At 36.8% G+C, this 144,179-nt stretch overlaps 3 protein-coding genes across 5 annotated transcripts; all 3 read left to right on the top strand.

The window, feature by feature from the left end:
- The first annotated feature begins 35,313 nt into the window (after nucleotides 1-35,313).
- Nucleotides 35,314-47,323, top strand: CASP1 (caspase 1). The gene is made up of 10 exons (XM_022560551.2): nucleotides 35,314-35,335; nucleotides 35,959-36,225; nucleotides 38,220-38,282; nucleotides 41,315-41,430; nucleotides 42,073-42,246; nucleotides 42,722-42,956; nucleotides 43,426-43,569; nucleotides 46,133-46,242; nucleotides 46,685-46,787; nucleotides 47,198-47,323. Exons 1-9 carry the CDS (start codon nucleotides 35,329-35,331, stop codon nucleotides 46,781-46,783), a joined length of 1,215 nt encoding a protein of 404 aa, XP_022416259.2. The 5' UTR covers nucleotides 35,314-35,328; the 3' UTR covers nucleotides 46,784-46,787; nucleotides 47,198-47,323.
- Nucleotides 47,324-54,002: 6,679 nt separating this feature from the next.
- On the top strand, nucleotides 54,003-71,899 carry LOC111167555 (caspase-13). 3 transcript variants are annotated; one of them, XM_022560511.3, is made up of 9 exons: nucleotides 54,003-54,231; nucleotides 58,008-58,262; nucleotides 62,509-62,618; nucleotides 63,624-63,797; nucleotides 65,012-65,246; nucleotides 66,088-66,231; nucleotides 67,366-67,475; nucleotides 69,019-69,122; nucleotides 71,812-71,899. In XM_022560511.3, the coding sequence occupies exons 1-8, from the start codon at nucleotides 54,225-54,227 to the stop codon at nucleotides 69,115-69,117; spliced, it is 1,134 nt and encodes a 377-aa protein (XP_022416219.1). In that variant the 5' UTR covers nucleotides 54,003-54,224; the 3' UTR covers nucleotides 69,118-69,122; nucleotides 71,812-71,899. The 3 variants fall into 3 exon arrangements, with proteins under 3 accessions (XP_022416219.1, XP_022416217.1, XP_022416220.1); XM_022560509.2 differs by having other exon boundaries at nucleotides 54,006-54,231; nucleotides 71,299-71,899; XM_022560512.1 differs by having other exon boundaries at nucleotides 54,210-54,231; nucleotides 58,011-58,262; nucleotides 71,299-71,899.
- A 120-nt stretch (nucleotides 71,900-72,019) lies between these two features.
- On the top strand, nucleotides 72,020-107,592 carry LOC111167556 (caspase-12-like). The gene is given in 11 exon segments (XM_089915478.1): nucleotides 72,020-77,777; nucleotides 79,249-79,500; nucleotides 80,629-80,691; nucleotides 80,861-80,938; nucleotides 91,120-91,211; nucleotides 91,605-91,778; nucleotides 92,695-92,914; nucleotides 93,327-93,473; nucleotides 106,122-106,231; nucleotides 106,624-106,741; nucleotides 107,340-107,592. Coding segments are annotated over 10 exon segments (1,242 nt in total). The 5' UTR covers nucleotides 72,020-77,770; the 3' UTR covers nucleotides 106,723-106,741; nucleotides 107,340-107,592.
- Nucleotides 107,593-144,179: the final 36,587 nt, after the last annotated feature.

Raw genomic sequence — 144,179 nt, 5'->3', positions numbered from 1 at the left:
ATGATTACTGTTTTTGATAACATATATTACCTCTAATTGTTTTGTGTATTTCTTAATTTCTTTTTGTGAATATAAATGATTTTGCTACTTTTGTTTTTTAACCTTTCTACTAGCTTTGTGTGGATGATTCCTACCTTTACTCTGTTTGCCTTTAACAGTACAGAGTACATGGTTTGGCATGTCCCAAAGATTGTGTCCCTGCTAGTTGTCAGAGCAAGTGCTCAAATATTCCCAAGGCAGGGTCTGGCCTGCTAGATGTCAGTCTAAGTCAGCAGCCTGAGGGTTTGTGGCTTTCTTGAGTCTGTTGTTTGTCCCTGTTTGGTGAGGCTCATCCAGAAGCCATAGCAGGCTTCCTGGAGAGCTGGGCCAGGGGCTCAGAGGATTCTGAGACAGGTGCCTGCCCAATGGTGGGTGGAGCTAGGTCATGAGCCCCCTGGTAGGCAGGTATGTGCCTAGAGGCTACTGTTGGCTCTGGGGGACTTAAGTCATCCTTCTTGATGATGGAATTGGGTTGTGTTACTGTCCAGTTAATTTCTTGTGCTGTTGCATTCTAGCACTGTCACCAATAGGCCATTGGATGGGGACAGATCTTGCTGTTAATGAGCTAGAGGGAAGATTACACAATGGCACTTGTGAGCTCCAGTGTCCACATGGTAGAAAGAGCTTCCAAAAATGACTGCTGCCAATGTCTATGTACCCATAGTGAGCTGCAGTTGCCTCCTGCCTTTCCAGATGACTCTAGAAGATCAACATATAGTTCTTCCTTTACAATTATTTTTATTTTTATTATTTTTACATCGTTATTGGAGTATAATTGCTTTACAATGTTGTGTTAGTTTCTGCTTTATAACAAAGTGAATCAGTTATACACACACATACTCTACCCCCCTCCTACCCTCCCTATCCCACCCCTCTAGGTGTTCACAGAGCACCAACCTGTTCTCCCTGTGCTATGCAGCTGCTTCCCACTAGCTATCTACTTTACTTTTGGTAGTGTATATATGTCCATGCCACTCTCTCACTTTGTCACAGCTTACCCTTCCCCCTCCCCATATCCTCAAGTCCATTCTCTAATAAGTCTGTGTATTTATTCCTGTCTTACCCCTAGGTACTTCATGACATTTTTTTTTCTTAAATTCCATATATATGTGTTAGCATATGGTATTTGTCTTTCTCTTTCTGACTTACTTCACTCTGTATGACAGATGCTAAGTCCATCCACCTCATTACAAATAGCTCAATTTTGTTTCTTTTTATAGCTGAGTAATATTCCATTGTATATATGTGCCACATCTTCTTTATCCATTCATCCAATGATGGACACTTAGGTTGTTTCCATCACCTGGCTATTGTAAATAGATCTACAATGAACATTTAGGCACATGACACTTTTTGAATTATGGTTTTCTCAGGGTATATGCCCAGTAGTGGTGTTGCTGGGTCATATTTGTAGTTTTTTAAGGAATCTCCATACTGTTCCCATAGTGGCTGTATCAATTCACATTCCCACAAGCAGTGCAAGAGTGTTCCCTTTTCTTCACACCCTCTCCAGCATTTATTGTTTCTACATTTTTTGATGATGGCCATTCTGACTGGTGTGAGATGATATCTCACTGTAGTTTTGATCTGCATTTCTCTAATGATTAATGATGTTGAGCATTCTTTCATGTGTTTGTTGCCAGTCTGTATATCTTCTTTGGAGAAATGTCTATTTAGGTCTTCTGCCCATTTTTGGATTGGGTGTTTTTTTTGTTGTTGTTGTTATTGAGCTGCATGAGCTGCTTGTAAATTTTGGAGTTTAATCCTTTGTCAGTTGCTTCATTTGCAAATACTTTCTCCCATTCTGAGGGTTGTCTTTTGGTCTTATTTATGGTTTCCTTTGCTGTGCAAAAGTCGTTAAGTTTAATTAGGTTCCATTTGTTTATTTTTGTTTTTATTTCCATTTCTCTAGGAGGTGGGTCAAAAAGGATCTTGCTGTGATTTATGTCATAGTGTTCTGCCTATGTTTTCCTCTAAGAGTTTGATAGTTTCTGGCCTTACATTTAGGTCTTTAATCAATTTTGAGCTTATTTTTGTGTATGGTGTTAGGGAGTGATCTAATCTTATACTTTTATATGTACCTGTTCAGTTTTCCCAGCACCACTTATTGAAGAGGCTGTCCTTTCTCCACTGTACATTCCTGCCTCCTTTATCAAAGATAAGGTGACCATATGTGCATGGGTTTATCTCTGGGCTTTCTATCCTGTTCCATTGATCTATCTTTCTGTTTTTGTGCCAGTACCATACTTTCTTGATTACTGCAGATTTCTAGTATAGTCTGAAGTCAGGGAGCCTGATTCCTCCACCTCCGCTTTTCGTTCTCAAGATTGCTTTGGCTATTCAGGGTCTTTTGTGTTTCCATACAAATTGTAAAATTTTTTGTTCTATTTCTGTGAAAAATGCCAGTGGTAATTTGTTAGGGATTGTACTGAATCTGTAGATTGCTTTGGGTAGTAGAGTCATTTTCACAATGTTGATTCTTCCAATCTAAGAACATGATATATCTCTCCTTCTATTTGTATCATCTTTAATTTCTTTCATTAATGTCTTAAAATTTTCTGCATACAGGTCTTTTGGTTCCTTAAGTAGGTTTATTCCTAGACATTTTATTCTCTTTGTTGCAATGGTAAACAGGAGTGTTTTCTTGATTTCACTTTCAGAGTTTTCAACTTTAGTGTAAAGGAATGCCAAAGATTTCTGTGCATTAATGTATCCTGCTACTTTACCAGATTCATTGATTAGCTCTAGTAGTTTTCTGGTAGCATCTTTAGTATTCTCTATGTATAATATCATGTCATCTGCAAACAGTGACAGCTTTACTTCTTCTTTTCCAATTTGGATTCCTTTTATTTCCTTTTCTTCTCTGATTGCTATGGCTTAAACTTCCAAAACTATGTTGAATAAGAGTGGTGAGAGTGGGCAACCTTGTCTTGTTCCTGATCTTAGTGGAAATGCTTTCAGTTTTTCACCATTGAGGATGATGTTGGCTGTGGGTTTGTCATATATGGCCTTTATTATGTTGAAGAAAGTTCTCTCTATGCATATTTTCTGCAGGGTTCTTATTATAAATGGGTGTTGAATACTGTCAAAAGCTTTTTCTGCATCTATTGAGATGACCATATGATTTTTCTCCTTCAGTTTGTTAATATGGCGTATCACATTGATTGATTTGCATATATTGAAGAATCCTTGCATTCCTGGAATAAACCCCACTTGATCATGGTGTATGATCCTTTTAATGTGCTGTTGGATTCTGTTTGCTAGTATTTTGTTGAGGAGTTTTGTATCTATGTTCATCAGGGATATTGGCCTGTAGTTTTATTTTTTTTGTGACATCCTTGTCTGGTTTTGGTATCAGGGTGATGGTGGTCTTGTAGAATGAGTTTGGGAGTGTTCCTCCCTCTGCTATATTTTGGAAGAGTTTGAGAAGGATAGGTTTTAGCTCTTCTCTAAATGTTTGATAGAATTCATCTGTGAAGCCATCTGTTCCTGGGCTTTTGTTCATTGGAAGATTTTTAATCACAGTTTCAATTTCAGTGCTTGTGATTTGTCTGTTCATATTTTCTATTTCTTCCTGGTTCAGTCTCAGAAGATTGTGTTTTTCTAAGAATTTGTCCATTTCTTCCACCTTGTGCGTTTTATTGACATATACTTGCTTATAGTAATCTCTCATGATCCTTTGTATTTCAGCAGTCTCTTTCTTTTTTTCTCTTCTTCTGGAACCCCTAAAATTCGAATGTTTGTGCATTTAATGTTGTCCCAGGGGTCTCTGAGACTGTCCTCAATTCTTTTCATTCTTTTTTCCTTATTCTGCTCTGTGGTAGTGATTTCCATTATTTTATCTCCCAGGTCACTTATCCGTTCTTCTGCCTCAGTTATTCTGCTGTTGATTCCTTCTAGAGAATTTTTAATTTCATTTATTGTGTTCATCTTCATTGTTTGTTTGCTCGTTAGTTCTTCTAGGTCCTTGTTAAATCTTTCTTATATTTTCTCCATTCTAGTTCCAAGATTTCAGATCATCTTTACTCTCATTACTCTGAATTTTTTTTCAGATAGAGTGCCTATTTCCTCTTCTTTTTTTGGTCTGGTTTGTTTTCGCCTTGCTCTTTCATCTGCTGTGTGTTTCTATGTCTTCTCATTTTGCTTAACTTACTGTGTTTGGGGTCTCCTTTTTGCAGTCTGCAGGTTCACAGTTCCCGTTGTTTTTGTGTCTGCCCCCAGTGGCTAAGGTTGGTTCAGTGGGTTGTGTTGGCTTCCCAGTGGAGGGGACTGGTTCCTGTGTTCTGGTGGATAAGCCTGGATCTTGTCTTTCTGGTGGGCAAGACCACATCCGGTTGTGTGTTTTCGGGTGTCTGTGAGCTTATTATGACTTTAGGCAACCTCTCTGCTAATGGGTGGTTTTGTGTTCCTGTCTTGTTAGTTGTTAGGCCTAGGGTGTCCAACAATGTAGTTTGGCTGTTGTTGAGTGGAGCTGGGAGGTCCCTGGTGGATCAATATCCTGAACTAGGCTCTTCCACCTCAGAGGCTCAGGCCTCACACCTGGCCAGAGCACCAAGACCCTGTCAGGCACTTGGGTCAGAAGAAAAGGGAGAAAAAAAGGAAAGAAAGAAAAAAATAAAATGAGATAAATTTATTAAAATAAAAATATTATTAAAATTAAAAAATATTAAAAGTATTTTAAAAAAAGAAAGAAAGAAGAAAGCAACCAAACAGAAACCAAAACAAAATATCCTTGCATTATACAAGTGCTAAAATGTATACTAAAAAAAAAAAAAAAAAGAAAGGACAGACATAACTCTAAGACAAATGGCAAAAGGAAAGCTATACACACAAAAATCACACAATGAAACATACACACAAAAAGTGAAAAAGGAAAAAATATATACATATATAAAAGGAAGAGAGCAACCCAATGAATAAACAAATCTACCAATGGTAATAAGCTCTAAATACTAAATTAAAATAAACATAAAACTAGTAACAAATTAGAAGCAGAAAGCAAACCCCAATTCTACAGTTGTTCCCAAAGTCCACCGTCTCAATATTGGCATGATTAGTTGTCTATTCAGGTATTCCACAGATGCAGGCTACATCAAGTTGATTTTAGAGATTTAATCCACTGCTGGTGAGGCTGCTGGGAGAAATTTCCCTTTCTCTTCTTTGTTTGCAGAGCTCCTGGGGTTCAGCTTTGGATTTGGTGCTGCTTCTGTGTGTAGTTCGCCTGAGGGCATATCTTCTTCGCCCAGACAGGATGGGGTTAAAATAGTAGCTGATTAGGGGGCTCTGGCTCACTCAGGCTGGAGGGAGGGAAGGGTATGGAATGTGGCGAAAGCCTGCGGTGGCCGAGGCCAGCATGATGTTGCAACAGCCTGAGACGCACCACGTGTTCTACCGGGGAAGTTGTCCCTGTATCATGGGACCCTGGCAGTGGCAGGCTGCACAGGCTCCTTTAAGGGGAGGTGTGGATAGTGACCTGTGCTTGCACACAGACTTATTCGTGGCTGCAGCAGCAGCCTTAGCATCTCTTGCCCATCTCTGATGTCCACGCTTGTAGCTGTGGCTCACTCCTTTCTCTGGAGCTCATTTAGGTGGTGCCCTGAATCCCCTTTCCTCATGCACCCCGAAACTATGTTCCCTTGTCTCTTAGGCAGTTCCAGACTTTTTCCCGGACTCCCTCCTGGCTCACTGTGGAAAGCTAGCTCTTTTCAGGCTGTGTTCATGCAGCCAACCCCAGTCCTCTCCCTGAGATCTGACCTCCAAAGCATGAGCCTCAGCTTCCAGCCCCCATCCACCTCAACAGGTGAGCAGACAAACCTCTCAGGCTGGTGAGTGCTGGTCAGCACTGATGCTCTGTGCAGGAATCTCTCCCCTTTGCCCTCTGCACCCCTGTTGCTGTGCTCTCCTCTGTGGCTCTGAAGCTCCCTCCTTCTGCCACCAGCAGTATCTTCCCACAAATGGCCTTCCTAGTGTGTGGAAACCTTTCCTCCTTCACAGCTCCCTCCCACTGGTGCAGATCCAGTCTCTATTCTTTTGTCTCTGTTTTTCCTTTTTTCTTTTGACCTACCCAGGTACGTGGGGAGTTTCTTGCCTTTTGGGAAGTCTGAAGTCTTCTGTCAGCTTTCAGTAGGTGTTTTGTAGGAGTTTTCCACATGTACATGTATTTTTGGGGAGGAAGTTGATCTCAACGTCTTCCCTCACTTTCAGTCTCTGTGTGTCTCTTGCTCTTAAGTGAGTGTTTTGTAGGCAGTATATAGAAGTGTTTTTGTTTGTTTGTTTCTTTTATCTTGTCAGCCACCCTGTGTCTTTTGTTTGGAGCATTTATTCCATGACATTTTAAAGTAGATTTTAATAGGTATGTAGTTATTGAAATTTTGTTAGTTGTTTTCTGATTGTTTATGTAGTTCTTTTCTGCATTTCTCTTCTTCTTTTAGTGCATTCCCTTGTGGTTTGATGATTTTCTTTCGTATTATGTTTGTGTTACTATATCCGAATTTTTGTATATATATTGTAGATTTTTAATTTGTGGTTACACTGTGTTCATAAATGTTGATTTGTAACTCTACTTGTTTTAAACTGGGAGTTATTTAATTTTGTACACATTTTTTTTTTTTTTTTTGCGGTATGCGGGCCTCTCACTGTTGTGGCCTCTCCCATTGTGGAGCACAGGCTCCAGACACGCAGGCTCAGCGGCCATGGCTCACGGGCCCAGCCGCTCCACGGCATGTGGGATCTTCCCGGACCGGGGCACGAACCCGTGTCCCCTGCATCGGCAGGCAGACTCTCAACCACTGCGCCACCAGGGAAGCCCTGTACACATTTTTAAAATCTACATTTTTACTCCCCCACTGCATTTTGTATTTTTGATGTCATATTTTCCTTTTTCATATCTATCCCTTAACTGTTTTTTGTAGTTATTGTTGATTTTTACAATTTTTTTCTTTAGTAGTAGCTTAATTAGCTAGTTGATCCCCTGCTTTTACTATATATTTGCCTTTACCAGTGAGGTTTTTCCATTCCTATATTTTCTTATTTATCATTGTAACTATTTCTTTTTCACATGAAGAAGATTCTTTAACATTTCTTGTACAATTGGTTTAGTATTGATGAACTCCATTATTTTTTTCCTTTTCTAAGAAACTCTTTATCTTTCCTTCAAATTTGAATGATAACCTATCTCGGTAGTGTATCCTAGGCTGCAGATTTTTTTTTTTTTTTCCTTTCAGAACTTTAAATATATCATGTGACTCCCTTCTGGCCTGCAAAGCTTCTGTTGAAAAATCATCTTATAGCCTTATAGAGGTTCACTTGCATGTTATTCTTTCTTGCTGTCTATAAAATTTCTCTCTTTAACTTTTACTTTTGTCTTTTTAATTATTATATATCTTGATGTTGGTCTCCTTTGGTTCATCTTGTATGGAATTCTCTGTGCTTCCTGTACCTGTATAGTGGTTTCATTCTTCAGGTTCAGGAAATTTTCAGCCATAATTTTATCAAATACATTTTCAACCCCCTTCTCTCTCTCTTCTCCTTCTGGGACTGCTATAATGTGAATGTTAGTATACTTGATGTTATCCCAATGGTCTCATAAACTTTTATCTTTTTTAAAAATTTCCTTTTCTTTTTGAAATTTTTATTGGGTGGCTGCCATTATTTTATCTTCCAGATCTCTTATGAGTTCATCTGTATCATCGAAGCTGCTGTTATTTTCTTCTATTTTATTTTTCATTTTAGTTATTGTGTTCTTCAGCTCTTACCGGTTCTTTTATATATTTTCTAGTTCTTTCTTAAGTTTTCACTGTGCTTGTCTATTCTTTTCCCTAATTCAGTTAGCATTAGCTTTCTTATTACTACTGCTTTTAACTCTTTATCAGGTAAATTATTTATCTCTGTATCTTTAGGGTTTTTTTCATGCTCTTTCTTTTGAAACATATTCCTCTGTCTTCTCATTTTGTTTAACTTTCTCTGTCTCTATGAAATTAGGTGAAACAGTTACTTATTCCAGTCTTGAAGGTTTTTCTTTGTGTTGGAGGGTCCCTATGCAGTATATGTGTGCCTCATGGTTTGGTGGTATAGCTGAATCTGAAGTGAGCATAGGCTGCATCTTTCCCTGTGTTGTGCTAGCAACATCCTTGGTGGATGGCTGGTAGGATCTGGAAGAGCTGTGGATAGAGCCAGGTGCAAGCCAGGGCTTCTCCTATGCTCACTGGTTTACTGGGGCATGGAGATGGGTCCCAAGGTGCTAGAGGAGGACCTCTGAAGGAGTTGGGTTTCCTCAGGGTGTGATGGCAATTTCTGCCTTGGTTCAGGCCATGACCAGGCCTGCAGGCTTGGGGCTGCACTTCTGAGCTTGTTTCACTGTTTCCCTGGTATATACACCTTGGATAGAGGCTAGGTTGGGGTCAGAGATCTGGATCCAAACTACTGAGCTGGTTGGTTCTGTCATTTCCCACATGTGCACATGGACATGTGTGCCTGCAATGGTAATCTCTTCAATGGAGCTTCTTCCACCCCCTCCCAAGTTTGTGCATGAACTTGTAAGTCAGCAATGGCATCTTTTGCCTGAAGCTGGTTTCACTTCCTCCTGTGTGTGTGCACTAAAGCATGTGCTGAAAATGGCTGCCTCTGCCCTGGTCAGAGACAGGGCTGGGGCCTGAGCTAGCTCTGTTCCCTCCAAGTTTGCATACTTTCATTGGCAATGACAGCCACCAAATCAGCAGGGAGCAGTGCCTGAGCAGGAGGGACTGGAGCAGAAGCTTGTTGCAGTCTGGAGTGTGTTCTGGAGTGGTCCTGGAAAGCCAGCCAGAGCACCAGGTGGTTTTCAGTCTGCTGCTTCAAGAGCAGAGTCTTGGTTACTTACAATCCTCCAGTAAGCCCCACTGGGTTTCAAACCAGCTAAGGGGGCTTGTCTTCCCAGTGTCAGACTCCAGAACTCAGGTGCATCATATGTGGCTCAAACTCTTCACTCCACAGAGAGGATCCCCAAGCCTGTGATATCCCCCTCTTCTTCTGGGTCACCTGCTAGGGACATAGGTCCCAACTAGATGGCTTCTCCTCCCCTCCTACAGACACCATGTGGTTCTGTCTGTACAGCCTTGGTTGTAGAAAAGCTGTTCTACTAGCCATCAGGTCATTTTCAGTGACAGTTGTGTCAATAAAAATTAAGAAATAGTCAATCAAAGAAAGAAATGGAGAATTTTATTCAAGCCAACATGAGGATCATAACCTGGAAGACAGTCTTTCAGAAAGCTCTGAGGATTGTTCCACCTGTTGGAGGTCAAGGCACAGTTATATAAGTTTTTGAGACAAAGGATTATATATCAAAGTAACATATTTAGTTTATATAATCTAATAAGGTAAGTAGTGGGTTATCATGATTCCTACAGAATTGAGAAAGAAATGTTATCTCCTAAGGAGTTACCTTACTGGCCCCAGAAGGAAATTAATTACTTTTTTTTTTCTTTTCTTTTTTTTTGATGAGTAGGCATTCCTATGTCTTCTACGGGGATTTAGTTAGTATATAATGAAGATGCACGGTGCACACTAAAGGCGAGGGAGTAGTTGCTCAAATGGGCAGAGAGACAATTCTATGTTTAAAAATTTTCTTCTGTTGCTTTAAAGATAATTTTATTTCATTAGTTTCTCTATATGTAGTTGTAGTTTTTATGTATTCGTGGAGGGAGGTGAACTCAGCATTCTCCTACTCCTCCATCTTGATGCCACCTCTCTCGGAATTATTCTTAGTATGAATTTCCCCTTGTGTACTAGGCATAACTTGGTTATCCTAAAATACAATTCATATGGAAAAAGAACATAAAAGGTTAATTATTTCTCTTTAATTATCAAATTTCAGAATAATTAACAACTATTCTAGCAATTTGAACTTTAAGTGAAGAGTTTTTGTTTCTCCTACTCCATAAAAAAATTGATGCACACTGTTTTTTTAAATACATCATATGTTTTTTTATCATATATTTTTTAATCATTTGAAGACATTATTTGTGAAGGAAAAATTGCTCCGTGTTTGGCAAGTGGGAGTTGGCTCCCTATGTCTCTTTAGCATGACCCCATGAGAGATTCCTTGATTTCTGGTTCAAGTAGACATCCTACATTCATTTTGTACATTTCCTGCCTATGACCTGTAATCAACTATTCAATATTTTTCCAAGGATCCCTCATCCCTTTTAGTAAAAAATAATATTTAGAAATTATATCTGCACACCAGAAGTAATCATTGTTACTAGAGTATTATGGCTTCTAGGCCCTTTTCACAGAACAAGGAAATATATATTTTATTAAAATTGAAGATTCCATGAACTTATTAACTGTCTTCTTCCTACTAGAATGTAAGTTTTATAAAGCCAGGATTCTATAACTTGTGCTATTCTCACTGAAAACAGTGTATAATATTTAGTAGGGTCACAGTACATATTTTTGAGTGAATTAAGATTAATAGAGCCTAAGATATTATTGAATTGTCCTAGCACTGATTAAATTTATGAGACTAGGGCTTCCCTGGTGGCGCAGTTGTTGGGAGTCCACCTGCCGATGCAGGGAGCACGGGTTCGTGCCCCAGTCCGGGAGGATCCCACATGCCGTGGAGCGGCTGGTCCCATGAGCCATGGCCGCTGGGCCTGTGCGTCCGGAGCCTGTGCTCCACAGCGGGAGAGGCCACAGTAGTGAGAGGCCCGCATACCACAAGAAAAAAAAAAATGAGACTAAAATAGTACAGGACTTTTATTTTACACAAAAGCTGTTGCCAAATTTGTTCACCTAGCAGTGGGTCAATTGATCACATGCATGGCCTCCCCACATATGCATATTTTAATTTTGTAAAAGCAATGATACCACATGTTGGTATTCCCCAAGTAGTCAGTAACAAATATTTGACAAGAACAATATCTTATTCTTGTTTTGCCTCCCTAGATGCCTGACATTTATTATGTACTCTATAAATATGTATTTAATGAATCAAAATAAATAGGAGAATGTATTATGATTAAATTCAATAATTCATATTTATCTTTCCTACATTTATCATCATGTTTAATTTTGTATTTTAAATTAATTGCCCTACTTTATCAGATATTTTTCAAAACTATTTTTATTCACAAATATGTTTGACATTTATTCTCCCTTTCACTCTATAAAACATTCATATTTTACAATATATACTGATTACCCTCTAGACCAAAACCATTATTTTAGGTGATGTGGACATAGAAAACAAAGAAGATGGAAAAGGTCATTCTTTCCAGGAGACTCATTTTGTAGTAGAAAAAGACAGGAAATACATAAACAACAGAAAATATCAGTTAGTGATAAGTCCTTTGTAAAGAAAACAATTTACTTAGATAATTTTCTTTTTACCTTGCTCTATAACAAGCATTCTCTGTTTAAAAGGAAATAGGTTTTCCTCCTCACCTCTGTCATTTTCTCCATCTATGTCACTCTGATTTCTGTGTTTTCAACTTTTATGTTTCTCTGTGTATATATAATGTCCTTCCCTCTCTTGTATTTGTACATGGAATAGCTCAGGTTTTAAAACTGGAAGAGTGAATTTAAATTTGATTTCTACCAGATATTAACAATGTGACTTCCCACAAGAACTGTAAACTAGAGCTTTAATCAGCTGTATAATTATGATACAGCACTAACATTTCTCCACAGGACTGTGACTGAATAATACCTGATTGTATATAAAGCATCCACCACAGTTCATGACACTTAGTAGGTGCCCCTTAAATACAGGTAGGTTTTTAGGTTGTCCTACCATTTAGGGATTCTCTGTTCTCTTCTATTGTGACATATTTTTTTCTTGTGCTTTTGTCCTCCAGCCTGTCTTAAGCCTTTTAATATTACCTTCCTCGTCTTCTTAGAGGACTTGACACAATGTTCAAGAGGGAAGTGACTTTTGATATGAAAGAAAGCTGGCCCAGGGATGAGAAAAACTGGATTCTCATTCAGGCTCATTCCATCTCTCCGGCAATTATGTAGGCTCACTATTCATCAGATAAAGATGCTGCTACCTGCCTGTCCTCTCTAGTTTACAAGGTAATTGTAAGGACACTGTGTATAAAAGTACAAAAGAAACCATATGGCACAACACCTGAATTCACAGTTGTATAAAAGAATAACACAAATCTAACCCTAGCAACCAATATAATCTATTAATCTCTTACTATGTGCCAGATGCCTGCTATGTAATCCACACCCAATTTCTGAGAGGCAGTCTGGCATAATGAAGAACTAGATTCTGCTACCAGACCACCTGAGTTTGAATTCTGGCTTTGCCACTTACTTGCTGTATGACCTTGAGCAAGTTGTCTAACTTCTCTGTGCCTCAGTTTGATTTTCTAATCTGTAAAATGAACTTAATATTGACCAGTTTACAGAACCATCATGTATATTAAATTAGTACCTAATTGAAATGTGTAAGCACATATCACTATATACGGGTTCATTAAATAAACTTTGTCATTTAATCCACATAACAATCTAAAAAAGCTTTATATTATTGTTATCCCCATTATATTGTTAAAGCAACTGAAACTAAGCCCAAGGTGATATAAATTGTAAGCGAGAGAGCAGGGGCCTTACACCTAACTCCAAATTTAGAGAGGCTCAGTGTGGAGGGAGGATTGTGGGGGGAGATATTTGGAAATATCTGAAGACATTTTTGGTTGTCACAATTGAGGGAGTGTTATTGGCACCCAGTGGATAGAAGTAAACAATGCTTCTGAGCATCTTACAGTGCACAAGACAGCCCTCTAAAATAAAGAATTATCTGGCTCAAAATGTTGATAATGTTTCCAGATAAAACACTAGACAATTTAAATAACATAGTATTTTTACTATAAGTAAGTCCCAAATATTTAGATAAATATGCCCCATGACGTACTTGGGACATTATTTAACTGGGAGTCTTGTCTTTTTATTTGTTAAGTATTAGCTGGAAAGTATCTTAGTAACTCTTCACAAAAACTCCGTGAATTGGTGGTACATGAGATACCTCTATTTGTTGTTATGAAAATGAGACTAAGAAAGGTTAACTTACTTGTTTATGATCATTGAACTAGAAAGTAGAAAAACTAAGGTTGGGATACAGGAATCTTATAAATTCATTTACTAATGACTTTTTACTACACTCTTACTGTCCTTAATTTATTGATTCAGAAATTTGGCATTCAATACATGGGCTGTAATTAAAAAGAAGCAAGTGATTAATAACAGACAGAAAATTACTGAATTTGTGTTACAAGTGGAACCACTGAACCAGTTTGCATCTATAAAGGAAACTATAACAGGTCTTCTTGGTCAACTGGGGTGCTAGGTACCAGGTCTTTCTAAAGATCTTATCTTATAAGTTGCTTTCATATTTGTTTTGATGTTTCTCTGCTAAATAAAGACTGAGGACAAAGACAAACATTATTTTAAAGTATTTTTACACCCTCTTCTATTAAAGTTGCAAATGGGAGTAAAGGACAGTATGGAATTTATCTCTAATTATAAACAGAACATGTGTACGGGTGGAGGAGATGAGTAGCAGAACTGTTTCATGGGCCCCCATATGATACAACAACCTGTTAAAACTGGCCAGAAAAATCACTTAGGTCAGTCTTCTTTTAGGTAAAAAAGAGCCTGTAGAAGATAAGAGGCTTCAGTTTGGGTGATGATGAGAGCACAGAGGGTCTGTGTAGGTGCTGCTTGGAGTCTGCTTTCTATCTGTGATGCCTGACTAACCGGCCAACCAGAGCTGTGAGGAGGTGCCCATGAGTTTGGGAGCTTGCAATAAATCTGATTGATTTAATCTTCAGCTTAGCAATCTCCCAGGTCAATGTTTAATTCTACTACGTCATTCTTCCCCACCTCCCCAGGTTTATTGAGATATAATTGATGTATAATAAATATTGTGTAAAGGTGTACAACGTGGTGATTTGATATATATTGCAAAATGATTACCCCAGTACATTTAGTTAACACATCCATCAGCTCACATAGGTTTATTTGTTGCTGTTGTTGTTGAAAATATTTTAAGGTCTACTCTCAGAATTCTCAAGTACATGATACAGTATTTTAAACATAGTCACCATGCTATACATTAAATCCCCAGGACTTATTATTATAACAGGAAGTTTTTACTATTTGATCAACATCTCCTCATTTCCCCCACCCCTAGCCCCTGGCAACCAAAATCTACTCTTTGTTTCTATGAGTTCAGCTTTCTTAGATTCCACATGTAAGTGAGACAATTTTATATATATATTACATTTTACTTATCCATTTAATTGTAGATAGATACTTAGGTTGTTTCCATGTCAGCCTGTTGTGAATAATATTGTAATAAACATGGGGATGAAGACATCTTTTCAGGATAGTGATTTCATTTCCTTCAGATGTATACCCAGAAATGGGATTGATAAATCACACAGTAGTTTGATTTTTAAATTTTTGAGGAACCTCCATACCATTTTCCATAGTGGCTGTGCTAATTTATATTCCCACCAACAGTGCATGAGGGTTCCCTTTCTCCACATGTTGGCCAACACTTGTTACCTCTTGTTATATTTATAACAGGCATTGCAGCAGGTGTGAGATGATATCTCATTGAGGTTTTGACTTTTATTCTCCTGATGATTAGGGTTTTTAAGCACCTTTTCATGTACATGTTGTCCATTTGTTTGTCTTCTTTAGAAAACCTATCTATTTAGGTCCTCTAGCCATTGCTTAATCAGACAATTTGTTTTTGCTATTGAGCTGTATGAGTTCCTCATATATTTTGTATATTAACCCCTTTAATTCATATGGAACCATAAGAGACTCCAAGTAGCAAAAGCAACCTTGAGAAAAACCAAACTGTAGGGATCACATGTTCTGATTTCAAACTATATTACAAATCTATAGCAAACCAAACTGTATGGCACTTGCATAAAAACAGACATAGACCAATGTAACAGAAAAAAGAGCCCAGAAATAAACCCATACATATACAGTCAACTAATATTTGACAAGGTGGTCAAGAATACTCAATAAGATTAGCATAGTCTCATCAATAAATTGTGTTGGAAAAACTGTATATTCATGTACAAAAGAATGAAATTGGTTTCCTATCTTATACCACTCACAAAAATTAACTCACAATGGATAGACTTAAATGTAAGACCTAAAACTCCTATGAGAATACATAGGGAGAAATGTTCTCGACATGGGTATTGCAAATGACTTTTTGAATATGACACCAAAAGCACAAACAACAAAGGCAAAATAATAGCATAGGACTACATCAAACTGAGAAGCTTCTTCATGGCAAAGGAAAGAATCACAAAAATGGAAAGGCAGCCTATGGAATGCTACCTCCTTCTTTCATAAGAAGAAATCCTGAGAGACGAAAACAGAGTCTCATTTAAAAATGCTATATATATATATATATATATATATATATATATATATAGCCACCCACATGTGCAATGCAATAGCTATGTTTCAAGATGTGAATGTGCCCTGCCTGGACAGGAAGAACCTGATTGCTCTGAGGATATTTTTTTCTTTGTTTTTTTTCTGACTCATAAGAAGAGAGCCACATGGGACTTCCCTGGCAGTCCAGTGGTTAAGACTCTGCTCTTCCACTTCAGGGGGCACAGGTTCCATCCCTTGTCAGGGAACTAAGATCTTACATGGCTCATGGCATGGCCAAAAAAAAAAAACAAAAAAAAACAAAAAAAAAAAACAGAAAAGAGAGCCACAAAGGCTGGTAACATTTGCTTTTATTTTGTTTCATCAAGTTGTGTCTTTAGGAGAGATATTTGGGGCGTGATATTGACTAATTTTTTTTTTTTTTTTACTGGACTCTATTGTTTGTGTGAGCGATATTTAGCTAGAGGAGAAAGGAAGGAGTCTTCTTCCTTGACCTATATTCTTCAGGTTATGAGAAGTCAGGTACTCAGCTGGACTTTCCTGGCATTTCAGAGGGAAAATGCCAGAAAGTCTCGTGACCTCATTTTCTGAGGTTCTTTAGTGGGTCTTCCTGAATGCTCAAATGTTCATATATGACTGAATTTCAGAATTTGTGTAACAGGATTACCATGGGCTGTTGTCCCTAAATAAAATAAATAAAAATGACATGAATGTGGCCATTAGTGATTCTGATTTTCCTATCCATATACATCAAAGAAGTAGCACAGGTGAAGCTCCTTCTGCCCTGTATGGTAACTCACCAAAGCAGAACAAGAAGAACGGTTTGGATAAGTACAGAATTGTTTTGACTTAGCTGGGTTAGAATTAAGGGCATGGGCATCCATGGGCTTAGAAAGAATGAAAGGGATCTTGGATATGGTAAATAAGCCACTCCCTGGGACTCCTAGCCATTAAAGAAGGAATATAGAAGAAAGAGAATCTCAGTTATTGAGGTCACAGAGTGTTATTTATTAAGATGGCTGTAAGTCTCAACATTTCTGTGCTTCCAACAGATAATAGACTAACAGAGAAAATAAAAATATTTGTTGACTCAGTATATGAGAACACAATAACTCAGATGACGTACTAACTAAAAAGGTGCTGAACCAAGATGAGACCAAAATAGGGAAAAAGGGTAATGTTACAACTATAGCTGAGACTCATGACTTGAGTGACTTTGTGATTCTCAAAGTGTCCTATGCTAGACAAATATTTATTGCCAAATCTGCAAGAAAGATTCTACCCTTGCTTACAAGTTGGGATTTTCTTCAGGTAAGATTCCTTAATTCTGTTCAAGGGATGTCTCAACTTACCCTTGTATCTCTGTACCTAAAGCTGCTTTCTTATTCACTTGCCAGTTAATAAGTGACTCATGAGCTCTTACCTTCATATTTACTCACCCTCAGGCACCCATTCATGTGCCACAGACCATGCTGGCCTGCTCTCTCTGTTCTCCTTTGCTTTGTCCTTGAAAAACCTTCCAGGCCTCTGCTTCATGTTTAGACCATATCTTACTCTCTGTTTGAAGGGGATATTAGAGAATAATAATTCAGTCCTACAGAAATCATTTGGAAGACTTTATTCTAATCTCTCTAAGTAAATAAAAGACAAAGAACTTTACTTTGTTCATTGACAGTAGGCCCTTGTTGTCCATGAAGGCTCTTGAAAGTAGAAGAACTTTCCCCCTCCCCTCCTCTCTACCTAGTTGATTTAGATATGCTTTTAAGCCATTTCTTTAGCAACATTCCCTCCCCCTACCAAAATATACAACTCATGTTTTTCAGAAACAATAGGACAAACATGCCACTCCTTCTGCATAAACAAATTGTTATTCTTTTCCCTACATTCTTTTTTTTTTACAATTAGAAATCTTAGAAATGTTTTTCATAGCCTTCACTGTGAGATACCCAAATGCTTTTCCTTCATGAAAGATACTAAATATTAATGTCAATAGTCAGCTTAACAGGTACAAAATAAGGAACTCAATAGAATGTCTTTCCATAACTTAAAACACATGGACTTCCCACTTTCCTGAGACCAAAGCTCACAACTCTTAACCTGGTTCAGGTTCATTTTTCTCAAAAAAACTTTTAGTAACTACTAACAAACAGTATTTTTCATCTTGAGCATATGTAACTTAAAAATAAGACATATGGATTTTAGACTGGCGTAGGGAGGGAGTGGTCATTAGAAGTTAAAAAGAAGCATTTCAGATGTTGAAAAGAGTTATAAAGAAAAACAAAATACAATAAGGGAATAGGTTAGGATGGAAAATGACTGAAAGTCTACCTGGATTAGTAGTCAGTTAGGTCATACAAGTGATATAAGTAATAAAACCCAGTCTTACAAAGATCTAGGGAAATGAAACCATAAATATAGAGGACAATAAGTACAAAGGTCTCAAGGCAGTAACAGGCATGGGGTGTTTGACAAACACACAGAAAAATTATATATGTTGCTAGACAAGAATGAAATAAACTCAAATTTTAGCCAGGGACTTGATCATATAGCTCTTTAAATAGCATGTTAGAGTCAAAAGGATATTATTTTAAGTAGGATGAGAAGCCACTGGAGTGTTTCATTCGGTGTCAATATAATTGCTCAGAAGGCAATTATATTTAATTGTGAAGACAGAGAAATCTCTGACACCTTGTTTCTCCTTAGAGAAGGGACTGTGAGATTGTCTGATGGATGTCTATGATTATGATCTAAGTTTTACTCGAGGATATTTACACTGGTATTTTTGTAGGATCTTTGTTCTGAAAGACATTGAACTGAAGACAGAAGGCTTTTCTGGTCACTATTGGGACAGTGGAAAATAGTAGGATAAGAATAGATATAGAGAGGTTAAGTTTTCAGGCTGTTTCAATTATCTGTATGGGAGACTATGGGTTATGGGAATAGGAGGGTAGCAGTGAGAAGGTAAGAACTGATAAATAGGATGCATTTTGGTGGTAGAGTTAACAGGATATGCTAATAAAATGGATACTGGAGGAGGATGGAATTGGTAGAGGATGAGGGAACTAGTGGAGTCAAAGATCTCTAGGTTTTCAACTTGGACAAATGAGTGGAGAGTAGTGTTATTTATTAAGAAGCAGAAACATGAGAGAAAATCAGCTAGTGTTATTGAAGATATCAAAAGTTTTTATGCATTAAATTTAAGATGCCTATTATGTATCCAAGAGCAGATGTTAAAAAGATGGTGGATTACATAAATCTAGACATCAGAAGAATTGGAAACATACAGTTGGGAGCTCTCAGTTTAACATCATGGGAATGGATGAAATCACAATGAGATAAAAAGTAAAAAGGGAGCCTATGATAAAGCACTAGGACAGTTTCACAATCCCTGGAATCAAAGACAGTACTGAACTCTAGATTAAACAACTCACCTCAATCTGCAGGAGCAATGTCAGGTAGGGAACATTGCTTCCTTGCGATTCAATATGAACTACACATGTGTATATAATATCTAATTATGATTCCATTGTTTTCTGAGTCCACATTATATTTGTATTAGCTAGATAATAATGATGATGTTAACACTAAAATAAAACTTAATATATGCAGGCACTGTTCTAAGCATTTCTCATGTAGCAATATTAACTCACAAAAATCTAATGAGGAAGCTGCTATTTTTGTCCTCCCTTTTCAACTGAGGAAACTGAAGAACAGAGACATTAAGAAATCTAAGTTGACTTGGCTAATAGATGGTAGAAAGAATATTCAAGCCTGCTTCCAAAGTTCATCCTTATGACTATTAAGCTATAGTGATTCTTGAACAAGCAGGGTTTTCTATCAAATGATGCTAAAATGATAAAATAGATGTCTATGGGAATCCTGTTATTTGTGACTCAGCATCAAGTACACCTTAATCTCATTGTTTTATTACTCTATTCTAGGATTATAGTAAGTGAAGCCAAAAGACCTGTTCTGTCCAGTTCTCTTTCCTTCTTTGGAAGCTCATTTGGAGCTTTTGGGTGCAATGTCCCCCAAAAGTAAGCTAAAGACTAGTCAGGGAAGAAATGATTATCAGTATTCTCCAGCTGGAACCTGGCTTCCTGATCATCATGAACACACTTGCTCCAGGAGACTGACCTTTGTTCTGAGCTCTGGATCTTCAGCAAGGACATTTCCTCTACCCAATCCTGTCACCAACACCACGGTAGGCTTCATGTTGTCCTGTCACTCACCTATTCCACTATTGAGCAAGGAAAGGAAAACAACAGCTACAACAACAAAACAAACAAAACATTTCCTCCATTGTTCAATTGAAGCAAGAACCCAGATCTTTTTTTTAATCTGGGAGAAGAGAGGGAGAAGCCTATGCAAAACAAAAGTCACTTCCCCTATTATTCTCAGGGACAAGCCAGACAATCCTTATGAATCAGAGACTAGACTTAAAGGAGATTCTTAGTGAATTCCAAGAATTGAGGTAGATCAATAGATTATTATTATCAGACACATTTCCTTCTAGTCTTCACCAAAGAGTCACATGCATGCATTTCTGAATCTTGTGTGTAGATCTCAAAATCAGATAACTTTCCTGACAAAGGAGCTGTCTCTTGCCTGACAATTCATCTCTGTTAACAAGATGTTGGACAAAACTATAACTCTTAAAAGCTAAGATATTTTCTTACAAAGTTTTCTTCTTTCTTTCAAGAGAATAAGTCCCCTTCTCTGTGATGATTTCTAGGGTATTGGGACCAAGGAGAGAGCCAATATACTAGATATCACAACTCTATGCCACGTCTTTTAAAACTTTTGCAGAAATTCTTGCTAGAATAACAGAGTCAGAATGCAGAAAACTCATAGGAAAACTTAAGCTTTTGTCCTCATGAAAAATTCCTGGAACTACACAAAAAAGAGGCTGGAAGGATAAGATGATCAATGAATGAAATGGAGGGTAAAATGAAGTGGAAGTTTCCCTAGATACGAAATATGCAGAGGTTCTGAAAGTTATATTTTCTAATTCTGTCTTAAGGCACTATAGGAGTTAAAAAACAATTACAGGTAGGTATTTTCATGCATATGTGTGGAATCTAGGAAAATGGTACAGATGAACCTATTTGTAAGGCAGGGATAGAGACGTAGACATAGAGAATGGACATGTGGACATAGAGGGGGAGGGTGGGATGAATTGGGGTATTAGGTTTGACATAAATATACTACCATGTGTAAAATATATAGCTAGTGGGAACTTGCTGTATAGCACAGGGAGCTCAGCTCGGTGCTCTGTGATGACCTAGATGGGTGGGATGGGGGGAAGAGGGAGGTCCAAGAGGGAGGGGATATAGGTATACATATAGCTGGCTTACTTCATTGTACAGTAGAAACTAACACAACATTGTAAAGCAATTTTACTCCCCAAACATATTATTTATGCAATAATGAAATAATAATGATGCAATACATTATATGTAGATGCTAAAATATGTATATTTTAATATATAGATATTAAAAATAATGTCCCTATAAGGGACATGAAAGTTAGTGTAGACTGATATAGGTGGAGAATATCTTCAATGTTCAAAAAATTTGAGATGAATATTGAATATTAGATAAGCTTTGACTAAATGGAAGAGAGGAGGGAAACAAGGAGAGAAAATATTCTAGCAAACTGTACAAAATCATTGAGTAAAGAACTCATGTCTGTTCTTGCTTACCACTCTGACATTTTGCTCTTTTTGTCGTACCCTGAGTTAGAATCTTTTCCCCATTGCCTCTGTTTCATTTCAGAAACTCCTTCTACTATCCATTAGTAGGGAAGAATGAAGAAATAGTTCTGGGAAAAGCTAACAGACAATCAAGTAGCTGTCATATCTTTTAGAGTGTAACTCTAACTATGATGTGGATATGTGAGAAGAAATGCAATGCATCTAACTTGACTTTATTCTGCAGACTTATCCAATATGAGAGAAGGAGGACTAGTCCTCATCATCTGTAACCCAGAGTTTATCCACCTCTCTAGGCACAATGGGTCCAATCGTGACATCACTTAGGTGAAAGGGCTGCTTGAGGATGTAGGCTACAGTGTGCGTGTGGAAAAGAATCTCACAGCAAGGGTAAGAGTCCTTTCCCTGTGCAGTACATATAAACCTACATGCCCATATAGCTCTAATGACTAAATAGTTTTGTAATTTGAGGTCATTCATTTACTTTCCTGGAGCTTGCTTTCTTAAACTTTAAAAAGTTAAACCTGGTGTCTATAATTGTCTATACCTCCTTTGAGCAGTGTATATACATACATATACAAATATATCACACATACATATTTATGTGCCCATGTGTGTATGTATTTCAGCCATAATATTGTCATTATTATTGTAGCTATTTGATTATTATTAAACCAAAAACTGCTCACTTTTCTTAGGAATTATACACACACACACACACTTTGTTCCAGACTGTGGTGATGTGGTAACAGCTGAGGAAGGGGTTCATCCAGAAAGCACTGCAGTCATAGAGGACACAGCCACTGACAGAATTGTGCTAACACTGGGGCATGTGGGTATGTGGAAGTGTAGAATATCTTAACTTCTGTCTTCTACTACTCTCCAGTTTCCTTCATTCCTCAGGTAGTGAATCCTACTGGCCAATCACAATTCAAATTTGTTGACAATAGTAGTCCAATGGGTATGATCCATAGTCACAAAACAGGGAAGATAAGAGCAGAGAATGGATCTTGGGACAGCAAGTAAAAAATAACCAGCCCAAGTGAGTGACATCAGGGAAGTAGTGAAGTAGGAAGCGGCCAGAATCCATCTCTCCTCCTGTCAGAAACATTCTGAAGTTACTATTTTGGAACTCTGGAGTTTATTTGAAAACTTGCAGCTTCCAGGGAACACCTCGCTGGTAAATTTCAGCTAATTTCAGTCCATTTCAACTCTAAGTGCAGTATTGGTTAACCCCTCTCCCAAGTCCCATGGTATGCATTTATGGTGCCACTTCTTGGATCCAGAATGGGCAGTAATAGCCTTGTCCTCCACATATCAGGGTTTTGTGTTCTGACTGTGCATTCCTGCTTTGGATTGCTGAGCAGTGGGTGCAGAAGCTGGATACCATATATTCAATACACATGTATTGAAATGGCTTCTAGGAGACTTAAAGGAGTCAGTTATTATTTTTTGGACACTTATTATTTTTGGACACTCAAAAACAACTGAAAATACGAGGGAAAGTTAGTGTAGACTGAAATAGGTGGAGAATATCTTCAGTGTTCAAAAATAAAAGCCACCACTTGTACCCAGGATCAAAAATACTGGATAAGACCTTAAGATATCAGACTGAGCTCTGGTACAGAGATACACTGAAACAAAAACAATAATAATGAATAATTAATAATAAATAATAGTAACAATAATAACAACAATATCAATAACAACAACAGAAAACCCTGGGGTAAGAGAATAATATGATTTCCAGTGTCATTGTTTTATAAAATTCAAATACCCAGTTTTTAACAAAATATCACAAGGCACATGAAGAAACAATGAAGCACAAATTATTCAAAAAGAACAAAAATAAAAATGGAAAAAAAATATCCCTGAGGAAGCCCAGACTTACTAGATAAAGTCTTTAAACAACTGTTTTAAAAATGCACAAAAAAGCTAAAGGAAGATATGGGCAAAGACAAGAATAACATATATGTACAAAATGAGGATGTCAATAAAAAGATAGAAATTACAAAAAGGAATCAAAAAGAAATTTTGGAACTGAAAAGTGTGATAACTGAATAGAATAAAAAGACAAGGAGAAAATCAATGAAAATCTTGGCTCTTTGAAAAGATCAACAAAATTGACAAAACTTTAAACTGACAGAAAAAAGAAAGAATGAATATTCAAATAAAAAAATCAGAAATTGGGGCTTCCCTGGTGGCGCAGTGGTTGAGAGTCTGCCTGCCGATGCAGGGGACGCAGGTTCGTGCCCCAGTCCGGGAGGATCCCACATGCCGTGGAGCGGCTAGGCCCGTGAGCCATGGCTGCTGAGCCTGCACGTCTGGAGCCTGTGCTCCACAGTGGGAGAGGCCACAACAATGAGAGGCCCGCGTACCACACACACACACACACACACACACAAAAATCAGAAATGAAAGTGGGGATATTAATTCTGTCCTTACAGAGATAAAAGAAGTATTATAAAAGAGTATACGAACAATTGCATACCAACAAACGGGATAATTTAGATGAAATGGAAAAATTCTTAGAAACATACAACCTAATAAAACCTAATCATGAAGATAAAGAAATTCAGAATAAACCTATACTAGTAAGGAGATTGAATTAATAATAAAAACCTCACAGCAAAGAAAAGTCTCAGACCAGATGTCTTCACTGGTGAATTCCACCAAACATTTAAAGGAGAATTAACACCAATACTTCTCAAAAAAATTAAAGAGGAAAGAATACTTCCTAACATATTTTATGAGACCAGAATTATTCTAATACTAAAGCCAAATAAAGTCATCATAAGAAAATTATAGAATAATATCCCTTGTGAGTATAGATGTAAAAATCCTAACAAAACATTATTAAATAGAGTCCAACAGCATATTAAGAGGATATTCATCTTGACCAGTGGTGATTTGTCCTGGGGAAGTAAGGGTGTTTCAACATATAAATAATAAATCAGTAAAATGCACCATATTAAAGGAATGAATGGGGAAAACATGGTAATCTCAGTTGATACAGAAAATGATATACGACAAAATCCAACATCCTTCCATGATAAAAACTCTTCATAAAACTAGAAATAAAGGGGAAATTTCTCAGCATGATAAAGTATGTTTATAGAAAACCCACAGCTAACATCATACTCAATGATGAAATAGTGGAAGCTTTCACACTGAGCTCAGGAACAATAGAAGGGTACAGCTTTCACTGCTGTTATTTAACATTGTAATGGAAGTTCTAGCTTGAGCTATCAAACAGAAAAATAAATAAAAGACTCCCAAACTGAAAATGAAGAGGTAAAATTATCTTCATTCACAGACGACATCTCCTAAATACAGGAAATGTTAAATAATTCACAATCTACTAGAACTAATAAATTCAGCAAAGTTGCAGTGTACAAGATCAACACACACAAAATTTAGTTTTGTTTCTGTCCACCAGCAATGAACATACGAAAAGAAAATCAAGAAAGCAATTTCTTATAAAATAGCACTAAAAATAATTAGATACATAGGAATAAATCTACCAAGGAGATGAAGACTTGTATACTTAAAACTACACAAAAATGCTAAAAGAAATTAAAAACTACACAAAAATGCTAAAAGAAATTAAGGAAGGTCTATGTAAGTGGAAACACAGCCCATCTTCATGACTTAATATTGTTAAGATATGAATACTACCCAAAGTGATCTACAGATGCAATACAATTCCTCTCAGAATTCCAATAGCCTTTTTTTTTCTTAGAAATAGAAAAGCCAATCCTCAAATTCATATGGAATTGCAAGGGGCCCCAAATAGCCAAAGCAATTCTTGAAACAAAAGAATAAAGTTGGAGGACTCATACTTCCCAACTTTAAAATGTACTATAATGTTATAGTAATTGAAACAATATGGTACTGACATAAGGATACAGATATAGATCAATGGAACAGAATAGAAAAACCATAAATAAACCTCATATATATGGTTAATTAATTTTCTAGAAGAGTGCCAAGACTATTCAAAGTGGAAAGGACAGTCTTTCAACAAATGGTACTGGGAAAACTGGATAAACCACATGCAAAAGAATAAAGCTGGACCCTTACCTTATACCATATATAAAACTAACTCAAAAATGAATCAAAGTAAATTTAACAGCTAAAACTGTAAAACTCTCAAAACATTGGAGAAAATCTTCATCACATTGGATTTGGAAACTTCACGTCAGCAGAACAGACAATAAAAAAAAATGTATAGATAAACTAGACTTCATCAAAATTAAGAAGTTTTATTCCACTTCTGGGTATATATATTCAAAAGAATTGAAATCAGGAATTTTAATATAAATTTGTACACCAATATTCACAGCAGCATTATTCACAATAGCTAAAGGTAGAAATAATCCAAGCATTCATCAACAAATGAATGGATAAACAACATATGGTATAAATATAAATGGAATATTATTCAGCCATAAAAATAAATGAAATTTTGATATATGCTACAAGATGAATGGGCCTTAAAAACATTATGTTTACTAAAATAAATTAGACACTGAAGGACAACTATTATTTCATTCCACTTATATGCTGTACTTAGAATATGCAAATTCATAGGGAAAGAAAGTAGAACAGAGGTTACCAGAGTTTGGGAGAAGGGGATAAGTGGGAGTTATTGTTTAATGGGTAGAGAGATTTTCTTGGAGATGATAAAAAAGTGTTAGTATAGATAATGGTGATGTCATATAACATTGTGACTGTATTTAATGCCACAGAATTTTACACTTATGAATGGTTAAAATGAAAATGTTATATCATGTAAATTTGCCAACATTAATATAATAATATGATTCAAACAGCAGCAACAACAAAATAGCAATAGCAACGGCCACTTCTGAGCTCCTTCTATACATCAGACACTGCAAAGTGCCAGGCACTTTACATTTATTCTTTCCCTTGCTCAAAGTATCACTGTTAGAAAGGGTGGACATTATTATCTGATGTTTAAAGGATCTCTTTTAGACCATGTAGTTAGTCCTAAAGACATTTGCTACCCACTCAGAACTTAGGTCCTCAGACAGCACATTTTTGGTGTTCATGTCTCATGGCAGCCTGGATAGAATCTGTGGGACTATGCATAGAGATGAAAAGCCAGATGTGCTATCTTATGATACCGTATCCCAAATTTTCAACAACCAAGACTGCTCTTATCTTAAGGATAAATCCAAGGTCATCATCATCTAGACCTGCAGAGGTGATGAATTCTGATGGGATCCAGAGGTCAGGGATGTGTGTATCATGCAAGGTTTTACTGTGTGTTTTATATCTGGTGAAAAATGACCTTGTGCCTCACTTTAGTGCCATTATACTAAATAGATATCTTTGGAAAGAATACTTAGGGGTGACAAATAGAAACTGGTATACACCTTAAATATAAATGCCATCCACTCTCAGTGAACTACAGCAAATGATGATATTAATGTTGACTCTAAATTATCTTTACATAGAATTATTAAAATTGTGCCATAAAATGGCTTTAATTTCAACATTTGCTAATCAAATTTGATGATTTCTTAACTGAGAAGTGTTTCACATGATAGTGAGGGAACAAAATTTAATACAATGCTAAGTAAATGGAAAAAGCCACACCTCAAGTTCTACATATTATATGATTACATTTATATGACATTAAGAAAAAGGCAAAAGTATAGGGACAAAATCAAGTGAATGATTGTCAGAGGCTGAAGATGGAAGGGTTATGCTGTATCTTGATTGTAATGGTAGTTACATGATTTATATATTTATAAAAACTAAGTAACTGTACACTTGAAAAGGGAGAATTTTACTGTATGTAAATTACACCTCAATAAATCAAAACCAAATTTTTTTTCACACATACACACTGTATTTTATTTTTACAAGAGATAAACTGACACCAAGCATTGTAAATGGATGACCACAAAAAAAGCAACAATGATTGCAATTACCAAACACGAAACACACTCATACTATGCCATAATATTGACATTCAGTCCAGTAATCCTCCACTGTGACAGCTCCTTTACTTTGCAGCGATAATTGATTTGTATATTTTTTGCCTCTGAGTCTCTGTGGGATTTTTTTTTTAAATTCAAACAGAAAGTCACAAAAATTATAATCATCCTCATCAGTTCACACAGTCCCATGTAATTAATTTTTTTAATCTTGATCTTTTGTTAGCACTTTTATGAATTCTTCAGTTTTCCATTAGAGTTCTGAAAATGCTTATTCATTCAGTTCAGCAGTATAGTCAGTTACCAGAAACCTGTACTTGTCAGAGTCTTTTTCATGAATTCCTTGAAGATGAAACACTTTTATAGGAACATTTTTGCAAAAGCATCAGAGTACACCCAGAACTGTCTGTAAGTGACAGAAGACTTAAAAATGACCACGGTTAAAGATTTGGTGAAGATTCATAATAATGAAATTGACAAGGAAATTTAGTTATTTCTGAGATATACATTTTAAAGTAATAACTAGAATTATGACTTATAACATTATACCAGAACATATAAGATTTTTAGAGATTTCATGTAATGTCTGAAACATTTATGTTAACATATTTCCATACAAATAACCCAAAGAAAGTCTAGTATTAGTTGTTTTTGTTTGTTTGTTTGTTTGTTTATACTGCAGGTTCTTATAAGTCATTAATTTTATACACATCAGTGCATACATGTCAATCACAATCGCCCAATTCAGCACACCAGCATCCCCACCCCACCGTGGTTTTCCCCACATACGTTTGTTCTCTACATCTGTGTCTCAACTTCTGCCCTGTAAACCAGTTCATCTGTACCATTTTTCTAGGTTCCACATACATGCGTTAATATATGATACTTGTTTTTCTCTTTCTGACTTACTTCACTCTGTATGACAGTCTCTAGATCCAACCACGTCTCAACAAATGATTCTATTTTGTTCCTTTTTATGGCTGGGTAATATTCCATTGTATATATGTATCACAACTTCTTTATCCATTCGTCTGTTGATGGGTATTTAGGTTGCTTCCATGACCTGGCTATTGTAAATAGTGCTGCAATGAACATTGAGGTGTATGTGTCTTTTTGAATTATGGTTTTCTCTGGGTAGATGCCCAGTAGTGGGATTGCTGGATCATATGGTAATTCTATTTTTAGTTTTTTAAGGAACCTCCATAGTGGCTGTATCAATTTACATTCTCACCAACAGTGCAAGAGGGTTCACTTTTCTCCACACCCTCTCCAGCACTTAAAACAAATTATTATGGTATTGCATTCTCTCATAAATATTTTACTTCAGACTTTAATATGATTATTTCACTTGGGGAATAGCTTAGAAAAGAGGAGCAGCAATAGGAAAGAAAAGGGAATGAAAAGATTGTTTTAGTATCTTATGTCTATTGTTGAATAGAGCAGATATTACCTTCCTTGACTTTGCACTGTTGTTATTGTACTATCACTAAACCAAAAACTGCTCACTTTACTTAGGAATAGTCAATAGTATTTTTTACACCATTACTGCCCCGATCCATAGGTACCTCCAGGTCCAGAAGGTAGTTGCTATTCATCTACATCTTGTTAGATGTCAGTAGAGATACAGTTGTGTTAAGCCTATATACTGTGTGTTTGTGCACATGCATGCAATTAATTGGAACACCTTCATAAAAGGGTGTCCTATTTATCAATATTTGCTTGTCAAATAATTGCTAAAATGGGTTCGTCAGTGAATAACAGGGTGGTGTCCCCTCAGCAAACAGTGGAGAGCTGTGGATTAGTGATTCCCAGCAGCCTTAGCAGACAGCTCCATAGAGTCTCCAGAAAACTGAAGGATGATGGTGATCACAAGACTCATGTGGAGAAGGTTTTTATTGCTTTCTGCTCCTTAACCCCATGTATGTATCTTTTATTTGTAGTCAAGGATTTATGGAGATAAGGTCTGCTTGCCTACATGACTTGGCTCATTATCCCAGGAAAGAACATAGGCTAAAAGTCGTTGGAAGGCATCTTTAAAGGAACAGAGAGCCCATCTAAGTTTCTGAAGCCTTTTTTATAGCTTCTTAATGGTCATCCAGTCTCTTTCTGCCTCTACATCTACACATATGTCAGCCTTATTTATGCTCTAAGTGATCAGTCACTAGACATACAACAGTATTTGTTCAGTGAATCTAATTTGCACAATAATATTGTTTTTACTGCTGAGGAGATTTTTAAAAGAGAAAAATGAGGTGACCTCCTTTTCAGAAAGTGTATTTTCTAGTTTGGAAAATAAGAAATACAGTTATAAAATATTGTTAAAAGATCATCATAATTAGTAGCACCTGGTAAAGTGAAATTGCAAACTAGGGATAAAAAAGAGTTTAAAGTTTTAGAGGGTCCAAAGCCCATCATATTTAAGGTGATATAATTTGAAAAAGAAGATAGTATAATAGAGAGAAGAGAATTTCCAGGCCTGGACAAAAACAGGCAGAATTTCTAAAATGCTCAAGTAAAAGCTTATTCTTAATATATATTATTTTATTTATCTAATTATTTTATACCTATACATTTATATGTATTCATGTATTAGATAGATAGATTGATAGATATAGGTATATTCTTATGTAATATTTAGTACATTTCTGTCAGATAAACTCTGTTGTTTCATTCTTATATAAGGAAGTTTTAAGTTCACAAAAATCGTATAAATTGCCTGAATAAACAGTGGTAGTATTTTGCTAGATTTGAATTCAAGTCAGTTTAACTCTGAAGTTAAGACCATTTTAGCTAAACCAACAAAAACAATAGAGAGACTATATTATTTAGAACCTTGGATAATTCCAAAGTCAGAAACATGTAGACTTTTATGTCCAGGAATGAGCTACTAAAAAAACAATATAGCAGATTTAGAAAAGCAGTCTCTGTGACTGTTCTAGGAATTGGAAAAACCACTGTTAATTAAGAGAGACCACCCTCAGGGTTACCTGCTGGCTGGCCTGTAATCTAAAGAGGGCATCAATGGTGTTGTATTGAGTCATCTTCTGAGCCAAATAGACATAGGTACAATAACTGCTCTATCAATTTGTAGCTGTTCTGAATTGAGAAAATTTTCAAGATTAGGTGAGAGAATATTTATTAGAAAATATGATCTATAGTATCAATTTAAACCTATCAGTTTTACATTTTAAACCATATAACTTTATTCCCTCATCTATGCTATAATCCTTGCATGATGTCTTCTGTGGTTCAAAGTACACTATGTTACTTTACATACAAAGCCAGCCCAGAAATCTGTCTTTATTTTTCCTACCTGCTTAAGTCTGTCTAGAGATATTCACAATCTATGACATTATTTAAGGGATAAATGTTGTAACACAGGATTTATAATTTCCTTTATGCACAGATAATATCTCCTGGAGAAGTGCAAGTGGTTCTTTTCATATCACAACTCAAATTATGTTCAAAAATATTCTTGGTGTTATCTGACAGAAATATTTGTGATGGTAAGTACCATATTATCTGACATGCTGTGTATTTATTCATACAATCCAAAACAAACGTGTATAACAACTCATCCTCATATTTTATACCAATGACAGAGTATTATTCTCACTGTGACACACCTTGCTTTTTTAATTATTCTAAATTACTAAGCTCTGGTAGATGAAGAAAGTTGATACATGTTGAACTTCTCTATTCAAAATATTAAAAATCTTATAAGAAAGAGATAAAGAATATTGTAGAGAAAAATATAATTTATTAAGATAACATGTGGTATGAAACAGTATTTACTTAAATATTTGATTATGGGACACCTTTTGTATAAAAATTTATTTTTGATATATATTTATTTCCTTTATAGATAAGAACTAGAGCTATCTGATGCAGCTAAAGCAGTAAAAAAGACAGATGCGTTCCTGCTAATATTCTAATAGGAGGTACAACTAGTAAATATCGCATTGTTAAAAAAATATGTAATTTCCAACTTCTAGGGAAAAGAATAATGGGGTTCTTTGAGAAAGAATACGGGAAAAGTTCTATGTCAGATGCGGTCATCTGTAAATTGTAAGTTTGGTAGCATGGGGCAATTTTTGTGTGTTTTTGACTGGCATAATATTTATTTACTGGCCAATGGAAGAGAGATGGCAGGGAGTGGGAAATGAGTGAAAAAGAATCTGAGGTAAAGCCTTAAGGGACAAGAATTTGGGATGAGAATCTCAGAAGACTGAGAGAATCAGGTTTCAATGGGGATTGAAGAAAAAATTCTTCAGGGTTAAGGTCTCCAGTGCATAAACCCTGAGGTAAAAATTATTGCTAAAATCTAGGAGTAAGAGACTTCTGCTTCCAGCTAAGATGGCCTAATAGAGACTAGATTTATACTCCTATCTAAAACAAACAAAAAAAATAAACAAAATATAATATGAGCAACAGTTTTCAGTGAAATGAACATCAGGTAATGAAGGATACTGATCTCTGAGAAATGTGAAATAAACAAGGACGAGTCCTACAATTACCTCAACTTACTATCTCGAGGAAGTTTCCAGGTGAAAGCACAGGGAGGCAGGAGCAAGGCAGAAGCTGTTTTAATCCCTTAGGAGACAGAACTGAGAATTCAGGGAGAAAAAAATGTAGCTGGATTTCACAGAATAAACTATCAAAGAGAATAAACTATCATAGAGAACTCTGGAGGTCTTCAGAGGGTCCTCATTGAGTTTTTAGAAATGTACAGCATGTGTGTGAGGAAACTACTCGAGTCAAGACAAAACTATCCTAAGGAATTAGAGGGAACAATACTATGGTGCATAAACAGAGCCAGGAATAGTGCCTATTGCCACCAGCCAGACTAGAAAATCTCATAATTTGCCTGCAGACTATTCATAATTGTCTTTTCTAAATTGTAGAGTATAAAAAGCACTGAAATAAATAATTCTGTCCTTCCTAACAGATCTTAAAAGCAATACCCAAAAAGATCAAACTGTTATCAAGTAACTTAATGAATCTGAGAACAAAGCACAAGAATACATACAAAAATATTCAGCAGCTTCCCTGGTGGCGCAGTGGTTGAGAGCCCGCCTGCCGATGCATGGGACATGGGTTTGTGCCCTGGTCCAGGAAGATCACACATGCTGTGGAGCAGCTAGACCCGTGAGCCATGGCCACTGAGCTTGCACATCCAGAGCCTGTGCTCTGCAACGGGAGAGGCCACAACAGTGAGAGGCCCACGTACTACAAATATATATATATATATATATATATATATATATATTCAGCACTTGAAAATATATAATTCAAAATACGTGACATCTAATTTTAAAATATCAAGTATGCAAAGAATCAAGAAAGTAAAACTCACCATTAGCTGAATAATAAGTCACTCAAAACTGATCCATAACTGGCACAAATATTAGGATTAGCAGAAAAGGAAGTAAACAGGTACTGTGACAGTATTCTATATCTTCAAATATTTAAGTAGAGTCATGGAAGATATTCCAAATGCCCATTATAGGTGCTGGAGTAAACAAACTGTATTATATGCATACACTGGCATACTACTAAAATCTACACAGTGAATTTTCTAATTAAAATAAATTTAACACTTAGCCTAGAGTGCAGGGAGCAAAACTGGTGCCCACAAGCAAAAGCAAGTTTGTTTGTAATTGTACAGAGTTTTAAAACAATAGTCATAGAGCTATCAATATTTAATTTAGATATTTCAAGCATGTATGAATGTACACACACAGACACACACACACACAGAACATTTTAGTAACTCTGGATCCTTATTGTCTTAAGATAATAAGGTAATAATGCCCAAAGTGTTTTATTTTTAAATTGTTTTTAATTTAATTTTTATTTTATATTGGAGTATAGTTGATTTACAATGTTCTGTTAGATTCAGGTGTACAGCAAAGTGATTCAGTTATACATATACACATACCCATTCTTTTTCAGCTTCTTTTTACATATAGGTTATTACAGAATACTGAGTAGAGTTTCCCATGGACATTAAGTCCTTGCTGATTATCTATTTTATATATAGTAGTATGTATATGTTAATTCCAAACTCCTAATTTATCCCTCCCTCTCACGTTTTCCTTTTGGTAACCATAAGTTTGTTTTCAAAGTCTGTGAGTCAGCTTGTGTTTTGGAAATAAGTTCATTTTATCGTTTTTAATATTCCACATATAAGTGATATCATATGATATTTGTCTTTCTCTGTGTGACTTACTTCACTTAGTATGATAATCTCTAGGTCCATCCATGTTGCTGCAAATGGCATTATTTCATTATTTTGTATGGATGAGTAATATTCCATTGTATGTATGTACCATCTCTTCTTTATCCATTCCTCTGTTGATGGACATTTAGGTTGCATCCATGCCTTGGCTGTTGTAAATAGTGCTGCAGTGAATTTTGAGGTGCATGTATCTTTTCAAATTATGTTTTTTTCCGGATATATGTCCAGTAGTGGGATTGCTGGATCATATGGTAGTTCTATTTTTAGTGTTTTAAGGAACCCCCATACTGTTCTCCATAGTGGTTGTACCAATTTACATTCTCCAAAAGTATTTTCAGTAAGTAAATTGATAAGCATGAAGGCCTAATATATGCATTTTTTTTACTAGCCCATTTTTCATCAAATATATCAAACATATGTAAAATAAATTGGCCACATTGGGTTTATTTCTGGGATAATTAATTGTACATGTGTTTACAAAAAGCAATGACTTCTTGTGCCTTTCCGGACTCCTCTATTTTTAGTATTAATGAGTCTTCCAACATTCATAACCTGCTACTCTAATTAATTTCTCCTCCGTAGCACTTACCACATCTAATATTCTGAATATCCTAGTTACGCATATTAGGTTTCATGTTTGTCTTTTCATTTTGAATGTGAGGCCATGGTGGGTAGGGGACCATTGTTTGTTTTGGCTAAACCCTGGCACCTATAGCAGTGTCTGGTATGGAGTAGGTCATCCATATATATTTGCTAAATGAATGAATAAATGTGTTGCACAAAAGATAAAAGGAAAATCTGCAGATAATTAACCTTGGCTATTTTTCTAGTGTAAAATATTTATATTATAAATAATAACACCACTTATTGTTTGTTTATCATGTGTCAGGAAATGTTCTATGCAATTTCCACATTTTCACCTACTTAATGCTCAAAACTGTGTATGTATGTACTATTAATGAAAGCATTTTACAGATAGAGGAAGCAAAGCATAGAAAAGTTCTATACCTTGCCCAAGAGCATATAGTTAAAATGCTAAGTCCAACATTCTGAGTCTGGAGCCTGTGCTTTTATCTCTGCATTGACCCTCAAAACAGAGCCACTTGAAATAGAAGAGTGTTAGATTTGATTCTGGTGAGAAATGTTTCTTTCCTAAAAATAGAAAATGTAGGAAGTTCTTTCAGTAGAACTTTTAGGGAGTTCCCTTCCTAAAAGCTTCACAGGGACACACAGCTCCTAGGACACAGCCCAGAGTCATGAGGTGGGATCATGGATCACAGTGGTTCATCTTCTCCCAGTACTGTAGATTGAATGTCTGTGCCAAATTCACATGTTCAAAACCTAATGCCCAAGGTGATGGTATTAGGAGGTGGGACCTTTGGGTGTTGAATTGATCATGAGGGCAGAACCCTTATAACAGAGATTCCCAGAGAGATACCTTGTTCTTTCTGCCATGTGAAGACAATGGTGAGAGGTTGGCAGTCTGCAACTCATAAAAGGAACTTCACCACAACTCAACAATGCTGGCACCCTGATCTTAGTCTCTGAGCCTCTGGAACTGTGAGGAATACATTTCTCTTGTTTATAAGTCATACAGTCTGTGGTATTTTGTTAGAGCAGCCTGAAAAAATGAAGATACCAAAGAATGAGTTGCTCTTGCAGATCACACTTCATTATTATGTGAGTTTAATTGTATATATACTTTCTCACTCTTTTCTTATTCTGTAAGCCCCTTTCCCTTCTTACCCTGACGTGAGTCAAGTTCTGGTGAAGGATACACTCCCTGATGTGGCCTAAGTTTCAGTAATCTGATAATTTCTTTGGAACAACAACAAAAAATGCATATATATGCATGTGTCATGGGTATTTTGCAATGTGTACACGCCCTGCTGAAAAGGAAGGTGGAACATGCTTTCAGTTTCATACAACACACCAAGGCTAAGAGAGAAAAGCTATGGCCGGTGAGTTTCTTTCTTGAAAGAATAGTTTTGGAAGGGGCTGGTTTTTGCAGAAACCATAATTAAGTTCTGTGAATGTTTAGGTGAGCAGAACAGAGGGAGTGCAAAGAGAGGGAGGGGTGGGGGCAAAGGGAAGGAGAGAAGGGGCCCAGAAACCCCACAGTCTTTAAAAAGAGAAGACAAGGTCCAGAAAGGAACCGGGCTTTACTGGCTGGTATCCTGCTGTCATTTTGCAATCTTAACTGAATTCTTAAATGTCATAGTCTGACAGAGGATGCAGAATTGGCATAGAATGGTACCAGCAGTTGTTTTCCCCAAAGGAAATGGGCAATCACTATTTCATTATTTTATTATGCACAGTTGAATAAACATGAGGCACGTTATGATGACCCCTAGTTTTCAGGTACTAAGTTGGAGGTAGTAAATCTGAGTCTTCAGGCCACTCAGTGAGCATATATGGGTAATACTGAGGGAAGAATAAGAGATGTGGGTGTCCTCAGGATTACCACACTGTGTGGGGAGGGACATTTTATTGATTAAATCTAAAGGAGGCTATTCTCCGTTGCTGAGATGAAAGGAAAATGAGGCTGTTTCTGTGACTTGAGGCATCCTTGTGTTTCCAACAGACAAGGTCCTGAAGGAGAAGAGAAAGCTGTTTGTCCATTCAGTGGGCATGGGTACAATAAATGGCTTGCTGGATGAACTATTAGAGAAAAGAGTGCTGAACCAGGGGGAGATGGAGAAAGTAAGAGATGAAAATGCTACAGTTATGGATAAGGCCCGAGCTTTGATAGACTCTGTTATTCGGAAAGGGCCCCAGGCATGCCAAATTTGCATCAGTCATATTCGTGAAGATGACTCCCTCCTTGCAGGAACACTGGGGCTCTCCTCAGGTAAGGGTCAATGACTCAGACTGAAGTTCATGTAGGCCATGTTTCTTTATGCCTAACATCTGATTTCTTCATTGGTCATGTTAGTTTGCAAACAACTTCCCTACCTCTGGCTTCAGGGCCCCATTTCTATATCAGTGGTCATTCTGCATCCCCCCTGTCTCTTTTCTTCTTTGTTCCTGTTCTTTTGGTCTTACAGGCCTTCTCTTTTTTTTTTTTTTTTTTTTGCCGTACGCGGGCCTCTCACTGTTGTGGCCTCTCCCATGGTGAGCACAGGCTCCAGACGCGCAGGCTCAGAGGCCATGGCTTATGGGCCCAGCCGCTCCGTGGAATGTGGGATCTTCCCAGACCGGGGCACGAACCCGTGTCCCCTGCATTGGCAGGCGGACTCTCAACCACTGCGCCACCAGGGAAGCCCTTAGTGGCCTACTTTTGATTAAAGCTTATTTCCTATCCTGAGTATGTCGTAGCTCATTTGTTGAAGGTCATGAAAACAGTCTTGAAAAGCTTCATGCTATATCCTCTAGTCCTCCTAGCAAGGCACTATTGATTTATCTAGTTAGTTAGTTAAAATAGTTAGTTAAAGCCTAGAGGTCCCTAGGAACTTATGTAGCCATCAGACACAAAGGTTTAAGGTCTGTAATCAAATACTTTGTCCAACTTCTCTCCAAAATTTTGCTCTCCAGGTGGAATAAAATATATTTCAGGGATAGTGGAACTCTCAGAATAAATTCAACTTTTACAGAAAAGTAAGGATTTTAAGCAGACTCTTTTAGCTGCCCCCTTGCATTTTCTTTTGAATAAGATTGTGCACTAGCATGGTACTCTGCTGGGGACCATTCTGGGAGGCCCAGCTCCCCTACTCTAGTCTCCTGAGGGCCCAATACAGGTTCAGCCATCTGAGCTGCCACTTCTGTGGTTCCCTAGTTCCTCCATAAAAAAAAAAAAAAAAAAAACAGGAGCTCTGATGGACTTACAGTTACTGGTTTCTTTTCTGCTTCTGGAAGTCATTCAGGGGAAGAAGATGTTATTTGAAAGCAAGAAGCCATTTTTTTCCTAAGGATTGAGAGAAGCCTGTGCCCTTCTGAGTGACATAGCAAATGTTTTCTGTGTCGAATTTCTTAGTGTGTGTGTGTTTTTTTTTTGATACATATTTTACTTTAACCCCTGCCTCAAGAATTAAAGACAATCAATCAATAACAGTAAGGTTCTAGAATATTTGTATAATAGCCAAAGTGTCTTCTTCCTTGTCATATTTCTTTCACTTCATAGTCCTTGAACCATAGAAGCACTTATACAACTCGTGATAATTCTAATTTCTGGAGTCTGCCTCCCTAGTTGTCAGATGATGCCTCCTCTGTCAGGGTTGTCATGACTTGTTTCCTCCTCATCTATTTGCCAGTTGTTTCAGGGTGCTAGTATATGATAATTGGATGTAATATTTAAATGTACTGTAAAGGGAGAGATATAAAATAACTTCTTAGCAGACACAATACTACAATAGCAAGGCCTCCTCCAGAAAATGTTCTTGAATTTATTGATGGTTAATTTAGTCCAGCAGTCTACATGGGAAAGATGGGACAAACTGCAGCCTGCTTCCTTGGACTTGAAGTTTTGTGGGATATCCTATGGCTCTCCTCCATTCACAACAGAGACATGAACCATATTTTGCCTATAGAAATCTTGTCTTCAATAGGTACTATGAGAGAAAAACTTGGAGTATTTTTAATTTGTTGGCTCATGCCAATTCTTAAATTTCTGGAATAAGTTTCTCAGGTGGGTGTTGCTACAGTGAGATCCTTATAAAACCTTAAATAAATTTAATCTCAATCCTTGTCCTTGAAATTGACAATCACAATGCATAGTGACCCCAGAGAAGATATTAATAGATTTGAGTGAGTAAGGCAAATGCAGATTACAGAGGCTGTGTGTCTAACACATTGGGGTAAGAATCTTCAGAGACTGTGACTATTTTAATGTCCTTCATCTTTCCTCAGGTTCACAATCTGGAAATTATCTTAATACACAAGAATCCCAAGTGGTGGTTCCTCCTTTCCCAGGTAATGGTATTTTCAAAGCAATGACATTCTTTGAACCCCACCTTCCCTGACATTAACTACAGATTAATGGAATGAATCCAGGGTTAGGGAGGCTATGAGTAATTCTCACAGATTTATTCTATACCATTTTCTCTTCTTAATCTATTCTGCTTTAGCAGGAGCAGTGAAGCTTTACAGCTTCACTACAATGTTTATACCAACAAATTCTGAATCTGTATCTCAAATCCTGACTAACCACTTGAGTGCCACACTTCACTAAGTGTCTACTGAACATGTACACTCATATCTCCTGCAGACACTTTTACTCTACATGAGCCCAGAGATAGCTTTCCATCCTTCCCCCACCTTGCTTCCCTTCCACTTTCCTCTATCTTGATTAATGGTGCCACCATCACCCAGTTATTCAAACCAGAAACCTGAAATTATCGTAGACTCTTTCTTCTTCCTCACTTCCAACATTCAAGCAGCAGCCAGATTTTATTGATTTCTCTCTCAAATTCAGATCTGTCTCTGCATTTCTACTTCTACAATTAGATTTCAGAGCCCCCATTGTTACAGTGTTCCATAATTCTCCAGTCATAACTCTCAATATATTTTTCTTATAATTTTTTTTTAGTAAATACATCCTTTTCCCTCACAGAACTTTAAGCTTAATGAGGAAATTGAACATATCTGATTTATTTATAGATAACATCTAATAGAAGTTGACCTGTAATGTGTATGAACATATATTTGTTAAGACTATTTCACTGGATAATGTGGCCAGAGTCACTACTATTTGCTATGCCATTAGAAAATATTTAGCACATGCCAACTGTGTTACAGACCCTATTCTATAAACTTTTTAGAGAGTGATGAACGAAACAAGAAAGGGTCTTGCTTTTATTGAACTTACATGAATATATGAATAGTGAATGAATAGGCATTTAAGAAGCTCCACCATCAAATTAAAGCCAACCATAAATTTAGGGATGGAAATGACACTACACATATCTGTATCAGTTAAGATGATATGGAGCGTTATAACACAGACATATATTTATAATGGCTCAGATATGATAGAAAAGCTTTTCCCAAATCACAAAAATTCTAAAATGGGCATTTTTCATCAGAAGGCAGCTTTCCTCCAAGTGCTAATTCAGATACCTAGGCCTCTTCCATCATCTGATATCTGCAACATATGATGTCAGAATAACTGTGGTAATAACAGTCAAGTTAATGACATTGGAAAGAGTATGTGGGATCATTTGTGATAGATTTTGCTAGGCTTGACCTGGATGAATCACACAGTATTTCAGCTTGCATCCCATTGTCTAGAACTTAGTTATATGGTCACATCAAGTCACTGGATTGGTTGGCAATATAGATCAGCTATGTGTCCAGGAAAAAAAGAATAAAGTGTCTTGTTGAACAGCTAGCCAGTCTCTGCCACAAAACTTAAATGAAAATCTTTTCATTCTACACAATATCAAAGGTAGCACAAGAAATACCTAGGTCCCAAATCACAAAGAAGTTCTTAAAAATATTTCATTCTCTACCCTGAAAATGGTGGTCTCAGCTTTATTGAATCAAGGTCAATATGCATTAGATTTCTTATTAGCAAACCTTATATTTGTCTGAATCTAGCCTCTTGCTTACCAAATAACCAGTGCTTTACTTGTCCTGGAACAGTATTTAATCCACAGTTGTGGACAGATTTCATCACAAAGTGACCCTTTTCTCTTAAAATAAAAATACCCTTAATTTGGAAGAAATTTAGAGGCCACCGAAGCAAATATTTCACCAAGTTTAGAAATTACTCTAGTGAATCAATTAAGGGTGCATATTTTCTTAGCTATTTCATGGGATGGGACACTCACTATATAACCAAATGCCATAAGAAAAATTAGTTCTAATAAAATCCAAATATTTATCTTTAACGTTTTCTATTGTTCTTCAGACTCCTTTATGAAGGAATACATTTCTTCCACATAATACTGATTTCTATAGTTTTCTCAGATATATCCATTCTAATTATCTCTTACTTTCTCCACAGTCAACACACTTCATGCTACCTTGGTTTACCTGAATATACAACATTTTCTTCAAATTCCCCTTCAAAATTGAATATGTTTCTTGCTTGAATAGTTTAGTTTCTAAAGAATCTTCCAAATATCAAGAAAACTTATTTCTATTTTGAAACAAAGATTATGTTAATTTCTTTAGAAAATACATCACATTATTGGATGATGTTGAACTTGTGATCAAAGAAACCCCCAAGGCTTTTTTCACATGAACTGCTGTGGAAACTCTTCTCATATATTTGTGCAATCAATGCTTAGTGCTTTAAATCTCTCTAAGAGTACACCTTGATTTTCGTATTTATCATTCTATTTCATATTTATCATTCTATTTCATATTAATTCTAGTTCATGTATTCAATAACTTCTCCTTCTCACTATATGTACACACAGTAGAGAGATCTTAAAGGTTAGGACAAAGGCTCACTTTCTTTCTTTCTTACTTTTTTTCTCTCTTTCTTTCTTTCTTTCTTTCTTTCTTTCCTTCACATCTCTAATGCCTACTATCATGCCTGTTAAGCAAATAAATAACTAAATAAATAGATACATAAACATATTTTTAAAAAGAATCATTGAAATAGATTCATTAAGGTCTACCTCTATTATCCTAACTTTCAATTATTTGAAATACATTTATATCTTAACTATTTTATCTAACATATTGTTTTCTGAGAATTTTATCATGCATGGCCTTAAAAAACTCCCTTTCGATTATTTTAATGAAAAAGATTTGTGAAATGCTGATTCTAAGAGATGAAGGGTTGTGATAACTGTATCACACCACTGGAAATCTCTGGCTTGGAATATATTCCTTTAGCAGAGATGCATTTAATGATGCTAAGGACTAGCCCAGGATTGTCTTCCTAAAGATTAATTTCCTCCTCGTGGCTTCACACACAGATGATTCTAGGAGGAGCACCAAATGGGACACTCAGGAATACCATTATTCATAATGTTTCTTGTCTCTTGCAGCTCCTCAGGCAATGCAGGACAACCCAGTTAAGCTTGCATCTTCAGGGCCAGGAGGGAACCTCAAGCTTTGCCCCCTAGAAACAGCCCAAAGGATATGGAAAGAAAAGTCAGCAGAGGTGCTGTGCTCAGAACATAAGGATCCGGGTGAAATATACACTGGAGACCATTCAAAACTGCAGTGTTCTGCCTTAGAGCTAATTTCCTTGAGAGGTTCTGGAAAACCATCCTGCTCTTCCCTTACATAAAGGATTCCTATTTCCCAGGTTTATGTAGAGATTTCCAAGTTTGGTCCAACCCCCTGAGTGAATAATTATAATGATAACAACAATAGTATCTATTTAATGCTTAACATGAATCAGACACTGTTCTAAGGAAGTTGCAATTAATAACACCTTGAACCCTCAAAATAACCCATTTTAGAGATCAGGAAACTGAGACATGGATTGTTAACTATTTTGGCTAAACCAGTAAGTCAAGGAATAAATTTTAAAATTGAGTCATTATGACTCCAAGCCAGTTCATCTCACACAGCCCTACCTCTCAAAAGTAATTCAATCAAGTGCTCAGCTGCCATCTGGGCATTTGCAAATTTCATTCCACTCCTATGGTAGGACTCATTCTCCCTCCCTGTTTTTATCTATGTTACAAAAGATTAGGTTTCTAGGTAAGACTAAGGGAGGAGAAGCTGTCTTATACCTACAAGATGAATATTTAATTAGAGAGAACAAGACTGTGCATCCAACCTGCATTTCTTACAGATTTACCCAATAATGGAAAGGTCAATCCGCACACGTATTGCCCTCATTATCTGCAACACAGAGTTTGAAAATCTTCCCAGGAGAGATGGAGCTGATGTTGATATCAGAAACATGAAGATGCTACTAGAAGGTCTGGGGTACAGTGTGGATGTGAAAGAAAATCTCACCGCTTCGGTAATGTCTGTCATAATGTAGAGACAATGGTCATGCCCTTTATATGCCTAAATATGTTAGAAAGATTGGTTGTAGAACCAGAAACTTAATCTCTTGACAGTCTAAAATCTAAATTTGTTCTTGTAGGGTACTTCATGCTTCTAACCTAGAGTCTTTTTTTTTTTTTTTTTTAACCTAGAGTCTTTTAGCAAGGGTCTGGTAAAAATTTTAACTGGGAAGTGTTCTATTAATTCAATAATGTCCACAGCCAAATAAATAAATAAATAAATAAATAGTCCCTTACATTCTACTAGAAATCCCTGAATGGCATCCCATAACACTTTCTTCACCTGTCTGTGAATTGAAACTTAAATTTTCCTTTTGTATTTCATTGATTTTCATATCATTCAGCAATTCCTTAATGTCTCTTTATTGGATTCCAAGGTGCCATGATAACCAATCACATAGTTCAAAACCAGTGGTATGTCTCTTTCAGGATATGACTATAGAGCTGAAGGCATTTGCTGCTCGCCCAGAGCACCAGACCTCTGATAGTACTTTTCTGGTGCTCATGTCTCATGGAATCCGGACTGGCGTTTGTGGGAAGAAATACTCTGAAGAAGTCCAAGATGTATTAAAAGTCAACACCATCTTTCAAATTTTGAACACCTGGAATTGTCCAAGTTTGAAAGACAAACCCAAGGTGATCGTTATCCAGGCCTGCCGTGGTGGTGAGTGCTGATGTCTGTTAGAACACAGACGCTGAAGTTTTGATCTCATCATCTGTATGTATCCAGTATTTTTCAGTTCCTTTGAGTCTACTCAAAAAAGGCTACAATCTTTTTTGGTGACGGTAGATGTTCTTTGACATTACAAACAAGATTGTAGCTTCTATGAATTGTATGACTGGTTGGAAGATATTTGTCCCATTTTCAACTGAGATACCACTTTTAATCTTAAGACTTTGATACTTGGTTGGTATACTTGGATGGGATATATTCATTTGAGGGTTAGGAGAGATAAGATGAGCCTCTTAAGATAAGCGTTGTTGAAAAGATAGTTTTTGAAAGTTATGTGTGTATCTGCATGTGAATTAAATCTAATGACAAATAAATTAGTAAATATGGTTGAACAGATGTTTAGGGGAGAAAGTTCTCTTGACTATTGATAGTAACAAGGGACCAAATCTTGTCTTTCCAGAGAATCAAGGGGTGGTATGGCTAAAAGATTCAGTAGAAGCTTCTGGAAACTGTTCCTTATTGGCTCCAGAAGATTTTGAGGATGATGCCATTAAGAAAGCCCACGTAGAGAAGGATTTTATTGCTTTCTGCTCTTCAACACCAGGTAATGGGTATCTGTGTAAGACACGTTTGTGGGCATTACCAATGCAGAAACTCACAACCATCCATTAGAGTGTGAATACCTGTGTTGAACTTTTCATGAGACTCTTAAAGACTAACTCAAGGCTTCCTTTCAGTTACACCTTCAATTCCCCTTATCCATGGAGACCAAATAAATATACATATATTTTTACTAAATTAGTAACTAGTAAACTCCCATGGTGCAAAATATTTTCCTGGACTGTGAGAAATAAATAGAAACATATCTACACTGAAGTAAATTAGAATCTGACTCCACATACCAAAAGGTCTACATTTTGGGATCACTCAACAGTTCAATTTGCCTAGACAAGTATTATAAAACTGTGGTATTTATAAAAAGGGTAGGGAGAAGGAGAAAAGCAGACAAATCATATTGGGCCCCTAAGTTAAAGTTGTTTCAACCAGAAATATGGAGTTTATGAAACAGAAACAACCTGAATGATTCTAAGTCTAGGTTTTAGATTAAGAGTACTGCCAATTATATTTTGACTCTGTCATTTAGTACTCTGTATGTAGCTTCTCTGGGCTTTCTTTGAATTCCTCACTAATATATGGGAATACAAATATCATTGTTGTAAGGATTAAATGAGATAATAAATATGAAATATTGAGCATGACAAAGTGCACATTAAATGATGGCAACTATTAAAGGTGTTTCTATGTTGTAACTTAATTCAAGGTTTTACCTTGAGTTACTTTCCATATAAAGGTTTAAATAAAAGTCATCCACTATGCTTTGGAATTTCTTGGACATTGACATGCTCTTGATTACTTCCAACCTTAAAGACTTGCCTCTGATCAAATAGTTTCATTTCCAGATTATTTTCTATAATAAGGTGCCATCTCTCCGGAGATAGCCTGCTTTTTGCATTCTGTTGATCATAACTTTTTAAAAAAAATCTTTATTGGAGTATAATTGCTTTACAATGGTGTGTTAGTTTCTGCTTTATAACAAAGTGAATCAGCTGTACATGTACATATATCCCCATATCTCCTCCCTCTTGCGTCTCCCTCCCACCTTCCCTATCCCACACCTCTAGGTGGACACAAAGCACCGAGCTTATCTCCCTGTACCATGTGGCTGCTTCCCACTAGCTATCTATTCTACATTTGGCAGTGTATATATGTCCATGGCACTCTCTCACTTTTTGTGTTGACTATATCTTGATGTAGAAATCAATTTTTTTCAACAATTGAAAACAATGACACTAAGCAAAACCTCCACACATTTACAGTTTGTGTATATTTAGCAGACTTAATATTAGAGATAACTATTTTTTTTTAATCCTTTGATCCCAGCCTTCCACAAGAGAGTTACCTCTGGCAATTATAGACTTTGTAGCCCCCTGTCTTCTTGTCATCCATCTTGGTGATTTCTGTCTCCTTTTCATTCACTTTCCTTACCCTCCTTTCCAGATGATTCATAGAAACTCCAGTTCAGTTGTCTTCAGTTTCCAAAAGTAAACCTAGCTTCACATTCTCTGGTATTAATCCCAATTACATTGTATGTAGTGCTCTTCTGAAGAAAAGGGACCTTCCCTTACCTAATTTCACAAAGAACTTACAGAGATACCAGCCTGCAACTCTCTCCCACCTACTTCCTTTAACTGGAACCAGCTTCGTAAGACAGTTGTAGTTTTAGATAGGATATTAATCCATTACTATTTTACCTTTTATTACCATGTTTATTGGCAAAAAGGTTTTTAAAGCATGTAACCATGTTAAATGCACAGCTATTGATACTTTTCTTATATATTCCTTTGCATAACTTTAAAATGGCTTATAACTTCTATGTCCCTACTATTTTGTATAATTATTCTTTTTCAATGTCTTTTCCATAAGACTGTTTTGTCCTCCACTAGAATATGATCTTTCCTTCTTAAATTTTTTCTGTTGGTACGATTTTCATATTTAGTTAATATTTTCTTTGTCTAAATACCTTAGACAGTATTATTTGATTTTAATTAAATTATAAAGTAGATAAACTGAAATATTATTAATATGATTACCTTGTATAGACTGGGTATTATATATCCTATATTCCCCCAGATCCTTGTGATACATTACATCTAATATGAAAATATATCTTTGTGGCAGAAGTTATTACCCTACCCATTGCAGTCAAAGCCATTGCATTTCAGAACATATAATTAACTATCAAGTCACTAAGTAGTACTCCTGGGATCCACACTCAGGCATTTCTTTCTCAAGGCCCAGTCACTCCCTTCCACCCCATTCTGCCTTTCTCTCCTTGTCTACTAGACTTGTGTTTCCTTGAACTCAGAGACTGTGCTGTCCTAACATCTATACCTTATATAGCATACTTCACATGACTTTAACTATTGTCAAGTATCAGTGAACATATACACACTAAATGATGAATATATTCACTTTAAAATGGCATACAGTCTGTAGGAAACAACATAAACTCAACATCCTGCCTCAGCTGGAATAGAAATCCTAGAACTCCATTTTTGTGGTCAGGCAAGACCTTGCATGAAATTTGGAATGTGCTTTCTTCACAGATAATGTTTCTTGGCGACATCCTGTATTGGGTTCTCTTTTTATTATTAAACTCATTGAACATTTGCAAGAATATGCTTGGTTTTGTGACCTGGAAGAAATTTTCCGGAAGGTAGGTGCTAGATACTTCTTACACTCTACTTACCTGTTTGTTCTAACTCTCTACAGAGCAGCTCTGGACATGTTTTTCTACTAAAAACTGCTCTCCATTTCAAATGAGTTTTGAGGGTCTTTGGTGAGTCAGCCAACCTGGAAGCCAGTTCCAAGTTTTGTGACCTAGAAACCCCCTAGAAGATAATCAATTATTTGAACTCCTCTCTTTTCTGAATAGACAAATGAGTGGACTTTAATTTGCTTGCATTCATATCTATTAGATTCAGTAGCTTTTAAAAGCATGGTCATTCCATCTTAGATGTGTATTGCTGATCTGTACAGAGGCACAAACTTTTTGTTTTTATCACTTATTTTGCTATACTTTTTGCAATTTTTCCAGCATAAGTGAAAATCCTTCTACTCAGGAAAAAAAAAATCTACAGACCTTCTTTTACTTTTAGGTTCGATTTTCATTTGAGCTGCCAGATGGTAGGGCACAGATGCCCACTGCTGAAAGAGTGACTTTGACAAGATGTTTCTACCTCTTTCCAGGATATTAAAAAAGTAAGTTGTAGGGACAGATGTGCGTGTGTAGTATGGGTGGGGCGAGGTTGGGGGAAGAGTGCTGAACTACATCCTGGTCAAGATCTCAAGGTCTAATATAATAAACAGTGGATAATGAAAGGATGCCTTTCTGTTGTTTAGTTCAGAGCACACTGCACTCCTCTCAGAGTTCTTCAGAGATAGATGGCCCTTTCTCAAGGTTAGCTGATATAGATTGAGAGGTGGCCAGAGATGATGAAAGCTCAGTTTTAGATGTTCCTCCCCTTTACTTCAGCAGGGCAATATTTAGACATAACATGGGCTCTTCCCTCTTATGAGTCTGTGTGACCCCTTGGTGGAGTGATTTTATAACTTGAATTTCTTTTAGTAGAATTCATTTTTTTCTTTTATTTCCTCTTCCTTTTCTTTAGGAAGCCAGGAGTTCTGCCACTGTATACATGTTTTGGAATCCTGTCAGCAGAAAAGAGACATTTCTTTAAACATTCCAATAAATCTGAAATAAAAATGAAAGGCTGTCTTTTTTTTTTTTTTTTTTTTTTCACCACTCTTAGAAGGCAGGGGATGGAATTTGGAGCAAGTAATGGATTTGGAGTCTTTAGACTTCATAAGAACTGAACTGGCTAACACCATTCTTTCCTTCTAGAAACCATTTGCTAGACTTTCTGCTTTATGAATACAGAAAAAATTACAGTAGGTACCTGGCTTCAAAGAATTTAGAGCTCAACAAGAGATTCAGAGAAGGTAATGTGATAAGTAACTTATCCAAAATCCCAGAATTTAGGATGAAAAAGTCATGACTACAGTTTATGTAATTCTAACCCTTCCTTAATGAATTTCAGGAATACAAAGTTTTTTCTTTTTCTAATTTGGGTATAGTCGGTTTACAATGTTGTGTTAGATTCTGCTGTACAAAGAAGTGAATCAGCTATATGTATACATATATTCTCTTCCTCTTGGATCTCCCTCCCACCTCCCCGCTTCCCACCCATCTACGTCACTGCAGTGCAGGAGCTCCCTGCACTGTACGAGCTCCCTGCGCTGTACAGCAGGTTTCCACTAGCTATCTGTTTTGCACAGGGCAGTGCACGTACATCAATCCCAATCTCCAAATTCATCTCATGCCCCCTCCCCTCACAATGTCCACATGTCCGTTCTCTATGTCTGCATCCTTATTCCTGACCTGCAAATACGTTCATCTGTACCACTTTTCTAGATTCCACATATATGCGTTAATGTATGATATTTGTTTTTCTCTTTCTGACTTACTTCACTCTGTATGACAGTCTCTAGGTACATCCACATCTCTAAAAATGACCCAATTCTGTTCCTTTTTACGACTGAGTGATATGCCATTTTGTATATGTACCACATCTTCTTTATCCATTCATCTGCCGATGGACATTTAGGTTGCTTCCATGTCCTGGCTATTGTAAATAGTGCTTCAATGAACATTGGGGAGCTGGTGTCTTTTTAATTATGGGTTTCTCATGGTATATGCTCAGTAGTGGGACTACTGGGTCATATGGTAGTTATATTTTTTGGTTTTTTAAGGAACCTCCATACTATTCTCCAAAGCAGCTGCATCAATTTACATTCCCATCAACAGTATAAGAGGGTTCCCTTTTTTCCACACCTTCTGCATCATTTATTGTTTGTAGATTTTTTGATGATGGCCATTCTGACCAGTGTGAGGTGAGATCTCATTGTAGTTTTGATCTGCATTTCTCTAATAATTAGTGCTATTAAGTCTCTTTTCATGTGCTTTTTTTGATATTGAGCTGCATGAGCTGTTTGTATATTGAAGATTAATCCCTTGTCAGTTGCTTTGTTTACAAATATTTTCTCCTATTCTGAGGGCTGTCTTTTTCGTCTCATTTATGGTTTTCTTTGCTGTTCAAAAGCTTTAAGTTTTACTAGGTCCCATTTGTTGGTTTTTTTTGTGTGTGTTTTTATTTTCATTACTCTAGGAAGTGAGTCAAAAATGATCTTGCTGTGATTTATGTCAAAGAGTGTTCTTCCTATGTTTTCCTCTAAGAGTTTTATAGTTTCCCATCTTACATTTAGGTCTTTAATCCATCTTAAGTTTATTTTTGCGTATGGTGTTAGGGAGTGTTGTAAGTTCATTCTTTTACATGTAGCTGTCCAGTTTTCCAGGCACCACTTATTGAAGAGACTGTCTTTTCTCTATTTTATATTCTTGCCTACTTTGTTGTGGATTAGGTGGTCATAGGTGTGTGTGTTTGTCTCTGGGCTTTCTATCCTGTTACTCTGATCTGTATTTCTGTTTCTCTGCCAGTGCTGTAGCTTTGCTTTTACTGTAGCTTTGTAGTACAGTCTGAAGACAGGGAACCTCATTCCTCCAGCTCTCTTTTTCTTTCTCAACATTGCTTTGGCTATTCAGGGTCTTTGTTATTCCATACAAATTGTGAATTTTTTTATTCTAGTTCTGTGAAAAATGCCATTGGTGGTTTGATAGGGATTGCATTGAATCTGTAGGTTGTTTGGGGTAGTGTAGTCATTTTCACAGTATTGATTCTTCCAATCCAAGAACATGGTATATCTCTCCATCTGTTTGTGTCATCTTTGATTTCTTTCATCAATGTCTTATAGTTTTTTGCATACTGGTCTTTTACTTCCTTAGTCAGCTTTATTCCTGGGTATTTTATTGTTTTTGTTGCAATGGTACATGAGATTTTTTCCCTTAACTTCTCTTTCTGATTTTTCATTGTTAGTGTATAGGAATGCAAGATATTTTTGTGCATTAATTTTGTAACCTGAAACTTTTCCAAATTCATTCATTAGCTCTAGTAGTTTTCTGGTGGCATCTTTAGGATTTTCTATGAATAATGTCATGTCATCTGCAAACAGTGACAGTTTTACTTCTTCTTTTCCAATTTGGATTCCTTTTATTTCTTTTTCTTCTGTGATTGCCATGGCTAGGACTTCCAAAATTATCTTGAATAAGAATGGTGAGAGAGGACATCCTTGTCTTTTTCCTGATCTTAGAGGAAATGCTTCCAGTGTTTCACCATTGAGAATGATGTTTACTATGGGTTTGTTGTATATGGCCTTTATTATGTTAAGGTAGGTTCCCTCTATGCCCACTTTCTGGAGAGTTTTTATTATGGGTTTTGAATTCTGTCAAAAGCTTTTTCTGCATCTATTAAGATGACTGTATGATTTTTCGTCTTTAATTTGTCAATATGGTGTATCACATTGATTGATTTGAGACAGAAGAATGAATAAGTGAGCTGGAACATACAATGGAAATAACTGCCAAGGCACAGAATAAAGAAAAAAAAGAATGGAAAGAAATAAGGACAGTCTCAGAGACATCTACAACAACACTAAATGCACCAACATTCAAATTATAGGGGTCCCAGAAGAAGAAGAGAAAAAGAAACAGTCTGAGAAAATATTTAAAGAGATTATAGTAGAAAACTTCCCTAATATGGGAAAGGAAATATTCACCCAAGTTCAGGAAGTGCAGAGTCCCATGCAGCATAAACCCAAGGAGAAACATGCTGAGACACACATTAATCAAAATAACAAAAATAAAATTCAAAGAAAAAAATATTTAAAGTAGCAAGGGAAAAATAAAAAATAATATATAAAGGAATCCCCATAAGGTTATCAGCTGATTTTTCAGCAGAAACTCTGCAGTCCAGAAGGAAGTGGCAGGATATACTTAAAGTGATGAAAGAGAAAAACCTACAACCAAGAATACTCTACCCAGCAAGGCTGTCACTCAGATTTGACAGAGAAATCAAAAGCTTTACAGAGAAGCAAACGCTAAGAAAACTCAGCACCATCAATCCAGCTTTAAAACAAATGCCAAAGAAACTTCTCTAGGCTGGAAACACAAGAGAAGAAGAAGAAAAAGACCTACAAAAACAAAAACCCCAAAGCAAAAAACAAATGATAATAGGAACATACATATCGATAATACCTTAAATGTAAGTGGATTAAATGCTCCAACCAAAAGGCACAGACTGGATGAATGGATACCAAAATAAGACCCATATATATACTGTGTACAAGAATCCCACTTTGGGGCTTCCTTGGTGGCATAGTGGTTGAGAGTCTGCCTGCTGATTCAGGGGACATGGGTTTATGCCCCAGTCTGGGAAGATCCCACATGTCATGGAGCAGCTGGGCCCATGACCCATGGCCTCTGACCCTGCACGTCCGGAGCCTGTGCTCCACAACAGGAGGAGAGGCCACAAAAGTGAGAGGCCCGTGTACTGCAAAAAAAAAAAAAAAAAGAATCCCATTTTGGACCCAGAGACACATACAGACTGAGGGGATGGAAAAAGATTTTCCATGCAAATGGAAATCAAAATAAACCTGGAGTAGCAATACTCATATCAGATAAACTAGGCTTTAAAATAAAGGCTGTTATAAGAGACAAGGAAGGATACTACATAAAGATCAAAGGATCAATCCAAGTAGAAGATATAACAATTATAAATATTTATGAAGCCAACATAGGAGCACCTCAATACATAAGGCAAATGCTAAGTGCCATAAAAGGGGAAATCTACAGTAACACAATACTAGTGGGGGTCTCTAACAGCTGACTTACACCAATGGATAGATCGTGCAGACAGAAAATAAATAAGGAAACAAAAACTTTAAATGACACAGTAGAGCAGATAGGCTTAACTGATATTTATAGGACATTCCATCCAAAAGCAACAGAATACACATTCTTCTGAAATGCACATGGAACATTCTCCAGGACTGATCACATGCTGGGCCGCAAAGTGAGCCTCAGTATATTTAAGAAAATTAAAAGCATATCAAGCATCTTTTATGACCAAAACACAAGGAACTTAGGAATCCAGTACAAGAAAAAACTTTAAGAAACAAAACACAAGGAGGGTAAACCATATGCTAGTAACCAACCAAAGGATCATTGAAGAGATCAAAGAGGAAATCAAATCAAAAAATACCTAGAGACAAATGAAAATGAAAGCACACCCACCCAAAACCTATTGGATGTGGCAAAAGCATTTCTAACAGGGAAGTTTATAGCAATACAATCTTACCTCAGAGAACAAGAAAAATCACAAACAAACAACCTATCTTTACACCTGAAGCAACTAGAAGAAGAAGAACAAACAAAACCCAAAGTTAATAGAAGGAGAGAAATCATAAAGATCAGAGAAGAAATAAATGAAATAGGTACAAAGAACACAATAGAAAATATCAATGAAACTAAAAGCTGGTTCTTTGAAAAGATAAACAAAATTGATAAACCTTTAGCCAGATTCATCAAGGAAAAAAATAAAGGAGAGGGCTCAAATTACTAAAATTAGAAATGAAAGAGGAGAAATTACAACTGACACTGCAGAAATACAAAGGCTCATAAGAGACCACTACAAGCGACCATAAGCCAATAAAATGGACAACCTGGAAGAAATGGACAAATTCTTAGAAAGGTACAACCTTCTGAGACTGAACCAGGAAGAAACAGAAAATATAAAGAGACTGATTACAAGTAATGAAATTGAAACTGCAATTAAAAACCTTCCAAGAAACAAAAGTCCAGGACCAGATGGATTCACAGGTGAATTCTATCAAACATTTGGAGAAGAGCTAACACCCATCCTTCTCAAACTCTTCCAAAAAACTGCAGAGGAAGGAACACTCCCAAACTCATTCTAAAAGGCCACCATCACCCTGATACCAAAACCAGAAAAAGATATCACACTAAAAAGAAAATTACAGACCAATATCACTGATGAACATAGATGCAAAAGTACTCAACAAAATACTAGCAAACAGAATCTAACAACACATTAAAAGGATCATACACCATGATCAAGTGAGGTTTATCCCAGGGATACAAGGATTCTTCAATATACAAAGTAATTTGATTCAACTCTAGGTACATAGTAGTTTACAGTCTTATTGATAAGATGGGACAGTCAACAAACATGAAACAATCAGCAGACAGTACATGACACCCTATGAATAAATGCTAGGGTGACTTGTATGCAAAACAATGTTCCTGTGTGGTGCACAGATAATGAGTTTGGGGTGAAGTTTTCACTTAGCAAGGTTAGACTTAGGAAGAACTGGAAAAACTACTCTTTTACTTGCAAATATGAGCCTTTTCTAATCCTAACCCGTTAACAATGAAGGTGAATTTCTGTCCTTTTTTTTTTTTGGACTTGTCAAAAATACACCTAGTTTTTTTTTTTTTATTGACGTACATATATATATTTTGGAGCAGAGTTGATTTACGATGTTGTGTTAGTGTCAGGTGTACAGCAAAGTGAATCAGGTGTACATATACATATATCCACTCTTTTTTAGATTCTTTTCCCATATAGGTTATTACAGAATGTTAACTAGAGTCCCCTGTGCTATACAGTAGGTTCTTATTAGTTATCTATTTTATCTATAGCAATGTGTATATGTTAATCTCAATCTCCTAATTTATCCCTCCCACCCCCCTTCACCTTTGGTAACCATAAGTTTGTTTACTACTTCTGTGACTATTTCTGTTTTGTAAATAAGTTCATTTGTACCATTTTTTTTTCAATTTCACATATAAGTGATACCATATGATATTTCTTTCTTGTCTGACTTACTTCACTTAGTATGATTTGCAGCAGCATGGATGGACCTAGAATTTCTGACCTTTTCAAGACCTTCAAGTTGAGCATTTCATAGTCTTTTTTTTTTTCCTCCTTTCACTAACAGTTTTTCTGGATATATATCTTTTGTACTATCACACAATCATTCTACTACAGCCTGAGACTACTTCTATGGTCAGTCTTTGTTCAGAATATAACAAAAAGGGAGGTGAATAGTCACCCTCAGTAAAAATTAAATGTTAAGGGAAGCTTAGGCAGTTAAATAAAATTATGAAAGGAATGGAGACAAGGGTTCAGAACTTATTTCCAATAAAAGTGTAAGATGATAGGGAGATGGAGAGGGAATAATACCACCATGATCAGCACAGTTAAAACAGGAAACTAAAGTTATTTGGGTAATCCTTATCCGGAAATGAAAGGGAACCTGTTAGTTTTAACTTCTTCATGATTTGCACTTGTAGCTGAGCAAAGGAGAAATACTGAGAGATCAGAAGTAGAAGGACAGAGAGAACGAGGTGTGGAGCAATGAGGAAAGAAAAAGAAAATGAGGGAAAAAAACAGTCAGAGGTTCCAACATAGGTTGGAAAATATTTTGTCAATTCATTTTTTTTCTTCCAAAAGGAAGAAATAATCCTTCCCAAAGGATTGGGAAATCCATTTTCTGACTACAGGGGACTTCCTGACAGTGAACGCAGAAGTTCTGTGAGCAGCAGTTTCCCAATCTATGATTAGGAGTCCCCGCCCCCTGAATGGAGGAAGTGTCCAGTAACTTTCATTTTCAAGCCTGTGCTCTTCTCAAGGCATCAGGAAGGGACTACGGTTGTTACATATGGCTGGTGAGTAAGGGTCCTTTCCTAGCTGAGGGTCAGGAACTTGGGTCTTAGAAAACACTTATTAATTGCTTTGTCACAGGAAGAAATATACAAAAGAGAAGTGAGCCAACCCTGTGCAAGCTAAATTCTCCTTATTAGCTCTGTGTAACTTGAACTGGGGGACACTGTCTCGGAGATGCTAAGGAGAGTATGGTGTCCAGATTATCTCAGAGCCAGGAAGAAGTTATTTCCTTTTTTGCAGCTCCTGGTAATCAAAGTGAAGGGTGGATAAAGACAAATAGAGTAAGTTATTTATGTGTGAGAAAACTCTGAAAATTCCTAAATGCACTCTGAAATCTTCTCAGCTTCCTCTTGATTCCATAAAATTGTCCCCGTAATCAGATAAGTGAGTCTTTGAATTCCCACCCCCCCCCTTACTATATCCTATATTGAATTATGCTCTTTGTCTTTGTAAAGTAACTACATTTTCCTCCCATTCTAGCTGTGGTGCTAACTACTCTAGCACAGTATTTCTTGGATTGCTATCACAGTTTTTAACTGGTCTCCCTCTCTCCAGGATTTAACCCTCCTATCCATACTGCATACTGCTTTCAGGTCACATATCTTACGCACAGAGACTGGAAAGTATAAGAGATGGAATCATTGGCTATTTATGTAGCTAGTATTCAGGTATATCATATCACTTCTTTTTGAATTTAGAATTTTATTTAATTTTTTTTTTTTTATGTAGCAAGTTCTTATTAGTTATCCATTTTATACATATTAGTGTATATATCACTTCTTTGGCTTCATTTTCTTAATTTGAAAAGGAAGAGGTTCAACTAGATCAGTGGTTTCTAAACCTTACAACAAATCTAAATAATCTGTAGACATTAACAAATTTAGATTATTTCCCCCTTCATAACCCCGAATTACTCAACCATGCATAGACTGTAAGCATTTATAATCTTTTAGAGATCTACAAATGATTCTTATGTAGCTGGACTAGGTTTGTCTGCAGATTAGCATTGTTAGGAAAGATGATCAGATCCTTATCTTTCAGTTCTTACCTTCTAGGTATTTACAAATGCAATTTTCTTACTCAGGAACATACAATGGCTCTGTATTGCCTTTTAAAAAATGTCTGAACTTGTCAGACAGGTTTTCCGACCTTTCAAAATATATTTATTCACTTTACCATTAATCTCTCTAAAGCATGATTTCAGCTTCATTAACAAACATTTACTTGCATTCCCCCCACTCACACTTTCTTGCTATTGTGTTTCTTTATTTCTTATTTTCCCTGTAGTGTAATTCTTTCCAAGGTTTCTGTCTCATCTCACACATTTAACTTAAGCTCCTAAAATGTAAGGACTGACTGTTTTCTTATCTTCTTCATGGTGCTCATACAGCATTTGACTTGGGAGTAGTACATTAAATTCACACTCATGGCTGCCTCTTTAGCTAGGCAGGATGACCTTACTTGTTATTGAACTGGAATCAGGACATCATTAGATAATAGATATGATAAACTGAAAAGCAGTAGACAAAACAAGTAAAGTGACTCAATAAACATAAACTAATGAGTTTGGTTGCCATTGTTAACTAATTAACAACTATAAGGAAAAAAATGTTAGCTTAGGGAGAAACAAGTTTCTCTGGGAGCATATTGCTCTGACACTCAGTCTAGTCTTAAGCATCAGGGAGAATTTCCTAAAGAAAATGCCATGTCATCTGAGACCTGAAGATAAACAGGAAGCAGTTGAGAAATAGAAAGGAATGTTGGGTGTGAGAAACTGTACACATAAGGATCCCTAAGTAAAGGCTTTGTAGAACCTGAAAGAAAGATAAAGTGTTTAAAATGTAATGAGCAAGGTGGGTATAGTAGCAGAGGATGAGGCTGAATGAGAAGACCTAGATTAGATTAAGCTGAGACATTTCATGGTTACGTCTGGATTTTTAGAACACTGACTGCTTCATTGAGAAGAACAGATTAGAAGGGGACAAGAGGAGATTTATCAGACTCTTAGAGTAATTAAACAAGAAAGGATATTGGCCTGAACTAGAGTATCAAACAGTTAGAGAGGGAGAAGTAGTCAGATTCTGCAAATATTTAGCAGATAAAATCAATACAGTTTGAAGTGAGATGGAAAATAAGATATAAAGAAAGCAGAAGAGGTTCAGTATCACCAGCTTTTACTGATTTGGTGCACTTGACTGTAAGATACCATTAACTAGTACATATAGGGAATGAAGCAGGTGATGAAAAATGAGAAGTTCAGCTTTTAAAAGTTGAGTGTAATGAGTTTGTGGGATACAGAGAAGGGATGAATATATGAGCCTCAATTTGGGGATCCACCTTTGGGCTGAATCTATAAATTCAGGGATAATTTATTTATTATTTAAAGCTAATAACTGAAGATATGAGAATGTGTAGATAATAAGAGGATGTAAAGTAAACATTCTTTGGTTTTATTGTTTACCATATTTCTCCCAGTACCACTTATTCAGTCAACACTCAACCTGTTGAAGGCAGAAATAAATAAAATTGAAACCCAGAATTCAGTCAGAGTAAACATTTCATAGATTAACCTGCATGTTATTCATAATTCTTCAATCTTTCTGTTCTGACATGTGTATACTCTAGTGGAAGACCAGTGTTTCTGCCACCTTTTCTAAGAAGAAGCATTTTGTGACCTCATCTGCAGAAATTTACCCAGTCTTTTCTGAGTCCCTGAATCACTTTCTATTCTCTTAAGTAACTCTTTACCAAGTATCATGTAAAGTAGTTTGATGATTTGAGTGGGGACTCGATTCTGAACTCCTGAGTTTGAATCCCTTCCTACCCTCTTACTAAACATGGTGTACTATTCACACAATTTGGATCAAATATTTAACTAACTTCTCTGTGTCTGTTTCCTTTACTATATAATAGAAATATTAATATACATGTTACATGGAATTTTATTAACTTTAACTTATAAGATTCATATGAAGAACTTGAGACCAATGGGGCCTCAATGAATATCAACTATTATTACTGAAGCTGTGCTATACTTAACTTTATAGCATACGGTGTAAGAACAGAATTTGAATCCTAATTTGTGTGATCTGGGCATTTTATTTAAATGATCTGTAAAATAGGGAAAATATTAACCATCTCATTGGATTATTGTGAGGGTCCATCATATTAATAATTATAAAGTATTTAGTACAGAGACTTGTAAATAATAAAAATATTGTATATTGCTTTAAATGTATTTCTTTTTAAATCCTAAATGCATAATAGATGTTAGCTGTTATTAAATGAACTGATATTGGGTAACTTTTTATTCATGCTTTGTAATGTCCATGTTTCTTTCTCATAATATTTGCCCAATAAACATTTACTGAAAGAATACTTCAAGACAATAAGAACAATGAGGCTGGTGCTTCTGGGGCAAAGTTCTTGTTCAATGTCTTGGTGCATTTTTTTTTAGAATATATCATTTTGTGTCAAGACTCTCTTTATATCTAGATGAACTTTATAACTGTCTTTGTAGATTTAATTAAGTATTGATGAGATACCCTGCCTTCCCATGCACTATCCATTCAAATAATACATGTGGTATTACAATAAAATACTTATTAATTTGACTTCCTTAATCACCCACAAAAGTTCTAATTATCCCAGACAGTAATATATTAACCTGGTGTCATATTGATCTACCATATTGAAAGATCAGTCATCAGATTATTTTCAATTCTGAATTTTTTATTGAGACAAGATCAAGTAAAAGGAAGCTTTGTATTTCTGACAGAAGACACACGCAACAAAAACCCACTTAAGATTTTGGAATCTGTGGGCAAAGAGCTCATTACTGGCGTTTTGGATGACTTGGTGGGAAAAAATGTCCTGAAATTGGAGGAAGAGGAGAAGAAAAAAATTTATAATGCCAAGCTTGAAGACAAGGCACGGGTCTTGGTGGACTGTATGCGACAGAAACGCCATGAAGCAGGTCAAATCTTTGTTCAAACCTTCCTAAACATAGACAAAAATTCCACCAGTATAAAAGGTAAGACTGGAATTATTTTCAAGGGATATCTTAAATTTTTCACATCTACTTGGCTCCAAGGCTGCTCCACTGTCCTCTAAGTTCCCCATCCTCCTATTACTAAAGTACAATTTTCACTAAACCTATCATTGTCCTTTTAGAGGCCACCTTGTTATTTGTGGGAGGGCATCTAATTTCCAATTAGCTTAGAAGTTGAGTCCTTGTGTTTAGGTTGATCATAGAGATAGCTAATTGCAGAGACTTTGTAGTAAGGGATACCTGGAGTTGAACTCAGGTTTCTGTCACTTTGGACACTATGTGACTTCATTCAAGTTTCTTAACCTCCCTAAGCATCAGTATGAGCATCTGTGAAATGGGGACAATTTCAGTCACTTCATCACAGGCTTTGTAAAGCTAGGAACATAATGGCAGACACAGATTGAAAATTCCTAATATGTTAGCTCTCATCTGGAACTCTCCTCTGAACTCCAGATATATTTAGCTCTAGCTGCATATTCAACATTTCCACTTGAAGGTTCCACTGGCTTCACAAAGCTAAGATATATAAAATGAAACACTTTATTCTCCAGATCAAATCTATTACACTTCTTTCCCCTGTTTATCTCATTAGACAGGACTATAACCCACTGAGTTTCTTAATCCAGATCACAAATGTTTTCTTCACCAATGAATAATAGCTCTTAGCAGAGTGCCAGAGACATAGCAGGCATGTAATGAATATCGGATGAATAGGCAAATGAAGAACATGCATGTAATAAATATTAGTTTTCAGAATTATTTTTAGCTTATAATATTTAAATGTTTACTGTGCTTATTCATTTCTGTGAGTTACAAAATATGATCAGGAGAATACTTATTCAATATAAACTGTCCAATATATTAACATCTTTCAAAACTTCACTTTAAATGAATTATGAATATTACTAGAGTCTAAATATCCTCAGATCCAAGTTCACCAGTGATGGACTCAATTTGGTATAGAGTTTAACCTAAAATTCCAGACTCTGAACTCTGAACACTAGAGTTTATCAATAATAATAAGCAATAATAAACAACATGCAACATAACTGTAGAGACCTCACTATAGCAAATAAGCTTTTTCAATAATCCCTTCTCTATGGAGAAGGGACACTCCCACCAGCAGGAAGTATACACTAGTCTAATAGATGTCCAAGATTGTGGCCTAGGCTATGTTATCATTAACGTTTAAGTTGGTCCTTGTGCAGGTTTATTACTTTCTCTTAAACCTGGGATGGGATAAAAACAATTTGGATTTAAAAACAAAATAAGAGAACAGACTTGTGGTTGCCAAGGGGGAGGGGTGTGGGGGAGGGATAGATTGGGAGTTTAGGGTTAGCAGGTGCAAACTATTACATATATAATGGATAAATAACAATGTCCTACTGTATAGCACAGGGAACTATATTCAATATCCTAAAATAAGCCATAAAGGAATAGAATAGAATAGAATAAAATAAAATAAATAAAAACAAGATCAGAGATAATTCAACAAATGGGAATCAGAATTGAAATAAGGGGAACTCCAAAATGATTTTAGCAACCCCAGGAACTAGAATGAACTTTAAACTGAAATAACCTATCCCATTAGCAGAGTCTGTGGCAGGCAGGCAGCAGGTATAGACCGTTTCATGAAGTATCCAGTAGCCCCCTGAGTTCTACTGTACATGGAACCTCCAGAGGAATCTCAGGACACCTAGAGTATACTGGCCCAGGAGAACAGGAAGCTTGGTGAGTGGGGCTATTAGAATATGTAAAAGCCCTAGCCAGGCCTTTTGGGCATGGATATAATTCAGAGGGTTCTTAATGAGATACTGAGGAAATGGAGTGGGGGATAGGAAGAATCTAAGCTATTTGTTTCAATTATTTAGCAGTATATGTACATACTATGTGCCAAGCACTGTTATTCAGTCAGAGAGATAATTACTCAAGTTCCTACTTGCCAAGGGAGAAGGACTTGTCTTATCTAATATCAGTATCTTTAGTTTTGTTTCAGTTTAAGAGGTTTCTTGAGCATTTCATTAGGTAACAGATAAAACTCAGATATTAAAGTTTTTATCTAATCTGCTTATTTTCTTATTTCTTTTTGCTGTGCTCTCAGGCCCATGGGTACTCCTTTTGAACAGCAGGCTACACTACATTACACTGTAATGAAATGATTCAGTTTCATGATAATTTTACTATTAGCCATAAGATAGTCTAATTTTCAGTTTTCTCTGTAAATACTGTATCTATATATAGACATATAATGGTCATTAGGAGATGACATTTATTAAATTCAAGAGTACACCAAACTTGTAAATGACCTGGAAACAGGAGACTTTCAATGACAAAACATACCCTCTGACCAGGGACTATCCCAAGATCCTGGACTTCTTCACATTGGCAAAATCTTCTGGAGTAGGAAAGGAGAGTATGTGTCAGTACTTTACAGAAATAAATGTTAAGACAGTTTGGTAGACTTAAAGACATACCATTATTTGCTGCATCTCCAGAGCTTACATTTTTAGCATACTTTTTAGAAAGACATTTATAAAAAAAATATTATTTAAAAACTAATGGAAACAAATGAATGAAATTGAAAAAATTATAAAGTTTAAAAACTGAAAAATTTACAGAAGATAATATTGCCTTTCTAATTAAAATAAAATAAAATAAGAGACTGTCTTGGTTTGTTCATGTAAATGAACATAAAGGTTTATTCCTTTCATAGACAAAAACCTTGTTATGTTAGGTCTTGATAAACTTCTCCTGATTTTTGTTTGAGGAATCTCTTCCTTCCTTCTCTAAGGGAGGGCTCTGGACTTTCCCAGTCTCTTGCACAATCTTAGTCAAATGAGGCCAAACAGTTTCAGAAAATATTACATTTCTCATTTCCAACAAGGAGAAGTTATTTCCTCACATTTTAAAACATGGGTTGAAAATTTAGGGCTGGTTATTCAGCACTTTGGAGGCAAGGACATTCAGAGTAATGTAGCATCTCTGACAAAAAAAATGTACCTTCAACACTGGATGCAATACTATGATTAATGCATAGCATTTCTCCTTTAAATAGCTGACTTCACAACTCGGTGAATCATTGAAGCCTATCTCCTCTGGAAAGGTTAAAAATTCACGCTGAGGTTGCTGAAAAAATAATACCTGGTTGGTACAGGATTTAGGATTCTATTAAGTATTTGAGTGTGTACGTGTCTGTGTTTGTTGTGTGAATTAGGAGTGGACTTGGGATGTCATATTACCCAATATGATAGCTACTGGGCACACGTGGCTTTTAAGTGCATAAATTGTGGCTAGTAACAGGTTAAAATGATACTATTTTGGATATATTGTTAAACAAAATATATTATTAAATTAATTGATTCTGTCTGTTTATATTCAATGTGGACATTAGAAAATTTTAAATTGCAGTGCCCTTCCCACCTGCAGCTGAGGCCAAGTCAGGAAAGAGCAACAGGCATCTAAAAGCACAGGAAGGCAGAACCTGTGAGATCTGACCTCAGCTCCATCCCCAAGAAGTCAAGTGGTCCAACCCCTGAGGGACAGACCCCAACAGACCCCCACCCACCAGTTTTTTTCTCCAATGTGCATAGATCAGATCAAGATGAAGGGAGGAGGCAAGACTCTATCACAACCTATGTGTTTGGGGTCAGGTGTCCCCCAACAGGTTTGTCTGTGTTTGCACCTTGTCCTGTGTCTGAGGTGCTGTGGCTGTATCCTCCTCCTGCCCTGGGATATTTGTATCTCCTGGCTTTGTAATAAGTGCTGCATACTCTCAAAAAAAAAAAGAAGTGACTCAATGTGAGTGTGACTTAATTCTATTTCTAGTAGATAGCACTCTGATAAATATTTACTAAATGTACTCTTGCTCAGAGACAGTAGAAAGTCCACACAGATGAGTAATACCCTAGAGTAAAACCACTGGAAAAATCAAACTGTTTTCATGAGTGAAGGGAAGGCTAACTTTGACCCTAAATCATTAAGGTGTCTTCTTCATAATATCAAAATCTATTATTGCATTTTTGAGTGGATCTGTTTTTACTACCAAGGATTTCTCCCTTCTTTCCCAGTCGTAATACATCTGTCTCCTCACACACAGGTTAGATACAACTATAACCCAACATGTTAAAAATCTTTTTCCCAGGATAACCCTTTTCTGTCAGTTTTCTTAGGTGATAACTGGGTCACATAGTCAGATATCACAATTTATATTATGTGATGTATTCTGCAGCTCCTGAGGAAATCGTGACTGGACCAGATGAGTCAGCAGAAACTACAGATACCCTCAAGCTTTGCCCTCATGAAGAATTTCTTAAATTGTGTAAAGAAAGGGCTGAAGAGGTACTGTGCTCTGTACAGGAAAGAGAGGAAGAGAGAAAAACAATTGCTTTCACTAATTACACAATTTCTTAAAGCATTAGTTACAGAGTGGCAGGGTGGGACAGTGGATTCCTTTTTCATAGATGCTTTGAGCAGGAAGAAATCACATGGCTTCACACAGATTCCAATTCTCTTTCAACCTTATGATAAAATACAAGTCTCTCACTTTTTTCATTTATTTGTTGTCCTATATATTTGAGATTTGTTAGAATTTTAGCTATAGTCATAGAATCAAAATATTTATAAGATAACATGGCTGAGTAGTAATTGTTTGCATTCCAGTTAAAAATTATTAACACCTGCAAAACATTATAAATTAAAATAGTACCAGAATGGGTTTCCCTGGTGGCACAGTGGTTGAGAGTCCGCCTGCTGATGCAGGGGACACGGGTTCATGCCCCGGTCCGGGAAGATCCCACACGTCGCGGAGTGGCTGGGCCCGTGAGCCATGGCTGCTGAGCCTGCACATCCAGAGCCTGTGCTCCACAATGGGAGAAGCCACAACAATGAGAGGCCCGCGTACCGCAAAAAAAAAAAAAAAAATAGTACCAGAATAACGTTACCCAAGGCAAAGGATCTTTATTTTTAGCTGGAGTCAATGGCAAATATCTCCTGGTTTTTACAAAATTTGATCTGAAACTTTATTGTTAAGAAAGATTTGACTAGGTGGAGAAGAAAGAGGAGAAGGAGAGGGTAGGGATTGTTCTAGTCTCCTGAAGATTCTCGAGTAACCATCACAAATATAATCTGGATCATTGTCTGGGCTTTTGAAAAATAATTCCCTTCCAATTTGTACTTCTTTCTATTATCAATTCAATCCATTACTAAAAGAGAGAAGCAGCGTCTTCTGGTACAGAATAGGAGAGAGGACATTTATGCAAGCCCTTAAAAGCAACAGTGATTGGTGTATGAGGGTTTAAGAGAGATTTAGGTAAATCAAACTCACTGCATATCAATTTCCTGCAGATCTATCCAATAAAGGAGATAAAGGCCCGCACTCGTCTGGCTCTCATCATATGCAATACAGAGTTTGATCATCTCCCTCTCAGGAATGGGGCTGCCCATGACATCATGGGAATGAAGGGGCTGCTTGAGGGCCTTGGCTACAGTGTGGATGTGGAAGAGAAACTCACAGCCAGGGTAAGGGCCCCTCACCCACCCCAAACACATACATATTCAACACATATCTTCCTACTAACAAGTGAACTTTATAATATTAAGCAAATAACTTTAACAACCATAGGTCTCATTTGTGTGTGTTGTGTGTGTGTGTGTGTGTGTGTGTATATAATTGTGTGAATGTGTGTTACAAAATAAAAATATTAAGACAGGTGAAATCTATATCTCTTTAGATCTTCAAATATCCTCAGTTCCATAAAACTGTACAAAAAGTGATTGGCATATGTACACACAAAATTCTTAATTCTGAAGTGGGATGATTGAGATTCAGCCCCAATATTTCCCAGAAAATTCTGGAGTAATGAATGTTAGCAGGAGTGTGATCACCATATAAATACTGAATCCTGACTGTTCCAGGGGCTATTTTGGCATTGGGGATGGGTCTGTAAATGAGACAGAAAGTTCCCAGCTCACACTGATCTAGGTTCACTTGGTGGGGGGTGATCAAACTATAAGCAAAACAGAACATTTCAGATATTTGATGTATCTGTGTGTCTCTAAGATTGAAAAGAAGTGAAAAGGAAATGAAAAGGAAACATAAAAACAAATTGGTGAGTGAGGAGTAATAATGTTTGATGGGATGGCCAAGAAAGACATTTTGAGGAGGTAATACGGGATCTGACACATGACTATCAGAGACAAGATAACTCTGGAAAGATGTGAATGAAATATATTCCAAGCAGGCATGACTACAAGTGAAAAGTCTGAACCTAATATGAAACTGGCACTTGAAAAGTACAGAAAGACCAGTGTGACTAGAGCCTAGAGGAGGAGGAAGAATGTCAGAAGGGAGAAGTATACTTATGTCACAAGTTTTATTTTATTCTAAGTATGGTGGGGAGTGCCTTAGAAGGGAAGTGGTATGATACATTTATTATTCAAGGTTTTTATTAAGTAATGAGAGAAAATACAGAGATGAAAATGAAAGTATATAACGACAATAAGCAAATGTAAAATGTATTAAGAGGACAGGTTATATAATGTCAGAAGGAACAAAAAATTGAACCCATTGATCCATTATAGAAATAAAAATAAAACTATCATCAAGTAACCACTATGTAAAGCCACCATGATTGGAACGTTACAGATGTTTCTTATACTGATCATAATAAATAGGAGGTCAGTTTAATTTTAATGCTTGTCCTGTTAAAGTAACACCTTGCAGTCTTTTTCAGGATATGGAATCAGTGCTGTGCAAATTTGCTGCCTGTGAAGAGCACAAATCTTCAGACAGCACATTCTTGGTGTTCATGTCTCATGGCATCCTGGGTGGGATCTGTGGAACTATGCATAGTGATGAAAACCCAGATGTGCTACCTTATGACACCATCTTCCGGATATTCAACAACCGCAATTGCCTCAGTCTAAAGGACAAACCTAAGGTCATCATTGTCCAGGCCTGCAGAGGTGGTAAGTTCTGAGATGAAAAATCCAAAAGTCATAAAGGTGTTTGCAGAGGATTGTAGTATGTTTTGTTTCTAGGGGAAACAATCTTAAACCCCATCCAGTGAAAATAAACTAAATTGAATTATTAGGAAATTCCAATTAGGGGGCTGGTATCATGAGACTCTGTTTTGTTAGCTGAGAAATTTCTGTTCAATTTGATTCAAGGTAAGTGGTGAAGGAGATCACCAGAATTCTCAAATCAAAGTTAAACAAAAATATTCCAACCTTGGAATGAAATCATTTAAATGACAACTTTACTTGTAAATGTTTTACAGACATTTTGACATTCTCTGGCTTGAGAATAATTTCATTTGAAAGTCAGGCTATTATGTGATAGCAGTATCTTTTTTTTTTTCTCATATATTATTGAAAGGGAAATGAATAAGGAGATGAGGGAAACTGGGATTGCAGTGACATTTTTCTTTGCTTTTTTTCCCTGACTCCCAGTTCCCTTTTAGCTTTTTGGAACAGTGTTTGAAGATGAAAAGCCAAAATAATTTAGCTATAAAATGATAACTATGCTCTGAAATTATGCAGATAAGGCTTTAACTTCTTTGTGATTCTCAGCAAGTGGGTTCTTCCAGGTCTAAAATGCTGTCACTATTAATTGGCATGTTGCTCGACAACACAAGAAAAAGGCAAACTGTTGTATGTGGAGTGGAGATACACCTGTATGTGTGTATGTATGTGTGCACATGTGTGTGTGAAACTGGTTAGAATAAACATTGTAAAAGAATGAGGTGGGCAATTGTAATAGTCATACTGAGGGAGACACGAAGTGTGTAGGAAATTGATGTCTCTACAGCAAATCATGGGGAATTGTGGGTCAGTGACTCTCCAGCAGCCTTGGCAGACAGCTCTTCACAGTCACCTGAGAACCTGGAGGAGGATGCCATTTACAAGACCCATGTGGAGAAGGACTTCATTGCTTTCTGCTCCTCAACCCCACGTATGTGTCTTTCAATTGCAGACATGGATTTGTGGGTCTGAGGCTACCTCTGAAGATTCTAAAAAAACAAGATAAGCTCTGGGCAGCAATTATTTGATGCAAATTTTCAATGCTGTCAATATATTTTACTTATTCTTCACTTTTAAAAATTGACTTTTATTATATGTTGCACTTTACAGACAAAGGTATAGTAACCATTAAAACAACCTAATACAAGAAAATCCCTTTACCATCACACTAGTTAAAAACAAATGATTGATTCAGTTTTCTATTAAATCCATTCAACATTTTGAGTAGAGTTTTTATGGATCTAGGGACTGATGGCCATTTCTCAAAAATTATCAACTCCAAGCCATTTTCTCCATATTTCCCATCTGGTACTATTTAGAGTGGTATCCCAGCAAGAAGGTGGATGCCCTTTTAAAGGAAGAAGAAAATGATACAATGGGACTTATTAGGCCTACTATTAGGGGAACAGTATCTAGTCCTTGAACTTTAGGTAATCATCTTGAGAAGCCTTATATCTGAGGGTTTCTAATTTACATATTTTTAAGTACTTTTACCACTTTATGGAGGTATAATTAACATAAAAAAAGCTGCACATATTTAATGTATACGGTTTAATGAGTTTGGAGATAAGTATATACCTGTGAAATTATTACCACTATCTATACCAAAAACATTTCCCTTCCCTCCAAAAGTTTCATTAGATCTTTTTATTTATTTTGCTCACTATATTGTGAAAGACATCATGGTATATAATCTGTAAACAATCACCTATGTGAACATGAGGAAATTCTTTAATCTTCTGAGCTTCTATTTTTCATCTGTAAAATGGGATAATTACAATTATCTCTCAAGCCTCCTTTAAAAGCCAAATGAATAAGCATAAGTCACAGAGTAGAAAGTCAATTCCCAAAATACAAGGTAATCACTATGCAATGACCTGCAGTTTTGATGAGCTGCTTCTTTAGTTCAACTTCTTTATGGAAAATGAGTTAATGAAAGGTTGTAAGTTCTTCCCCTAAATATGTCAAGATAATTCCCAAGCTATGTTTTAAAAGACAAAAAATGTAAAAAAAAAAAAAATGGTGAAGGCCACAGCCCAAGGCTTACCACTCCTTATCGTCATAGATAATGTGGCCTGGAGAGACATCACAAAAGGTTCTCTCTTCATTACTCAACTCATCACATGCTTCCAAAAATATTCTTGGTGCTGTCATCTAGAGGAAGTATTTAGAAAGGTAAGCTCCTCTCTCCTTTTCTAATCATGTATTTGTTCAGCAAGACTTTACTATTATTTGCCTTTCAAGTGACAATGACAGATTTTTGTCAGACAAACAAAAGTAGAGTGGTACTGGTTTCTGTAATCCATGTGTTTAAAATCTGATTTACAAAAAGACCATGTTAATGCACCACAGCAAAAGATCAAAATAGAACAAAATATTATAACATGTGAGCTTGTGTGTTATGGGCTATAAGTTCTTAAAATTCAAAGAATGGAAAGTATTTTGGATTAATTTTCACTGCTTCATTTATTCAATAAATATACATTGGGTGGTCTACTTGGTAATGGGTTATATCTTCATGACACAGGGGTAAATGAGACATATGTGACATAAGGCTACCTAGAACTAACATTCTTGTGAGAGAGATGGGTACTGAATAAGTAGTCCAACAACAACAATAAAAAGTGTGTGATACAGGTTGTGATAGGATCCAAAAGAGAAAGTCCTAGGGCACATGAAAGAGAATGTAGGAGAAAAATTCTTTGAATAGAGTGGCCCAGAAGGGAAGACTTGATACTTCTTCCCCAACTCAGGACATTCCTTATTTACCCCTTCCTTTCTAATTTATTTTCCTCCAATAGCTCTTACTACCACCCACCCAGTATATATTTTGTTTGTTTATTACCTGTATTTACTCACTTGCATGCAAGCTCATGAAGGCAGGGATTTGTTCAACACTCAACAAGCTGGAAGGGAGAAATTAATATTCACTGAATAAATAAATGTATGAATGAGTGAATAAATGTCCCTCCTTTTTTAGGGAGAAAAGTATTGGTATTAAGAACATGGGAAAGTGTGGTTATTTTTAAACTAAAACCATAAAGAACAATAGCACTCCCATGGGAAAAGAAGGATATACCTTTAGTAAATTGGAGAAGATTGCATTGTAACCTGAGTCACAGAGACTGTGACTAGGAGCTTAGGAAGTTAAGTCCTATTGGATGAATAGGATTTAGACATACTTTCAAGGGAATTCCTCAGAAGAGATTAGAAATGGTGGATCTAGGTAAGTAGGATCTCATTGATCAGTCTACAGAAAAATACTTCAGAGCTCATCTTGATGGTGAATGTGAATATTGCTTATCATTCAGGCTTTAAGGACAAAATCCTGGGATTTTAACCTTATTGAATTGAGGAGTTAACCTTGTTAGAGTTTGAAGATAGATGATCTCTGAGGTCCACTTTTCATGAACGAACACCAAGGGATAATTAATCATCAGGTCTGTAGATCAGAAGTGGAAACTAGAAAAAAAATGCAGTTTGAAAAGACTTGAATTAGGCATGAAGTGTGTATTTTGAGATAAAGAGCATATTCTGACATTAGGTGTCATTTCTAAGAGGTAGGGTAGCAGTGACAGGGAATAAGAATGTCCAAGGGCTTGGTTCCATCAATCCTAGGAGCACCCTTCATTCGAAGAATTTTTTGGCTCATTGTGCAAAACATTTTTTGAGAATGCATAAGAGGTACGTATCAGCCAGAACCTCTTTTTGTTTTTAGGTACAAAAAGCATTTGAAAAACCAAGTGTTAAAGCCCAGATGCCCACCATTGAACGACTCTCCATGACAAGATATTTCTACCTCTTTCCTGGCAATTGAAAATAGTAAGTATCAAGAGTTTTTGTTGGCAGGCAAAATAAGTGGGACAGTGATATTAGTAGTGAGGTCCAATGACCAATGACAGCCTATTGCTTTAGTGGTCAAATTAGTAAATTAGCATTCCTTGTTGATGTAGTTTGTTGATTAGTTGCTAATTTTTACCTTATTTATGTGCATCTGGATCCACCCCCCCATCTCTACAATCATCAATCAATAAATCAATCAACCAAGAAGGTAAGCCAAATCAAGACAGAAAGTAATAAACAGTGAAGGACACAGGGTAACAATTATTAGCATAGACATGTACTCATGCTTCCATTATTACTTATATTCATGTCTCTCTCTCTCTCTTTCTTTCTCTCTCTCTCTCTGACACACACACACACATTATTAGTTACCAAATATTGCCTCAGATTAAAAAAAAAAATAACAGAAAAAAGAGGTGACTGTAGAGAAAGCAGGACTGTGGTCCTCTGAGTGCAGGTGTCATATTACTGATACTGAGCCACCATTACTATACAGTATAAAATGCACCCTGGAAGAGTTTGTGTCAATGAAGACTCTGGTTCTCTGACTGTTCTCACAGTGTAGATCACAGAACATTCTGAGTCAGTTCTCAGATTCTTTTTTTTTTTTTTTTTGCGGTACAAGGGCCTCTCACTGTTGTGGCCTCTCCCGGCTCCGGACGCACAGGCTCCGCGGCCATGGCTCATGGGCCCAGCCGCTCCATGGCATGTGGGATCTTCCTGGACCAGAGCATGAACCCGTGTCCCCTGCATTAGCAGGCGAACTCTCAACCACTGCGCCACCAGGGAAGCCCCTCAGGTTCTTAATTACTGCTCAGAAACCCCTTCAATCACCCATATTAACACTTAAACAAAAAATTTTTGGTCAAATTATTTTAGAATGGGTTTATTGAGTTTAGACCCAACAATTATTTACTCACTCATAACAGCTTTATATCACACTATATTATAAGCATATTATTAATCTCCATCTCAGAAACATAATTAAGATTATATTTTATAGTAAATTTTATCTCAATTCTTGAAATATTTACCCACCATCTTCTACCCCTGGTTTCTGACACCCTGGCTACATAAATGCATAGATACTTCAGCAGAATAGCTTTGACTGCCTAATTAGTCCAATAGAACCATATTTGGTGATTGAATTATTTATTTGACTAATATTTATCAAGCACTTTCTATGTTCCAAGTTCTGTTCTAGATGCTTGGAATGTACCAGTGAACAAAATAAATGGAGTCCTTGCTCTCAGAAAGCTCATACTTTAGTGAGTGGAGACAAACTCTAAATACACAAGCAAGTTAATATATGTTAGAGAGTGGTAAGAGCTAATAAGAAAAAATAAAAAGGCTAAAGAGACACAAAAAGATGGATACCGGGGCTTCCCTGGTGGCGCAGTGGTTGAGAGTCCGCCTGCCGATGCAGGGGACACGGGTTCATGCGCCAGTCCGGGAAGATCCTACATGCCGTGGAGTGGCTAGGCCTGTGAGCCATGGCCACTGAGCCTGCACGTCCGGAGCCTGTGCTCTGCAACGGGAGAGGCCACAACAGTGAGAGGCCAACGTACCGCAAGAAAAAAAAAAAAAAAAAAGATGAATACCATACTGTTATAAATAGATTACTCAATAAAGACTGCTTTGAAGTAATGAAGTGATTTGAAATCAGAACAAAGAATGGATAGAGTAAGGGAGTGAACCTTATGGCTCTAGTGGGAAATGAATCCCAACACCAGAAATAGGAAGTACGGATGCCCTGAGGCAGATGTGTGCTTAAGACTTTTAAAGTACTGCAAGAAGGCAGCTGGCTACAGAATAAGAGTGGGAAAAATGGCAGGGTAAAATTCAGAAAAATGGTGAGAAGCTTGATCACATGGGCCTTGATGATCACATGGTAAATGTTTTAAAATCTTTTATCCTAAGTGAGATAGGAAACCCTTCAAGAGCTTTTGAACAGAGAAATGGTATAATCTAACTTAGATTTTGCAAAGATCACTCTGAGTACTTTTTGATGAATAGACTACAAAGGTCACAGATAGAAGCCAAGGGAAATGGCAAAAGCATATGGAAGGAAATCAAAGAAGAATCACAGTAAGGGTTGGATTGAAGGCTTCCAGGGGTCACTATCTTAACCGTCTGTTCTTTTTCTCTTCTTCAGAAAATCACAGGAAGTTCAGCTGTTTCAACTTCAAGAAGCACTTTTACCAGTACAGAACACATGTTTAACCTTTTGTCTTTCAGTGAAAATGAAAACAAATGAACTGTCTTTTTGGGGGGTCTTCTAATAGAGAATAGAATTTCAGTTAAAATGGTGGATGTATGGAAATGAAGTGGAAGAAGCAAACTGGATTTTCTAGTTTTATTGCATATAATATCTGCACTTCATTGAGTAAGGGGAACTGGTCATGACTTGCCCTCAGCAATAGGGTGAAAGGAGATGGTGCCCATCTGGAGACAAGAGCTGTAAATTGGTCAGCTCCTCCTTTATACACTCATCAAACCCCAGGCCTAGAATTGTGCAGAAGAAGTTTCCTAATATATTATTTAACCAACATCATAGCTTGAGTTCATTTTTTTCTTCAGTAAGTTATGATTTTAGCAAATTATGCCTATGTATCTTTCTTCCCATCTATAAGTTAATTTGCTTTCTTGTTGATTATTTTCTTTCCAGATTTCTGCATATTTCCAAGCTTCAGGAAAATTTTATTATTTAGCAAACATTTGGTTATTTTCTAAAATAAATTGGGCTTTTGATTCAAGATTGTGTAACTGAGTATATTTGTATGAAAAGACAAATATTATTAGATAAAGAACAGCAAAGAGATTGGGGAGTGTCAGCAATGGAAGAGGAGAATGTTAAAATTTCTGGAAGGGTGAATCTTGGTAGAAGAATTCTGGCACATGGTCATCTGAGCTACTAAGTAAGGAGATGTACCACTTCTGTTACATACACACAGAATTCTGAATAAATATTTTAGTACATGATGAACTGCATTAAAAAAATAAAAGGATTCTCTAGATGTCAAATACAACCATAATAGGTAATATTTATTATTGTATGTCAGGATTATTTTAAGGATTTTGATTGTTATAAGGGATTGTGTGTATATAAGTAGCTAGTTTAACCCTCATAACAGCCCTATAAAGTAATCACTATCAATATTACCATTTTACAGGTAAGGAAACAAAAGAAAATAGAGCTTAAGTGATGTGCCCAAAGTTACACAGTTAGTAGGTGGCTGCACCAGGATTTGAAGGCAATCTGGCTTGCTCTGGAATCTGAATTATTAACCACTGTACCACCTTACATCTCCAAAGCAAGGAGAAACTGAAATTGTATGGGTTTGAATTGTAATTCAAACTTCAATTTAACTGAAGTTTGAATTGTAAGGTTAACTAACACTACAAAGATTCATGATGTTTAGGTTTCTGGACTTCATGCCCATGTGGAGACATGAGACACATCCCAAAGTTCAAAAATATACAGGGAGAGACTTCATTCTCTGACTACTGCATGATAATATTAGAAACCAAATAACATAAAGACTGCCACACATTTCCACATAGTTGGAAATAAGAACACACACAGATAGTATATACATATACAAACATAAATTATGAAATATACATAAACACATATAAAAAGAAGAAAGGAAAAAAGTATAAACTAAGCATTCAACTTGAGAAGTCAGAAAAATACTGAACCACTTAGAAAATAGAAGAAAGCAAATAATAAATATTAAAAAGAAAAAAATTATGAAATGGTAACAAAACAAAAAATTGAACAGATCACTTAAGAAAAATCCTGGTCCTTTAAAAAAGAATGGTCAGATAGCAGATGTTCAGCAAGACTGAGCATGAAAAAATAGAATTAGCACAAAGACAATATTAGAGATAAAAAAGTGCAACAAATAGAGATAAACATAAATAAAAAAACATAAGAGGATACAATACATAACATAGATGGAATTCTAGAAAAAGTGAATTAACAAGATTAATATATAAAGAAATTAAAAGACAAATGGATCAATAAACATTAAATTAATTATTTTTTGTCATATCTACTGCAAAAATAATTAACAGACCCAAGTGACTGTAGACAAATGTCTTACAAAACGTTTAAGAAATTGATAAACTCAATTTTACATAAATGCTTCCATAAAATGAAAAGATAAGTAAACTCCAATTCTTTTACAGATCTAGTACAAAACTGATATGAAACTAGAGAGGTAGAAGCAAAGTTAGAAAAATACAGGATGATTTTTCAGGAACATTGATGTAAACATTCTAAATAACATGTTAGCAAAACAATTCTAGCCATATATGAAACATTACTAATATTTTTTAACCAGCTAGTATTTATTCTGGGAATGCAGTTATAGTCTGATAATAAAAATAATTATGATAGCATTCCTCAAAATAAGAGATTAAAGGGAAAATTGTGATATTTTAAGAAGTTTAGAAGGCATTCAATAGTATTCAGAATTTGTTCATAATAAAAAAGAAAAACAGAGAGAAAAGCAATCCCTTAATCTAAAAGCATGTATCTAATAAAAGCCTATCAGGAAAAAAGGAACAGAGGAATAACACTTAATATGAGAAAATCTATAGCTTTCTTGTACAGAAATACAGAAGCATTATCTTTAGATAAAATAATATTTTTTAAAAATTCAATTTTGCACTAGACTTCCAAGACAATAAAACCAAAAGTAAAAATATTTGGAAGCCAAGAAACAAAACCATCACTATTCCTGAAAAATATGACATTATTTATTGAAAATTTCTTAGAATTAATATATAGTCCCCACATTTGCAAGAATTGAGTCAATATACAACATTTAATAGCATCCTTATATTCAAAAGACAACTAATTAGGAAGTACTTTTTGCTTTTTTAAAGCCTCTCTTTGCAAAAGCAACAAATATAACATACTTATAGAAAATTCTAAACAAATAGTTGCAAAGTATATGTGGAAAAATATTTTTTAAAAACATTGAGTGATATAAGAGAAGACTGACTAGAATGAGGGATAGATCACCATCATCGATAAGACAAATAAATGTAAAAATTTCAATTTTCTACCCAAATTAATCTATAAACCCAACAGAATCCCCTAGAAAATCTAACAGAGTATTTTCTTGAGCTTGACAGGTTGTTTATACTGTTTGTTTGGAAGGTGAGATAGTAAGAATAGATAAGAGTAGAAGTGACGGTCATGAGCAAAATTCATGTTTTGAAAGTAAAGTCAACAGATTGGATAAAGTTTTGAAAAAAAAAAAAAGAATTATGTGTTCCACTCTGAATAACCGGAACAATGAAATTGGCTTGAATAACTGTAAGAATAAAATGTAAAACACTCTCAGAGGAGGTAGATGGGAGGTGGGGGTTGAAGTGTCAAGATTGAGATATCTACCAGACATTCAAATAGATGCCCGTTGACATTGGCTATATGAATATGGTATTCAGGGAACAGGCATAGGCTGAATGTTAAAATGTTGGGTGCCTTCCTATACATAAACAGTATTGAAAACCAAGATACTGGATGAGTCTGCTAAATAAGTGAGGAAAAACAGAGCAGAGACCAAAGATATGAATTAACTGGCAAGTGTTACTAGAAGAAGCAGCCAGCTGAAGTAGCAGGAGAATCAACACAGGGTTGTTATTTGAAAGGCAAATGAATGAAGGGTTTCAGGAGGAGGTGAAAATATTACTGTGAAATGCTTCTATAGGTCAAAAAGGCTATTAGGGATTAAATATTTAATTTGACAATGTGGAAGTCACTGGTTACATTAACAAGAGTCATTTTGGTAGGGGGCTAGAGACAAAAAGGTGATTGGAGCTGGTTCAAGACAGAATAAAAAACATTTGGAGACAGCAATGATAGACAATGATTTTGAGGAGTTATGGAGAAGTGGGATCAGGGAGGATTTTTTAATATGGAGTATTATAATGTATTTTTATGGTTATAGTGTTGATATGAGTAAGTGGGAAAATCAATGATGTAAGAGAGCAATGTGACTATTGTTAAACAATGTCCTTGTGTAGGTGAGAGTGAGTGAATAGAATGAAGAGAGTGATGGCTTGGCCTTAGATAGAATTACAGGAGTGAAGGCCAAGTATAGGAGACCAGGTAATTGTGAGTTAGTAGATCTTGAGACTAGAAATATTCTTTGGGATAAAATTATTTGGGAGATTGGGCCCAAAGACAAGGAAGTATAGTCCCAACATATCACTTTTCCAGACAGATTGCAATATGTACATAGCCAAAAATAATGTAAATGTTCTTCATTGGTTCTTTAACATTTGGTTATTATAACAGACAAGGCACAGAAGGCTTGGTTGTGGATACACAAGTGAATGAAAATCTTAATAAGTTGACAATGTAAAATAAAAATATAGGTTAAAAATATTGGCATAATTGGAGGTGAGAAAAGATGGAGGAGATTGTATGAGAGCAAAAATCTTCAATTTACATAGAAGAAAAGTAAGCTACTGAGCAACACTGATGGAAGAGGAAATGAGGATTAAATATATTATTTAATATTTAAAAATTTTGATATCAAATATTAGGTAGAATAAGATGTAAATGAGGCAGTGTAAATGAACTGCATCTCATTTTTCAAGGTAATCAATGGCATTGTTTGTATTTGATATATAAGAAAATAGAGGGATAAAATAGGCAAGTTATTGAGAATTCTGAAGATTACCACTAGAAAATAAAAATAGAAATCATTTAGGCAAGTGGCATGTAGGATACGGGATCGAAGATTGGGAGAGATACTGGAGAATATGTTTTTTATTAAACACTTTGCTGTACTACTGGATTAGTTGCCTTAAGTGTGCATAATTTGACAAAATATTTTAAAATTATAATCTATCAGCACTTTAATACTGTATAGTCATCAAAAATGAGATAGTTCTTAACGTATTGACTTTTTTAGAGGTTTGTCATACATTGTCAATTTTTTAAAAAGCAAATTATTGATAATATGGGAAAGAAGTTATAGGTAAATATGTGTTTATCAGTTATCTATTGCTGAGCAACAAACTACCCCAAACTGCAGTGGCTTAAAACAATAAACATTTACTACTGTTCACAAGTTGACCAGTTCACTGAGTGGCTCTTGTCTTTGGAATTATTCATGTGTCTGAGATCACCTGCATGTAGGGTAAGCATCTATACTGACGTTGTTGGGACCTACTATATTTTTGGAAAGCATCTGGCTTTCTAAAGTGTAAATACAGAGTGAAGTAAGTCAGAAAGAGAAAAACAAATATCATATATTAATGCATATATGTAGAATCTAGAAAAATGTTACAGACGAACCAGTTTGCAAGGCAGAAACAGAGACACAGATGTAGAGAACAAACATATGGACACCAAGCGGGGAAGGTTGGGGGAGATGAATTGGGAGATTGGGATTGACATAAATACACTAATGTGTAAGAACCTGCTGTATAGCACAGGGAGCTCTACTTCACTGTACAGTAAAAACTAACACAACATTGTAAAACAACTATACTCCAATTAAAAAAAAAAAAAAAGCTGGTCTAGCATGACCTTGGCTGAGACAACTGGGCTTTCCTGTATGTGATGTCTCTTATTCTCTAGTAAACTAAGCCAGGCTTATTCACATGGAGGTTCAGGTGTCCAAGAGGTTAAAGTGCACAATGCTTCTGAAGATCTGTGCTCAGAACTACACAATGTCCCTCTACTGTATCATGTTGGCCAAAACAAGTTACAAGGCCAGTCTGTAGTCAGAGCAAAGGGCATGGATACAAGTAGGCCAATGATTGTGGCCATTAATAAAATCAGTATTGTATTATGTGTTTTTATAAGAATAGAAAAAGATTCACAAAGATGCAAGCTAAACATATAATTGCATTATATATTTATAGTGTTGTATGTTTGTAATGTGAAATTAAAGAAGCTGGATGATCTTACTCTGTTTCACAAAATTTTCTATTGTTTCATTTTCATGGAAAACATCTATGTATTATTTTAAGAAATTTTTAAGAGTTCCTTGTGCATTTAACAGATAAAAGTATACACATGAATCTCATGGATAAACAATACCCAGAACTGACAAAATAGCAGATGAGGAGAGAAGTAAAGAGATCATTTATCTGGGTTTTTAAAACTGTTTGGCATATCTCAGTCAATTTCTCGCTCCCCTTCACCCAAGGCTTCTAAGTTCACACTTCATTTCTGGGGTTGAGGAGACATCAGTCAAGTGAGGCACCCCTACTATTTAGTGGCTAAGGGGTGGCACAGAGACAAATAAGGGTCAATTTGACTTATTAACTGTGTTAAAAATAGTCTGGAAAACAGAACATAGAAACTTATGTTTGTACCCCTGTGTGTGTGTGTGTGTATGTGTGTGTGTGTGTGTGTATGTATTTCATTCTGGTGACTTTGTTACAGTAAGGAGAAAAGTCAGTATTCACTTCCTGTGTTCTAAAAGAGAGAAGCTACATATCAGAGGAGGAGTCAAATTCTATCCTGTCAAAGTATGAGAGAATTTGAGAAGCTACAGTTTCCTTTTTAGGTAATGCTGGTCCACTGAGAACAAAGAAAGAAAGCTGCTTTCATTTTCATTGCTTTTCCTGCCCAGGGAGCTGGAGCAGCAATGGCTGGTGAGTCGCTCCAGGTTTTCTGTTTTTTTTTTTTTTAACATCTTTATTGGAGTACAATTGCTTTACAATGGTGTGTTCGTTTCTGCTTTATAACAAAGTCAATCAGTTATACATATACATATGTTCTCATATCTCTTCCCGCTTGTGTCTCCCTCCCTCCTACCCTCCATACCCCACCCCTCTAGGTGGTCACAAAGCACCAAGCCGATCTCCCTGTGCTATGCGGCCACTTCCCACTAGCTATCTACCTTACATTTGGTAGTGTATATATGTCCATGCCTCTCTCTCGCTTTGTCACAGCTTACCCATCCCCCTCCCCATATCCTCAAGTCCATTCTCTAGTAGGTCTGTGTCTTTATTCCTGTCTTACCCCTAGGTTCTTCATGACAATTATTTTTCTTAGATTCCATATATATGCGTTAGCATACGGTATTTGTCTTTCTCTTTCTGACTTACTTCACTCTGTATGACAGACTCTAGGTGTATCCACCTCATTACAAATAGCTCAATTTCGTTTCTTTTTATGGCTGAGTAATATTCCATTATGGCTATGTTTTGTGGGGAGAAAGAGCTCAGGAGGAAGGAACGGGTGAGAGGAGAAGGAGCAATGAAGGGGGCACACACAAGACACAACTATTTTACTCTGAGACTGTAAGGGATGGAAGCTTGGGGCACAGTAATGAGTATGCTAACAAAGTGTTTTAGACAATACATTACAACTTCTTGGAAAAATGGAAAATTTAGAAAATCTGGACCTATGTTCTTAAATCTTTCTTGTTGATTTTAGGCTCTTCTTTGGACTTCTGGACTTGACCCAGAGTTCTCACCTAAATGTTACCTTGTCACAGTGAAAGGCCATGCAGTAAAATGCAGAGCAACTTGAGTTTCCTCCATATTTCTGCTCTCTGTGTGAATTTTAGTTTATAACAGTGAGCAAACCAGATACAGTTTGTGCTCTCAATCTCTGCACAGAAAGTTGCCCTGTCAGCCCTGCCCATGGAAATAAAATTGCATTCTTTTACAGGTGTAATATGTTTTACTGCTATACATATTGAATATAATGTGTTTTTAAATTAGGTATTGATAAAAATGACAGGAAGTGAAGGCATCATCGGTGATACAAAGACTAAACTGAGTCAGTCAACTCTCACTGACTTACAGTGAAGTTGCTTCACTTCTCTGGACCTCAGTTTCCCCATCCAAAAAAAAAAAATTAGAGAATTGAACATCCATAAGTATTAGTCTAAGTGTGGTCCTCAGACTAGCAGCTTTGGCACCACCTCAGAAATTGTTAGTAATGTAAATTCATGGGCTCCACCCTGATCTATCAAAAAAGAATTTCTGGGAATGGAGTGCAAAAAGCTCTGCTTATCAAGCTTTTTCAGGAGATTCTTTTTAAAATCGAGAACCACTGGCCTGGAATAAGATATCTAAGCTCCTCTCTGTATCTAAAATCCTATCATTCTCACAGAGAAGAGACTACCAAAAGAAGATCCGGTCAACATGGTGAAGTTAATGTCCAGGAACGTGCTTGATGGTATTTTTGATGATTTGATGGAAAATAAAGTGTTAAATAGGGGTGAGTTACAAAGATTAGGGGAAGAAGTGGACCACATTGTGAACAGGACTGGAGACCTGGTTGATGATCTCATTGAGAAGATGCAAATGGCAGGCAAAATATTTAAGGACCATTTCTTCAACCCCAAGAAACAACTGAGTTTAAGTGAGTATCTCAGTAAAGGGCTAGTAACTTGTTCTTTATCTATTATCCTCATGCAGTTTTTGTCTTTGTATTTCTTTTTGCAAGTGGATAATATACTATTCACATTTCTAGCACCTTCTTTGCCTGACTGTCTATCTTATTTACTGCCACAAAATGCCCTGATCTACCCAGTCCCTCTTCCATCATCCCCAGTCTGACGCAGATTAGGTGATGAGTAAATATTTGTTAAAGGAATAAATGGTGCTGGTGTTGTATTAAATTAAATGATAGTCTTTAATTAATCTGTGCTACTCTGGCCATACACTGTGGCCTTTAGAGTCATTCCCAGATATAGAATGATCAGTAGAACAAAATCCACCATCTTATTCTTAGCTGTGGATTACCCAAGGAAAAAATCTCTGAGAACCTGTATTTCTCCTTGTTAAAGGAAGACAATGGGAAATTGAAAGTTTGAGGAACATAGACGTGTTCTTCTCTCTAGAGCATGTATTGGCACACTTTTTCTTTGATGAGCCAGAGATTAAATATTTCAAGCTTTTCGGACCATATGGTTTCCGTAATAATTACTCAAGTCTGCTGTTGTAGTATAGAATCAGCGATAGAAAGTAAGTACAAAATAAGTGTGGATGTGTTCCAATAAAACTTTATTTACAAAAACAGGTGTCAGGCTGAATTTGGACAGTGGGCCATAGTTTGCTGACCCCTAGTTCAGAGTAAAATTATACATCAGTATATCCCCAATTCTTGGAACACCCTCTGAGACTATTTTGCTATTGTTGAAAGGCTAACTTTTGTATAACAATGTATTTTTCTTCCTCATAATGAAAAGTGCTATTTCAGAAAACCTTGATTAATGAATTTGAATATTCCTTGAATTACAGAAGAGGAAGATAATGAGCTCTTTTTTGTTTCAGAGAAAATCTGCCTCCTCTTTCATTTGGCACAAAGTTACAGTTTTCTAAAACAAACCTGGAACTTAGAGAATGGGGCAAATCTCCATGCTCCACAGAGTAGTCAGCCCCATGCTGAGCATAGTCATTTCCTAGTCAGTGAAAGGGAAAGAGTTTGAAGTGTATAGGTTCTATAAACTTAGTTCTGCTAACAAATTTTATTTTACTATTATTTCAGGATCTCATCTGGAAACTGAGAATGATGAATCTGAGAGCACTGAATCATCTTCTTCTTTGACAGGTAACTGACTCCAAATTTCACATCTCAAGTGAAAACTCTTAGAACTCTAGTGCAGTTAGAAAGTATTTCCTTAAAAGCCTAGAAATTATATGTTTTCAGTCAGTTTTCATCTTTGGAAATAACCTTCAGAATAGAGCACTGATCCTTAAATTTTTTCATTCCACCTCAGAATCTGAAGATGAAAGTGAAAAAAGTAGAGATGAGGAAAAAGTTGAATCAGCCCAGGCATTGGCTCTCCCTCCAACAGGTAACTGCCCCCAAACCCAGTGGCTCATGGGAACCCTCATTCATTACTTGGGATAAGGCAGCTGTACAACGTCCCTACATTATAGTGGAAAGACCACTGAACTGAGGCTCAGAAAATCTGGCTTATTTCTCTCCTCTGCACCTAACAAAGTCCCTTAAAAGTAAGGTTAGCATTTACATCCCTGATATTCAATTCTCCTAAGAATGTAGAAGTTGAAAGTGAAGATTATGAAACTGAGAAGAATGCTAGATTGTCCCAGGTATCTGTTCTAACTATGATAGGTAATATCATGGACACATAATGACATTATTAGAGCAAAGACAGATAAAGAAACTCCTTATGGTGTAGTGGAAAGAAAACTGAAGTAAAACCCAAGAAATCTGTAACACTGAGCCCATCACTATCACTGATTAACCATATTTGCTGGTATAACCAACGTTTCTGAGACTCACATTTTTAAATGGAGTTGATCACATCTTTGAAAGGATTCATAAAACATCAAAGATATAGGCAACTACCAACTGCACAAAACAGAATAAGGATGTGATTAAGAAAAACACATTAAAAAAAACAGCATGAGTCACACATACTATGTGGTCACCAAAGAATCTGATGAATTATTGGGCCACATTAAAGAGCCATAGCATCCATAAAAAGGGTAATGATAGTATTGTCTTCTGAGTACTATATTTTCAAAAGTTACAGAAAAACTTACAAAAGGAATAAAACCTTTGTCATCTTTATTCATTGTTATATCCATTCATACATTATATATTCATATACTAATTGAAAATCTACAGTATGCTACTTTAATTACTGTGTTTATAACAGTGAGCAAGATAAAGTTACTGTTTTCATACAGTGTAGTGAGGGCAGATATATAGTAAACTCTCAAAAAATAAACAGTATAATTTCAGGGGATGTACACAAGAAAGAGGATTAGGCCATAGAAAGCAATATTGTTGTTGAGGGTAGTGGTACACATGAGTCAGGGTGAACAGTTATGAGAACCCTTTTGAGATTATATTTCAGTATATAACTGAACAATAGGAAGGGAATTGTGCCAAACTTTAAGGCAAAAACATTCCATGGAAAGAGGAAACAAGAACAAGAGCTGTGAGTCAGGAAAGGTCTTGTCATGCAAAAGGGTAATAGAGAAGGCTGGTCTGGCTGGGGAGTAGGAAATGAGGGGCATATGGGTGCAGGAGCTGTCAGATACACTGGGACGGCCACAGTATGTGGGGCCTCTGAGAGAATGAAAAACAATTCGGATTTTATTTGCAATGCAAAGCCTTTAGAATTTTTTGAGCAGAGGAGTGATAAACATAGAATAGAAAATCTACTTGTAAGCTATTTAAGTGTTTCAGTTAAGAGATAATAGCTTTTAAGCTGGGGTTGCAGTAATAGAGATGATAACAAGTGGTTATATTTGGGATCTATTTTGGAGATAGAATCAACAGAAGCTACAGATGGATTGGGCTAATGAAAGAAATGAAGTATTTGTAGAGACATGAATAGACCTAGAGGCTGTCATACAGAGTGAAGTAGGTCAGAAAGAGAAAAGCAAATATGGTATATTAATGCATGTATGTGGAATCTAGAAAAATGGTACAGATGAACCTGTTTGCAAAGCAGAAATAGAGACACAGATGTAGAGAAAAAATTTATGGGCATCAAGGGGGGAAAGAGGGAGGTGAGATGAATTGGGAAATTGGGATTGACATATATACACTAACCTGTATGTATTTCATACTAATATGTATAAAATAGATAACTAATGAAAACCTGGTGTATAGCATAGGGAACTCTACTCAATGCTCTGTGGTGACCTAAATGGGAAGGAAATCCAAAACAGAGGAGATATATGTATACATACAGCTGATTCACTTCACTGTACAGCAGAAACCAGCACAACATTGTAAAGCAACTATACCCCAATAAAAAAAATAGAAAAAAAAATGATTCTAAGTTTTGGGCTTGGCAACTGGGTGAAAGATATCAATTCCTGAGAGAGAGAAAATTTGTGGTTTAGAGAAAACTTGGGAGAAACCTATTTGTAGAAGAAGACGGTATCAGAAGTCCTTCTTTGTAAGTTTAGTTTAAAACATGTTACATCCAAGAGAAAATGTTGAATAAACAGGTGATGTACAACTGAGGAATTCACAGAGAGATGTTGGTACCACCTAGAAGAGGTCACCTAGGGAGAGATGTTGATAGAGAATAACAGAGACTCTAATACAGAATAATCCCACTTTGGGAAGTTTGGCAGAAGAGGAAAAGTTAGCAATGAACAGACAGATTTTGAAAGAGTAGCTGGAAAATGTAGGATCACAGAAGCCTAGAGAGCATTTTTCAAGAAAGATGTGTTCAACCATGTTAAATGCTAAGAAAGCAACAAATAGTCAGTGGTAACCTTGATAACAGGTATTTTGCTTAAGTTGTGAGGATAATAGCCATTTTATGCATACAAGAAAAAAAAATCAGAGTTGAAAATAGTGAAAATAGACAATGCCTTTAACGACTGTGCTGAGAAGTGGAGCAGAGAAATGGTACAATAGATGGAGGGGAAACAGAGTCAAGGAAATGTGTTTTTAAAAGATAAATTAAGATTCTAATATGCCAACGGGGATAGCATAGAAGGGAGAGAGGTAGAAATTGATGCTCTAGAAGATAGGGCTGAATAAATGCTTGAGTAAAGTTCCTGTGTGTGAGAGGGAAAGGGACTCATAAGGAGTGGTATCACGCTTAGATCAGAGGAAGAGCATATCTTTCTTTTTTTTTTTTTTTTTTGCGGTATGCGGGCCTCTCACTGTTGTGGCCTCTCCCGCTGCGGAGCACAGGCTCCAGACGCGCAGGCTCAGCGGCCATGGCTCACGGGCCTAGCCGCTCCGCGGCATGTGGGATCTTCCCGGACCAGGGCACAAACCCGTGTCCCCTGCATCAACAGGCGGACTCTCAACCACTGCGCCACCAGGGAAGCCCCATATCTTTCTTTTTAGTAGGAAGGAAAGAACAGAAGGTTCTTTGTTTTTTGTATTTGTTTCATCAGTATCTTATAGTTTTCTGAGTACAGTTCTCTTGCTTCCTTAGGTATGTTTATTCTTAGGTATTTTATTCTTTTTGATTCGATGGTAAATGGGATCGTTACCTTAATTTCCTTTTCTGATCTTTCATTGTTAGTGTATAGGAATGTGATTTCTGTGCATTAATTTTGTGTCCTGAAACTTTACCAAATTCATTGATGAGCTCTAGTAGTTTTCTGGTAGCATCTTTAGGATTTTCTATGTATAGTATCATGTCATTTGCAAACAGTGACAGTTTACTTCCTCTTTTCCAATTTGTATTCCTTTTTTTTCCTTTTTCTTTTCTGATTGCTGTAGCTAGGACTTCCAAATATATGTTGAATAGTAGTGGCAAGAGTGGACATCCTTGTCTTCTTCTTGATCTTAGAGGAAATGCTTTTGGTTTTTCACCATTGGGAATGATGTTTGCTGTGGGTTTCTGGTATATGGCTTTTATTATTTTGAGGTAGGTTCCCTCTATGCCCACTTTCTGGAGAGTTTTTATCATAAATGGGTGTTGAATATTGTCAGAAGATTTTCCTGCATGTACTGAGATGATCTTATGGTTTTTATTCTTCAGTTTGTTAATGTGGTGTATCACATTGATTGACTTATATATGTTGAAGAATTCTTGCATCCCTGGGATAAACCCCACTCAAACATGGTGTATGATTCTTTTAATGTGTTGTTGGATTCAGTTTGCTAGTGTTTCATTGGGGATTTTTGCATCTATATTCATGAGTGATATTGGCCTATAATTTTCTTTTTTTGTGATATGTTTGGCTGGTTTTGGAATCACGATGATGGTGGCCTTGGAGAATGAGCTTGGGAATGTTCCTTTCTCTGTGATTTTTTTTTGGAATAGTTTAAAGAGGATAGGTGTTAACTCTTCTCTAAATGTTTCATACAATTCACCTGTGAAGCCATCTAGTCCTGGACATTTGTTTGTTGGAAGTTCTTTAATCACAGTTTCAATTTCAGTACTTGTGATTGGTCTGTTCATATTTTCTATTTTTTTCTTGTTCAGTTTGGTTCAGTCTTGTATCTTTCTAAGAATTTGCCCATTTCTTCGAGGCTATCCATTTATTGGTATAAGGTTGCTTTTAGTAGTCTCATATAATCCTCTGTATTTCTCTGGTGTCCATTGTAACCTCTCTTTTTTCATTTCTACTTTTATTGATTTGGGTCCTCTCCATTTTTTTCTTGATGAGTCAGGCTAAAATCTATCAGTTCTGTTAAAAATTGAACCAGATATTAGTTTCATTGATCTTTGCTATTATTTTCTTCATCTCTATTTCATTTATTTCTGCTCTGATATTTATGATTTATTTCCTACTAACTTTAGGTTTTGTTTGTTCTTCTTTCTCTAGTTGCTTTCAGTGCAGGGTTAAGTTGTTTACTTAAGATTTTTCTTGTTTCCACAGCTAAGATTGTATTGCTATAAATTTCCCTCTTAGAACTGCTTTTCTGTGTCCAATAAGTTTTGGATCATCATTATTGTTGTTGTTGTCATTTGCCTCTAGGTATTTTTTAATTTCCACTTTGATTTCTTCAGTGATTCATTGGTTGTTTAGTAACATACTGTTTAGGCTCCATGTGTTTGGGTTCTTTACAGTTTTTTTTTTTTCATGTAATTGATTTCTGTTGTGTTTAGAAAAGATGCTTGATATGATTTCAATTTTCTTAAATTTACTGAGGCTTGATTTGTGGCCCAGGATATAATCTGTTGTGGGGAATGTTCCATGTGCATTTGAGACAAAAGTGTATTCTGCTGCTTTTAGATGGAATTACCTATCGATATCAGTTAAGTTTATCTGGTCTAATATGTCATTTAACTCTGTGTTTCCTTACTAATTTTCTGTCTGGAAGATCTGTCCTTTGGTGTAATTGGGGTATTAAAGTCACCCACTATTTATTTTTTATTTATTTTTATTTTTTGCGGCATGCAGGCCTCTTACTGTTGTGGCCTCTCCTGTTGCGGAGCACAGGCTCCAGACACGCAGGCTCAGCAGCCATGGCTCACGGGCCCAGCCACTCCATGGCATGTGGGATCTTCCTGGACCAGGTCACAAACCCGTGTACCCTGCATCAGCAGGCGGACCTGCAACCACTGTGCCACCAGGGAAGCCCAAAGTCACCCACTATTATTGCATTGCTGTCATTTTCCCCTTTCATGGCTGTTAGCATTTACCTTACATACTGAGGCGCTTCTCTGTTGGGTGCATATATATTTACAATTGTTATAATTTCTTCATGGATTGATCCCTTGATCATTATGTAGTGTCCTCTTTGTCTTTTGTCCTCTTTTGTCTTTATTTTAAAATCTATAAATATTGCTACCCCAACTTTTTTTTAATTTCCATTTACGTGGAATGCCTTTTTCCGTACCCTCACTTTCAATCTGTATGTGTCCCTAGGTGTGAAGTGGGGTCTCTTGTAGACAGTGTATATATATATATATATATGGGTCTTGTTTTTATATGCATTCAGCCAGTCTATGTCTTTGAGATGGAACATTTAATCCATTTACATTTAAGGTAATTATTGATATGTATGTTCCTATTGCCATTTTCTTAATTGCTTTGGGTTTGTTTTTGTAGGTCTTTTTTTTTTTTCCTTCCTCTTATGTTCTCTTCTCTTATGGTTTGATGACCATCTTTAGTGTTGTGTTTGTGTTGATTTTTCTTTTTTATGTATATATCTATTGTAGTTTTGGGGTTTGTTGTTCCCTTGAGGTTTTGATTTAGTACTCTATATACGTACAAGATTGTTTTATGTTGCTGGTCTCTTTCTTGCCTAGAGAAGTTCCTTTAGCGTTTGTTGTAAAGCTTGCTTCACAGTGCTGAATTCTTTTAGCTTTTGCTTGTCTGTAAAGCCTTTGATTTCTCCAACGAATCTGAATGAGAGACCTACTGGTTAGAATATTCTTGGTTGTAGGTTTTTCCCTTTCATTGCTTGAAATATATCGTGCCACTCCTTTCTGGCCTGCAGAGTTTCTGCTGAAAAATCAGCTGATAACCTTATGGGGATTCCCTTGTATATTATTTGTTGCTTTTCCCTTGTTGCTTTTAATATTTTTGTTTGTCTTTAATTTTTATCAGTTTGATTAATATGTGTCTTGCTGTGTTCCTCCTTGGGTTTATTATCCTGTATGGGATTCTCTGCACTTCCTGGACTTCAGTGAGTGTTTCCTTTCTCATGTTAGGGAAGTTTTCATCTACAATCTCTTCAAATATTTTCTCAGGCCCTTTCTCTTTTTCTTCTCCTTTGAGACCCCTATAATGCAAATTTTGGTGCATTTAATATTGTCCCAGAGGTCTCCGAGACTGTCCCCATTTCTTTTCATTCTTTTTTCTTTATTCTGTTCTTGGCAGTGATTTCCACCACTCTGTCTTCCAGCTCATCTATTCATTCTTCTGCCTAAGTTGTTCTGCTCTTTATTCCTTCTAGTGTATTTTTCATTTCATGTATTGTATTGTGCATCTCTGTTCTTTAAATCTACTAGTTCCTTGTTAAATATTTCTTGTGTTTTCTCAATCTATGCCTCAACTCTTTTTCTGAGGTTTTGGACCATCTTTAATATCATTACTCTGAATTATTTTTCAGGTAGATTGCCTATATTCTCTTCATTTAGTTGTTCTTGTGGGGTTTTATCTTGTTTCTTTATCTGGGACATACTTCTCTGTCATCTCATTTTATCTAACTTTCTATGTTTACAGTCCCCTTTCCACAGGCTGCAGGATCTTAGTTCCTCTTGTTTCTGATGTCTGCTCCCTAGTGGGTGATGTTGGTCCAGGGGCTTGTGTAGGCCTCCTTGTGGAAGGGACTGGTGCCTGCCCTCTCACAGATGGGCCTGTGTCTTGTCCCTCTGATGGGCAGGGCCATGTCTAGGTGTGTGTTTTGAGACAGTTGTGAGCTCAGTACAACTTTAGGCAGCATGTCTTCTGATGGGTGGAGCTATGTTCCTACCTTGGTTGTTGTTTGGCATGAGACTTTCCAGCTCTGGGGCCTAAAGTTTGTTGGATGGGACCAGGTCTTTCTGCTGAAATTTGGACCTCTGGGAGATCTCCATTCAATATTCCCTGGGGCTTCTGCTACCAGTTTCCTTGCACTCACAGTGAGTGATAGTTAACATCTGCCTTCCCAGGAGACCCTCTAAGACCCCTAGGTAGTTGTAACCTGGGTTCCTATGGAGGTACTCCTTTGTGCTGTGTCCCTCCAAGAGTGGAGTCTCTTTTTCCCCCAGCACTGTGGAGCTCTTGCACTCAAGCCTGCTGGCTTTCAAGACTAAAATGCTCTGTGGCTTCTTCCATCCAATGCCAGACCCTCAGACTGTATTGGAGGGCTATTTTATGTGGAACCTCTCTGTGTAGCCTGCATGGGTTTAATATTTTTTGGTGCAAGGGTTGTTTTTAATATAGATGTCTGCCACCTCTTTCCTTACTGTATGATGGCTGTTATTCCCTTTATAGGAGGTGTGACTGATGTTGTAGTGTCCAGAGCTTGCACTGGATATTGAGCAGGGCCTCCCCTTTGCCCTGTGGTTGCTACTTCCTTGCCAGAGGTGGGGTATGCTCCCTAGTTGTTGGAAAAGAGGCCCCCAGATCTGTTTCTTAGCTGTGTTTCTGATCTGTGGTTTGAGGTAGGCAGGATTGCAGTACTCCTACTGGGAAGGAAGCCATTGAGTATTCCTCCTCTGGAGCTGTTCACCTATGGGTGTGCTGTATTGTGTCACCTTTCACCCATTGTGAGAGCTCTCAGGTTACACTGCTGTTGGCACTGCTTTCAGTCCCACCTTAACTGTGGGTATGCCAGCCACTGTCCCTGGTATCTCTCAGATGTGTTTTTCACCAGACCTCCAGCATAGATCCACTGAATTCAGGTCCCAGGATTGCAAGTAGTCATGGATCTGGACCTACTGTGGGTGCTATGGGGACAGCTCTGACTCTAGCCTGGCCCAAACCCTATGTATATGTGCCCACAAAGTCTACAAATGCTAAAGCTAGGTTCATCTTGGCTGTGGGAGCACTTGTTGCCCATTCAGACATTCTGTAGGTGCTGAGATTACAAGGCTGGTCACGGGGGTGTCAATTGAATCTTCACACAGCTGTGAGGAGAGATTTGAGTTTTTCTTCCTTAGTTACATGTCCCCTGTGGGATCAGCTGTGGTTTCAGCCCCACCTCTGCATGTGGGCCACCCACAGAGGTCTGCTCCTGAGTCTTCCCTGGAGCACACGAGTCTGCCCCAGTGGGGAGGGAGCTTGGATGCAGCACTGAGGCCAGGGTCACAAGAGCCCTGGTGGTTATGGGAATGCAGTAAGGCAGTGGTCCTGGGCATGAGGGAGCTGGCCTGGGGAGGCAGCAGCCAACATGTGGGGAGAAAGACTGCAATAGCATCTCCACCCCTTGTCACTTAACCTTGGTACTTTGCTTCTGCGGCAGTCCAGGTTTCCTCCACAAGAATTCCTCGGTGTGGATTTCCTCACTCCTGTCCCCTTAAGCTATCTCCTTGCAGCCAACAGCAGTTCTTTCCCTGGGTTTGCTCTCCATACACCATGTTCCAACACCCAGGCCCTGTGCACACCAGTGGACACGCATCTCAGGCTGGGGCATGCAGGGCTGTGGCACAGACTGTCTGTGTAGGTCTCACTCTGTCCTGCCTGCCACAAACCAGTTGCTGCACTCTCTTCCAACAGCCTCAGAAGCTCCCCTTTTGTCCCAACTGATCTTCCCACAGGTGAGGTGCTTCCCTGGATGCAGCAACCTCTCCTCTCCTTCAGCTCCCCAACCCAGGGGTGCCGTCCCCATCCTGCTTCCTCTCCTCTTCCTTTTCCCTTCTCCTTTCCTCATCTTACCCAGTTATGCAGGGATCTTTCTTGTCCTTTTAGGTGCCTGAGGTCTTCTGCTAGTGTTTTATTTTATTTTATTATTTTGCAGTACACTGGCCTCTCCCTGCTGTGGCCTCTCCCGTTGTGGAGCACAGGCTCCGGACGCGCAGGCTCAGTGGCCATGGCTCACGGTCCCAGCTGCTCCACGGCATGTGGGATCTTCCCGGACCGGGGCACGAACCCGTGTCCCCTGCATCAGCAGGCGGACTCTCAACCACTGTGCCACCAGGGGAGCCCCCCTCTGCTAGTGTTTAGCCATGTTCTGTGAGAATTTTTCCATTTGTAGATGTATTCTTGATGTATTTGTGGGGAGATATGAGCTCCATCCACATTCTCCTACTTCTCTGCCATCTTGACCTCCATCAATGATATTCTTATGCAAAAATATTAGAAGGAATAGAATGTTTGTTGCCTAAGGGAAAATGTGAACCAGGGGATACTTGGTAGCTATTTTCAAGTATGAGAAGATAACTCTTCATTAACAAGCAGTCATTAACTTTTAATCTGTGCCAGGTATCATTCTAGATACTAGGAATACAGAGATTAAAGACATCTTCCCTGTCTTAATTATGCTTACAGTACTGTAAACACAATTAAGATAAAAATAATTATTTATATGGGGCATTTACATAAAAAAAATAGAAACATAGGGAAAGATATATTGAAGTCATGGGAGAATTCATGGGCTTTACAGGAAGAGGAATTAAATGTTTTTTTCTGTATGTTCCCAATGTGGAAAATATATATTAGTGCTTGGAAAGTTCACACTTTATGATGCTCAGAACTGTTCAAAAATGCCTTAGAATGTTGTAAGTACCCTGTTAGTGGAGATATTTCAGAGAGTGGTAATAATAAAGTAGGCATATAGTCAGCAGAGTTCAAATATCTGAATAATGACCTTATTAGGCAAGATGAACATTAGGCTTCCTTCCCAATCTTAGATATCATGTTTATGTGAGTCTAGTGTGTTGGGTCTGAGAAAGCAATCAAAGTTATGACCACTACCAAAAACAGAAATTTATGGTGGGTTCAGTAAGAAGCAGAAAGCAAAAGGGGGAGTATTCAAGATTTGTGTTTTAGTCATTTTAAATATGAAATGATTTTCTTATTATATTAAACTTTGTGGTGGGCTGGCAGTAAGCATTTCTGGAGAATGAAAGCCAGTCAAAAGATCTGCATGACTTCATGGCAGTGGATGCTACTGTTTAATGAGCTATTTTTTCTCTTTTAGCTCCTCAGGAAACACAGGCTTCCCAACATGGGAAGTTAAAACTTTGTCCTCCTGATCATTTCCATACACTGAAGACAACAAAGACAGATGAGGTGATATGCTTTGGAAGATTTTCCATTTAAACAAGATACTGGGACTCACTCAACTTTAGTTCTTGTTACAAATGTCCTAAGATCAGACCAAAGGCACAAGATGTTATTTAATCATCTTATCTAATTAACTGGTTCTTACATTTGATTTCCTGTCTCTTCCACCACATTCTGAACTCCTATCCACCACCCAACCAAAGCCAAGTTCCTAGAGTGTATACTCAGACCTAGTATATGTTTTCAATTTCAGGTATTGTCTCTTTCCTCAAGAGAATATATTTCCATTTCCAGGCTCTCCAGCCATCCACTATTTAATTGAAAGGGGCTGTTTTGTATGAACTTTGGAGGCAAAATTAGGAGGTCTGGAGCAACTCATTTTGTGTCTGTTAATTGCATTTATATCCAGTGATGGAGAATGAAGTCTGGACATGCCTGGCCCTCATCATCTGCAACAAAGAATTTGACTATCTTTCTAATCGATATGGTTCTGATGTTGACCTTTAGGGAATGCAAGATTTGCTTGAAAACCTTGGATACTCAGTGGTTGTAAAAGAGGATCTCACAGTTCTGGTAATGGACCAGGAGAGTGGGACAAGCTTCCTTCCCTCCTAAACAGTTTTGAACTTCTTTCTTAGCAGCTGTAAGAATAAAATGCATGTTATAGAAATTATATTTGCTCCAGAATATGATTCCCTTAATTTCAGCCTCCTCCCGTGCACAGTCTCATAGAAAATATTTAGATCAGCTCTATGTAGCAGTATTTCCCCCCAAATGTGGGATCTTTCTAAAGTTCTCAATCTGGGAGGCATCTATTACTTGATAGCCTGAGTGAGACATAAGCTCTGGACCCTGAAAGTTACTGATATCTACAGAAAGAGCTTATGAGACTTTTACAATTTCAATATCATGTGTGTAAATGTAAAAGTGTGTAGAAAAAAATTGCACATACACACATAAAGAAAATGTTGTTATTCTGGCCATGCCAAAAATAATCCCAGAGGGCTTTAGACAAACCATTTTAAACCTAACTTTCTGCTGTTCCAAGATGAAGGAATTTGTTGTGTTTCTAATTTTTGTCAATAGAAAATTCTCTCTGTCTCTGTCTCTGCCTCTGTCTCTGTCTCTCTCTTTTTTAATAAAAACTTACAGGAACTCCAACATGTAAAACAGATGAAAGCAAAGCTCTCGTATTGGAGACATATCATCTCACTTGCCCCTCATTATACTCCATCTCCCAGTATCTTCTTAAGTGTAAGGTTCTATTGAAAACCATTGGGCTAGATGTTATGTAAAATCTCTACTAACTTTAATATTTTACACATCTAATTTCCTGGTTTTATGTCAGAATATAATTTCTCTTACAATTCCATTCAGTCCAAATCACCTGATTCTTTAGTGCTTGCTCCTTTTTGTGAATTCCACCTAATATTTGAGTATAAACTATATAAGGAGAATTCCTCAATAGTAATTCTGGAGTGTTTTTCAGGAAATGGAAACAGCACTAAGACAGTTTGCTGCCTGCCAAGATCACCAATCCTCAGACAGCATATTCCTTGTATTTATGTCACATGGCACCCTGGATGGAATCTGTGGGACAGACCCAGATATTCTTCGTGATGATACCATCTTCCAAATTTTCAACAGCTGTAACTGCCAGAGTCTAAAAGATAAACCCAAGGTCATCATTATGCAGGCCTGCTGAGGCAGTGAGTCTGAGTTCAGGAAACCCAGGGAGTGGCCATGTACTTCTTTCTATTAGTTTAGTGTCTAACCTTCATTTTCCCAGGGATGGGGAGAGAAACAATATTTCAGTACAACTCTTAGGTCCAGTCCAGAAAGAAATTGTAATAAGCCTGTACTAGTTTTCTTTTTTTTAAGAAATGATAAGTAGCCTAGAATAATGAGGAATATCCTGATTATTGGGGACTAGGTTTTCAACATGGTCATTCTAAACTTAAGTGGGCTTTATGTGGTTCCCAGTCAGTGAGGCAGTTTTTCTAGTAGCAAGACATTTGCATTTTTAATAAATGCCATATTGAAAGGAATAATTGTAAAAGACTTTCTGTGTGTATGTGTGTGTGTTAATATAACATCTTTTATAAGACATGGATGTCTCAGAAGGTGCTGGGGTTTTTTGGGTGACTGACATGAGAGAAGCCTCTGCATATAGGTATGACCAGTTCTTGCAGTGTTCCATCTGGAATGATGCCATTACAAACAGCCATGTGGAGAAAGACTTCATTGCTTTCAAATCTTTGACTCCATGTAAGTGACTTCAGAGAGAACAATTTCTATATCTCCTGTTAGTTTCTTGATCACAGGCTTGGTTATGATCATATCTTATCACTAATATAAGAACATTTCTTCCCTAACTAATGAGATATTTAGGTGGGGAAGATATTTAAGTATTGAGATTTTCATGACTGGAAACGTGTATCTATTGATACTGGAGGAAATTTTCAAAATAAACAGGACTTCAGTGAAGACCCAGATTTAAGACAGTCTATACATAAATCAAGAGTTTTTTTAGATGTAGCAATGGCACAGAAATGTATCATCTTCTCAGATTTGGTCCACCTGATGATCTACTAACAACTAAATGAGCCAACCAGTGAAATTGTAAAGCTTGCTCAACACATGCTTGCTCAACACCTATCGGCCTGTTATTTGAATCTAGTCTTAGGTTATTACTTAACATTCAAATGCCTGACTTCATGAGAGTGCAATCAGTGACTGAAAATCCTTCTTTGGCAGGAAAGTCAGAGTAGAAGGTAGAAATAAAAGATATTCTTGATTGCTCATGGTCATACCTGTAGGAAATCTATTTAACAGTCATTGGTGATATTGTTTTATCAATGATTTAGATAACAAGGGCAGTTTTAAAAACCTAGTTTATACAAGTTCTAAGTGCTTTAGTGTAGTAATTTCAAATTTTAATGTGCATGGGAATCATTGAGAACCTCATTAAAACATAGATTTCTGATTCAGTATGTCTGGGGCAGGGCCTGAGATTCTTCATTTTTTAAAAGCTCCATGGTGATGCAGTGTTGTTGGTTCATGGCTGCTTGTGACTAGGAAGGGATTAGAGGACCCTCTGAGTCTACCTGGGGAAATAGGAAAGAGACCATACAGGAAACACCCATTACACAACTGGAATAGTTCTAGAGTTCTGGAGTTTTAATTATATTTTATTTGAAAGAAGAGTTCTGTGCTTTTAGCTATTGAAGGAAGTTCAAAAAGTATATGCAGTCTGATACATACTCTAAGAGATTAATTTAATTGAGGAAATAAAGTCTAATATGTGAAATTCTTGCATTAATATTTTTATATACATAACTATGTGCAGATAATGTACTAGGTGCAGGGAATGTGATACACAGTTAAAGCAGGCATGGTCACTAAACATTACAGATTACAGAGTGTATGGTCAGGCCAGGGAGACAGAAATTAATTGGGGGAAAATATCTGTTATGTTTAACAGAAATAAATAATGATTGTCAAATGTGATGTGTTTTAAAGAAAAAATTTGTGCTCACATTTGAAAGATGAAGGAGTTACCCATATCAAGGGCATGAAAGACAAAATCAAACAGACTGATTTATGTCGCATGGTTTTAAAATGGAGCCGAGAGGCCATTAACGAAGTGAGTTTTATGCACATCCTCACCAGCTGAAACATGAACTTTTTTTTTTTTTTTTGCGGTATGTGGGCCTCTCGCTGTTGTGGCCTCTCCCGTTGTGGAGCACACGCTCCGGACGCGCAGGCTCAGCGGCCATGGCTCACAGGCCCAGCTGCCCCACGGCATGTGGGATCTTCCCGAACCGGGGCACGAACCCGTGTCCCCTGCATCGGCAGGCGGACTCTCAACCACTGCGCCACCAGCCTTCCAAGGAAGCCCTGAAACATGAACTTTTGAGCTGGACCAAACTACAAATATGCCAAATATTCCAATAACTCTGCAAGAATACCTGCTACTTGCTCCAGCAATGGACTTTTGCTGAGTGATAGCCTTGGCAACCAATCATGTTCAGTCAAGTCTAGCTTTCTGCCTTGCAACACCAATCAAAATTCTTTGTAAGCAAATTATGTAAACATTCCCTTTTTTGTCTTTAAAAACCTCTGATTTTGACCCTTAGTGGGACACTATTTGGATTGCTACCCAAATCTGTGTGCCCTGAATAACAATTCTTTGATCCCAAATAAATGTTTTTGCTTGATTATTGCCTCTTAACATTTTTAGGCTGACAAGGGTAAGAGAGGAATATTCCAGACAGAAAAAAAAAACAGTGTACGAGGAAGGCGTGAGAAAGAAAGAAAGGAGCTTAGAAAAGAGAACCAGAGAACCAGTGTGGCTAAAACACAGAGCCAGGGGACAGTAACCAGAAGGAATTTGGAGAAGTACACAAGAGCCACATAATTTGAGGCCTCATATGTTAAGGAAGGATTTGGTCTTTTGTATTAATATATTTTAATACTAATTTTACTTTATACTACTAATTTTACTTTATACTATTTCATTGCTTAGGTGACCTTTAAGCAATGAAATGATAAGATTTTCTTGCTTTTTTTCTTTTTAAAAAATTTATTGAAATATAGTTGATTTACAATGTTATGTTAGTTTCAGGTGTACAGAAAAGTGATTCTTTTTTTACATTGTCTTTCATTATAGGTTTTTACAAGATATCGAGTATAGTTTCCTATGTTATACAGTAGGTCCTTGTTGGTTACCTATTTTATATATCATAGTGTGTATATTTTAACCCCAAACTCCTAATTTATCCATCCCCCCTTTCCCCTTTGGAAGCCATAAGTTTGTTTTCTATGTCTCTGCTTCTATTTCTATTTTATGAATAAGTTCATTTTTATCATTTTTTTAGAGTCCACATATAAGTGATATCATATATTTGTCTTTGTCTGGCTTACATCACATAGTATGATAATCTCTAGGTCCATCCATGTTGCTGCAAATGGCATTATTTCATTCTTTTTAATGGCTGAATAGAATTCCATTGTGAGATATATATATATATATATATATATATATATATATATATATAAAATCTCACATTTTCTTTATCCATTCATCTGTCAATAGACACCTAAGTTTCTTCCATGTCTTGGCTATTGTAAATAGTGCTTCTATGAACATTGGAGTGCACGTATCTTTTTGAATTACGGTTTTCTCCAGATATATGCTCAGGAGTGGGATTGCAGGATCATATGGTAGCTCTATGCTTAGTTTCTTAAGGAAACTCCATACTGTTTTCCATAGTGGCTACACCAATTTACATTCCTACCAATAATTTAGGAGGGTTCCTTTTTCTCCACACCCTCTCCAGCATTTATTATTTGTAGACTTTTTGATGTTGGCCATTCTGATTGGTGTGAAGTGATACCTCACTATAGATTTGATTTGCATTTCTCTAATAATTTGTGATGTTGAGCATCTTTTCATGTCCCTTTTGGCCATCTGTGTGTCTCTTTTAAGATGATAACTGTGAGGATTCTGTGGAGAATGAATTACAGTACAACAAAATTAGATGTAGCGAGATAGGTTAAAATGCTATTGCAGTATTATAAGCCATAGGTGATAATGATATTCTTGGGATGAGGTAAATATTTGGATCCAGGGGGGGACCTTGAAGATGGCGGAAGAGTAAGACGCGGAGATCGCCTTCCTCCCCACGGATACACCAGAAATACATCTACACGTGGAACAACTCCTACAGAACACCTACTGAAGGCTGGCAGAAGACCTCAGACCTCCCAAAAGGCAAGAAACTCCCCACGTACCTGGGTAGGGCAAAAGAAAAAAAGAAAAAACAGAGACAAAAGAATAAGGACGGCACCTGCGCCAGTGGGAGGGAGCTGTGAAGGAGGAAAAGTTTCCACACACTAGGAAGCCCCTCCGCGGGCGGAGACTGCGGGAGGCGGAGGGGGGGGGCTTCGGGACCGAGGAGTAGTGCACAGCGACGGGTGCGGAGGGCAAAGCGGGGAGATTCCCGCACAGAGGATCGGTGCCGACCGGCACTCAGCAGCCCGAGAGGCTTGTATGCTCACCCGCCCGGGCGGGCGGGGCTGCGAGCTGAAGCTCGGGTTTCGGTTTTGGACGGAGCGCAGGGAGAGGACTGGGGTTGGCGGCTTGAACATAGCCTGAAGGGGTTAGTGCACCACGACTAGCCGGGAGGGAGTTCGGGGAAAAGCCTGCACCTGCCGAAGAGGCAAGAGACTTTTTCTTCCCTCTTTGTTTCCTGGTGCGCGAGGAGAGGGGTTTAAGAGCGCTGCTTAAAGGAACTCCAGAGACGGGCGCGAGCCGCGGCTAAAAGCGCGAACCCCAGAAACGGGCGCGAGCCGCGGCTAAAAGCGCGAACCCCAGAGACGGGCGCGAGCCGCGGCTAAAAGCGCGGACCCCAGAGACGGGCGGGAGACGCTAGGGCTGCTGCTGCCGCCACCAAGGGGCCTGTGTGCGGGCGCAGGTCACTCTCCACACCCCTCTTCCGCGGAGCCTGTGCAGCCCGCCACTGCCAGGTTCCCGGGAACCAGGGACAACTTCCCCGGGAGAACGCACGGCGGGCCTCAGGCTGGTGCAACGTCACGCCGCCTCTGACGCCGCAGGCCCGCCCCGCACGCAGTGCCCCTCCTTCCCCCCCCTCACCCCCGGCCTGAGTGAGCCTGAGCCCCCGAATTAGCGGCCCCTTTAACCCTTTCCTGTCTGAGCAAATAACAGACGCCCTCCAGCGACCTACACGCAGAGGCAGGGCCAAATCCAAAGCTGAGCTCCTGTGAGCTGTGAGAACAAAGAAGAGAAAGGGAAATCTCCCCCAGCAGCCTCAGAAGCAGCGGATTAAAGCTCCACAATCAACTTGATATACCCTGCATCTGTGGAATACCTGAATAGACAAGGAATGATCCCAAATTGAAGAGGTGGAATTTAGGAGCGAGATCTATGATTTTTTTCCCTTTTCCTCTTTTTGTGAATGTGTACGTGTATGCTTATGTGTGAGATCTTGTCTGTATACTCTTGCTTCCACCATTTGTCCTAGGGCTCTATCCGTCCATGGTTTTTAAAAAAAAGAATTTTTTTTCTCAATAATTTTAATTGTAATAACTTTATTATACTTTACCGTCGTTCCTTCTTTCTTTCTTTCTTTCTTTCCGTCCTTCCCTCCTTTAGACAACGAATCACCCCAAATTGAGGAGGTGGTCTCTGAGAGCAAGATTTATGATTTTTCCCCCTTTACATCTTTTTGTGAAGGTGTATGTGTATGCTTCTGTATAAGATTTTCTCTGTATAGCTTTGCTTCCAACATTTGTCCTAAGGTTCTATCCGTCCCTCTTTTTTTTTTTTTTTTCTAAATATTTTTTAATTCAATAAATATATTATACTTTATTTTATTTTTACTGTATCTTCTTTCTTTCTGTCTTTTTTCCTTCTTTCCCTCCTTCCTTCCTTCCTTCCTTCCTCCCTCCCTCCCTCCTTTCTTTCCTTCTTTGCTTCTTTCTTCCTTCCTTCCTTTCCTCCTTTCCTTCTTTCTTTCCTCATACATCTACTAATTCTCTCTACTTTTTCTCCCTTTTATTCTGAGCCGTGTGGATGAAAGGCTCTTGGTGCTCCAGCCAGGAGTCAGGGCTCTGCCTCTGAGGTAGGAGAGCCAACTTCAGGACACTGGTCAACAAGAGACCTCCCAGCTCCACATAATATTAAACGGTGGAAATCTCCCAGTGACCTCCATCTTAACACCAGCACCCAGCTTCACTCAACGACCAGCAAGCCACAGTGCTAGACAACCTATGCCAAACAACTAGCAAAACAGGAACACAACCCCACCCATTAGCAGAGAGGCTGCCTAAAATCATAATAAGGCCACAGACACCCCAAAACACACCACCAGACGTGAACCTGCCCACTAGAGAGACAAGATCCAGCCTCATCCACCACAACACAGGCACTAGTCCCCTCCACCAGGAAGCCTACACAACCCACTGAAACAACCTTAGCCACTGGAGACAGACATCAAAAACAACGGGAACTACGAACGTGCAGCCTGCAAAAAGGAGACCCCAAACACAGTAAGATAAGCAAAATGAGAAGACAGAAAAACACACAGCAGATGAAGGAGCAAGATAAAAATGCACCAGACCTACCAAATGAAGAGGAAATAGGCAGTCTACCTGAAAAAGAATTCAGAATAATGATAGTAAGGATGATCCGAAATCTTGGAAGTAGAATGGACAAAATGCAAGAAGCAGTTAACAAGGACCTAGAAGAAATAAAGGTGAAACAAGCAATGATGAACAACGCAATAAATGAAATTAAAAGTACTCTAGATGGGATCAATAACAGAATAACTGAGGCAGAAGAACGGATAAGTGACCTGGAAGATAAAATAGTGGAAATAACTACTGCAGAGCAGAATAAAGAAAAAAGAATGAAAAGAACTGAGGACAGTCTCAGAGACCTCTGGGACAACATTAAACGCACCAACATTCGAATTATAGGGGTTCCAGAAGAAGAAGAGAAAAAGAAAGGGACTGAGAAAATATTTGAAGAGATTATAGTTGAAAACTTCCCTAATATGGGAAAGGAAATAGTTAATCAAGTCCAGGAAGCACAGAGAGTCCCATACAGGATAAATACAAGGAGAAATACGCCAAGACACATATTAATCAAACTGTCAAAAATTAAATACAAAGAAAGCATATTAAAAGCAGCAAGGGAAAAACAGCAAATAACACACAAGGGAATCCCCATAAGGTTAACAGCTGATCTCTCAGCAGAAACCCTACAAGCCAGAAGGGAGTGGCAGGACATACTGAAAGTGATGAAGGAGAAAAACCTGCAACCAAGGCTACTTTACCCAGCAAGGATCTCATTCAGATTTGATGGAGAAATTAAAACCTTTACAGACAAGCAAAAGCTGAGAGAGTTTAGCACCACCAAACCAGCTTTACAGCAAATGCTAAAGGAACTTCTCTAGACAAAGAACACAAGAGAAGGAAAAGACCTATAATAACGAACCCAAAACAATATAGAAAATGGGAATAGGAACATACATATCGATAATTACCTTAAATGTAAATGGACTAAATGCTCCCACCAAAAAACACAGATTGGCTGAATGGATACAAAAACAAGACCCTTATATATGCTGTCTACAAGAGACCCACTTCAGACCTAGAGACACATACAGACTGAAAATAAGGGGATGGAAAAAGATATTCCATGCAAATGGAAACCAAAAGAAAGCTGGAGTAGCAATTCTCATATCAGACAAAATAGACTTTAAAATAAGGACTATTACAAGAGACAAAGAAGGACACTACATAATGATCAAGGGATCGATTCAAGAAGAAGATATAACAATTGTAAATATTTATGCACCCAACATAGGAGCACCTCAATACATAAGGCAAATACTAACAGCCATAAAAGGGGAGATTGACAGTAACACATTCATAGTAGGGGACTTTAACACCCCACTTTCACCCATGGACAGATCATCCAAAATGAAAATAAATAAGGAAACACAAGCTTTAAATGATACATTAAACAAGATGGACTTAATTGATATTTATAGGACACTCCATCCAAAAACAACAGAATACACATTTTTCTCAAGTGCTCATGGAACATTCTCCAGGATAGATCATATCTTGGGTCACAAATCAAGCCTTGGTAAATTTAAGAAAATTGAAATTGTATCAAGTATCTTTTCTGACCACAACGCCATGAGACTAGATATCAATTACAGGAAAAGATCTGTAAAAAATACAAACACATGGAAGCTAAACAATACACTACTTAATAATGAAGTGATCACTGAAGAAATCAAAGAGGAAATAAAAAAATACCTAGAAACAAATGACAATGGAGACACAACGACCCAAAACCTATGGGATGCAGCAAAAGCAGTTCTAAGGGGGAAGTTTATAGCAATACAAGCCCACCTTAAGAAGCAGGAAACATCTCGAATAAACAACCTAACCTTGCACCTCAAGCAATTAGAGAAAGAAGAACAAAAAAACCCCAAAGCTAGCAGAAGGAAAGAAATCATAAAAATCAGATCAGAAATAAATGAAAAAGAAATGAAGGAAACGATAGCAAAGATCAATAAAACTAAAAGCTGGTTCTTTGAGAAGATAAACAAAATAGATAAACCACTAGCCAGACTCATCAAGAAAAAAAGGGAGAAGGCTCAAATCAATAGAATTAGAAATGAAAAAGGAGAAGTAACAACTGACACTGCAGAAATAAAAAAAATCATAAGAGATTACTACAAGCAACTCTATGCCAATAAAATGGACAATCTGGAAGAAATGGACAAATTCTTAGAAATGCACAACCTGCCAAGACTGAATCAGGAAGAAATAGAAAATATGAACAGACCAATCACAAGCACTGAAATTGAAACTGTCATTAAAAATCTTCCAACAAACAAAAGCCCAGGACCAGATGGCTTCACAGGTGAATTCTATCAAACGTTTAGAGAAGAGCTAACACCTATCCTTCTCAAACTCTTCCAAAATATAGCAGAGGGAGGAACACTCCCAAATTCCTTCTACGAGGCCACCATCACCTTGATACCAAAACCAGACAAGGATGTCACAAAGAAAGAAAACTACAGGCCAATATCACTGATGAACATAGATGCAAAAATCCTCAACAAAATACTAGCAAACAGAATCCAACAGCACATTAAAAGGATCATACACCATGATCAAGTGGGGTTTATTCCAGGAATGCAAGGATTCTTCAATATACGCAAATCTATCAATGTGATAAACCATATTAACAAATTGAAGGAGAAAAACCATATGATCATCTCAATAGATGCAGAGAAAGCTTTCGACAAAATTCAACACCCATTTATGCTAAAAACCCTGCAGAAAATAGGCATAGAGGGAACTTTCCTCAACATAATAAAGGCCATATATGACAAGCCCACAGCAAACATCATCCTCAATGGTGAAAAACTGAAAGCATTTCCACTAAGATCAGGAACAAGACAAGGTTGCCCACTCTCACCACTCTTATTCAACATAGTTTTGGAAGTTTTAGCCACAGCAATCAGAGAAGAAAAGGAAATAAAAGGAATCCAAATCGGAAAAGAAGAAGTAAAGCTGTCACTGTTTGCAGATGACATGATACTATACATAGAGAATCCTAAAGATGCTACCAGAAAACTACTAGAGCTAATCAATGAATTTGGTAAAGTAGCAGGATACAAAGTTAATGCACAGAAATCTCTGGCATTCCTATATACTAATGATGAAAAATCTGAAAGTGAAATCAAGAAAACACTTCCATTTACCATTGCAACAAAAAGAATAAAATATCTAGGAATAAACCTACCTAAGGAGACGAAAGACCTGTATGCAGAAAATTATAAGACACTGATAAAAGAAATTAAAGATGATACAAATAGATGGAGAGATATACCATGTTCTTGGATGGGAAGAATCAACATTGTGAAAATGACTCTACTACCCAAAGCAATCTACAGATTCAATGCAATCCCTATCAAACTACCACTGGCATTTTTCACAGAACTAGAACAAAAAATTTCACAATTTGTATGGAAACACAAAAGACCCCGAATAGCCAAAGCAATCTTGAGAACGAGAAAAGGAGCTGGAGGAATCAGGCTCCCTGACTTCAGACTATACTACAAAGCTACAGTAATCAAGACAGTATGGTACTGGCACAAAAACAGAAATATAGATCAATGGAACAGGATAGAAAGCCCAGCGATAAACCCACGCACATATGGACACCTTATCTTTGATAAAGGTGGCAGGAATGTACAGTGGAGAAAGGACAGCCTCTTCAATAAATGGTGCTGGGAAAACTGGACAGGTACATGTAAAAGTATGAGATTAGATCACTCCCTAACACCATACACAAAAATAAGCTCAAAATGGATTAAAGACCTAAATGTAAGGCCAGAAACTATCAAACTCTTAGAGGAAAACATAGGCAGAACACTCTATGACATAAATCACAGCAAGATCCTTTCTGACCCACCTCCTAGAGTAATGGAAATAAAAACAAAAATAAACAAATGGGACCTAATGAAACTTCAAAGCTTTTGCACAGCAAAGGAAACCATAATCAAGACCAAAAGACAACCCTCACAATGGGAGAAAATATTTGCAAATGAAGCAACTGACAAAGGATTAATCTCCAAAATTTACAAGCAGCTCATGCAGCTCAATAACAAAAAAACAAACAACCCAATCCAAAAATGGGCAGAAGACCTAAATAGACATTTCTCCAAAGAAGATATACAGAATGCCAACAAACACATGAAAGAATGCTCAACATCATTAATCATTAGAGAAATGCAAATCAAAACTACAATGAGATATCATCTCACACCAGTCAGAATGGCCATCATCAAAAAATCTAGAAACAATAAATGCTGGAGAGGGTGTGGAGAAAAGGGAACACTCTTGCACTGCTGGTGGGAATGTGAATTGGTTCAGCCACTATGGAGAACAGTATGGAGGTTCCTTAAAAAACTACAAATAGAATTACCATATGACCCAGCAATCCCACTACTGGGCATATACCCTGAGAAAACCATAATTCAAAAAGAGTCATGTACCAAAATGTTCATTGCAGCTCTATTTACAATAGCCCGGAGATGGAAACAACCTAAGCGCCCATCATCGGATGAATGGATAAAGAAGATGTGGCACATATATACAATGGAATATTACTCAGCCTTAAAAAGAAATGAAATTGAGCTATTTGTAATGAGATGGATAGACCTAGAGTCTGTCATACAGAGTGAAGTAAGTCAGAAAGAAAAAGACAAATACCGTATGCTAACGCATATATATGGAATTTAAGGGGAAAAAAAATGTCATGAAGAACCTAGGGGTAAGACAGGAATAAAGACGCAGACCTACTGGAGAACGGACTTGAGGATATGGGGAGGGGGAAGGGTGAGCTTTGACAGGGCGAGAGAGAGTCATGGACATATACACACCAACAAACGTAGTAAGGTAGATAGCTAGGGGGAAGCAGCCGCAAGGCACAGGGATATTAGCTCGGTGCTTTGTGACAGCCTGGAGGGGTGGGATAGGGAGAGTGGGAGGGAGGGAGACGCAAGAGGGAAGACATATGGGAACATATGTATATGTATAACTGATTCACTTTATTATAAAGCAGAAACTAACACACAATTGTAAAGCAATTATACCCCAATAAAGATGTTTAAAAAAAAAAAAAAAAAAAAAAAAAAAAAAAAATATTTGGATCCAGGAAATAATTAGTATATAAAATTTATATGGCCTAGTAGTTTAGCAAGTATGTCTGATGAACATGAAGACATGATTGAGGTGACTCAAGTTTGCAGTGGAGAACTATGGTTTATTCATTAAAATGGAAATCCTGCCAGAAAATGTGAGATGCCTTTGGCATATTTCAAGATGAAATGAAGAGTGGAGAGTTACATAGCTGTATATTCCAGAGGAGAGAGCATTTGAATTTTGGGAGATGCTTGCCTAAGAATGATATCTAATATTCTAAAAATGGATCAATTTATCTAGCAACAGAGAATAGAAGGAGAATAGATCCTAAAGCTAAGGTTTGAAGAACTCTAGAGTTCACGATCTGAGACAGAAATATTAGTCAACAAATTATACTAAGAAAGTATGGTCAGGGAATAAAAAAACTAGGAGGATGTGTTGTCAGAGTTATGAAGAAAGAATCTGTTGGAGTTACCAATATTTTCTGATGTGAATGGGAGACCAGGTAAATGTGGGGCCTGATAAATGACCATTAGACTTAATGAATTAGAAGTCATGTATGACCTTGGGGAAAGTCATTTGGTAAAGTTGTTGTGGGAAGGAGAAGACAGACAGGAGTGAGCAGGCTAGGAGGAAATGAAGATGTTGAGTATAGATAAATTGGAGAAATTTAACTATAAAAAGGAAGGAGAAATAGGAAGGTAGTTTCAGATAAAGTGACCAGAGAATATTAGCTTTTTCTGATAAAAGAAATTTGATCACATTGCAATGGTAAAGAGAGGTAATAATTCAAAAGATGTTCATCTAGAGTCTGTCATACAGAGTGAAGTTAAGTCAGAAAGAGAAAAACAAATACTGTATGCTAACACATATATATGGAATCTAAGAAAAAAAAAAGGTCATGAAGAACCTAGGAGTAAGATGGGAATAAAGACACAGACCTACTAGAGCATGGACTTCAGGATATGTGGAGGGGGAAGGGTAAGCTGGGACAAAGTGAGAGTGGCATGGACATATATACACTACCAAACGTAAAATAGATAGCTAGTGGGAAGTAGCCTCATAGCACAGGGAGATCAGCTTGGTGGTTTGTGACCACCTAGAGGGGTGGGATAGGGAGGGTGGGAGGGAGGGAGACGCAACAGGGAAGAGGTATGGGAACATATGTATATGTATAACTGATTCACTTTGTAATAAAGCAGAAACTAACACACCATTGTAAAGCAATTATACTCCAATAAAGATGTTAAAAAAAATAGATGTTCACTCAATAAAACAGTGAGTGCAAAAAATTATAGTATTAAAACCATATGGATGAAGAGGAGGCCCAGAGTCAACGACTATCAAGACCTGGCTTCTTTTATTCTATTATGTAGTAAATGCTCAAAGGATTTATGTTCTTTTCTACTACTTGCAGTCCTAGAGGCCGTAATGTTGGCCCTGCCTACTAAGAAAGTCAAAGGAATTTATAATTGAGGGTCTATGATGGCTTCTCTGGGCCTGTTATGGAGACATCTCAGCATTATCCAGATTTGACCTCCCTCCTTCCTACGAAGCACCAGAATCAAACTTTGTTCAAAAGCTATGGCTCTAAGAGTCTTGTACATTTATATGGTGGCTGAATCCCCCCATTATATTAAAACCGTTTATTTTCAGGCAATGTTTCTTGGATACTTGACACAAATGGCTCTCTCTTCATTTCCCAACTTATCTACTACTTCAACGAATATTCTTGGTGTTATCAGTTGGAGGAGATTTTTCGAAAGGTAGGAATCTCTATGTCTTTTCAATTTATGTCCCAGAAAACTCTGTAGAACTGTTTGCAAAGCTTTTCTGTGAATCCTGAAGCTCTTAAGTCATCTTGATGCTCCTTCCTGTACTCCAAGTTTATTTAAAGAGGAAGTTTTTGGAAGCACACTATGTAGAACCAGAGTGAGTTTTTCTGATTCTGATAGGCTTGCTTATTTAATGAGTGCTTTTGAGAGTACTATTTCATTTGTGTAGGTACTATATCCAAGGAAAAGCTAAAAAGTTCTTCTGTTTATATTGTACTATCTGACCACAGCCTTAATACAAACTGTATACTATATACTCACTTCTGAGAAGAAGTCAGAATTCCCTTTTAAATTTTTTAAAAAAGATTTCTTTACTATTTTAGGTTCAACATACATTTGAGACCCCAAATGTACTGACCCAGATGCCCACGATTGAAAGACTATCCATGACACAATATTTCTACCTCTTCCCTGGGAATTAAAATCATGCAAAGCATCCAGGTAAATGTATCCAAGAAGTGGATTTGGGTGCTCCCTGCTCAGAGTCTATACAAAAAGTCTGTACAGAATGGAGAACAATGACAGAGTGCTGCAGCACCGTAGTCACTGAGGCTCGTCTTATCTGCCTTTTCTTACTGGCTGCTGGTGAAACTGTAGTTTTATTTGACTTTGGCCATTGTATAATGACTGCACATGAAATGATAAGTCCAATGGTAGCTTGCTAGAAAACATTTCAGTCCTCATTTCTCTCAAGGATCTACTCAGTGAATATAAAATATTTAGTTTTTATGCATGCACAAAACCAAATAATAGGACATGCTATGTAGAGCAGGTGTTTAGCTTCCTGACTTCTGAGAAGTCAGTTTTGCTGAGTCACATCCCTTCTCTGTTTGTGATGAGGGCTGCCTGGACCACAGTGTCAACTGTTATTGCTTGATCTATGCTGAGGCAATGAGCTTCTAGCGTAGATCTTCCCATTTGGGGATGACGGGTCCATAGCCCTTTCGTGAAGATAAATCTCACAGGAGAGATGAGTTCTATTTATATCTTATCTCTAGAAGCCCAATTACTCATGTTCTCTTCTCTTTATTTTTTCCAGGAAAATTAAGGCATTATGGTTCCTATGAATCTACTATTTTAAAAGGTCAACTTAATTAAGAATATTTTTATATAAACTTCCCAACTGCCCATCCTCCAAAAATAACAGGGTAAAATCACTCCTATACTACTGCTGTATTAATGCTTCATAAATTCTTTTAAAATTATTCTTGCTTTCTCATTTTACCATAAATATGTCATGCTCATTACAAAACAAATTTTAAGTATAGAAAAACAAAAATTTTAATGAAGAAATAATACTTGTTAACCTTTTTGGTATTTCTAGATGCAAGTCTAAATACTTCTACATTTTTTTGTTGCCAAGATTTGTTATATGCATACAAGAAATAATGCTGATAATGATCGGCGGAGAAATGAAGATACATGCCTCTTTTTAATACTGTTACTAATTTAATAGATAAAAATAGTCAATTTCGGGGGACCTTGAAGATGGCGGAAGAGTAAGACGTGGAGATCACTTTCCTCCCCACAGATACACCAGAAATACATCTACATGTGGAACAGCTCCTACAGAACACCTACTGAAGGCTGGCAGAAGACCTCAGACCTCCCAAAAGGCAAGAAACTCCCCACGTACCTGGGTAGGGCAAAACAAAAAAAGAAAAAACAGAGACAAAAGAATAGGGATGGCACCTGCACCAGTAGGAGGGAGCTGTGAAGGAGGAAAAGTTTCCACACACTAGGAAGTCCCTTCACGGACCGAGACTGCGGGAGGCGGAGGGGGGAGCTTCGGAGCCCCGGAAAAGTGCACAGCAACGGGTGCGGAGGGCAAAGCGGGGAGATTCCTGCACAGAGGATCGGTGCAGACCGGCACTCACCAGCCCGAGAGGCTTGTCTGCTCACCCGCCGGGGCGGGCGGGGCTGCGTGCTGAGGCTCGGGTTTCGGTTTCGGACGGAGCGCAGGGAGAGGACTAGGGTTGGCGTCTTGAACATAGCCTGAAGGGGTTAGTGCACCACGGCTAGCCGGGAGGGAGTCCGGGGAAAAGTCTGCAGCTGCCGAAGAGGCAAGAGACTTTCTTCCCTCTTTGTTTCCTGGTGCGCGAGGAGAGGGGTTTAAGAGCGCTGCTTAAAGGAACTCCAGAGACGGGCACGAGCCGCGGCTAAAAGCGCCAACCCCAGAGATGGGTGCGAGCCGCGGCTAAAAGCGCGGACCCCAGAGACGGGCGGGAGACGCTAAGGCTGCTGCTGCCACCACCAAGGGGCCTGTGTGCGAGCACAGGTCACTCTCCACACCCCTCTTCCGCGGAGCCTGTGCAGCCCGCCACTGCCAGGTTCCCGGGATCCAAGGACAACTTCCCCAGGAGAACGCACGGCGGGCCTCAGGCTGGTGCAACGTCACACCGGCCTCTGCCGCCGCAGGCCCGCCCCGCCCGCAGTGCCCCTCCCTGCCCCCTGGCCGGAGTGCGCGAGAGCCCCAGAATCAGCGGCTCCTTTAACCCCGTCCTGTCTGAGCAAAAATCAGACGCCCTCCAGCGACCTACACGCAGAGGCAGGGCCAAATCCAAAGCTGAGCCCCTGTGAGCTGTGAGAACAAAGAAGAGAAAGGGAAATCTCTCCCAGCAGCCTCAGAAGCAGCGGATTAAAGCTCCACAATCAACTTCATGTACCCTGCATCTGTGGAATACCTGAATAGACAAGGAATGATCCCAAATTGAGGAGGTGGACTTTAGGAGCAAGATCTATGATTTTTTTCCCCTTTTCCTCTTTTTGTGAATGTGTATGTGTATGCTTCTGTGTGAGATCTTGTCTGTATAGTCTTGCTTCCACCATTTGTCCTAGGGCTCTATCCGTCCATGGTTTTTAAAAAAAATTTTTTTCTTAATAATTAATTTTAATAACTTTATTATACTTTACCTTCTTTCTTTCTTTCCTTCTTTCTTTCTTTCTTTCTTTCTTTCTTTCTTTCTTTCTTTCTTTCTTTCTTTCTTTCTTTCTTTCTTTCCTTCTTTCTTTCCTTCCTTCCTTCCCTCCTTTAGACAACGAATCATCCCAAATTGAGGAAGTGGTCTCTGAGAGCAAGATTTATGATTTTTTCACCTTTACCTCTTTCTGTGAGGGTGTATGTATATGCTTCTGTGTAAGATTTTGTCTGTATAGCTTTGCTTCCAACATTTGTCCTAAGGTTCTATCCATCCCTTTTTTTTTTCTTTTTTCTAAATAAGTATTTTTTAATTCAATAACTTTATTATACTTTATTTTATTTTACTGTATCTTCTTTCTTTGTCGTTTTTCCTTCTTTCCCTCCTTCCTTCCTTCCTCCCTCCCTCCCTCCCTCCCACCCTCCTTTCTTTTCTTCTTGCCTTCTTTCCTTCTTTGCTTCTTTCTTTCTTTCTTTCTTCCTTCCTTCCTTCCCTCCTTTCTTTCTTTCTTTCTTCATACTTCTACTATTTCTCTCTACTTTTTCTCCCTTTTATTCTGAGCTGTGTGGATGAAAGGCTCTTGATGCTCCAGCCAGGAGTCAGGGCTCTGCCTCTGAGGTAGGAGAGCCAACTTCAGGACACCGGTAAACAAGAGACCTCCCAGCGCCACATAATATTAAACGGCGGAAATCTCCCAGAGACCTCCATCTTAACACCAGCACCCAGCTTCACTCAACGACCAGCAAGCCACAGTGCTGGACAACCTATGCCAAACAACTAGCAAAACAGGAACACAACACCACCCATTAGCAGAGAGGCTGCCTAAAATCATAATAAGGCCACAAACAACCCAAAACACACCACCAGACGTGAACCTGCCCACTAGAGGGACAAGATCAAGCCTCATCCACCACAACACAGGCACTAGTACGCTCCACCAGGAAGCCTACACAACCCACTGAACCAACCTTAGCCACTGGAGACAGACATCAAAAACAGCGGGAACTACGAACCTGCAACCTGCAAAAAGGAGACCCCAAACACAGTAAGATAAGCAAAATGAGAAGACAGAAAAACACACAGCAGATGAAGGAGCAAGATAAAAATGCACCAGACCTAACAAATGAAGAGGAAATAGGCAGTCTACCTGAAAAAGAATTCAGAATAATGATAGTAAGGATGATCCGAAATCTTGGAAATAGAATGGACAAAATGCAAGAAACAGTTAACAAGGACCTAGAAGAAATAAAGATGAAACAAGCAATGATGAAAAACACAATAAATGAAATTAAAAGTACTTTAGATGGAATCAATAGCAGAATAACTGAGACAGAAGAATGGATAAGTGACCTGGAAGATAAAATAGTGGAAATAACTACTGCAGAGCAGAATAAAGAAAAAAGAATGAAAAGAACTGAGGACAGTCTCAGAGACCTCTGGGACAACATTAAACGCACCAACATTCGAATTACAGGGGTTCCAGAAGAAGAAGAGAAAAAGAAAGGGACTGAGAAAATATTTGAAGAGATTATAGTTGAAAACTTCCCTAATATGGGAAAGGAAAGAGTTAATCAAGTCCAGGAAGCACAGAGAGTCCCATACAGGATAAATCCAAGGAGAAATATGCCACAACACATATTAATCAAATTGTCAAAAATTAAATATAAAGCATATTAAAAGCAGCAAGGGAAAAACAACAAGTAACACACAAGGGAATCCCCATAAGGTTAACAGCTGATCTCTCAGCAGAAACCCTACAAGCCAGAAGGGAGTGGCAGGACATACTGAAAGTGATGAAGGAGAAAAACCTGCAACCAAGACTACTCTACCCAGCAAGGATCTCATTCAGATTTGATGGAGAAATTAAAACCTTAACAGACAAGCAAAAGCTGAGAGAGTTCAGCACCACCAAACCAGCTTTACAACAAATGCTAAAGAAACTTCTCTAGACAAGAAACACAAGAGAAGGAAAAGACCTATAATAACGAACCCAAAACAATTTAGAAAATGGGAATAGGAACATACATATCGATAATTACCTTAAATGTAAATGGACTAAATGCTCCCACCAAAAGACACAGATTGGCTGAATGGATACAAAAACAAGACCCTTATATATGCTGTCTACAAGAGACCCACTTCAGACCTAGAGACACATACAGACTGAAAGTAAGGGGATGGAAAAAGATATTCCATGCAAATGGAAACCAAAAGAAAGCTGGAGTAGCAATTCTCATAACAGACAAAATAGACTTTAAAATAAGGACCATTAGAAGAGACAAAGAAGGACACTACATAATGATCAAGGGATCGATCCAAGAAGATATAACAATTGTAAATATTTATGCACCCAACATAGGAGCACCTCAATACATAAGGCAAATACTAACAGCCATAAAAGGGGAAATCGACAGTAACACATTCATAGTAGGGGACTTTAACACCCCACTTTCACCAATGGACAGATCATCCAAAATGAAAATAAATAAGGAAAAACAAGTTTTAAATGATACATTAAACAAGATGGACTTAATTGATATTTATAGGACACTCCATCCAAAAACAACAGAATACACATTTTTCTCAAGTGCTCATGGAACATTCTCCAGGATACATCATATCTTGGGTCACAAATCAAGCCTTGGTAAATTTAAGAAATTTGAAATTGTATCAAGTATCTTTTCCGACCACAACGCCATGAGACAAGATATCAATTACAGGAAAAGATCTGTAAAAAATACAAACACATGGAGGCTAAACAATACACTACTTAATAATGAAGTGATCACTGAAGAAATCAAAGAGGAAATAAAAAAATACCTAGAAACAAATGACAATGGAGACACAACGACCCAAAACCTACAGTATGCAGCAAAAGCAGTTCTAAGGGGGAAGTTTATAGCAATACAAGCCCACCTTAAGAAGCAGGAAACATCTCGAATAAACAACATAACCTTGCACCTCAAGCAATTAGAGAAAGAAGAACAAAAAAACCCCAAAGCTAGCAGAAGGAAAGAAATCATAAAAATCAGATCAGAAATAAATGAAAAAGAAATGAAGGAAACAATAGCAAAGATCAATAAAACTAAAAGGTGGTTCTTTGAGAAGATAAATAAAATAGATAAACTACTAGCCAGACTCATCAAGAAAAAAAGGGAGAAGATTCAAATCAAGAGAATTAGAAATGAAAAAGGAGAAGTAACAACTGACACTGCAGAAATAAAAAAGATCATGAGAGATTACTACAAGCAAATCTATGCCCAAAAAATGGACAATCTGGAAGAAATGGACAAATTCTTAGAAATGCACAACCTGCCAATACTGAATCAGGAAGAAATAGAAAATATGAAAAGAACAATCACAAGCACTGAAATTGAAACTGTGATTAAAAATCTTCCAACAAACAAAAGCCCAGGACCAGATGGCTTCACAGGCGAATTCTATCAAACATTTAGAGAAAAGCTAACACCTATCCTTCTCGAACTCTTCCAAAATATAGCAGAGGGAGGAACACTCCCAAATTCCTTCTACAAGGCCACCATCACCTTGATAACAAAACCAGACAAGGATGTCACAAAGAAAGAAAACTACAGGCCAATATCACTGATGAACATAGATGCAAAAATCCTCAACAAAATACTAGCAAACAGAATCCAACAGCACATTAAAAGGATCATACACCATGACCAAGTGGGGTTTATTCCAGGAATGCAAGGATTCTTCAATATACGCAAATCTATCAATGTGATAAACCATATTAACAAACTGAAGGAGAAAAACCATATGATCATCTCAATACATGCAGAGAAAACTTTTGACAAAATTCAACACCCATTTATGATAAAAACCCTGCAGAAAGTAGGCATAGAGGGAACTTTCCTCAGCATAATAAAGGCCATATATGACAAGCCCACAGCCAACATCATCCTCAATGGTGAAAAACTGAAAGCATTTCCACTAAGATCAGGAACAAGAGAAGGTTGCCGACTCTCACCACTGTTATTCAACATAGTTTTGGAAGTTTTAGCCACAGCAATCAGAGAAGAAAAGGAAATAAAAGGAATCCAAATCAGAAAAGGAGAAGTAAAGCTGTCTCTGTTTGCAGATGACATGATACTATACATAGAGAATCCTAAAGGTGCTACCAGAAAACTGCTAGAGCTAATCAATGAATTTGGTAAAGTAGCAGGATACAAAATTAATGCACAGAAATCTCTGGCATTCCTATATACTAATGATGAAAAATCTGAAATTGAAATCAAGAAAGTACTCCCATTCACCATTGCAACAAAAAAATAAAATATCTAGGAATAAACCTACCTAAGGAGACAAAACAACTGTATGCAGAAAATTATAAGACACTGATGAAAGAAATTAAAGATGATACAAATAGATGGAGAGATATACCATGTTCTTGGACTGGAAGAATCAACATTGTGAAAATGACTCTACTACCCAAAGCAATCTATAGATTCAATGCAATCCCTATCAAACTACCACTGTCATTTTTCACAGAACTAGAAGAAAAAATTTTGCAATTTGTATGGAAACACCAAAGACCCCGAATAGCCAAAGCAATCTTGAGAACGAAAAAAGGAGCTGGAGGAATCAGGCTCCCTGACTTCAGACTATACTACAAAGCTACAGTAATCAAGACAGTATGGTACTGGCACAAAAACAGAAAGATAGATCAATGGAACAGGATAGAAAGCCCAGAGATAAACCCACGCACATATGGACACCTTATCTTTGATAATGGAGGCAGGAATATACAGTGGAGAAAGGACAGCCTCTTCAATAAGTGGTGCTGGGAAAACTGGACAGGTACATGTAAAAGTATGAGATTAGATCACTCCCTAACACCATACACAAAAATAAGCTCAAAATGGATTAAAGACCTAAATATAAGGCCAGAAACTATCAAACTCTTAGAGGAAAACATAGGCAGAACACTCCGTGACATAAATCACAGCAAGATCCTTTCTCACCCACCTCCTAGAGTAATGGAAATAAAAACAGAAATAAACAAATGGGACCTAATGAAACTTCAAAGCTTTTGCACAGCAAAGGAAACCATGAACAAGACCAAAAGACAACCCTCAGAATGGGAGAAAATATTTGCAAATGAAGCAACTGACAAAGGATTAATCTCCAAAATTTACAAGCAACTCATGCAGCTCAGTAACAAAAAAACAAACAACCCAATCCAAAAATGGACAGAAGACCTAAATAGACATTTCTCCAAAGAAGATATACAGACTGCCAACAAACATATGAAAGAATGCTCAACATCTTTAATCATTAGAGAAATGCAAATCAAAACTACAATGAGATATCATCTCACACCCGTCAGAATGGCCATCATCAAAAAGTCTGGAAACAAATGCTGGAGAGGTTGTGGAGAATAGGGAACACTCTTGCACTGCTGGTGGGAATGTGAATTGGTTCAGTCACTATGGAGAACAGTATGGAGGCTCCTTAAAAAACTTCAAATAGAACTACCATATGACCCAGCAATCCCACTACTGGGCATATACCCTGAGAAAACCAAAATTCAAAAAGAGTCATGTACCAAAATGTTCATTGCAGCTCTATTTACAATAGCCTGTAGATGGAAACAACCTAAGTGCCCATCATTGAATGAATGGATAAAGAAGATGTGGCACATATATACAATGGAATATTACTCAGCCATAAAAAGAAACGAAATTGAGCTATTTGTAATGAGGTGGATAGACCTAGAGTCGGTCATACAGAGTGAAGTAAGTCAGAAAGAAAAAGACAAATACCATATGCTAACACATATATATGGAATTTAAGAAGAAAAAAAATGCCATGAAGAACCTAGGGGTAAGACAGGAATAAAGACACAGACCTACTGGAGAAAGGACTTGAGGATATGGGGGGGGAAGGGTGAGCTCTGACAGGGCGAGAGAGAGTCATGGACATATACACACTAACAAACATAAGGTAGATAGCTAGTGTGAAGCAGCCGCATGGCACAGGGATATCGGCTCGGTGCTTTGTGACCACCTGGACGGGTGGGGTAGGGAGGGTGGGAGGGAGGGAGAGGCAGGAGGGAAGAGATATGGGAACATATGTATATGTATAACTGATTCACTTTGTTATAAAGCAGAAACTAACACACCATTGTAAAGCAATTATACCCCAATAAAGATGTTTAAAAAAAAATAGTCAATTTCATTGGAACATATTTTTAATGTCTTTATTAGCTAGATCTTAATATGAATTATTAATTCATATTATTTTCCTATTTTGTTTCAAGTTTTTTGTGTTTTTCCTATCAACTTGTGCAAATACTCCCTGTATTAGAAGGAAGGATTAGACCATGTTCTTATGTTATTAGATCATTGTCATATGTTAGCAAGTATTTCTTCGTTTGATATTGTATTTTGTGTATGATATTATGTGACATGTAGAACATTGACATTTTCAGTAATGACATCCACTTATATTTTTTCTGCATTTACTTCTACCTTTTAAATTAAATATTGCACTACTTCATCCATAATTTTTTTAATTGCTTTTAAGATGTTTTTATCTTTCTCTAAATTATATATGTTGTTTCCTATGAATTGTGGGATACTATTATTAAGGATATTATTGATATTTTTTCCAACGAATTACAAATTGTGAAAGAAATACTTGTTGATTCATGCTTCATTTTCTTACTAATTGCTTTAATATTAATTTAGAATGTGCTCTGGGCTACTTGTTTTTGGATAATATATAATAAAGATACTAGACTTTGGTTTTTACATTAGGGAGTCTTTGACTACCAGGGATTGGAATCCACTCAAACTAGCCTCAAAAACAAAACAAAACAAAACAAACAAACAAAAAAAACCCACCAAAATAACAGTCTTAAAGTAAGCATACATCAGGTAATCTAATATTCCTACAAGTGGAAAACAAAAAAATAGCCATGTCTCTGGAAATCTGGTCTAGAAAATTGAAAGTCAGGAAATCATTCTCTCTGATTAGCCCCTCCAATGTAGCATGAGTCTTTCTTTTAAATCTTGCATCTATAAAAATCTATAATTTTTAATAAATTAGCTAACTTCTCTGACACAATTTTCCAAGTATGAAGTGGGTACACTAACACTTGACTCATATAGAGCAGGTACAATATTATGTGTATGAAGTGCCTCCCTGTTACACTGCCTGTCACATAGTGGGCAATTTTGATAGTAGAAGTCATTACTGTTACATGCACTGATTTATCTTTCAGGGCTGTGCCACATCACACTGTTAATTACTATTGCTTTATAGTCTTCTTTATTTCTCCCTGTTCACAATCTTCTTATTCTTGTATTGTACATGTTTTCAGATGAATTTTAGAAAGAAGTTATAAGTTTTCTGACAACTAAAAGGGGGTTTTAATGGAATTAAAATAAGTACATCCTTAGGACTATGTTTTATGTAATCATTAAGCCACATATTATATTTTTATCTTTAAGCAAAAGTTTAGATTTTCCTTCACATAACTTCCTCAAATTTTTAGATAAAGATATTCCTGAATAGTTTGTATTTTTTACTGTTTTGAATGAAAATACCTTCCTCCATAGTTTCCAACTGGTTATTGCTGTGAGTGTTAAGAAAAGAAAATGACAGGCACTGTTGATTCTTAATTATATATAAATTTAATTCAGCAGCCATATTGAAATTCATTGTTGTAAAGAATCTTTCACTTAGTTTTTCTTTTGAAAATTCTACATATAAAATTTTGTTATCTGCAAATCATAAACTTGTCTTTCCCTTGTCACTATTCACAGCTTTTATTTCATATTCATGAAATTTTATATTTATCACATACCTCTAGATAAAATAAACATTAAAATAGTGATAGTGGGCATTCTTAATTATTATTTTAGTGGAAATGCCTCCAGTGTTTCACCAGTAAGGATAGTGTTCCTTCTGTTGATTTAAGCAAGATTTTTTGATAATAAAGTGTATATTTACATTATTATTTTCATATGTTTTTTCTCCCTCTAAGAGATGAATGTTATTTGGGCCCTTATGTAGACTAGAGCAAAGAGAAAGAAAATATGATCTTTCTATTTGAACTACTGATAGAGTATATTAATAGGTGTTCTGATATCAAGCAATGATTATATTACTGAGATAAAATCTTTGTCAAGAAAAAAGAAGAGATGAAAAAGCACATGCCCAATCCCTTTCAGAGGAGCTTTTCTTCCAATAAGCAATTAACCGTAACTTAGTCAAAAAGCAAATCATAGCTCCAATGGAAGCTGAGAAATTAAGTGTTTATTGCATGTTGCCACATGCCTAACCAAAAAAATTGGAGTTTCTACTAGGAAAGGAAAAAGAAAACATATTTTGTCTCAACAGTGTCTCTACCATACATTGTTTCCATAGTCAATGAATACCTAATATCCCATTTAATGGATATATTAGAATGTATATTACTAATTTAGGTAATTTCCAAATTTTTTATCTTAAGCAATTTTAAAATTTAAAAAATCCTTATAAATATATCTTTAAGCTTCTCTCTGATAATATTATTAGGATAAACTCTCAAAACTAAAATTACAGGGTCAAAAGCATTAAAATTTTAAAATTCTATGTAAGGTATTATTCAAAAAATTGTCCACATGTGCCCTCCCCATGAGCCAAAAGTGATATAGTCTATTTTTCTATATTTTCATCAATATCATGCATGATCAATCTCCTTAATTTGTCAGGTTAAAAACAAAATCATTTTAATTTTTATGTATTTGATTTATAAATTGATTAAGCTTCTTTCCCACACTTACTGGTCATTGTATACTATTTAAATGTTAGCTGGTGCCTCCTCTTGCCCACAAGTTCTATATAGGGTTGTCTTAAACTCATAGGAGCTGGCACCTAGGCTACCTCAGTGACTTCAAACCCTTCCAGGGCTTGTCCTTCTAACTAAAAGCACATTCTTACTTCAGAATTTGCTAAAACCCCTGGCTGGAAAAATAACCCCTCCCTTCCCCATATATATAAGTCTTACTACATCCCTTCTTTGGATGTCTGCTAAATTACCTAACTTTATCAGTGAAGCTTTCCCTAACCACTCTAAATAACACAGCATGCCCTTTCCTGTCTCTGATACTCCCTACATCCTTACCCTGCTTCATTATTTGTTTCACAGTACTGATTACCGTACGACACACCACATAATTTTGTTTTGACTATTTATATGTCCATCTCATTTCATGAGGGCAGTGACTTTGTTTGTTATTGTATTCACAGAGTGTAGAATAGTGTCTGGCACAGAGAAGACACCAATTTTTGACTAGGTGAATCAATACATCTAAAAAACATTTTGCCATGTAGCTAGAGAGATAAAATATGTAATACACTTTGCAAATAGCTTTGCAATACAAACTTTTTTTCAGTGCAAAACTTAGGTTTTGTTTTAGTTGAGGATTGCTATTTCTTATTTTATTAAACCTAAGCCATTTATTCTAGATTCTTCTTGAGAACATCTACTATTTATGTGCTAGAAATTCATAATACATTCTTTTCTTCACAACCAAACATTTTTCATTCTATAAATACTGTTTGTATGATTGTTCTCTGACTAATTCAATAGTGGCCATTGGAGATACAACAATGAAAAAGATAGACAGGTTTGCTACTTATATAGAGTTTATTTAACATAAATATCTAAAACACACTGTTATCAAATGAATGTTTGTGTCCCCCCCAAAATTCATATGTTGAAATCCTAATGCTCAATTTGGTAGTATTAGAAAGTGAGGGCTTTGGGAGATGCTTAGGTCATGAGGGTAGAACCATCATGAATGAGATTAGTGCCATTATAAAAGTGGTTCCAGAGAGATTCTTAGCTCCTTTCCTCTTGTGAACATATGAGGGGAAATCTGTGACCAGAAGAGGGACTTCACCTGACCTTGCTGGCACCCTGATCTCAGACTTGAAGCCTCTGGAACTGTATGCAGTACATTTCTTCTGTTTATAGGTCACTAGTCTGTGGTATTTTGTTACAGCAGCCCAAATGTTAAAATGAATATCATGTTCTGAAAACTGAACTAAGAATCTCAGTCCAATTCTGTTTTTTCCAAAATTGTTATGTTGATGGCTGGCATTTCCATCCCCACACTTTTCCTTGCCAGATTCCTAGCTTTGTAAGTTAGCTCCTTCTTTTTCCTCCTTTGACATGAAATCAATCACCAAATCTGCCAGCTTTACTTTGGCATTTCCAAATCTTCTTTGTTCTCCCCATAATCACTCTCACCTGTTCAGGTCAAACCCCCTTTATTTCTCATCTGAAGTAATACATAGACTCATCACTGGTCAACATAAATTCACATTTGTCTTCCTCTAATACACTAGACTATCATTGGTGAGATTGCTCTGAAATGAATGTCATTCATCATTCACAAATTTATTAGTTCCCTATTCTTTTCAGAGTAAGCTACAAACATATTCTCATAACTCACAAATTCTGTTGTGTCCTTACTTCCTCCAACATTTCCTCTTCTATTTTGAATCCCAGCTATGCTGAAATACTTTCAAGTCTCCGTGTTTTATGTGCCTCTGTATGCTCTATATGCCTTTCTGTGTACTAATCTTGCTTCCCTGGAATAACTCACAAAACATTTTATAAATATTTTCTTATTGAAGATTCAGTTTTCCAGGGTAATTTTCTTTGATACTTTTCTCCTAGCTATTGGGTACTCCTCCAACATTTTCTTTTTTCTTTTTTTTCTTTTTTTTCGGTACGTGGTCCTCTCACTGTTGTGGCCTCTCCCATCGCGGAGCACAGGCTCTGGACGCGCAGGCTCACGGGCACAGCCGCTCCGCCTCATGTGGGATCTTCCCGGACCGGGGCACGAACCCATGTCCCCTGCATCGGAAGGCGGACTCTCAACCACTGCGCCACCAGGGAAACCCCTCCAACATGTTTTCACATGTTCTTGAAGGGCAGTATTTATCAGGCACTGTCCACACAGGACAACAAAAGATACTATTGTATATAGATAAAGAGATGAAACTTAATATACGGATTTATTAATTTGGTATTCAAACACTGAAAAAGAAAAAAAGGAATATTGAGGAAACACTAAGGTGATATCTGCAGGAAGCATTTACCAATCAATCTAAGGTAGAGGGAATTCAAAAGAAGTAATTGGGGTTATCAAAACCTAAGTTTTGATATTCAGAGGGGAGGGCCTTCGAAATTAGTACTCAGACCTCTGAGGAAGGCATAATGGTGTAGCTTTGGTTTTTTAAAGCCTGATCATGGAAATTCCATGAAGTAGACTCTAGACCTCTGAGGAAAATGCTCTACCCACTTTTGACGTGAGTTCTCTCAAGGGGATGGGATGAAGCTGCTTCTAGGAGTGTTGCAATAAGCCCAGATCTGAAACTAGTTACCACTTCAGGAATAAAGGGTCATTGCTTTGCCAATGCTGACAGGAATAGATAAACAAGTAATTTATTCTCTTATCCTTATGCTTTCTTATCTCTATCTTTACCCCTTATTGGTAGAGCCTAACTGGATGCTAGCTGACCAAAGAAAAATTGTTTGCAGAATTCCAGCCCCAACATCATGAAGGAGAATATGGAAGGGTGAATTTGAAATTAATAAAGAATCGTTTAATGATTGGTACAGTGCCAGGCTTTGTGTTCTGTAGGTTGTCAAGGTCATTCTGCTCTTCTTTTCTCAGTGCTACATTAGTATTACCACAAAATTCAGGTTGTTCATAACTGTATCATTCAGGATTCAGTCAGAGAAGCAGAACGACCTGGAAGCTGATAAAATGGTCTGCATAAAGATAATGCCTGTGTCAATGACTGAGGCCTAAAGTTCACTGGGAAACAAAGAGGTGAGTGAAGATGGACTTGAAGTGAAGGAAGCAACTCAGCTGAAACCTACAAGGATTACATAGAAACCAAGATAAAAGTCATCAGTCTTTCACTGTCTCCAAGCCTCCAACTTCAGAGATGGCTGTGTCCTTCAGGACTCACATCTGTAATTCAACATATATCAGACCCAAGAGATGAGAAAGCTGAAGGAGGAAATCGACTGGACCTGGAGGAGTTTTGGGCCTGGCTGTTTTTCCAAGCTAAGCATGTAGGTGCTAATGCTGTAAATTGTCTCATGTCCTTCACTGACCTTCCATATTTAAAGAAAACATGGCTGCTGCTTCACTGACATTCCAGATCTCATGAAAATATCTCTTGTGGCTGAATCTAACTTTGAACTTGCAGGGAAGGAAATTCTGAGAAACCTAGTTCCAGCTTAGTAAGTTGACACAATACAAAACTAAAAAGTAACCTGCATTTGGTACCCTATAAACATGTATGTATATATGCTCATAATATTGATTCACTGAGTCTCTCTTCCCTTCTACATTCTCTTCCTAGATGATATTTTTCAATTTCATGGTATTTAATACTATCAATATATTTTAAAATATTCTCACTGTATATAATTGATAGTTTTGTCTTCTAAATTTCACATTAGTATTTAACTAATTACAAACTAGATATCTCCCTTGGAGCATAATTCCAAAATTGAATTTGTGTTAATTACTCACCTGTACAGTCCCAAACTTACTTCTTTTCCACTCTTCTCACTTTTTCTTTTTATCTAGTGATACACGTATAGATAAAGAAACTTGGGAGTATCTTTGATATCATTCTCTTCTGAAAACCCCACTTAAATTTTGTCACCTAGATATATAGATTCCCTCTCTGTTTCATCCATTTCTCAACATCCTATACTTTCAGCCCAGGCTGAGACACCATCATCTCTCACCTGAACTACTGCAAGTGTGTCTTAATGCCATTAAAACACGCAAATTCTCCTTTTTTGTTGGGGATATATTGGCAAATAGAAAGAATAGGTTTTGTGATTATAATACTCATCAAATTAAATGGCTCAGGGCTTCCCTGGTGGCGCAGTGGTTGAGGGTCCGCCTGCCGATGCAGGGGACACGGGTTCGTGCCCCGATCCGGGAAGATCCCACATGCCTCAGAGCGGCTGGGCCTGTGAGCCATGGCTGCTGGGCCTGCGCGTCCGGAGCCTGTGCTCCGCAACGGGAGAGACCACAACAGTGAGAGGCCAGTGTAATGCAAAAAAAAAAAAAAAAAAAAATTAAATGGCTCAGCCAATGGCATTCTGTAATGAGCATTTTCTGTACTGCTGAGAATATTCAATTCTACCCTGGAAAACAAGAAAACAACAAAGTGGATGGAATTCATAAGAAATGTTAAGTATAAATAGTAATATGCTACAAAGTAAACATATGCGATATAAGCAAAACTCATAGGATAGGTTTATATATAATGAATAAAAAGTAACTCTTGGAATGTAGGCAGAATTCATATGATTTAGTATTTAGATTACTAAATTCATATGATTTAGATTCATAGATAGTAAGTTAGTAAGACTGACAAGACAGAATAAATATAAAATATAATGAAATAAAAATATGCTGCTTAAAGATACAAAGGGATGAAAGACCAAATTTGTGATCATGCAACCTCTAGACTAGGACTTGATCATATATGAATTTAACACCATTTGCTGACAATCCAATAGAGTCCCATTCTGGTCATACAAGTGCTCTACCCAAGGAATGCAAATAAGACCAAAGGCTGTTAAACAAGCTAATTGGCAGATACTCTTGCATCAAGTAGAATTCCCCTGCAACTCTGACAGAACAGGTGTGTGTCATTGGCTCAAGATATATCCCTCTGTTACTCTTCCTTGATCCAACCTCAGCTCTGGTCCTCATCACTAAAACTTCAGTTGCGAAGGCTGATATAGCAAGAGAGAAGCAGGATTTATGAACATTGGGAACATCGGGACTCAGGGAGAGTGGTCCTTTTAACCTGCTTGCACCTATCTAAATGTGTTAATTTGACCTATTTCATTCTCCTTCCTTCTTGCTCAGTGTTTTAATTGACTTGATAAGTCACGTTTTCATTTTTATTTAGTCTGAAAGACTTTCTGTTTCAAATTCTGGGATAGCTTCTCGGTTAGTATATTGAAGACTACCACTTCATTAACATAATTTCCTACATAATACTTCTCAGCTAATGCTGTGGGCTTTTGTGTTGAAAGAAGACTTGCAAAGGAGGCAAATGCTTCGAGAACAATAATGCCAAGGCTATTACTTTTCAAGTCAGATCAAAATCAAATTTATAGGATAAATTTACATTCTTTAGTGAGACTAAACCATGTACTCTTTAGAGGATATTTAATATGCTTAAAACTCATGTGTTTTCCCTTGAGTAATTTGGGAAAAAATTATCTTTAACATTTACTGGTGGAGAAAATGAAGAAGATTATCTATCTCAAGGGAATGGAGCCCTTGGCTTTTATCAGAGTTAGCCAACCTTAGGCTGAAGAAGCCTCCATTAACATCAGTCCAATATATGAGACACCAGACTTTGAAAGATCCAAAAAGGAAAAGGGAGTCTAGGATCCTTTGAGAATTTAAGGAAGGCAAATAGGAGAAATGTTCTCATTAAAGTTGGCCTTTAAAAGAAGATATGCATTTTGAAGATAAGAAGAAATTATATAATTGAAACTTACATAGAATACACATAGTTTCCCTAAACTAGTGTGCACATACATACATACACACACACACACACACACACACACTCTGAGATATGAGAGAAGGAAGACACACCTCTCACACCTCCCACTCGGTCTTGCTTTGGCATGCTTCCATAGCCCTTCAGTCTCAGAAATGTTCAATCCTCTACTGGATTTGAGTGTATCTTTGGTCTGACATGACAATTCTCAGGAAGAATCACTCATATTTTCTAAAAACTTTAGAACTGGAAAAGGAGAGTGTTGACTTTCTTCCTTATCTAAAGAAAACTATAGAGAGAGAAGATGGTGAGGTGATACCTTATTGTAGTTTTGATCTGCATTTCTCTAATATTTAGTGATGTTGAGCATCTTTTCATGTGCTTTTTGGGCATCTGTATGTCTTCTTTGGAGAAACATCTATTTAGGTCTTCCACCCATTTTTTGATTGGGTAGTTTGTTTTTTGATATTGAGCTGTATGAGCTGTTTGTATATTTTGGAGATTAATCCTTTGTCGGTTGCAAAAATATTTGCAAATATCTTCTCCCATTCTGTGGGTTGTCTTTTTGTTTTGTTTATGGTTTCCTTCACTGTGCAAACACTTTTAAGTTTAATTAGATCCCATTTGTTTATTTTTGTTTTTATTTTCAGTACTCTAGAATGTAGGTCAAAAAATATCTTGCTGCAATTTATGTCAAAGAGTGTTCTGCCTATGTTTTCCTCTAAGAGTTTTTATAGTATCCCACCTTACATTTAGGTCTTTAATCCATTTTGAGTTTATTTTTGTGTATGGTGTTAAGGAGTGTTCTAATTTTATTCTTTTACATGTAACTGTCCAGTTTTCCCAGAACCACTTATTGAAGAGACTGTCTTTTCTCCATTCTCTGAACCACAATTAACCAAGAAAGTTCTCACCTTAGTTACTCCACAAACTCTGTTTACTTGCTGTTTACTGGCATAAAAATTATTGTTTTTTCTCCTTCAGTGCATTCATCACAATTTGTAATTATGTATTTTCCAGTGTGTGTGTGTGTGTGTGTGTGTGTGTGTGTTTGTGTGTTTTATTTTTTTTTAATGTTTATCTTCCCTTAGTATTAAATGCTCCATTAGGATTAGGAACATGCCTATTTTATTTCTGTATACATAGCACCTACCATAGTATATGAAACAGAATTGGTCCTCAGAAATATTTATGATATGGGAAAAATTCCCAACTAAGATATATGTTCCCCAAAAGTATGTGAATTCAACAATGCTGGATATACTGGATGTTAAGCTAGATGTAAAGGAAATAAAATCACTTATAGATAAGAATTTAAATACCACTTATGACTGATATTCAAAGTGTTTTATCTTCATGCCAAGGTACTAGAAGTCCATTGATCCATGGGATTCTAGCATCTTGGCATGAAGATAAAACATGATCCATGGCCTCCATGATTCTTTCAAGGGTGTTAGATATTGATAAGGACTCATAGAATAATAAAAAGAGTTGCAATTTGAGAGATTTATTCCTCTTTACTTCAATTCTATTTGACCACAAGAAAATCTTCTTCACAATGATATTTGCACCCTCCAGAATGGATTTCCAAACACAAAACTTGAAACCTTCACTTCCATTCAAATCACTAGATCAACCTTGTTTCATGTTCTTTAGATTCCACATGTAAGTGATATCACATGATATTTGTCTTTCTCTGTCTGACTTACTTCACTTAGTATGATAATCTCCGAGTCCATCCATGTTGCCCCAAATGGCATTATTTGATTCTTTTTAATGGCTGAGTAATAGTCCATTGAATAAATGTATGACATCTTTATCTATTCATCTGTTGATGGAAATTTAGATTTCTTCTCTGTCTTGGCTATTGTAAACAGAGATGCAATGAACATGAACTTATTTACAAAACAGAAATAAACTCACAGTCTTAAGAATGAACTTATGGTTACCAAGGGGGAAGAGTGGGAGGGAGGTATAGACTGGGAGTTTGGGATTGACATGTACATGCTGCCATATTTAAAATAGATAACCAACAAGGACCTATGGTATAGCACAGGGGAGTCTGCTCAATATTCTGTAATAGCCTAAATGGGAAAATAATCTGAAAAAGAATAGATACATGTATATGTATAAGTGAGTCACTTTGCTGTACACCTGACGTGAACACAACATTGTTAATCAACTATACTCCAATATAAAACTATATTGGAGTAAAAGTTGATGTAGTGATTTTAATGGAAGTTAGAGATAAAAAGAGAGATAAAATATGGTCCTTGACTTTAAGGCACAGACAGTTTGATGGGGAGTCTTCTCACAAATAGCTATTTAATGTTCAAGGTAAGCATCTGGGACAAAGGATACACAGAGAACAGAAAGGAGGAGCAAATAACCTGGAGATACACTAGAAAGAAAGAGTCTAATATTTGTGTCTTAAACATTGGGTAAATGATAGATAAGAAAGGGCAGAGAAGATAATTTCAGACAAAAAATCCCAACATAAGTATAATATAAGCATAGATGAATGATGATAAGTTTCATTAATGGGATTATATTTCTTTTGAGGTACTGGTTCTTAAAATGCAAGCTGTAATCATTTGTTTGTCTGGGACTGACTCAGTAAATTCCCTGGAAAGGAAGGATAGTTTTTATGGCTAGGGTCCTATGCCATATGCCATATACAGACTCTTGCTGAGATTTGCTCTTTTATTTAAACATACTATATGCTTGGATCTCTTGCTCTTTTCCTCTCTCTACCACTGTCACACCCACTCTCAATCTATTAAATGGTGCTTGTGCTGCTAAAATTCCTCACTCTGTCGATCTCTTTTCTGCGGGGAAGTGTCCACTCCTCCTCTACTTTGATTTACCTAGTCTCGAGGTACTCAAGTCCCTTCCTGAGTTGTCATATTGTTTCTATCTGACAATTCTACCTTTATTAATCTCCATTAACTTAAACTCTAACATGTTTACATGTCAATCTTCTGGTCCAGACCCTTCCTTCACTCTCAACTTTTGACTATCCACACTACTAAGAATGAAAGTGTTAAGCAACTTTAGGAAACGCTGGATTGCAACTTAAATGTATAACCTAATCAGAATATTGTTTCAGGAAATGTAAAAGAAAATTTTCAACAGACCAGAAAAATAGGCAAAAAACAATTTATTGCAATAGGGGAGAAAGTTTGAAGTCAACTCCATTGAGAAAAATACAGGAAGAATTTTTAAGCACTGGGGTGAGCTAGTGGAAAAGTACTGAGAGACATTAGTGGAGAGATTGGTCAATGCATTAGGCCATATGTGTTTGCTGATTGGTGTTTATGGAATTTAGGCTCCTGCCTTCTCACCAAGACTGGAAGATAGGGGCACTATATTTCTTGAGAAAGACATTCTTGGGTAGTAATACTGGGAAGAGACTAGAAGAAGATCTACATCTCAAGGAACAGAGAGAAAATCTACAATTGTAAGTTTTCTAAGGTAAATGCTCTAAGAAAAGAGAGGTCAGAGTCCTATAGTGAGGTAACAGCCTGTCTAAAATTTAGTCATGCCAAGGAAAATGTTAGGCTGTCTTGGTCAGAAAGCAAGGTCATTAAATGCAGTCCCCAGCCCACAGTTCTAAGCATTATAAGCCTATTTCTTTTTTCTACATCAAAAAGTTCATGGTAGGATCAGAATCATATTCACTATTGCCTCTACAGTTTGGAAAATAAGACAAGCTTCTAAAATAGAGCTCCCCAATAGACTAATTAACTACTGTTGAATCTTAAAGTCTTACCATGTAATCTGTCTTCAAACAGGTTTACTGATCCAATTCCATCGCCTTACATTGTGATTACACTCATCCAGGAGGGTAAGAAGGCTCTTTTAAATGTTGCCATCTTCCCCAACTCAGAAATTCTTTTTCACTATGTCCTATTTTATGGATGATCTATGTAGACTTTAGGCTTTGGAGCACAGCCTATCTAAAACAAGAGCCTTGTTAATAACTTCCATGGATGACGGTTTATTGATAACTTCCATGGATGACAATATATTGTTTCTGTGTCATGATCTTTGAAGTCACAACATGATCTAATTGAAGAAACATTTAAGGAATTCCTCTAGTCAAAAAAAGTACAATATCCCAGTAGTTGTTAGATTACCCACCCTTTACCCTAGAGAGTTGCACTAATTGCCCACTTTTCAATTAGATTTTGATTTTCAGGAAACTTTGGCAATGCTTGTCCTACATATATCTTTAAACTTGATGTGGTAGGATCTAATAGTTACTACATTTTCTGTGAAATATTAGCCACCTATATATCAATGGCCACCATGCAAACGTTTCATATTTTAAGTTTAACTTCATTTGTTTGTGGTAATGGCAGAGAAGGCAGGGCTTTGTAATCACTGACCTAGTAAATTCTCCAAGAAAATATACAGAAAAATAGAAAATAACTTTTAATATTCAAAGTTGGTTCATTTCACTTCAGTTTTCAGTAAAAAATTTTACCTCTTCTCATAATCTTGCACTGACTACTCTCTAAAGTAGATTCCTGCCCTCCTCACCCTCCATTGCATCACAGCTTCTTTCTTTCACAGCATTTATCATGATCTGCATTACTTTTAAAATTTATTTATTTACTTTATTGTCTGTCTTCCTACTAAAATACATTTTTTTTTCATTCAACTAAACTTTTTCTTTAATAGTCTATTAGTTTTCAAATGCATAGAATAAAGTCTATCAAAAACTGGACATTCTTGGACATTTTTCCCAGAGAAATGAATATTTATGTTTACACAAAAACTTGTTTATGAGTGTTTATAGCAACTTTATTTATAATAGCCCCAAATGGGAAATAAGGCAAGTATTCTTCTATGAACAAATGATTAAATAAAAACTAGTACCTCTACACGATGGAATACTATGCAGCAGTATGAAGGGATGGACCATTAACACAACAACTTGGGTGGATCTCAAGAAAGTTGTTCTGAGTAAAATAGTCAATCTCAAAGATTATGTACAGTTTGATTCTATAGTTAAAACATTCTTGAAATAAGAAGAAAATATAGAGATGAAGAGCAGACCAGTTTTGTCAGAGGGTAGAGATGCGGAAATGGGAGTTTGATGTGGCTACAAAAGTATATCAGTTCATCAACATAACAGTGGTGGTGGTTACAGAAATCACATATATTAGAACTGTGTGTATTTTGGAGATTAATCTTTTGTCAGTTGCTTTGTTTACAAATATTTTCTCCTATGCTGAGGGCTGTTTTATTATCTTGTTTATGGTTTCCTTTGCTGTACAAAAGCTTTTAAGTTTCATTAAATCCCATTTGTTTATTTTTGTTTTTATCTTCTTTACTGTAGGAGGTGAGTCAAAAAAGATTCTGCTGCACTTTATGCTAAAGTGTGTCTGCCTATGGTTTCTTCTAAGACATTTATTGTGTCTGGCCTTACATTCAGCTCTTTAATCTGTTTTGAGTTTATTTTTGTGTGTGGTGTTAGGGAGTGTTCTAATGTCATTATTTTACATGTAGCTGTCCAGTTTTCCCAGCATCACTTATTGAGGAAGCTGTCTTTTCTCCATTGTATATTCTTGCCTTCTTTGTCATAGATAATGTGACCATATGTGACCATAGGTTTATCTTTGGACTCCCTACCTGTTCCATTGGTCTATATTTCTGTTCTTGTGCCAGTACCATACTGTCTTTATTACTGCAGGTTTGTATTATAGTCTGAAGTCAGGGAGCCTGATTCTTCCAGCTCCGTTTTTCTTTCTCAAGATTTCTTTGGCTATTCGGGGTCATTTGTGTTTCCATACAAAGTGTAAATATTTTTGTTCTCATTCTGTGAAAAATGTCACTGGTAATTTCATAGGGATTTTACTGAATCTGTAGATTGCTTTGAGTAGTATAGTAATTTTCACAATATTGATTCTTCCAATCCAAGAACATGGTATATCTCCTCATCTGTGTTGTCTTTGATTTCTTTCATCAGTATCTTATAGTTTTCTGCATACAGGTATTTTGCCTCTTTAGGTAGGTTTATTCCTAGGTATTTTTTTTGTTTTTGTTGCAATGGTAAATGACATTGTTTTCTTAATTTCTCTTTCTGATCTTTCGTTGCTAGTGTATAGGAATGCAAGAGATTTCTGTGCATTAATTTTGTGTCCTACAACTTTACTAAATTCTTTGATTAGCTCTAGTAGTTTTCTGGTGGCATCTTTAAGGATTTTCTATGTATAGCATCATGTCATCTGCAAACAGTGACAGCTTTACTTCTTTTCCAATTTGGTTTCCTTTTATTTCTTTTTTTTTTTTTTTCTCTGACTGCTATGTCTAGGACTTCCAAGACAATGTTGAATAATAGTGGTGAGAGTGGACACCCTGGTCTTGTTCCTGATCTTAGAGGAAATGCTTTCATTTTTTCACCATTGAGAATAATATTTGCTGTGGGTTTGTAATATATGGCAGCTCAATATCAAAAAAAAAAAAGACCCAATCAAACAATGGGCAGAAAATCTAAATAGACATTTCTCCAAAGAAGATATACAGATAGCCAACAAACACATGAAAAGGTGTTTAATGTCACTAATTATTAGAGAAATGCAGATCAAAACTACAATGAGGTATCACCTCACACCAGTCAGAGGGGCCATCGTCAATAAATCTGCAAACAATAAATTCTGGAGAGGGTGTGGAGAAAAGGGAACCCTTTTACACTGTTGGTGGGAATGCAAATTGATACAGCCACTATGGAGAACAGTATGGAGGTTCCTTAAGAAACTAAAAATAGAACTATCATATGACTCAGTAATCCCACTACTGGGCATATACCCAGAGAAAACCATAATTCAAAAAGACATATGCATGCAGTATTCATTGCAGCACTATTTACAAGAGCCAGAACATGGAAGCAACCTAAATGTCCATCAACAGAAGAATGGATAAATATGTAGTACATATATACAATGATATATTACTCAGCCATAAAAAGGAATGAAATTGGGTCTTTTGTAGAGATGCGGATGGATCTAGAGACTGCCATACAGAGTGAAGTAAGTCAGAAAGAGGAAAACAAATTTCATATATTAATGCATATATGTGGAATCTAGAAAAATGGTATGTGATCTTATTTGCAAAACAGAAATAGAGACACAGACATAGAGAACAAACATATGGACACCAAGGGGGGAAGGGGGTATGTGGGATGAATTGGACATTGGGATTGAGATATATACCCTATTGATACTATGTATAAAATAAATAACTAATGAGAACCTACTGTATAGCTCAGGGAACTTTACTCAGCTCTCTGTGGTGACTTAAATGGGAAGGAAATCCAAAAATTTGGGGATATATGTATTTGTATAGCTGATTCACTTTGCTGTACAGTAGAACTTGACAGAACATTGCAAAGCAACTATACTCCAATAAAAATTAAGAAAAATAAATACATAAAATGGTGTAGAACTATAGACATAAAATGAGTGCATGTAAGGTTAGTGAAATCTTAATAAGATCAATGGATTTTATCAATGTTAATTTTCTGATTTTGATATTGTACTACAGTTACACAAGATCTTACCACTGGGGGAAAATGGATAAATTGTACACAGGATCTCTTTGTACATTTTCCCCTCCTGTTTTATATTCCTTTATTCAGTGAATATTTGTTCTGATCTTGATGTGAGAACTCAGTGTCAAATAGCTTGGATGAGATTCTGTATGGTGGATAAAAACAGAAATGAAATAAACACATTAATCAATGCTGAACTGCACACTGTAATAAAAGCAAAAAGGACAATTTATGGGGAAGGGGCTTTGCATATTGACACAGACTTAGGGGAAAATCTATGGTATTGGTATCCCAGTGTCCCTACCACCCTGGAATACAGCAGGGAAGTCAGAGCTGAACAACCTGTACTTCTACCCATGGCCCAGAACCACTTTTTTGTGTATGGGTGAACATGTGTATGAGATAAAATTCACATTAAAAAATCTATTCTTTTAACCATTTTAAAGTGTACAATTCAGTGGCTTTTAGTATATTCACAGAATTGGGCAACCATAACCACTATCTAATTTCAGAATATTTTTATCACCCTAAAAGGAAATCCCTTGCCCATTAAGCAGTTACTCCCCAGTTCCCCTTCCCCAGCTTATGGCAGCTAATCTTTCTATCTCTAAAGAGTTGCCAATTGTATACACTTCATATAAGTGGAATCATACCATATGTGGACTATCATGTCTGGATTCTTTCACTCAGGAAATGGTTTTCAAGGTTCATCAGTGTTATGGCATGCATCATTCTTTTTTATGACCAAATAATATTTCATGTATGGATATATCACTTTTTTAATGTGTCACATGATGGATAGGTTGTTGCCACTTTTCTGGTTATTATTAATAATGCTACTATAAACATTCATGTACAAGTGTTTGTTCCATTTAACATATGTTTTCAAATAGTTTGGAAATACCTAGGAGTGGAAATGCTGGGTAATTCTTTGTTCAAATTTTTGATTAGTCGATTACCTTTTCCAACGGTTATCCCTTGCTCCAAGCAGCAGCAACTATTACATTTGCCTTTAAATAATTTTGACAAATGTTACTGGGTAACCTTCTCAGGCCTAGAAGAGTTCTGAGTTAGGCAAAATAGAGACAAGCCATTCGGGCTATGCCCTCAGGGAGCCATCAGACAGGTCAAAATGAGCAACCACAATTCTTGATGAGTAAGGTCCACTCTACTCTCTCTATTGTTAGGTACTTGTACTGGGAATGCAGGCCAGTATTTTCAAGACCACTGCCAAGTTGGGGATCAGGGGATGGAATCATGGTAACCTAAAATGCTACCAAGCTCTCCTGAGATTCAGCTGTTTTCTTCTTATTTAAACATTCCTCAGTTTACTGTAAGCTTTTGAGTAGTATCCAAATTCCAAAAAAGTTGATCCTGACAGTTTTTGCCAGTTGTATATTATCCATTGCTTTATTGGTGAGATGGAATTTTGGAGTTCCCTAATACGCCATTTTCACTGATGTCTACACTGTGTTCATATTTTTATTACTTCCTATGAATCTATAATTATTTTAAAATAAAAAGAAAAAAAAGCAAAAAGCTGTGTCTTCCATATATATTTGATGAATTCTTGAATAAACAAAGTGTAATAAGAAATAAAATACTAATAGCTGAGAAATAAAATACTATTTAAAATGTATCTGTTTTTGCATCCTTACAACAGACAAAATGTTAAACTACAAATATTTTGTCTTTTTTCCTAAAAATTTTGGTAGAGAATATGGTAGCACAAATATATTAATTATGTTACAAGCTATTGTTAATGTGGATTTATTCTACTCTTTCCCAATATGAGACTTTAAGTATACATTACTATTGTCAAGGTATGTGAGCATGGCTTCAATCTAAAATGCAATATATATATATACACACACACACACACACACACACACACACACACACATATATATATATTTTCCATCTCTGGAGCTGGGAATAAGAAAGTAGGGCATATGTTTTTAATGAAAAAATGGACAAGATAACTTGAACACAGCAATTACTTCAGCTGTCTATCATTATGTTTTTATTTTATTTTGTATTGAGACAGTGTTGTTTTCTATATTTTTATGAGAAATATTAAATTGCAGTTTCCTTAAAGAGGCATTTATTTAAAGTGTATAGTAAGTGCTATACTTGCTATACAGAATCTGCAATCATTGTTAATTGGCGAATTTCCAACTTGCTTGCTGTGTTGAGAGCCTCATTATTTTGTTATTATTCCTTTTTCCTTTGTACTTCAAATTTGTGTAACAAAAATATATTAAACTAAAATTACACTTTCAAATACATAATACTATAACTAAACTACTTTCTATGCTTTACAGATGGTGCAAGCTCGACAGTGACAGGTTTTGCATATCAATGACTCCTTTAAGCCAGTTAGTCAGAATCATGTAAAAGTTATTTGTGGTGCTGGCTTTCACTTTACTAAAATAATTTTAAAAATTACTTTTCATTTTATGTATGAATTTACAACATAGATTTGAAAATAAAATCACAATACATTTTTATTCATTTTTTATTTTTTAAAAATTGTATGTATTTAGATATACAACATGATAATTTAATATACATATAATAGTGAAATAATCACTACTTTCAAACCAATTAACATATCTATCTTGTCACAGATTTACAATTTTTTGCGTGTGTGTTGAGAGCACTTGAAATCTACTCTTAGCAATTTTCAATATGCGATACAGTATTATTAACTACAGTCATCACGCTGTGCATTAGATCTCTAGACTTCTACATAACTGCAATTTTGTACTCTTTGACCAACATCTCCCCATTTCCCCACCCTTGATAACCACTGTTCTACTCTCTGCTTCTACACATTCAATATTTTTAAGATTCTATGTATAAATGAAATCATGCAGTATTTCTCTTTGTGTATTGCTTATCTCACTCAGCATAATGTCCTCCAGTTTCATCCACGTTGTTGCAAATGTAAAGATCTTCTATTTTAAGGTTGGATTTATTCAATAATTTCTTTATTTATCCATCTGTGGACACTTAGATTGTTGTTTCCATGTCCTGGCTATTGTGAATAAGGCTGAAATGAACATGACAGTGCAGATACCTCTTCCAGGAACTGATTTCATTTCCTTTGGGCATATACTCAGAAGAGGAATTGTTAGATCACATAACAGTTTTATTTAATTTTTTGAAGAACCTCTATTTAATTTTTTGAAGGACCATTATGTTCCATAATGGCTGTACTAATTTTCATTCCCACCAACACAGTACAAGCATTCTTTTTTCTCCACACCCTCAAAAACATGTTATCTTTAATCTTTTTTGACAATAGCTATCCTGATATGTATGAGGTGATATCTCCTTATGGTTGTGATTTGCATTTCCCTGAAGATGAGTAATATTGAATACCTTTTAAAACATCTGTTGGCCATTTGTATCTTCTTTGGAAAAACATCTATTCAAGTCATCTGCCCATTTTTTTTATTAGATTGCCTTTGCTATTGAGTTACTTGAGAACAACACATTTTTATTAGTGAGAAGATATTTACTTTAGGTAGTACTTTCATTTTTACTTTCAGAGATCCAATTACCTGTACATTGTTGTTTTTTGTTAAAGTAACTTTGAAAGGAAATGGTCATAATTACTATATATTTTCTCTAATTTGATGGAGAATTAAATGAGAAATGAAACAGATGAAGGTCAATTTATAAGCTGACATGATAAAGTCATGTTACATGATAAAGAGTTCACCTTGAAATTTCCAAGACTAGTCTAAATACTTTTAAGTCCAAAATAGTTGAAGCAAAATGGTTAAGGTTAGGACATTGATAAAGATTACTGTGCTCTCCCTTAGAAAATTTCTGGGTTTCTCCCTTTATTATATCAAGTTGGGCCAACCTCATGTACATAACACACAGCCAGACAATATGGCTACCTCAAATTCAAAAGCAATTCAATATCTCATACTGGTAAATATCTTTAATCATTTAGTCACCAATATTTTTGCAGAAGAAAATTTTGTAGTAATTAAATGGGTGATTTTAATATTAATTTCATTTATTCAGAGAACTATTAGATAAAGTATTAGACATGAAGGGAAAAGGGAAAGAACAAGAAATGATACACCTCATCCCTTACCTTGGAATTTAATGGAATTTATCTATATATAAAATATATTTGAAACTACATTAACTTTAATATAAAAATAAATTATAAGTAAGGGCTCTATGTTAGCAATATGAGGCAGGTTTTTGTTTTTGTTATATTATTTATTTTATTTTTAATTTCAGGTTTATTGAGGTACAATTGACAAATAAAATTATAAGATATTTAAAATGTACATCATAATAATTTGATATACATATGTATTGTGAAATGATTCCCCTATCCAGTTAATTAACACATCCTTCACCTCATATGTTTATCTTCATTTTTATAATATTTATGTTCTACTCTCTTAGCCAATTTCAATTATACAATACAGTGTTATCAACTATAGTCACCATATTTTAAATTAGCTCCTCAGACCTTCTTTTTTTGTGTGTGGTACGCAGGCCTCTCACTGTTGTGGCCTCTCCCATTGCAGAGCACAGGCTCTGGACACGCAGGCCCAGCGGCCATGGCTCGTGGGCCCAGCCACTCCGAGGCATGTGGGATCTTCCCGGACCAGGTCACAAACCCATGTCCTCTGCATCGGCAGGCGGACTCTCAACCACTGCGCCACCAGGGAAACCCCCTCAGACCTTCTTATAGCTAAAGTTTGTACACTTTTACCATTTTCTCCTTGTTTCTCCCACACCCCAGCCTCTAGCAACTACTTTTCAAAATTCTGTTTCTATGAGTTTTATTTTTTTTTAGAATTCCACATATAAATAATAGAAAACTTAAAGCTCTACATTTTTACTCTCCTCCCTCCATTTTATGCTTTTGATGTCACAATTTACATAGTTTTACCTTCTGAATCTATTAACAAATTATTATAGTTATAATTATTTTTAATACTTTTATCTTTTTAATTATTTATGGCCATTTCTTTAAGATCTGTTTCTGGAGTTTTATCATGTTCTTTTGTTTGAAACATATTTCTCTGTTTCTTCAATTTCCTAAACTCTCTATGTTGGTGCTATACATTGGATATAAAATCACCTCTCCCAGTCTTGAAAGTGTGGTCTCATGGAGGAGATAAAACTTATCGTTCAGCCCAGCCCAAGCTCTTGATTCCCTCTCAATCCTTTGTGATTGTCCAAGCCACCATCTTTGTTTAGCAGCTCCTAGTAGTTGAGATTGTGTCAAGACCAGTCAGTGTTCCAAGGGTGATGATCTCAGTCAACACCTAGATTGGAAGACAGATGCTCAGGAAGTGGATTTTAAAGTATGCAAATAGGCCTATTTCAGGGAAAGATTATCTGCACTGAACCCTGAAGGATAACTGGTAAAGAACTATTTTTTTCCTTGCTACAGTTCTGCAGGGCTAGGGAATGGAAGTCCATCTGGCTAATGGAGCCAGTCAATCAAGGGGTACATTCCCTGGGTGGCTGCTACAAAAGCTGGAGAACAAGATCTGTGAACAATCTCCTTCCAGGGAGACTCTAGGTACTTGGAGTGGGTCAGAGGGAGAACACAGAGATTGCACCCATAGGACTCCTGGGTCTAATGAAAGGATCACAGTCATACTCTAGATGCACACTAAATTAAAAGCTTGACTCTCAGGCTGCAGCTTTTAAAGTATGCAAATAGGCCTCTTTCAGAGAAAGACTGAGAGATTAGTGTTTCTGTCAGCTCTCCCTGTGTTGAGCCCTAGGGAGATAGCTTGTTAAGAATTGCTTCTTTGTTCTCAACAGTAAAAAATGGAAAGCATTTCCTCTGAGATCAGGAGCAAGAAGAAGGTGTCCACCCTTGCCACCTTCATTCAACAGAGTTTTAGAAGTCCTAGCCATGGCAATCAGAGAAGAAAAAGAAATAAAATAATCAAAATTGGAAAAGAAGTAAAACTGTCACTGTTTGCAGATAATATGATGCTATATATAGAAAATTCTAAATATGTTACCAGAAAAGTACTAGAGCTCATCAATAATTTTGGTAAAGTTGTAGGATACAAAATTAATACACAGAAATCTCTTGCATTCCTGTACACTAACCACAAAAGATCAGAAAGAGAAATTAAGGAAACAATCCCATTTACCATAACATCAAAAAGAATAAAATACCTAAGAATAAACATACCTAAGGAGGCAAAAGACCTGTACTCAGAAAACTATAAGATACTGATGAAAGAAATAAAAGATGACACAAACAGATAGAGAGATATACCATGCTCTTGGATTGGAAGAATCAATATTTTCAAAACGATTATACCACCCAAAGTAATCCGCACATTCAATTCAATCCCTATCAAATTACCAATAGCACTTCTTACAGAATTAGAACAAAAAAATTAACAATGTGTATGGAAACACAAAAGCCAAAGTAATCTTGAGAAAGAAAAATGGAGCTGGAGGAATCCAGTTCCCTGACTTCAGACTATACTACAAACCTGCAATAATCAAAACAGTAAGGTATTGAAACAAAAACAGAAGTACAGATCAATGGAATAGAATAGAAAGTCCAGAGAAAAACCCATACACCTATGGTCACATTATCTATGACAAAGGAGGCAAGAATATACAATTGAGAAAAGACAGTCTCTTCAATAAATGGTGCTGGGAAAACTGGACAGCTACATGTAAAAGAATGAAATTAGAACACTCCCTAACACCATACACAAAAATAAACTCAAAATGGATTAAAGAGCTGGATGTAAGGCCAGACAAAATCTCTTAGAGGAAAACATTGGTAGAATACTCTGACATAAATCACAGCAGGATCTTTTTGAACCATCTCCTAGAGTAATGAAAATAAAAGCAAAAATTAACAAATGGGACCTAATTAAACTTAAAAGGTTTTGCACATAAACAAAACAAAAAGACAACCCACAGAATGGAAGAAAATATTTGCAAATGAAGCAACCAACAAGGGATTAATTTCTGAAATATACAAACAGTTCATGTGGCTAAATATCAAAAAAACAAATACAAAAAAACAAGAAACCCATTAATAAATGGGCAGAAGACCTAAACAGACATTTCTCCAAAGAAGACATACAGATGGCTAAAAAGCACATGAAAGGTGCTCAACATCACTAATTATCAGAGAAATGCAAATCAACATACAATGAGGTATCACCCCACATCAGTCAGATTGATCATCATCAAAAAAATTGACAAAGAATAAATGCTGGAGAGCATGTCGAGGAAAGGTTATCCACCTACACTGTTGGTGAAAATGTAAATTGGTGCAGCCACTATGGAGAACAGTGTGATGATACCTTATAAAACTAAAAATAGAGCTACCATATGATCCCACATTCCCATTCCTGTGCATATATCAGGAGAAAAACATAATTCAAAAAGATACACATACCCCAATGTTCATTGCAACACTATTTACAATAGCCAGGACATGGGTGCAACCTAAATGTTCATCAACAGATGAATAGAGAAACTGTGTACATATATGCAATGGAATATTATTCAGCCATAAAAAAGAACTAAATAATGTCATTTGCAGCAACATGGATGGACCTAGAGATTGGCATACTGAGTGAAGTATGTAGACAGAGAAAAACAAATATCATATGATATTGTTTATATGTGGAATCTATAATAGGGTACAAATGAATTTATATACAAAACAGAAATAGAGTCACAGCTGTAGAAAACAAACTTATGGTTACCAAGAGGGAAAGAAGGGGGTTTGATAAATTGGGAGATTGGGATTGACATGTACACACTACTATTAATATATATAAAATAGATAACTAGTAAGAACCTACTGTATAGCACGGGGAACTCTACTCAATACTCTATAATGACCTATATGGGAATAGAAACTAAAAAAAAGTGGATATATATATATATGTATAACTGATTCACTTTACTGTAGAGCAGAAACTAACACAATATTGTAAATCAACAATTCTCCAGTAAAAATTATTTAAAAGAAAAAGAATTGCTTCTTTGTCTGCTACAGTCTTGTGCATCTCAATGATGCAAGCCTCACTGACTTTCAGAATTAGATGTTTTGTGGGCTGTGCCTCAGGTGGACGTATTATAAGATGAGGTGCTATATATTGGATCCAAACCTTTTGAACCTCAGGGAGAAGCTGGAATCTGTGAGTTCCCTCCAGATGGTATTTTACTGTGCCAGGTGTGGTGCTTATGGCAAGAGTGTGTCTCAGCCTGTCCTACCCATTTTGATGTGGGTACTGTGGGTTTTTTGTTAGTTTCTGGACTTCTTTCAGAAAGAGTTGGTCTGTGTGTGGCTGTGAATTCAGTGTATAGGAGGAAGTGAGTTCCTGACCCTCCTATATCACCCTCTTGGACTGGAACCTCTTTTTTTTTTTTTTTTTAAATATTACATTCCTTTCTATATCTCCAGTGTTTCACACTTAGTAGACACTCAGTTCATGTTTGTTTAATTAATGAAATGCCATTGTGGAAACAGTTAATTGTATTTTTACTCTTAAAAGACAGTTAGGTAAGTGTGTAATTTCTTCATTGTTTTATATGATAACATTTTATTTCTCTCCAAAATGTGATGGCTGGTCAATAATAAGGGAATAATAAGAATAATACTCCTACAGTCATAAATAAAGACATAAAGAATGAGAGAGGATGAATGATGTGACTTGTTTTGGAGATGGTGGAAAGTAATGGGAGTTTTTGAACGTAGAATGCTAGCCTTCCACTTATCCTTATCTTCTACTTAGAGCCACATAGCTCCTGTATAACTCTGTGTAGATATCATGGGTAACCACAGCTTCTTTTCTGCTAATATCTTCTGACTTTGGTCATATTTCTTCCAGCTTAAAAATCTCAAAGTCCTTTATAATAGCATCATTCAACGGCTTGTTTCAATTTATATTCTTAATTTTCTAATGTCCCCTCATTTGTAAAGCTACTGAAATCTGACTCCTGTCACAACTACCTCACAGAAAATGCATTTTCCAGGGTCACTAATCACTCTTAAATCCAAAGGAAAAATTTAGTTACTTGACTTCTCTCCAAAAAAAGTCATGGTTGATTTTTAACCTCCTATATTCTTTGCATTCAGTGGCACTTCTCTCATTAATTTTCCAAAGACAGACTCCACTTTTACAACTCACTTTATATTTGGTATTCTCAGTTCCTTATTTATAGACTCACTTGTCCTCTTTTATATGTAGAATATCTTATTTGTTTCTATGGATTCAGTGGCCATGTATACAGACATGGCTTTAAAATCTGTATTTCCTGTGGTCTAGACCCATAAACCCAACCCTTTATTCAAACTGTCCAGTGGATGTATTGCAAGTTCAAATGTGATGTCATCTTATCTCTGATTGCCCAGTATATGGTCAGGCCACCGAAAATAGCTGTTCTCTTGCTTTCTGTACATCCCCTGCTCAACCAGTGTCTGCTTCACCTACACAGTATTCACATGACTGACCTTCTTACATATTTGCCCCCACCTCAGCTAGTGATTGTTCTAATCTTTAGATCAAAACATCTCTACCATGATAGCTTAAAAAAGGGGTAGTGAGGGCCATGTCCCTCTGCTAGTTTCCCTAGTAACTGATGAGCCAAACTGACATCAGTTCCTCCTATAACTGGTAACCTGCCCCTCTCCCTCAGTGCAAAGACTGCCACCATGTCCTGCCCACACAGTAGTGTGTCACTCCAGGACCTTGCTTCAGATATGTAAGATCCTCCTATCCATTAAAGTATTGATATCTCTGCTGCGGATATGGGCTCTTTCTTCAGTCTTGAAGCTGAGTAAGTACAGTGTTTGCAGGCTTGCAGGGTGCAATTCAACACCCAACATGCTATACATCTAAATTTCTCTGTTGAATTTAATGGTACCAGCAGCAAAGCCAGAAACAAAGAGCCCTCCTTGCCGTCTCCCTTTTTTTCTACATCCACACCAAATCGACCTCTAAATCCTATGTCTCTCAAAGCTACCCATTATCTCCATTTCTATTGCCAAAATTTTCATCAAGCCCAATATTGCCTTTCACAAGAATAATTTTCCGTATCTCCTTACTGGAGTCCTCACCCTATGAAAGTTTTCCTGCTTTAAATTCTCCAATATTTTCCCATTGTCCTTAGGATTAAATCTACCAGACCTGATCTACCATAGTCAAGCCTTGCCTTTCATAATCTCTAGGTACTCCCTGTCTTGTACTCTAAAATAAAGTAACAACCAATCCCCTTATCCCTTCATTGTTCCTTTTTCTTTTTAAAAACATCTTTATTGGAGTATAATTGCTTTACAATGGTGTGTTAGTTTCTGCTTTATAACAAAGTGAATCAGTTATACATATACATATGTTCCCATATCTCTTCCCTCTTGCATCTCCCTCCCTCCCACCCTCCTTATCCCACCTCTCTAGGTGGTCGCAAAGCACCGAGCTGACCTCCCTGTGCCATGCGGCTGCTTCCCACTAGCTATCTATTTTACGTTTGGTAGTGTATATATGTCCTTGCCACTCTCTCACTTTGTCCCAGCTTACCCTTCCCCCTCCCCATATCCTCAAGTCCATTCTCTAGCAGGTCTGTGTCTTTATTCCCATCTTATCCCTAGGTTCTTCATGACCTTTTTTTTTCCCCTTAGATTCCATATATATATGCTAGCATACTGTATTTGTTTTTCTCTTTCCAACTTACTTCACTCCGTATGACAGACTCCATGTCCATCCACCTTACTCAAATAACTCAATTTCATTTTTTATGGCTGAGTAATATTCCATTGTATATACATCCCACATTTTCTTTATCCATTCATCCGATGATGGACACTTAGGTTGCTTCCATCTCCTGATTATTGTAAATTGAGCTGCAATGAACATTTTGGTACATGACCCTTTTTGAATTATGGTTTTCTCAGGGTATATGCCCAGTAGTGGGATTGCTGGGTCGTATGGTAGTTCTATTTGTAGTTTTTTAAGGAACCTCCATACTGTTCTCCATAGTGGCTGTGTTAATTTACATTCCCACCAGCAGTGCAAGAGTGTTCCTTTTTCTCCACACCCTGTCCATCATTTATGGTTTCTAGATTTTTTGATGATGGCCATTCTGACTGGTGTAAGAGGATATCTCATTGTAGTTTTGATTTGCATTTCTCTAATGATTAATGATGTTGAGCATTCTTTCATGTGTTTGTTGTCAGTCTGTATATCTTCTTTGGAGAAATGTCTATTTAGGGCTTCTGCCCATTTTTGGATTGGGTTGTTTGTTTTTTTGTTATTGAGCTACATGAGCTGCTTGTAAATTTTGGAGATTAATCCTTTGTCAGTTGCTTAACTTGCAAATATTTTCTCTCATTCTGAGGGTTGTCTTTTTGTCTTCTTTATGGTTTCCTTTGCTGTGTAAAAGCTTTTAAGTTTCATTAGGTCCCATTTGTTTATTTTTGTTTTTATTTCCATTTCTTTAGGAGGTGGTGTTGGGAAAACTGGACAGGTACATGTACAAGTATGAGATTAGAACACTCCCAAACACCATACACAAAAATAAGCTCAAAATGGATTAAAGATTTAAATGTAAGGCCAGAAATTATCAAACTCTTAGAGGAAAACATAGGCAGAACACTCTATGACATAAATCACAGCAAGATCCTTTTTGGCCTTCATTGTTCTTGCTTTCCCTTAGACATGCACCACACCTCTTCATGAGACCCCTTGGTGTGTATCTCTGCTTCTTTTTTTTGATAGATAACTTTTAATCATCATTTTGGTCTTAATATCAATCTATTACTTATTTTTTGATTTTCCTAATTTACCTATTAGGAATGTTGGGTACCAATATCTGTTTATCTCCTTTCATAGCATTTATAATTCTTTATTTTAATTGTTGCTAAATGGTATATCTCTCTGTTAGATAAAATACAAGGAAGACATTGTCTGCCCCTGGTTACTAGTATAATGCTTAAAACATAATATAGATAAGATATATATTTGTTGAACAGATAAATGCATTAGTAACAACTAAATGAAGTATATTTTATTTTCACTAACTCATACACAATGAAACAAAATATTCATATGTATATATATGTGCAACTAAACAGTGTAAAAAGTACAAATATATTGACTATTTCATTAAAAATTAAGTGGAAACCTTACATATTTGAGGTATTCTGGTATGTACTGCAGATGAAACAACCAAGAGGAAGAAGTTGTACCTCCTTTTTCAGCATATAAAGTTCAGTTATTAAATGCTGTTCAGCAATGTGCTTATGAGATAGTGTCTTTCACTGTTTTATATATAAGTATAGTAAAATTCACTCTCTGTTGTGGCTACAATATTTTTGTTTAACGCTAGCCTTGAGGCAGGAAAAAACCCTTCTTGGCATTACCCAAGAAAATGTATACCATAAATATTAGTGTGGGGAAAATACATGAAATTTCTTTTATCTTTTTAAGAGAAACAGAAGAAAGGTTTCTTTTACACATCACAAAGCATTTCACTCCAAACATTACTACTGAATATTTCTTGATTATTGTGTCTTCTAGATTTGATCTTTTCTTTCTTTAGGTATTTAATATTCCTCTTGGATTTTCTTATCAGAAAAATTTAGCTCTGTGTGAGCTCAGTTAGAGCTAGATTCTCTGATTTTTAAAGCATGCCTAGTAAAGTATCAACCAAAAAATATTTATCAAGTATCTCAAAGGTTGACATATCTAAGACCACTGCCACTGTCAAATGTCCAATCTGTCCAAGATAGAGACCAATGTTGAGCCCTTGATAGAGCACTATCCAT

This window comes from Delphinapterus leucas, chromosome 7 (genome assembly GCF_059928025.1).
Source record: "Delphinapterus leucas isolate spDelLeu-1000000601 "Yukka" chromosome 7, BTC_Dleu_Yukka2, whole genome shotgun sequence".
Taxonomy (NCBI): domain Eukaryota; kingdom Metazoa; phylum Chordata; class Mammalia; order Artiodactyla; family Monodontidae; genus Delphinapterus; species Delphinapterus leucas.
This window is presented reverse-complemented; position numbering and strand designations above follow the sequence as displayed.

Coding starts and splice junctions, on each gene's coding strand:
- CASP1 (XM_022560551.2), top strand. Junction 38,283..41,314: donor GGTGGTTCCTCCTTTCCCAG/GTAATGGTATTT, acceptor TGTCTCTTGCAG/CTCCTCAGGCAATGCAGGAC. Junction 42,247..42,721: donor AAGAAAATCTCACCGCTTCG/GTAATGTCTGTC, acceptor TGTCTCTTTCAG/GATATGACTATAGAGCTGAA.
- LOC111167555 (XM_022560511.3), top strand. Junction 63,798..65,011: donor AAGAGAAACTCACAGCCAGG/GTAAGGGCCCCT, acceptor AGTCTTTTTCAG/GATATGGAATCAGTGCTGTG. Junction 65,247..66,087: donor TGTCCAGGCCTGCAGAGGTG/GTAAGTTCTGAG, acceptor ATGTCTCTACAG/CAAATCATGGGGAATTGTGG.